This window comes from Bufo gargarizans, chromosome 3, assembly GCF_014858855.1.
Source record: "Bufo gargarizans isolate SCDJY-AF-19 chromosome 3, ASM1485885v1, whole genome shotgun sequence".
NCBI lineage: Eukaryota > Metazoa > Chordata > Amphibia > Anura > Bufonidae > Bufo > Bufo gargarizans.
The window spans coordinates 183,003,992-183,148,170 of NC_058082.1; positions in this window are offsets into that span (position 1 = coordinate 183,003,992).

The following is a 144,179-nucleotide window of genomic DNA, read 5'->3' on the forward strand; positions in this document are numbered from 1 at the left end:
TCAATTGATTCATAGATGCTAAGTAGGGCCTTGAGAGGAGACATTGGTACTGTGGTTTGGCATAACAGGTTACTTAGGCAAAATATTTCCTTCCACCAATTGCTTTCAATGGGGCACTCCCACCAGATATGGAAAAAAGATCCTCTATCCCTCAGACATCTCCAACATCTGTCAGATATTGATTCAGAAAAAAGGCAGGTAATGTCCGGGGTTTTATACCATCTGGTTAATAGCTTGTAACCGTTTTCTTGTATGCGGACACATCTAGAAGCGATATGTGGAGCTAATAAAATATCTGGTAAACTGTTGAGAGGAAGGTTTTGACTAGAGTTGAGCGAACACCTGGATGTTCGGGTTCGAGAAGTTCGGCCGAACTTCCCGGAAATGTTCGGGTTCGGAATCCGAACCCGATCCGAACTTCGTCCCGAACCCGAACCCCATTGAAGTCAATGGGGACCCGAACTTTTCGGCACTAAAACGGCTGTAAAACAGCCCAGGAAAGGGCTAGAGGGCTGCAAAAGGCAGCAACATGTAGGTAAATCCCCTGCAAACAAATGTGGATAGGGAAATGAATAAAAATAAAAAATTTATAAATAAAAATTAACCAAAATCAATTGGAGAGAAGTCCCATAGCAGAGAATCTGGCTTCCCGTCACCCACCACTGGAACAGTCCATTCTCAGATATTTAGGCCCCGGCACCCAGGCAGAGGAGAGAGGTCCCGTAACAGACAATCTGGCTTCATGTCAGCAGAGAATTAGTCTGCATGTCATAGCAGAGAATGAGGCTTCACGTCAGCCACCACTGCAACAGTCCATTGGCATATATTTAGGCCCAGCACCCAGGCAGAGGAGAGAGGTCCCGTAACAGACAATCTGGCTTCATGTCAGCAGAGAATTAGTCTGCATGTCATAGCAGAGAATGAGGCTTCACGTCAGCCACCACTGCAACAGTCCATTGGCATATATTTAGGCCCAGCACACAGGCAGAGGAGAGAGGTCCCGTAACAGAGGATTTGGCTTCATGTCAGCAGAGAATTAGTCTGCATGTCATAGCAGAGAATGAGGCTTCACGTCAGCCACCACTGCAACAGTCCATTGGCATATATTTAGGCCCAGCACACAGGCAGAGGAGAGAGCTCCCGTAACAGAGGATCTGGCTCCATGTCAGCAGAGAATCAGTCTGCATGTCATAGCAGAAAATCAGGCTTCACATCACCCAGCACTGTAAGAGTCCATTTTCATAAATTTAGGCCCAGCACCCAGGCAGAGGAGAGAGGTCCCTTAACAGACAATCTGGCTTCATGTCAGCAGAGAATCAGTCTTCATATCATAGCAGAGAATCAGGCTTCACGTCACCCACCACTGTAAGAGTCCATTTTCATAAATTTAGGCCCAGCACCCAGGCAGAGGAGAGAGGTCCCGTAACAGACAATCTGGCTTCATGTCAGCAGAGAATCAGTCTTCATGTCATAGCAGAGAAACAGGCTTCACGTCACCCACCACTGCAACAGTCCATTTTCATAAATTTAGGCCCAGCACCCAGGCAGAGGAGAGAGGTCCAGTAACAGACAATCTGGCTTCATGTCAGCAGAGAATTAGTCTGCATGTCATAGCAGAGAATGAGGCTTCACGTCAGCCACCACTGCAACAGTACATTGGCATATATTTAGGCCCAGCACCCAGGCAGAGGAGAGAGGTCCCGTAACAGACAATCTTGCTTCATGTCAGCAGAGAATTAGTCTGCATGTCATAGCAGAGAATGAGGCTTCACGTCAGCCACCACTGCAACAGTCCATTGGCATATATTTAGGCCCAGCACACAGGCAGAGGAGAGAGGTCCCGTAACAGAGACTCTGGCTTCATGTCAGCAGAGAATCAGTCTGCATGTCATAGCAGAGAATGAGGCTTCACGTCAGCCACCACTGCAACAGTCCATTGGCATATATTTAGGCCCAGCACCCAGGCAGAGGAGAGAGGTCCCGTAACAGACAATCTGGCTTCACGTCAGCAGAGAATTAGTCTGCATGTCATAGCAGAGAATGAGGCTTCACGTCAGCCACCACTGCAACAGTCCATTGGCATATATTTAGGCCCAGCACACAGGCAGAGGAGAGAGGTCCCGTAACAGAGGATCTGGCTTCATGTCAGCAGAGAATCAGTCTGCATGTCATAGCAGAAAATCAGGCTTCACGTCAGCCACCACTGCAACAGTCCATTGTCAGATATTTAGTCCCAGCACCCAGGCAGAGGAGAGAGGTCCCGTAACAGAGAATCTGTCTTCATGTCAGCAGAGAATTAGTCTGCATGTCATAGCAGAGAATCAGGCTTCACGTCACCCAACATTGGAACAGTCCATTGGCATATATTTAGGCCCCGGCACCCAGACAGAGGAGAGGTTCATTCAACTTTGGGTAGCCTCGCAATATAATGGTAAAATGAAAATAAAAATAGGATTGAATGAGGAAGTGCCCTGGAGTCCAATAATATATGGTTAAGGGGAGGTAGTTAATGTCTAATCTGGACAAGGGACGGACAGGTCCTGTGGGATCCATGCCTGGTTCATTTTTATGAACGTCAGCTTGTCCACATTGGCTGTAGACAGGCGGCTGCGTTTGTCTGTAATGACGCCCCCTGCCTACCTCCAAGGCATAAAAGGCTAGCTCTGGCCACGTGGACAATTTAGAGACCCAGAAGTTGAATGGGGCCGAACCATCAGTCAGTAAGTGGAGAGGTGTGCACACGTACTGTTCCACCATGTTAGTGAAATGTTGCCTCCTGCTAACACGCTGCATATCAGGTGGTGGTGCAGTTAGCTGTGGCGTGTTGACAAAAGTTTTCCACATCTCTGCCATGCTAACCTTGGCCTCAGAGGAGCTGGCCGTGACACAGCTGCCTTGGCGACCTCTTGCTCCTCCTCTGTCTTGGCCTTGGGCTTCCACTTGTTCCCCTGTGACATTTGGGAATGCTCTCAGTAGCGCGTCTACCAACGTGCGCTTGTACTCGCGCATCTTCCTATCACGCTCCAGTGCAGGAAGTAAGGTGGGCACATTGTCTTTGTAGCGTGGATCCAGCAGGGTGGCAACCCAGTAGTCCGCACAGGTTAAAATGTGGGCAACTCTGCTGTCGTTGCGCAGGCACTGCAGCATGTAGTCGCTCATGTGTGCCAGGCTGTCCTCTGTGGGAGGCGTATCGTCATTGTCCTGCCTTTCCCCCCAGCCACGCACCAGTGATGGACCCGAGCTGCGTTGGGTGCCACCCCGCTGTGACCATGCTTCATCCTCATCCTCCACCTCCTCCTCCTCTTCCTTGTCATCCTCGTCCTCCAGTAGTGGGCCCTGGCTGGCCACATTTGTACCTGGCCTCTGCTGTTGCAAAAAAACTCCCTCTGAGTCACTTCGAAGAGACTGGCCTGAAAGTGCTAAAAATGACCCCTCTTCCTCCTCCTCCTGGGCCACCTCCTCTTCCATCATCGCCCTAAGTGTTTTCTCAAGGAGACATAGAAGTGGTATTGTAACGCTGATAACGGCGTCATCGCCACTGGCCATGTTGGTGGAGTACTCGAAACAGTGCAACAGGGCACACAGGTCTCGCATGGAGGCCCAGTCATTGGTGGTGAAGTGGTGCTGTTCTGTAGTGCGACTGACCCGTGCGTGCTGCAGCTGAAACTCCACTATGGCCTGCTGCTGCTCGCACAGTCTGTCCAGCAAGTGCAAGGTGGAGTTCCACCTGGTGGGCAAGTCGCATATGAGGCGGTGAGCGGGAAGGCCGAAGTTACGCTGTAGCGCAGACAGGCGAGCAGCAGCAGGATGTGAACGCCGGAAGCGCGAACAGACGGCCCGCACTTTATGCAGCAGCTCTGACATGTCGGGGTAGTTGTGAATGAACTTCTGCACCACCAAATTCAGCACATGCGCCAAGGGATGTGCGTCAAATTGGCTAGTCCCAGAGCTGCAACGAGATTTCGCCCATTATCACACACCACCAGGCCGGGCTTGAGGCTCACCGGCAGCAACCACTCGTCGGTCTGTTGTTCTATACCCCGCCACAACTCCTGTGCGGTGTGGGGCCTGTCCCCCAAACATATGAGTTTCAGAATGGCCTGCTGACGTTTACCCCGGGCTGTGCTGAAGTTGGTGGTGAAGGTGTGTGGCTGACTGGATGAGCAGGTGGAAGAAGAGGAGGAGGAAGCCGAGAAGGAGGAGGTGGCAACAGGAGGCAAAGAATGTTGCCCTGCGATCCTTGGCGGCAGAAGGACGTGCGCCAAACAGCTCTCCGCCTGGGGCCCAGCTGCCACTACATTTACCCAGTGTGCAGTTAGGGAGATATAGCGTCCCTGGCCGTGCTTACTGGTCCACGTATCTGTGGTTAGGTGGACCTTGCTACAGATGGCGTTGCGCAGTGCACACTTGATTTTATCGGATACTTGGTTGTGCAGGGAAGGCACGGCTCTCTTGGAGAAGTAGTGGCGGCTGGGAACAACATACTGTGGGACAGCAAGCGACATGAGCTGTTTGAAGCTGTCTGTGTCCACCAGCCTAAATGACAGCATTTCATAGGCCAGTAGTTTAGAAATGCTGGCATTCAGGGCCAGGGATCGAGGGTGGCTAGGTGGGAATTTACGCTTTCTCTCAAATGTTTGTGAGATGGAGAGCTGAACGCTGCCGTGTGACATGGTTGAGACGCTTGGTGACGGAGGTAGTGGTGGTGTTGGTGGTACATCCCATGTTTGCTGGGCGGCAGGTGCCAACGTTCCTCCAGAGGCAGAGGAAGAGGCCGAGGCGGCAGCAGCAGAAGAGGTAGCAGGGGGAGCCTGAGTGACTTCCTTGGTTTTAAGGTGTTTACTCCACTGCAGTTCATGCTTTGCATGCAGGTGCCTGGTCATGCAGGTTGTGCTCAGGTTCAGAACGTTAATGCCTCGCTTCAGGCTCTGATGGCACAGCGTGCAAACTACTCGGGTCTTGTCATCAGCACATTGTTTGAAGAAGTGCCATGCCACGGACCTCCTTGAAGCTGCCTTTGGGGTGCTCGGTCCCAGATGGCGGCGGTCAGTAGCAGCCGGAGTCTCTTGGCGGCGGGTGTTCTGCTTTTGCCCACTGCTCCCTCTTTTGCTACGCTGTTGGCTCGGTCTCACCACTGCCTCTTCCTCCGAACTGTGAAAGTCAGTGGCACGACCTTCATTCCATGTGGGGTCTAGGACCTCATCGTCCCCTGCATCGTCTTCCACCCAGTCTTGATCCCTGACATCCTGTTCAGTCTGCACACTGCAGAAAGACGCAGCAGTTGGCACCTGTGTTTCGTCATCATTAGAGACATGCTGAGGTGGTATTCCCATGTCCTCATCATCAGGAAACATAAGTGGTTGTGCGTCAGTGCAGTCTATGTCTTCCACCGCTGGGGAAGGGCTAGGTGGATGCCCTTGGGAAACCCTGCCAGCGGAGTCTTCAAACAGCATAAGAGACTGCTGCATAACTTGAGGCTGAGATAGTTTCCCTGGTATGCATGGGGGTGATGTGACAGACTGATGGGGTTGGTTTTCAGGCGCCATCTGTGCGCTTTCTGCAGAAGACTGGGTGGGAGATAATGTGAACGTGCTGGATCCACTGTCGGCCACCCAATTGACTAATGCCTGTACCTGCTCAGGCCTTACCATCCTTAGAACGGCATTGGGCCCCACCATATATCGCTGTAAATTCTGGCGGCTACTGGGACCTGAGGTAGTTGGTACACTAGGACGTGTGGATGTGGCAGAACGGCCACGTCCTCTCCCAGCACCAGAGGGTCCACTAACACCACCACGACCATGTCCACGTCCGCGTCCCTTACTAGATGTTTTCCTCATTGTTATGGTTCACCACAACAACAAAAATATTATTTGGCCCAATGTATTGTATTCAAATTCAGCGGGATATAAATTTGAGGCCTAGTATTTAGGCGCTGGGTGACCGGTATGGATTTACTAACAGAATTAGACTTGGAAATGCACAGTAGCGTGTGTGTGAAGTTATTCTGAATGACCCTATGTGCACCTTGAATATTATATACCCTTTTAGGGATAGATTTCAAATAGCTCTGATATAGCAGGAACCACTAAATTATGAAATTGCTAAATTGGGAATTGTATTTCAACTCAGAACAAAAAATGTGCTTTGACGGACACTAGATAACTTTCCCAGCCACAACAGGACAGCGGTAACGAGAGATTTAGCGGGATATAAATTTGAGGCCTAGTATTTAGGCGCTGGGTGACCGGTAGGGATTTACTAACAGAATTAGACTTGGAAATGCACAGTAGCGTGTGTGTGAAGTTATTCTGAATGACCCTATGTGCACCTTGAATATTATATACCCTTTTAGGGATAGATTTCAAATAGCTCTGATATAGCAGGAACCACTAAATTATGAAATTGCTAAATTGGGAATTGTATTTCAACCCAGAACAAAAAATGTGCTTTGACGGACACTAAAAAACTTTCCCAGCCACAACAGGACAGCGGTAACGAGAGATGTAGCGGGATATAAATTTGAGGCCTAGTATTTAGGCGCTGGGTGACCGGTATGGATTTACTAACAGAATTAGACTTGGAAATGCACAGTAGCGTGTGTGTGAAGTTATTCTGAATGACCCTATGTGCACCTTGAATATTATATACCCTTTTAGGGATAGATTTCAAATAGCTCTGATATAGCAGAAACCACTAAATTATGAAATTGCTAAATTGGGAATTGTATTTCAACCCTGAACAAAAAATGTGCTTTGACGGACACTAAATAACTTGCCCATCCACAACAGGACAGCGGTAACGAGAGATTTAGCGGGATATAAATTTGAGGCCTAGTATTTAGGCGCTGGGTGACCGGTATGGATTTAGTGACAGAATTAGACTGGGATATGGCCAAAAAATAACCACACTATTGCTGGTTAAATGCACTTGGTGACGGGCGCAGCTTGCCCCTGATGTAGTATATGGCCAAAAAATGAACAGACTGTTGCTGGTTAAATGCACTTAGTGTCACAGCTTGACCAACCACACTACTGAGGGTTAAATGCACTTGGTGACGGGCGCAGCTTGCCCCTGATGTAGTATATGGCCAAAAAATGAACAGACTATTGCTGGTTAAATGCACTTGGTGACGGGCGCAGCTTGCCCCTGATTTAGTATATGGCCAAAAAATGAACAGACTATTGCTGGTTAAATGCACTTGGTGTGATAGCTTGACCAACCACACTACTGAGGGTTAAATGCACTTGGTGACGGGCGCAGCTTGCCCCTGATGTAGTATATGGCCAAAAAATAAACAGACTATTGCTGGTTAAATGCACTTGGTGTGACAGCTTCACCCTGATGTAGGCTTTAGCCAAAAAACAACCACACCATTGAGGGTTAAATGCACTTGGTGACAGGCGCAGCTTGCCCCTGATGTAGTATATGGCCAAAAAATAAACAGACTATTGCTGGTTAAATGCACTTGGTGTGACAGCTTCACCCTGATGTAGGCTTTAGCCAAAAAACAACCACACCATTGAGGGTTAAATGCACTTGGTCGCAGCTTGTGCTGGCCAAAATGACCAAAATGGCCGCCGATCACCCCAGAAAAATGTGACTGACAAACGGTCTGGGCAGCCTAAAAACAGTGAGCAATTGAGTATCAGCAGCTCAATGACCCACAGCTGCAGATCGATCAATAATCAAGTCCTTTGGAGGAGTTAATCTGCCTAATCTCGCCCTACTGTCGCATCCGCAACCTCTCCCTACGCTAATCAGAGCAGAGTGACGGGCGGCGCTATGTGACTCCAGCTTAAATAGAGGCTGGGTCACATGGTGCTCTGGCCAATCACAGCCATGCCAATAGTAGGCATGGCTGTGATGGCCTCTTGGGGCAAGTAGTATGACACTTGTTGATTGGCTGCTTTGCAGCCTTTCAAAATGCGCCAAGAAAGTGTCACAAAAGCGCCAAGAAAGCGACGAACACCGAACCCGGACTTTTACGAAAATGTCCGGGTTCGGGTCCGTGTCACGGACACCCCAAAATTCGGTACGAACCCGAACTATACAGTTCGAGTTCGCTCATCCCTAGTTTTGACCAATGCCCTATGTAAGCAGGTTTGGTAAGTAAGGGGGGTGTATTTATCCTGTTGAATAGTTGGGAAATAAGCTTTTTTGTTGGTTTGGTGTTGTTAATAAGGGCCTCTAACCAAACTAAAGGTTGGAGAACATTACCTCTAGAGGTATGCTGGGAGAGGTAGGAGTGAAGGTATGATATTGGAGACATGTACTGGTGATGAGGAGTGAGCAATTTTTGGAGCTCAGAAATAGGTAAAACATGGCCCTCTGGGTCGAAGAGAGAAGATACGTGTATGGCTAGTTCTCTCAGAGGTCGAGGGGTTATTCAATCACCAGAGGGAGAGCTGTACCCAATATATCTCTAAGAGAAAGTAGGGGGGATGAGAAGGGTATTGAGCAGTGGGTGGTCTGGAACCATTTCCATGCCTTCAATGTGGCTTGGATGATGGGGTATGGTGATGATAGTATGTTTAACAGACTGGAATTTCCCAATAGAACAGAGCGCAGTGGTTTACCTGCAAGTTCCTGTTCCATTGATACCCAAGGTTTAGGGTTGGAGTTCCTGAGCCATTCCACTGCCCTGGACATAAGTACTGCTTTCCCATATAGTTCAGGGTCTGGGAGAGCCATCCCTCTGGATTTTTTAGGGCGAGACAGTGTGTCATACGATAGTCTGGGCTTCTTGCCGTTCCGTATAAATTTACGGAAGATTTTCCTGAGGGAATCATAATAGGTTTTTGGTATGTGTATGGGTAAAACCTGCTGCATGTACGTGAGGCGTGGGATAATTAATGACATAAGATTTTTCCTACCAAACCATGATATTATGTGGGAATTCAAACTATCTAGAGTGGAAGATATAGAATGCAAAAGTGGGCAGTAGTTGAGAGTAAACAGATCTGCTACATTGGGACTTATCTTGATTCCCAGGTATGTGGGGAAAGGAGATGACCAGTCAAATGCAGAATTGGCTTTTAAGCGATGTTGTGTCATCAAGGGGATACCAAAACAAATGATAAGTGATTTTTGTTTATTTATTTTGAAGTTAGAAAGGGTGCCATAGTTGTCCAAATGGTGTTGAATTGCTGAGAGTGATGTTTCAGGGTTTGAGGTCATGATCATAATGTCGTCCACGAAAGCGGCAAGTTTATGCTCCCTACCTCCCAAAAATATACCCTTGATATTGGGACTGTTTTCAAACGGATTAGAATGGGTTCAAGGGCTAAAACAAAAAGTAGGGGTGATAGGGGGCATTCTTGGTGGGTGCCATTCCGTATACTGAAGTGATCTGAATGGTCGCCATTAACTTAGACTGAAGCGGAAGCCCAATACATGGCAAAGGTGGCTTGTACAAAGGGACCAGGTAGGCCGAATCCCTGCAGGACTGGATTCAGGTATGACCAATTAATCCTGTCAAATGCTTTCTCCGCATCTGTACTGAGTAGGAGAAGAGGTTTGGATCGGAGGGCAGCATAGTAGACAACGTTAAGAACTCTAGTTGTGTTATCTCTGCCCTCCCTACCCTTGACGAAGCCCACCTGGTCCCCATGTGCCAAAGATGGGAGAGCCGTAGACAAACGATTCGCCAGCATCTTTGCTAGTAGCTTCAGATCGATGTTAAGAAGTGATATGGGTCTATAGTTGGCGCATTGGTTAGGGTTTTTCCCTTCCTTGGGTATCAACGTGATATGGGCTATTGTCATATCTTTGGAAAGTTGTTTCCCTTGGAGGGTCGAGTTACAAACAGAAAGCAGGTGGGGGAGGATAAGTTGTTGGAAAGTTCTGTAATAGGAGACAGTTAAACCATCTGGGCCTGGGCTTTTGCTCGATGGTGCTTGTTTTAGTGCCATTGTTAGTTTGTAAATGTGAAAGGAGATGATAGTTTCTGTTTAATATCCGGAGGGAGGGACGGGAGATGTAGTGATTCTAAGAAGGAGGATGTTAAGGTGGAGTGGGAATCTGATGGAAGTGAAGGGGCAAATTATATAGGGATTCGTAGAATTCCTTGAAACGGGACGCAATTAACTTAGAGGATTATAGTGGAGTACCCTGAGGGGAATCTATTTGGTGAATATAGTTAGCTGCCTTCCAATTCTTGATTTTACGCATCATATATTTTGATGCTTTGTCCCCATGGGCGAAGAACTTGTACTGTGAATTCCAAAAATACTTGGTTGTTGAGTGTTGTAGAAGGGACTTTATTTCTGCTCTAAGATTGGAAAGTTCCTGTAAGTGGGATTCTGACAGGGAGCGTTTGTGCAGAGATTCAAGTGTTTTTATTTTTTCGCAAAGGGCATCTAACTTTTTACCCCTCTCCTTTTTGAGGAGTGAGCCCAAACTAATAAAGTGCCCTCTAATATATGGTTTATGGGCATCCCATAGTGATTGGTCAGATGTTTCTGGACATTTATTCAGCATAAAGTATTCTTTTAACAGCTCGGATATTTTTTCTATGATCGTTTTATCCCCCAAAAGTGACTAGTTTAAGCACCATCTAAATTTATTTGAAGTCGGTACAGATGCTGAGACTTTCAGAAAGATGGGGGCGTGATCTGATAGGTAGATGGATCCCATTTTAGCATCATGACATAACTGCAGGTGTGGCTTGGAAATGAATAAGTAATCCAATCTTTGATAGGACCCGTGTACATGGGAATAAATACTATAATACCTTAAATTGGGGTGTAGCGAACGCCATACATCTATAAGATGTAGGTTCCAGAGTCCCTCCCTTATTGCGCGTAAGGCTCCAGCAGATAGAGAAGACCTCCGGGTGGATGAATCAAGTTGCGGGGTCAGAGTGGCATTTAGATCGCCTCCCAGGACCACCAAACCTTCCGCAAAGTTCTCAATGATTGGGAAGATTGCGGAAAATGCCTGAATTAGGGGCATAAAGATTTATGATAGTGTACATTTGAGGGCCTATGCAACCCTTAACCAGGATGTACCTCCCCTACGGATCCTGCATGTGTGAGGTGTACTTGAACGGGACTTTCCTCTGAAATCCAATGCTTACCGCCCCGGAAGCAGATGTGTTACCACTCCAGTGATACCATTGAGAGTAGTGGGCAAAAGATAGGTTAGGGTAATGATTGAATTTGAAGTGCGTCTCCTGTAGGAGCAGGACACTGACCCCAGATTTGCGCAGCAATGTAAAGATCTGACTCCTCTTGGAAGGGGATTTGAAACCTCTCACATTGTAGGACGCAAATGATAAGTCAGCCATGGTGTTTAAGACGTAGAGGGTTACCTAGCTGGGGTGAATCCCCCTCCCAGAGAGATACACCTCGTACATGTAGAATCTGATCTTTCAGGCTAGGCGAATTGGATGTCAGAGGATTCCCAAGTATTCTTTGAGAAGATGGAATATGTACCTTGAACAATACTAAAACAATAGCGTGTAAAACACTAGTATGAACTTTCAACAGAGTGTACCCGTTAATATGGGTCAAAAAAGTGAACAAAGTGAGAGTCATAAAGGGGGAAATAGTTGATCAACCCAGTTACGATCCTCATAGCATCGGAAAAGGCCTCTATGGAGAGGCTATCAGACAGTGGAGAAAAGTCAATTAGGCTGAAAGAAGATGGACATAGTAGGTTTGGAATGAGTGCAGACAGAGGGAAGAAATTGGTGTGGAGTGACAGGGGTTAAAGGTTTAAAAGTATGGGGAAGGAATGATTTAGAGAGCAAGTATAGGAAATGGACTGGGCCTAATAAGTTTCCTAGCATTGCATGAAAATAGTTTACATTATTGAGCCAGTCCCTATGGAGTAAACTGCATGTTCCTTCACTTGGCCTTCTGCGATTTTGGAGTGTGCGGAGATTCGAATGGCACAATCACAAGTAATTCTGGAAGCTCCAAGATGTCCCGGTAAGGGCTCTTTCACACTTGCGTATTTCTTTTCCAGCATAGAGTTCCCTAGTCGGGGCTCTATGCTGGAAAAATCCTGATCAGGATTATCCCAATGCATTCTGAATGGAGAGAAATCCGTTCAGGATGCATCAGGATGTCTTCAGTTCAGGACCGGAACGTTTTTTGGCCGGAGAAAATACTGCAGCATGCTGCGCTTTTTGCTCCGGCCAAAAATCCTGAACACTTGCCGCAAGGCCGGATCCGGAATGAATGCCCATTGAAAGGCATTAATCCGGATCCGGCCTTAGGCTAAACGTTGTTTTGGCGCATTACCGGATCTGACCATGCACATGGGGTGCTCTGACGTCATTCTGGAGCGCCCCGGGAGCCGCACGGGCGGTAAGTATACTGCTCTCCTGCTCCCCACTACTACTATGGCAACTAGGACTTTAATAGCGTCCTGGCTGCCATAGTAACACTGAATGCATTTTGAAGACTGATCAGTCTTCAAATGCTTTCAGTTCACTTGCGGTGTTACGGATCCGGTGGGCACTTCCGGCAACGGAAGTGCACGCCTGATCCTAACAACGCAAGTGTGAAAGAGGCCTAAAGCTCCTAGTTCTCCATTTCTATCGGCGAGATCTGCATGTGTTAAAACACTTCATCTAGGTCTGCGTACGTGGAAATGAAAAGCCGACGTCCAGCATGGGTAAAGGTAAGTCCGAATGGAAATGTCCATCGGTATAGGATCTTGTTGGACCGGAACCAGTCGGTCAGGGGCTTCAGGGATCAACATTTTCCGAGTGTTGAAGGTGCTAAATCCTGAAAAATCGAGACTGGCGCTCCTTCGCATGTTATGTTGTCTCAGTTTCTGGCTGCCTCCAGTACTGCTGTTTTAATCTGGAAGTTTAGGAATCGGAAAATTACATCTCTGGGGGGTTCAGAGGGTTTGGGTTTAGGCTGCAGAGCTCTGTGGGCATGTTCGATGGTGATTTCAGATAGTTGATCTGGGCCCAATAAAGCTTTGCAAAGTGCCAGCACTGTGGCTGGGATGTCCGTGGCTAGGACTGTCTCAGGTATCCCTCTGAACCTCAAATTGTTTCTGCGGCCTCGGTTTTCTTGATCCTCCAGAGCCATATGGAGGTCATTGAGATGAGTATGACACTTCTGCAGCGAGGATGCAGTGGCTGTTTGGTGGGCTAGGATCGCGGCCTGATGCGTCTCTAGAGTAACCACTCTGTGTCCTACATGCAGGATATCGTGGCGGAGCGCTGTAAGTTCGGATCGGTTCCATAGCTTTGCTGAGCATTTGTTTTAGGAATCGGTGGGTGATCGGGAGTGCCGTCCTGCTGTGAGAATCTTCATTGTCAGAGTCCCCTTCTGAAAGATCAGCGGCGCTCTCACTAACCTTAAGCGAGGGTGTTGGTGTCATCTTGGACTCCCGCGCCGCTACAGTGGCAGCTGCTTTTCGGATGAATTTATCCATTTCCCCGCCGGGGTTAGCGGATTTATTAGTACTGGAACAATCTCCAGACTTAGGCTGGCCTATCTGGACCATTTCTCCGGCTGTCAGCTTTTGTTAGCTAGTGCTATGCAGGATCTAGTACGGAGAGCTCCCGACTAAGCTGCCATCACAGTCAGGCGCTAGCTCCGCCCCCTGTAAAGAACGATTTGGGAACTACGATCGGGAGAATTTTGAAGATATACAAGAGTTTCGGTACTACCATCATCTTAAAGGTAGCTATTCTGCCTAGCCAAGAAATTTCTTTCAATGCCTTAGATGTCAAGTCAGATATTAGGGTGTTTAGCAATGGTATATAGTTATGCTTATACAGGGATTTCATGGATTTGGTGAGTTTTAGACCCAATTAATCGATCTGCTGTGTCTGCCAATCAAGAGCAAAACTAGCTTTAAGATAATGTTCCTCTGCAGAAGGGACATTAAGGGGTAGAATTTGGGATTTACACTACGTGCAGAATTATTAGGCAAATGAGTATTTTGACCACATCATCCTCTTTATGCATGTTGTCTTACTCCAAGCTGTATAGGCTCGAAAGCCTACTACCAATTAAGCATATTAGGTGATGTGCATCTCTGTAATGAGAAGGGGTGTGGTCTAATGACATCAACACCCTATATCAGGTGTGCATAATTATTAGGCAACTTCCTTTCCTTTGGCAAAATGGGTCAAAAGAAGGACTTGACAGGCTCAGAAAAGGCAAAAATAGTGAGATATCTTGCAGAGGGATGCAGCACTCTTAAAATTGCAAAGCTTCTGAAGCGTGATCATCGAACAATCAAGCGTTTCATTCAAAATAGTCAACAGGGTCGCAAGAAGCGTGTGGAAAAACCAAGGCGCAAAATAACTGCCCATGAACTGAGAAAAGTCAAGCGTGCAGCTGCCAAGATGCCACTTGCCACCAGTTTGGCCATATTTCAGAGCTGCAACATAACTGGAGTGCCCAAAAGCACAAGGTGTGCAATACTCAGAGACATGGCCAAGGTAAGAAAGGCTGAAAGACGACCACCACTGAAAAAGACACACAAGCTGAAACGTCAAGACTGGGCCAAGAAATATCACAAGACTGATTTTTCTAAGGTTTTATGGACTGATGAAATGAGAGTGAGTCTTGATGGGCCAGATGGCTGGATTGGTAAAGGGCAGAGAGCTCCAGTCCGACTCAGACGCCAGCAAGGTGGAGGTGGAGTACTGGTTTGGGCTGGTATCATCAAAGATGAGCTTGTGGGGCCTTTTTGGGTTGAGGATGGAGTCAAGCTCAACTCCCAGTCCTACTGCCAGTTTCTGGAAGACACCTTCTTCAAGCAGTGGTACAGGAAGAAGTCTGCAAGGTAAGAAAAACATGATTTTGATGCAGGACAATGCTCCATCACACGCGTCCAAGTACTCCACAGCGTGGCTGGCAAGAAAGGGTATAAAAGAAGAAAATCTAATGACATGGCCTCCTTGTTCACCTGATCTGAACCCCATTGAGAACCTGTGGTCCATCATCAAATGTGAGATTTACAAGGAGGGAAAACAGTACACCTCTCTGAACAGTGTCTGGGAGGCTGTGGTTGCTGCTGCACGCAATGTTGATGGTGAACAGATCAAAACACTGACAGAATCCATGGATGGCAGGCTTTTGAGTGTCAATGCAAAGAAAGGTGGCTATATTTTCTTCACTGATTTGTTTTTGTTCTGTTTTTGAATGTCAGAAATGTATATTTGTGAATGTTGAGATGTTATATGGTTTCACTGGTAAAAATAAATAATTGAAATGGGTATATATTCGTTTTTTGTTAAGTTGCCTAATAATTATGTACAGTAATAGTCACCTGCACACACAGATATCCCCCTAAAATAGCTAAAACTAAAAACAAACTAAAAACTACTTCCAAAAATATTCAGCTTTGATATTAATGAGTTTTTTGGGTTCATTGAGAACATGGTTGTTGTTCAATAATAAAATGAATCCTCAAAAATACAACTTGCCTAATAATTCTGCACTCCCTGTAGTTCCATTTAGTTTATAAAAGGAGAGTTCTCCGAAAACGTTAATAAGTTCCAATGCCGTGCTCAGGGATTTTTTAGGATGAGTGAAGGATAAGATTATGTCGTCCGTGTATAGTGAAATGCGATGTGTACGATTACCTATGGTCACTCCAGATATGTCCGGATGTGTTCTGATAGCTTGAGCCAATGGTTCAATAGATATCACAAATATGATGGGGGATAGGGGTACCCCTGTCTTGTTCCATTTGTTAATGTAAGGGGGTCTGATATTTTAGAATTAGCTATAACTCTGGCAGAGGGGGCTGAATAGAGTGCTGAAATGGTCTTAAAACACTCTCCCTCAAATCCCATGTGTCTGAGGACAGAGAAAACAAATGTCCAATTCACGCAGTCAAGCGCCTTTTCCACATCTAGCTCCACCAATACCGCTAGGGATTTTTGTCTCTCCGAGGTATCTATTATGCTAACGATTCTCCTAGTGTTTTCATGAATCTGTCAGCCTTTTATAAAACCTGTTTGGTCAGGGGACATAAGATGTGGAATCAGTGTTGCCAGGCAGTTAGCAAGGATTTTGGCATATAGTTTTACATCTCAATTCAGCAAGGAAATTGGCCTAAAGTTTTGAGGAGCATCTGGGGTTTTGCCTGGTTTGAGTATTGTAACACAGGTGGCTTCTAGCATTTATTTTGGGAGTTTTCCGTCCTTTATGGCTTGTTGGAACGTATGGGTTAAGTGAGGAGTCAAAAAGTCTCCGTATGATTGATAATATGCAATTGATATCCTGTCTGGACCTGGAGCCTTGTGTAAGGGTAAGGATCGGATGGTTGCTAGGACTTCTTTTTGGTCTAGCGGTGAGTTTAGAGATTCACTTTAGGATTTGCTCAATTTAGGAAGAAGAAGGGACTCTAAATAATAATAAATCGCTGTCTCTTGTGGTTGGATGGAGGGATTTTCTCCCTCTAGATTATATAGTGATGCATAATAAGCTTTGAATTCATTAGCAAATTTATCTGGGTCATACAATTGAGCTCCAGCGGATTGTTTTTTGATTAAGGGAATTATTTATTTTATTGCTTTCTTTTTAATCTTATGTGCAAGTAACTTGCCTGCTTTGATGTCTTGCGAGTAATATGTCGCTTTGGTCTTCCTAAGATTTTATTCGTATTTGTATAATAAGAGTTCTTTAAGTTGAAGTCTCAGGGTTTTCAGTTGTTAGGTGCGTGTAGGAGAGTGATTTCTTTTATTCAGAGTTTCTAGAGGTTTGATTTTGGACATTATTTCCAAGAACTTCCCCTCCCTTTCTTTTTTTGCTTTGCTCCCAATTTTCATGATAATTCCTTTCATGTAGGCTTTGTGAGCGTTCCACAGGGTAAAAGGGTTAGAAACTGAAGATTCATTGAATTGAAAGTATTCCCGAATAGCGGCAGCGATTTCTTCTTTGTCGGTGGTATGCTCTAAAAGAAAGGGGTTTAGGCGCCAGGAAGTACTGTGTCCAGGAGGGTGCATGTTTTGTAGGGTGAGTGTGATGGCTGCATGATCTGACCATGTAATCACTTCTACCGAGGATGCTGTCGATGCATGGATTAGTGATCTATTTAGAAGGAATAAGTCTATTCTTGAATTGTGTGCTGTTGAGAAGAAAGAGTAGTCCCTTTCACTATCATGAAGAATCCTCCAAGTATCATATAGGTCGTTTGAAGAGAAATTCTCTCATCCAGAATTTCTTGTTTGCGGAGGAGGTGGAATCTAAGAAAGTATCCACCACTCCATTAAAATCTCCAAACCATAATGTTTGTCCTTGCCTGACTTTTTCCTCCTTCCTGGAGAGTCTGTTGAAGAATGTAGGTTAGGCCTCATGCACACGACCGTTGTGTGCACCCGTGGCCGTTGTGCCGTTAGACGTTTTTTTCTGCGGCTCCATTGACTTTCAATGGGGCCGTTGAAAACTCGGCTTGTGCACCGTTTTTACACCGCGCCCGTGACCCATGTTTCTAGGCCGTGAAAAAAATAGGACCTGTCCTATTTTTTTCACGGCCAACGGTTCACGGGCCCATTCAAGTCAATGGGTCCGTGAAAAACGCGGTTGCACACCCGTTTGTCATCCGCCTCCGCGCCCGCTCCGCGCCCGTTTTATTTCTTCTTATGGCATGGGCAAATTGTCTGGCCAAAACTTGTGGCAATAAAATTGAAAAAAAACATAGACAGGAAGTTTGAGGTGACAGGATATGCTAATTTCTAGTCATCTGTGGTAAACAGCTTCTGTATAGTGAGGCAGCGATTGCAGCAGGTGCAAATACAGCCACAATGCCACGATGGGATGTAGAAAAACTTATTTCCCTCGTCCAGGAGAGGCCGGAGCTTTGGGATACCCGGCATAATTCATATATTGACCGCCAAAAAAAGGATGCTTCATGGGAGCAAGTGGCACGGAGCATGCGCCGCAGTGAATGGGCCAAGGCTGATAGCCGAGGCCGGGCCGAATTAGGTAAGTGTTATCAATGTAGTTGTGCTGTCCTTGTCCTCTGTGTGCCCCTAAGATGTAGTTGGAAATTCCCTGAGGGGACAATAGTGTTTTTGGGGTGGTCCAGACTCCTTTTGCGGAAAGGCCTGTAAATGGTTGGTAAATGAGGCGTCTAATTTTTCCCCTATATTAATTATTTACCTCACAATTGTCTTCTATGTCATTTCTAAACAGTGAAACAAACCAAAACCCGCTGGGCAAGTTGCCGCGACCAGTTCAGGCGGGAGATGACCAGCAAAGGCCGGAGTGGGGAGGGATCGTTGCGTAAACGGGCCTATATATATACGGCCCAGTTGCAATTTCTGCGGCCAGTTATGGAATTGAGGCCGTAAGTATTTTTCACTTTTTTTTCCCAAATGTTTCATATTTGCACACTTACGTTTGTTTGGACAAAGCGAAAGTTTCCCTGTTAAAAATGGATACAGTTCAGTGGTTCTATTACAGACCTATACTTTCGGTGTGGCAGCCATGTCAGAACTGACTACATCCTGCTTTTAAACTACTGAAACTCCCAGCATGATAGAATAGCTGTAAGCTACTCGGTCCTGCTTGGAGTTGTAGTTGGCCATCAGCTGGTGTGCAACAGTTTCTAAATGCATGGTGTTGGTTGCCTACCTCAGTTTAGTGGTGGAGTCAAACCAGGGTCCACCGCTTTGGAGCTGAATGATGAGACGACACGTGAAGTGTGCAGATGTCGCCTCCCTTATCTGTTTTGTTTGTGTCAAAGCAATTTATTGTCCCTCCTGGAACATAGATGTTTGAAATTGGAACTTGAAAAGCGAATAGAGATGACACTTGCGCACTGCACGCATTATTTCCTCATACAGTAGATCATCGTGTTTGTCGGCTCCTAGTCACACACCAATGTTTATAAATGCTTTTCATATGCCTCCCATTTTAATGGGAGCCCGGACTAGGGTTTTTTGATTTTAAATTTTCGGACGACATGAGAATTGTACCATAGCAACATATTATCTAAATTTCTTTTAGTTTAGAAATGGGTACCCTTTACCTATTGGCATTGTAATTTATATAGCAGAATTGGTATTGCACCGAACCCCACATGGTTTCCTACCATTCCTCCTATAATCTGACTATAACCACATTCTAGGCAAAAGTGGAAAGCTGAGGTTGCAACAACGCTTGAGCAGCAGGATTACAACTAGGACTATCATCATGGTCAAGTGTGGCCTGGTACATGTTGTTTATCTGTATATGTAGTTCTACTAGGTTCTAATTACATCTTGGATATTTACATGTTGGTAGCGGGGCACATGCGGATGAGTTGGCCTCAATTTCAGCACTGGTTTTGGTCCTTGAATGCGGAATCCTCTTCAGAGGCTGGACAGCTCCAAGCAGCAAACAATGTTTTCCCTTTTCCAAAACAATAGGCCTTTACCAGACTTATCCCATTCAATAGATTCCAAATGTATTTGAAATGGGATTTCCACATTTCACATTGAAGCAGTTTTTTGATGAGTACATTAAAATTTCAGATGTATGCTGCCTGTCCGTATATTTATTCTATTTGCACAGTTCGGTTGCGCCTAATATAATCTATGTGCTTTTGGAATGTGTAACGCTAATGATCTAATGTGTTTTTTGTATTCATTTTTTTACATACAGTACTGTGGACAGTCTGGATCCATCCCACGAGTCTGAATCGTCGGGCAGTGAAACCCCTGCAGTCTTTTCCCCGCAGGCAAGTCCTGAACCAACCCCGGCTCAGGACCCGGAAGACTCCACGCAGGCTGAGGCCCCCCTACCACTGGCCAGTCCACCCAGGATTGTCCAGCCTCAGCACCGACGGCGCCGCCAAGTCCCTCCCTCTACCTCTGGGCCAGAGAGTCGGGAGGTTATTGATGCACGCGTCATCGATTTTCTGGCCCAGAGGAGGAGTGATGGCAAGGAGGGGAAGCTGTTGAGGGGACTGGGCCCGCTCCTGCAGCAGGTTCCTACAAATGAACATCCGGACTGCGTGGCCTCCATAGCCATCGTCATCAAAATGTTCGCTTGCCCCAACCATGGGGACATCATTGGCCGATTAAATAACATGCGCATTGAGATTGAAAATGCAGGCCAGCAGCCCAATCCAGCCCCATACCAATTCCCTCCCCAACCCACCCAAGGCCCTTCTTATGCCCCCCCTCAACAGTACCTTCCACCTCAGGGGCCAAGTCATTCTGTGGGGCAGCCCCTTTACCATCCCGGTATAGCAACTGGGGCCCCACCACCGGCCCATGTTAGGCCACGGTCCTCTTTTCCGCCTGGGTCGTTCTCGCAGGACCTTCTGGATTTGTAATTTATGTTTGCATTGTTTGAAAAAGCATTTTATTTGTTCTTTGTTTATTGTTGTAAAAATACCATTGACTGTGTTTTGGGTGTGCCCAAAATTTTACTAAATTATGGTTTGGGTCCCAAATCATTGACTAGTGTTTTATTTGCACACTACACACAACATTCTCATTTGAAAACACAATGTAAAACGTAAGCTACACACACTGTATCTCACAAAGCCACACTTTATTTGGACAATCAACATCTTTATTTAGGGTTCCTGTGCAGATGAGGTATTAGAAAAAATTTTGGACCCGAAGAGCCAAATATCAAGATGTTTCAGTAAATTACCATTTAGACAGAAACATCTTTAATATTTTTAAATAATTTTTTAAAAATATGTGATGTCCAAAAAATCTCAGCCCGCAAGCCCACATCAAGGGTCCTCATTATCTTGCGAGTCCCTACACTCAACTAACACAATCATTTATAGTAAGTTAGCTAGAAAATAAAAAAAAATAAAGAGCCCAGAAGATTTCAAAAACTGCCACGAATAGCGTCCCTCTGCCACGGCAAAGACCCCTCTGGGCTGATAAAGTAGTCTGCAAAGAGTTCCCGAACTGCAATGCCTGCAGTCCCAGGTCGTCTATGCAGGGTCCTTTCCAAACCCAAATCTGATGACGTAGGAAGATCTTCCATGTCAAGAGAAGAGGAAGCCTCGTGAATCCTGGTGAAGTTGTGTAGAACAACACAAGCTTGAATCACCAGGGTAGCATTGTCCGGATCCATCTGTATGGATGACAGAAACACCCTCCACTTGCTAGAGAGTATCCCGAAAGCGCATTCCACATACCGACGGGCACGAGTCAACCGGTAGTTGAAGATACGCCTCCTGACATCCAAACCACGCTTTGGGAAGGGCCGCATAACATGTGGAGTCAATGCAAACCCTTCATCCGCCACGATGACAAACGGAGCCGGCGGACCTGCATATCCGGGCAGTCTTCTGGACTCGGGCAGGGCAAGCTGGTTGGCACGAAGCCGCTCACCCATTCTAGAAGCACTAAAGATGCGAGCATCCGCAGTGCTTCCATAGGACCCGATATCTACCATTATAAACCGGTAATGACTGTCAGCAACAGCCATCAGCACTACCGAGAAAAACTGTTTATAATTGAAGAAACGGCTCCCTGAGTGTGGCGGCTTCTTCACACGGATGTGCTTGCCATACATTGCCCCGATGCAGTTTGGTAACTGCGCAGAATTCTGGAAGCCCTCAGCGATCCGAAGCCAATCGTCCACCTTGGGCTGTGGCATCACCGTCTCTCGGAGTTGCTGCCAGATGACATGGCAAGTGTGTCGTACAATTCTCGAGATCGTTGAGGTCCCTAAAAGAAACTCAAAATGCAGGGATGCAAAAGAGTTCCCAGTGGCAAGGAATCTGTAGGAAAAAGGATATAAAAAAAAAAACAGTCATCAACAAATCGCATGTAAGAACAGATTCAGGATTCTAGTATAATGCTGTATACACTACACGATTGAAAACACCATATGTCTAGTGGTGGGGAACCTATGGGACGGGTGCCATAGTCGGCACTCAAGGCCCCGTGTGTGGGCAGTACTACCACAACTAAGTGACAACAACTATGTTTAGACCCTTTTTAATGCAGTAAATGCTGTGCAAGTGCACAATTATGTGAACATTATGCATGATGAGGACGATAGTTGGAAATCTCGTGGGTTGCCAGCAGCACAATCATCCCAAATAGGGTCCAGACCGGTACATCGACTTTGACCAAGGGACGCAGAGAGAGATCCTGACAGAGGGACCAATTTCATTCAGACACTATCAAAAACCACGGCACTCGACAGTATAGGATGAAAATTGCTGACAGATTAATAACTCTGAAAGGAAGGTTACAGCTGCTGAATCACGGCGGACTGAGTGTATTAAACACCATTTTTAGCAAACTCCTGGCGAGTGCAGTGTATTTTTGGAGTGTCTGGAGGACGATAGCTGAACACAAGTTTTGAACTTTATCCAAATGGTAAAAAATACACAAAAAATGTTAGGTCATGTGACAGGGATTAATGTGTAAAGAAACAAACCATTAAACTCCCCCCCCCCCCACAAAAAAAAAGGGCAAAGAAATGCTACTTCAGCAAACAGTAGCACATGTCTCACAGCAGCCATTTTGGAGCACATGTTACTCCTAACACAAGCACTGGACATTTCTGTTGAAACTTAACAAGTACTATACTGCTTACCTCAACGTGACGATGAGCCTTTCCTCAGGAGTAATGCTGCGCCTCATATTGGTGTCCATAAAGGTAAGGACAGTACGTAGAGACGACAGCAATCGGTCAAAGGTACCCACTGACATCCGACAGAAGGAAAAGAACTTCTCCGGATGGCGGCGAAGATCTTGGTATAGCGTATGGAAGTGTCCTTTCCGGTGCCGTTGTGAAACAATCGGATGGACCCAAAATCGTCGCCTTCTACTCGGTTCCTCATTCATCAAAGGAGTGCGCTGTCCCCAACGCCGAGAAACCAGCCAATGCAGCACGACCTCGTCCTCAGAATCAGACATGGTGATACAGCAAAGAGAGCAGCCAAAATAACCTCTGTACTCTGGAAAGACTACAGAAAATGGCCACCAATGCATACTCAGGTGCCCCTGATTTATACCAGTATCCTGGGTGGAGATATTAAAATGACATTTTTTTAACCATTCCTAGATTTCTGACGGGCCGCAAAAAAAACGGGAACACGGACACACGGAAGCACAACGGAAGCAAAAACGGCCACGGATCACGGAACAACGGAACCACGTTTTGCGGCCCGAGAAAAAAAACTGTCGTGTGCATGAGGCCTCAGTGTCTGTTTGGGGCATATACTGCCACTAAGGTATACGTGACATTGTCAGAGATCCCACTACAATAATGTATCTTATCTGAAATCACTTTGGAGAGGTGGAATGCTACTGTATCCCTAATTCACAGGATAACCCCTCGTTGTTTTTTTATGAATGTGAGATTGGTAAATGACTGGAAAGGAGCGGTGGTGAATCCGGCTAGCGTCCGCAGAGGGGAAACAAACCAGGCTGGTGTAGTGAGCTGCATCTATATTTATTTATATAAGGAGATATATAACGCGAGTTTGACCGCGACGCGTGGTTGATTAAGTGTGGTTGCGTAAGTGTGTGACTTAAGATTAAGTGACTTTAGATTCAGGGACTTCAGTGGGGGACTGTAATTAGCCAGTTTTTTAGTACTACATTATATTGTATTTTTTACTTTGCTGGTGTAATCCCCATTTAGTATGTGTTGCACAATTGACAACGCAGTCCAGTGCACATCTTGCATGATGTATGCAGTCCTGGAACAGGAGTTCAAGGGTGCATATCTTTGTTCAAGATGTGAGCAAATTACCCGTTTGGAATCGCTAATCGAGTCTCTAAATGGGCAAGTTGCAACACTGAGAGGCATTGACAATTTGCAAAAGAGTTTGCTTCTCACCGAGCAAGCACTCTTTGGGGTAGATGAGGGGGAGGGTGACAGAGAGGAGGCTGAGGAAAGTGAGGTAGCTAGCTGGGTAACAGTTAGAAAGCGGGGTAGAGGGAAGAGTGCTAGGGAGGCTAGCCCTGATCTGACACACCCCAACAAGTTTGCACGTTTGGCAGATGAGGGGGATGTCAGTCCAGGGATGGCACTGCCGCAGCCAGACACTTCCTCTCCCAGTCAGGGGAATGCCAGCTCCGGTAAGCAGGGGACCAGGAGAGCAGGGCAGGCCAGACAGGTGCAGGTAGTGGGAGACTCAATTATTAGGGGAACAGATAGGGAAATCTGTGACAGACTGTGATCGCCGAACAGTGTGCTGTCTTCCTGGCGCTAGAGTTCGACACATCGCAGATCGGGTTGACAGATTACTGGGAGGGGCTGGAGAAGATCCAGCGGTCATGGTCCATATCGGAACCAATGACAAAGTTAGGGGTAGGTGGAGAGTCCTTAAAAATGATTTTAGGGATTTAGGTCAAAAGCTGAGGGCAAGGACCTCAAAGGTAGTATTTTCTGAAATACTACCTGTACCACGGGCCACACAAGAGAGGCAGCGGGAGATTAGGGAAATTAACAAGTGGCTCAAGAACTGGTGTAGGAAGGAGGGGTTTGGGTTCCTGGAGAACTGGGCCGACTTCTCTATCGGCTACAGGCTCTATCGTAGAGACGGGCTGCACCTCAATGGGGAAGGGGCAGCTGTGTTGGGGAAGAAGATGGCTAGAAGGTTGGAGGAGTGTTTAAACTAGGGACTGGGGGGGAGGGTAATTATGTTATAGAATGGGAAGATAGTGCAGATAGAGACAGGGGGAAAGGTAGTGAGACTGGGGGAGGAATGGAAGGAGGGACTAGAACAGTTCAGAAGGAAAGGTGTAGAGTAAAAAATATACATAAACCTCTCAAATGTATGTATACTAATGCCAGAAGCCTGACTAATAAAACTGGTGAACTGGAATTAGTGATGTGTGAGGAGGACTATGACATAGTGGGAATAACTGAGACATGGCTGGATGATAGCTATGACTGGGCAGTTAATGTACAGGGTTACAGCCTGTTTAGAAAGGATCGTCAAAACCGGAGAGGGGGAGGGGTCTGCCTTTATGTAAAGTCCTGTCTAAACCCCACACTCCGGGAAGATATAAGTGAGGGACATGAACATGTGGAGTCACTGTGGGTAGAGATACAGGGAGCTAAAAACAATAATAAATTACTAATAGGAGTTTACTATAAACCACCTAATATACCAGAGTCCACAGATCTACAACTAAACGAGATAGACGAGGCAGCAAATCATAATGAGGTGGTTATTATGGGGGACTTCAACTACCCAGATATAGACTGGGAAACTGAAACTTGTATATCTCATAAAGGAAACAGGTTCTTGGCAATAACTAAAGACAATTACCTCTCCCAACTGGTTCAGGACCCGACTAGAGGGACGGCCATACTGGACTTAGTATTAACCAATAGGCCTGACAGAACAACAGACGTGCAGGTTGGGGGACACCTGGGAAATAGTGACCACAAAGTAATAACCTTCCAATTATCATTCAAAAGAGCGTTTCTACAGGGAGGAACAAAAATACCAAACTTCAAAAAAGCTAAATTTAGCCAACTAAGAGAGGCCATAGGCCTAACTAAATAGGATAAAGTCCTCACAAATAAAAATACAGCCACAAAATGGGATATCTTTAAAAGCATCCTAAAATCTCATTGTGAGAGGTACATACCGTATGGGAATAAAAGGTTAAGGAACAAAAAGAAACCAATGTGGATAAACAGAACTGTAAAGAAAGCAATAAATGACAAAAAGAAAGCATATAAAACACTAAAACAGGAAGGTAGCACGGAAGCACTGAAAAAATATAAGGAAAAAAATCTAACATGTAAAAAACTAATAAAAGCGGCCAAACTAGAGACCGAGAGATTAATTGCCAAAGAGAGTAAAAATAACCCTAAAATGTTCTTTAATATATAAATGTTAAAAAGTATAAATCTGAAGGTGTCGGCCCGTTAAAGAGTAATGAGGGGGGAGTTGCAGAGAGCGATGAGGAGAAAGCAAAGCTGTTAAATATTTTTTTTCTCCAATGTATTCACTGAGGAAAATAAACTGTCAGATGAAATCCTGAATGTTGAAATAAATTCCCCATTAAAAGTGTCCTGTCTGACCCAGGAAGAAGTGCAACAGCGACTTAAAAAGATTAAAATAGACAAATTGCCAGGACCGGATGGCATACACCACCGTATCCTAAGCGAATTAAGTAATGTCATAGCCAGACCCTTATTTCTGATATTTGCAGATTCTATGTTGACAGGGAATGTCCCACAGGATTGGCGCATGGCAAATGTGGTGCCAATATTCAAAAAGGGTCCAAAACAGAGACTGGAAACTATAGGCCGGTAAGTTTAACATCTGTTGTAGGTAAACTGTTTGAAGGTTTTCTGAGAGATGCTATGTTAGAGCATCTTAACGGAAATAAGCAAATAACGCCATATCAGCATGGCTTCGTGAGGGATCGATCATGTCAAACAAATTTAATCAGTTTCTATGAGGAGGTAAGTTCTAGACTTGACAGCGGCGAATCAATGGATGTTGTGTATCTGGACTTCTCCAAAGCATTTGACACTGTACCACATATAAGGTTAGTATATAAAATGAGAATGCTCGGACTGGGAGAAAACGTCTGTAAGTGGGTAAGTAACTGGCTCAGTGATAGAAAACAGAGGGTGGTTATTAATGGTACATACTCAGATTGGGTCACTGTCACTAGTGGAGTACCTCAGGGGTCAGTATTGGGGCCTATTCTCTTCAATATATTTATTAATGATCTTGTAGAAGGCTTGCATAGTAAAATATCAATTTTCGCAGATGACACTAAACTGTGTAAAGTAATTAACACTGATGAGGACAGTATACTATTACAGAGCGATCTGGATAGATTGGAGGCTTGGGCAGATAAGTGGCAGATGAGGTTTAACACTGAAAAATGTAAAGTTATGCACATGGGAAGGAATAATGCAAGTCACCCGTACTTATTAAATGGTAAAACACTCGGTAACACTGACATAGAAAAAGATCTAGGAATTTTTAAAAAAAACAGCAAACTAAGCTGCAAAAAACAGTGTCAGGCAGCTGCTGCCAAGGCCAATAAGATAATGGGTTGCATCAAAAGGGGCATAGATGCCCGCTGGAGAGGGTCCAGAGGAGGGCAACTAAAGTAATAACTGGAATGGGGCAACTACAGTACCCTGAAAGATTATCAAAATTAGGGTTATTCACGTCAGGAAAAAAGACGACTGAGAGGAGATCTAATTAATATGTATAAATATATCAGGGGTCAGTACAGAGATCTCTCCCATCAGCTATTTATCCCCAGGACTGTGACTGTGACAAGGGGACATCCTCTGCGTCTGGAGGAAAGAAGGTTTGTACACAAACATAGAAGAGGATTCTTTACGGTAAGAGCAGTGAGACTATGGAACTCTCTGCCTGAGGAGGTGGTGATGGTGAGTACAATAAAGGAATTCAAGAGGGGCCTGGATGTATTTCTGGAGTGTAATAATATTACAGGCTATAGCTACTAGAGAGAGATCGTTGATCCAGGGATTTATTCTGATTGCCTGATTGGAGTCGGGAAGGAATTTTTATTCCCCTAAAGTGAGGAAAATTGGCTTCTACCTCACAGGTTTTTTTTGTCTTCCTCTGGATCAACTTGCAGGATGACAGGCCGAACTGGATGGACAAATGTCTTTTTTCGGCCTTATGTACTATGTTACTATGTTAAGGTGTGATTCCTGTACATTGAAAATGTCACACTGGAAACCTATAATTTCTCTCCACATATTGGCTCTTTTGTGAGGGCTATTTAGTCTTAACATTGAGCGATGCAAATTTAAGCACCATTGATGGGAAAGTGTGGAACGCTCAGCGTGCCCAGGAAACCAGCCCTTTTCAGTAGGGGTATGCCAGCTAGTCAGGATTATGGTTTCTGGACTTGCGCTTGGAGGAGACTACTTGCCACTCTTGGCTTAGATGGGTTGGTGCAGACTTTGAGTTCTGGAAAGATTCTGAAATTGGAATGTTCCATTGTTGTAACAATAACTTTCCTTCTTCAAGAGTAGAGATGGATTGTAGGGCGCCTCCATGCTGGACTAGAATCTTCGTGGGAAAACTCCATCTGTAAGGCATGGCGTGGTCTTGCAAAGCTGCAGTTATGGGAGCTAATATTCTTCTTTGCTGCAAGGTAGCTGCAGATAGGTCAGCAAATAGTTTGATCTTGTCATAAGGAGTGGGCAGGGTGTTCCTGTTCCTGCTAGCCTAAAGTAGAGCTTCTTTGATCTGAAAGAAGTGGATCCGGGCTAGAACGTCCCTAGGTACTGTAGGGGGGAGATGTTTGGGACGTGCTACCCTGTATATTCTGTCGATAACAAGGTCCCGTTCAGAGATTGAAGGGATCAGAGCTTGCATTAGTCCCTGTAAATAGGATCACAGTTCTTGCAGCCGGACTTTTGTAGGAATTCCTCTGATTTGACATTATTTTGGTGTGACCTGTTTCCAAGGCCCACAACCTTGTGCTTTATTATCTCAATTTCTTCTGTGAGTTCATTATGGGCATCAATAAGTTGGTTATGGGAGGATGCAAATTCACCCATTTTTGTTTCAGCATGTGACATTCTACCCTGTAAATCTGATATGGAGGTCTGCAAAGGGTTAGTGCTAACAACATGTCCTTTAAGAGTGACTCTGACTCTGAGACTGGCACATTTGTAGTAGGGAAATCTTGCAGTGTAAGACAATTGTCTCCCAGATTACATATAGGAGGAGGGGTGAGCCAGTAGGAGCGTTATGTGGCTCTTGCAGGGGGAGCTGAGAGTTATGACTGCCAGGTTTAGTGCACACCCTGTGCAAGTGGTCTTTGATGATGGAGCTTCCCCCAAGGCTGTTGTGAAGCGGGGGAACTGGAGAGGAGCCAGCGCTGCTCAGAGCTTTCGCTGCAAGAGCAGGGGATCGTGGATGAGGGACTGTACCTGCTCTCTGAGCATCTATGTCGGGTAAGTGCGCATCGCGTATTGTAGGTGAGGAGGGAGCGCAGCCTCTTGCACATGCTCTTACTCTAGAAAAAAGTTGATCTTGCCCTGGGTTTTAATAGATCTTTTGCCCCTCGTCATCTTGGCTGCATGAGACATGTTAGTAGCGGGGAAATGGTTGCTCTCTGCTGTCCAGTCACTATACAGTCACTACTGTTGGTGTGGAGTTCTTTCTTTAAGCGGCCATGAGGCACGGCAGCAGCAACAGTTACATTTTTATCCTGTGACCGTCTAATGTACCTCCAGCCACAGAATCCAAAGTTATGTGCTGTCAGGTGAATGCCTATTGCCTAATTTTTGGGGCCTGTACTGGCCGACAGTTACATTTTTTTTCTCTAGCCACATAATCACACCCTTGTCTCACTCCTCTGTCTCTCATTATTGTGGTGTATGAACCGCATTTACCATAAGGACCTTCTAATGTCACAGGGTCATGTGGCTGTGCCCCCCACTCTGTACTGTGCTCCTCACCCCATACTGTGCCCCCTTATTCCCTTGTTTCCTCTTACCACACCCTTTGCAGTGCCCCTAGTCATTACCTGTACTGTGCCCTCTTAGACTCTTTTATCCGGTCACGGTATGGCGCTGTTATCTGGTCAATGTATGCCGTTGGTATCCAATATCTGGATGGCCATAACTGTATTCCTTTCCCTGCCCACGCCATCCTTTTTTAGACCTGGCATGAGCGGAAAAAATATGCAGATTGCGGTGTCAAGGACCTTTGTGCCACAATCTGTGTCAAAAATACGCCTAACATAGATGTATTTCTATTTAATAATTGATCACCTAATTGCATTATCATTCGGGGGTAGGGATAATATCTTTATAGTATATAGATTCTAATGTATTATACTGTGCCCTGTATTTCCCAGTAGAAAATGATCCTTGGGAAACACAGTCCTCATACCTGACCACCAGGACCAGGTAGCACTCTGTCAATACATGGCAGCCTCCACTCTCCGCTCCGCTGTGAACTGGTGCTTATTCTGACACTAGGGCTGGGTTCACATCCTATTTTTGCAATCCATTTAATGCATAACAAAAATGTATGCATTAACAGATGCCTCAGACTGATGTCGTACAGTGGCGTCCGATCACCATACAGTTCCATGAGAGAAAAGATTTTTTACGTTAACGTAGGCATTTTTTTAATAGACTCTGCAGTTTACAAAAACATGGAGTATTGCACATTTGTATACATCAAACCGATAGGAAATAAAAAAAATAATTCTAGGCTCCAGCAGGGCACATTTTTGAGAGTTTCCCTTTAAGACGCATAAAAATGGCCCCTGATTAAAATACAGATTTTTTGTGGGAATTTCTACCATGTTGTGGGACTATTTGTGTAATTCTAGTAAGTGTTTGCTGGCCGCAAATATGAGCTGAAGGTTTTTCAGGTTCGCCTGCCATTAAAGTGAACTTGCGGTTCGCAAACATTTGATCGAGTTTGTGTGATCGCGTTCGCGAACTGTCCCGGCCGATGTTAGTCCATCACTACTGTCAACTAGTGTTGGGCGCAAATATTTGAATCTTGCGTATTAATCGCTTAGAGAATTCGCAAATATTTAGAATATAGCAATATATATATATTCGTAATTTTTAATATTCTAGATTTTTTTTTCATCACTAACCTCCCTTCTTGCTTGTGGGCCAATGAGAAGGCTGCAATGTCTTTGTCTGAGCTTAGCCACATCCCTAGCAACCAATAGGAAAGCTGCCTACCCCTTACTATATAAGAACCTCCCCAGCAGCCAAAGTTCTGAGAGAGACATCAGTGTAATTTCTGTGCTTTCTGCTTTCCACACGACATTAGATAGATAGTTAGATAGCTTATATATATACTGCAGATAGTTAGTGGGACATAGTAAGTGTAGATTATATCCTGATATAGTATAGCTATTGCAGTGCAATGTTTTAGGTAGTGTGATAGGTTCTGCTGTCCATACATACATGCAGACCTGCTAAAATGTGAAGTTTCACCCATTGCGCCAAAATATTTGCATTATTAGAGCTGATTAGCGCAATCACAAATATATTGGAGCACTCTAACTGCATATAAAGCCATTTTTAATGTTCTGCCATGCCAACAATTTTCTCCAGTCTCAAGAAACTTCTGGCAGCTTGGAAAATGTAGTAAAAGTGACCCATGCATGTATTTTGCGGGCATTAGGTTAATATTACATTGCCGATTTTTCGCAATCAAGAAAATAATCTTAAATTTGCGAATATAGGACGAATATTTGCGCAAATTCAAATATAGCCCCTGCCGCTCATCACTATTGCCAACCATCACGTTCCTTAGGGCTGTGCCTCCATCATGCCACTGCTGCACCCTACCTACATTCACATTCTGTACAGTTACTGCTGCTGCCGCCGCCGCCTCCGTTGTGCCACTGCTTTTCTACCAACATGTAACATATGGCTGCTGCAGCTTCTCCTGTTCCTCTCTGTTAATCCCCTACTGCCACCAATATCAATACTACTACTATTATTGTTACTACTACCCATAGAGAGCTGTGTATGTTCCATGCTATACTGTTCCTGCAGCTCACACTATTTCCATACCATACCCTTTCCATATGCATATTGCACTGCTGCTACTCCCAATGAAAAAGGGGATTTTTTTCTAGCTTCAATCGCAACAAGACACTTTTTCTTCTGACAATCACTGGTGTGTGTAATAACGGCAGAAATTCCAAACCTGTTCAGGCATAGTTTTTCAACGCTTGGTCTCTTAAGTCTCTTTTTTTTTTTTATGTTTTTTGTCTCATAAAACTGTGTTTAAACATCATCTGCTTCTGATAAGGGACACTTTTTGGAAGCTTTGGAATTTGAGAAAGCAGGAGACGTGCCAGAACAGTGCGTTTTGAAACACGCTATATGTTAACACTTTCAAATGTGCGTTTACCCACAGCTATGCATGTCAGTCACTCAGACATCATTTACTATTGTTGTAACTGTGTTCTAGAGTGTTCCTAAAAATTATGAGTCCTAGGAGGCTAGAGGGGGGTTATATACCAACTTTAACAGCAATTGGAGCAATTTTGGTTTGGCCTGAACCAATTCGGGTCCGAACCAAACTCTTAAAAATTGGGCGAACCAGACCCAACTAATCTTGACTTGTTTGCTTATCTCTAGCCAAATGTCTGGAATATGGGAGGGTTCCAATCAAAAGACCCAAGGCCAGACCTTGTTCTCCCAGAGTCAGAATGTGGGTACTACCGGCATCAGCTATTTTGCCAGAAGTAGTAATAATAGTATTACACCACAGTTCTCCCTAAATTCGTAAAAGCGGAACATTAAAGGGGTATTCTTGTTGTTTCAAGTTATTCTCTATTCACAGGTACAGGGCCTCCTTTCTCAAGGTAGGTGGGGAACCCCACCTAGGACCCCCACCAATCTGATAGTTATCACCTATCCTGTGGGTAGGGGATAACTTGAAGCAACAATAATACCTTTTTAACATTGAGGAGAAAAAGGCTGAGATTGTGGATTGGATGGCTTATTTCTCCCCTCAGTCACAACAGGATGTCATTGAGGTGACTTCTGAATATGACACCATGCCTTGAAGCCCAGGGTCACAGCATTCCTCCTGCTCCTCCTACTTGCAACCCCAGAAAATCTTTCAGTGCCATTCTATCTATCTTCACTGCCCCTTACTAGTAGGTCACCTTCTTTTTTCCTAAGAAGAAGCAACAAGACTCTACCACTCCCTACAGAAGGTAGTCAAGAGAGTCTCCTTGTTGATGACTTGTGTTGGGGAATTAAGCATTTGCACTACCCTGAGGAAGAGGTTCAGTGGAAAGTGTGGGACCCCATGCATAGTGGTCTTGGTGGGGATAATAGCGGCACCCGTAGGCAAGATTTTTGCTGTAGGGACAGTGATAGCAACAGTTTTACTCTGCACAAACACAAACACAAAGTCAGGAGTTGGGAGGGGACCAAGGAGCCAACCAGTCTGATAAAAACATCAAGGAGGGTGAGGACTATGACAATGATTGTGTGTTGGACAGGACCTGGAAGCTGAATTGGGGTGGTAAGGAGGAACTATTAATGGAGAAGGGTAGTGGCCATGGTGGCAATAATGAGTGGAGGCAGACATGTACAGCTGAAACCTCCAAAAGGCCTTGCAGGGCCATATCTGATTCTATTGAGCTCACTTTGGTAACTGGTTATGCTGCTGATACTGTGGCTAAAGGCAAACAAAATTCCAGACCTAGCCCAAGCGCAGCTGCCTCTTGCTCTGTGCCATATGGCGTTTATTTTCTCCACTTCACCAGCACCACAATTATAGCCCACCTCCCACCTGGCCAAGTTGCTGGTGGTACAGTTGCTGCTATACCACTTATACCTCTGCATTTGGTCAGAGGTCATTATACCCAGCATGGGGTCAAAGGTGTTGATTCCATTATCCTGGGTATAATTACCAGATGTTGATTCAGTTACATATTTATTCCCAGAGAATTCTTGTACAGTCACTCAGAATTGAGAAAGCTTGTTGGAAGAACGAGTGAAACATTTTCAAGAAATCTACAGTAAGTCCAGTTGCCCTGATTTATTCTTTACAGATATACCATGACCTGGATAAATGAGAACCTTCACAGACCAGAAAGGGTACGGCTGCTATATGGAAAATTCAACACTTCTTTGCCTTTGCCTAAATTGAATTTTACTGAGCACTGACCAGGGTGGTGTGGTGAAACTCATACGGGAAGGCATTCTACCCACGCATCATTTTTGGATGGTTAGTTCCCCCTCGAGTGAAAAGAAATGAAGTTATCAGCCACAGGGAGGGGAACCATCTACTGATGGTTACTAAATATCAATATAAGAGAGCAGAAAAAAGCATAAGTAAAAGTATTAATAAAATTATAAATAATCATAAGGTAGAAAAGTAAAAAATGGGTGCCCGCCTAAAATAATGATAATAATATCCACGATCATACCATTGATAAACAAATAATAAAAAGTGCAATTGTGAATAAATAACTCACTTCAACAGGGAAGTGGTCTGTGGGATAGAGCTCAAGACACCCACAAACACAACCTCCCTCGCCTGGATCGCTTGTACTTCTGGTAGATTCCTTTATTGGTATCACAGGTCAGATAATTTCACTCTGCCTTGATTTAGTATTACTGCCATTGTGTTCAAGTGCTTAGAGAGGGGGGAGGGAAAAAGCAAAATTTAATGAAAAGAGATAACATATTGTCCTAGGAGACTAGAGGGTGTTCTATACTAATTTCCATGGTAATTGGAACTACTTTGGTTGGGGTAGAATCTATTTGGGTCTGAACCAAGTAAAAAATAATAGTAATAGGAAACAGGAGCCAAACCAAATTTCAAAAGCTTTGCTCATCTCTACTATCCACATACTTTTTTTTAGAATTTTTTTGTAAACTGACGAGTTGAGTGAACCCGAACTGTAAAGTTCGGGTTGGTACCAAGCTTCAGGGTTTTCGGCACCCGGACCTGAACCCGAAAATTTACGTAAAAGTTCGGATTCGGATTCAACAAGCGTCATACTACTTGCCCCAAAAGGCCATCACAGTCATGACTACTATTGGCATGGCTGTGATTGGCCAACTGCAGCATGTGACCCAGCCTCTATTTAAGCTGGAGTCACGTAGCTCCGCCTGTCACTCTGCTCGGATTAGTGTAAGGAGAGGCTGCAGATGCTGTGAGGGAGAGATCAGGGAGAAATCTTATCAAGAATTGTTTTTTTGTACACAGCGATCTACAGCAAAAGTGTTTTGTGGGTGCAGTGCGCAATTTTTTTAAGCCTGCCCTGAGCCAACTACTGCTGAAAACTAACTTTTTTTTTTCTTCAGTTAGTCAATATAAATACATAATTGGCAGCCATTTTATGCAACAATAGTGCACCAGCACAGGCTATCTGCATGTCTGAAAGTCCAGAAATACAGCTTTTTGCTTACTGGGGTTAAAAAAAATACATGTGTTAAATATAGTGCACATTTAGGCCAGAAATACGTCTTTTGGTTACTGGGGTGAGAAAAGCCTCTCATATACTGCACATCTGGGATTAGACATGCATAAGTGACTGTCACATTTATGCCAGAAATACAGCTTTTTGGTTACTGAGGTGAAAAAACCCTCTAATATACTGCTCATCTGGGATTAGACAAGCATAAGTGACGGTCACATTTAGGCCATAAATACGGCTTTGGCATACTGGGGTGAAAAAAGCCTCTAATATATTGCACATCTGGGATTACACGTGCATAAGTGACTCTCACATCAAATTTATGCCAGAAATACGGCTTTTTGGTTACTGGGGCGAAAAAACCCTCTAATATACTGCACATCTGGGATTAGACATTCATGAGTGACTGTCACATTTCGGCCAGAAATACGGCTTTTTGGTTACTGGGGTGAAAAAAAACCTGTAATATACTGCACATCTGGGATTAGACAAGCATAAGTGACTGTCACATTTAGTCCAGAAATACAGCTTTTTGGTTACTGGGGTGAAAAAAAAAAAGCATCTAATATACAGCACATCTGGGATTACACGTGCATAAGTGACTGTCACATCAAATTTATGCCAGAAATACGGCTTTTTGGTTACTGGGGTGAAAAAAAAGCATCTAATATATTGCACATCTGGGATTTCACATGCATAAGTGACTGTCACATTTAGGCCATAAATATGTCTTTGGCATACTGGGGTGAAAAAAGCCTCTGATATACTGCACATGTGGAATTAGACGTACATTAGTGACTGTCACATTTAGGCCACAAATAAGGCTTATAGAATACTGTGGTAAAAAAGAAAAAAAATGATATAGTGCACATCTGTGATTACATGTGCATAGGTGACTGTCACATTTAGGCCACAAATAAGGCTTTTAGGATACTGTGGTGAAAATTTTTTTTTTTCCATATACTGCAAAAATCCCTCTGATATACTGCACATCAGGGATTACACTTGCATAGGTGACTGTCACATTTAGGCCACAAATACGGCTATTAGGTTACTGTTGTTAAAAAAAACCTTTTTTTTTTTCATATACTGCACATCTGTGAGTACACGTGCATAGGTGACTGTCACATTTAGGCCACAAATACCGCTGTCAGATAAAGTTACATTTTTTTTATTGCAATACCCTACATCAGGGTTTTTATTGGCAGTTAATTATTTTTAACAGACTTAACCACTTTTTACTTTGCTTTGTGAACGCTAACTATGAGGCAAACATCTAATAAGGGACTCGGTCATGGTTGTGGTGGTGGTGTTGGTGGAGCCTCTGGTGCCGGGAGAGGACGTGGCCGTTCTGCCACAGCTACACGTCCTACATGAACCTACTACCTCAGGACCCAGTAGCCACCAGAATCTACAGCGATATCTGGTCGGGCCTAATGCCGTTCTAAGGCCTCTTTCACACGGGCGTCAGTTTTTTTTGCCCGGATAAGAGGCGGGTGCATTGCGGGAAAATGCACGATTTTTCCGCACGAGTGCAAAACATTGTCATGCGTTGCACTCGCGTGAGAAAAATCGCGCATGTTTGGTACCCAAACCCGAACTTCTTCACAGAAGTTTGGGCTTGGGATTGATGTTCTGAAGATTGCATTATTTTCCCTTATAACATGGTTATAAGGGAAAATAATAGCATTCTGAATACAGAATGCATAGTAAACCAGCGCTAGAGGGGTTAAAAAAAATTAAAAAATAATTTAACTCACCTTAGTCCACTTGATCGCGAAGCCCGGCATCTCCTTGTATCTCCTCTGCTGAACAGGACCTGGGGTGAGCATTAAATAGAGGTTAAGGAGCTTTGATGACGTCACTCCGGTCATCACATGGTACGTCACATGATCTTTTACCATGGTGATTCACTATGGTAAGACTGTGATGACCGGAGTGACGTCATCAAAGGTCCTTAACCTCTATTTAATGCTCACCCCAGGTCCTGTTCAGCAGAGGAGACACAAGGAGATGCCGGGCTTCGTTATCAAGTGGACTAAGGTGAGTTAAATTATTATAATTTTTTTTTAACCCCTCTAGCGCTGTTTTACTATGCATTCTGTATTTAGAATGCTATTATTTTCCCTTATAACCATGTTATAAGGGAAAATAATAATGATCGGGTCTCCATCCCGATCGTCTCCTAGCAACCGTACTTGCTTGCAGATGCTATGCGATTTTCACGCTTCCCATTCACTTCTATGGGGCCTGCGTCGCGTGAAAATCGGACAATATAGAGCATGCTGAAATTTTCACTCAACGCACAAGTGATGCGTGAAAATCACTGCTCATGTGCACAGCCCCATAGAAATGAATGAGTCAGGATTCAGTGCGGGTGCAATACGTTCATCGCACGCATCGCACCCGCATGGAAAACTCGCCTGTGTGAAAGGGGCCTAAGGATGGTAAGGCCTGAGCAAGCTAGTCAATTGGATGGCCGACAATGGATCCAGCACGTTCACATTATCTCCCACCCAGTCTTCTGCAGAAAGCACAGAGGCGGCAACTGAAACCATGCCCATCAGTCTGTCACATCACCCCCGTGCATATCGGGGAACCTGTCTGAGCCTCAAGTCATGCAGTAGTCTCTTATGCTGTTTGAAGACTCTGGCAGGGTTTCCCAAGGGCATCCACCTAGCCCTTCCCCAGGGGTGGAAGACATAGAATGCACTGACGCACAACCACTTATGTTTCCTGATGAGGACATGGGAATACCACCTCAGCACGTCTCTGATGACTAAACACAGGTGCCAACTACTGCGTCTTTCTGCAGTGTGCAGACTGAAAAGGAGGTCAGGGAGGAAGACTGGGTGGAAAACTATGCAGGGAACGATGAGGTACTAGACCACACATGGAATGAAGGTCATGCCACTGACTTTAAGAGTTCGGAGGAAGAGGCAGTGGTGAGACCGAGCCAACAGCGTAGCAAAAGCAGGAGCAGGGTGCAAAAGCAGAGCAGCCGTCGCCAAAACAGTTCGTCTGCTACTGGCCACCGTCAACAGGGACCGAGCGAGCACACCAAAGGCAGCTTCAAGGAGTTCACTGGCATGGCACTTCTTCACACAATGTGCTGACGACAAGACCCGAGTGGTTTGCACGCTGTGCCATCAGAGCCTGAAGCGAAGCATTAACGTTCTGAACCTTAGCACAACCTGCATGACCAGGCATCTACATGCGAGACACGGGCTGCAATGGAGTAAGCACCTTCAAAACCAAGAAAGGGCCCCTCCTGCTCCCTCTTCTGCTGCTGCCTCGGCCTCTTCCTCCGCCTCTGGAGGAACGTTGGCACCTGCCGCCCAGCAAACAGAGAATGTGCCACCAACAACACCACCTCCGTCACCAAGCATCTCCACCATGTCACACGGAAGCATTTAGCTCTCCATCTCACAAACCTTTGAGAGAAAGCGTAAATTCCCACCTAGCCACCATCGATCCCTGGCCCTGAATGCTAGCATTTCTAAACTACTGGCCTTTGAAATGTTGTCATTCAGACTGGTGGAGACTGACAGCTTCAAACAGCTCATGTCGCTTGCTGTCCCACAGTACGTTGTTCCCAGCCGCCACTATTTCTCCAGGAGAGCTGTGCCCTCACTGCACAACCAAGTATCGGATAAAATCAAGTGTGCACTGCGCAATGCCATCTGTGGCAAGGTCCAGCTAACCACAGACACGTGGACCAGTAAGCATGGTCAGGGACGCTATATCTCCCTAACTGCACACTGGGCAAATGTAATGGCGGCTGTGCCCCAGGCGGAGAGCTGTTTGGCGCACGTCCTTCCGCAGCCAAAGATCGCAGGGCATCATTCTTTGCCTCCTGTTGCCTCCTCTTCCTACTCGGCTTCCTCCTCCTCTTCTACCACCTTCTCATGCGGTCAGTGACAGACCTTCACCACCAACTTCAACACAGCCAAGGGTAAACATCAGCAGGCCGTTCTGAAACTGATGTGTTTGGGGGACAGGCCCCACACCGCGCAGGAGTTGTGGTGGGGTATAGAACAACAGACCAATGAGTGGTTGCTGCCAGTGAGCCTCAAGCCCGGCCTAGTGGTGTGCGATAATTGGCGAAATCTCGTTGCAGCTCTGGGACTAGCCGGCTTCACGCACATCACTTGCCTGGTGCATGTGCTGAATTTGGTGGTGCAAATTCATTCACAACTACCCTGACATGTGAGAGCTGCTGCATAAAGTGCGGGCTGTCTGTGCCCGCTTCCGGCGTTCTCATCCTGCCGCCGCTCGGCTGTCTGCTCTACAGCGTAACTTCGGCCTTCCTGCTCACCGCCTCATATGCGACGTGCCCACCACATGGAACTTGCACATGCTGGAGAGACTGTGCGAGCAGCAGCAGGCCATAGTGGAATTTCAGCTGCAGCACGCACAGGTGAGTCGCACTGCGGAACAGCACCACTTCACCACCAATGACTGGGCGTCCATGAGAGACCTGTGTGCCCTGTTTCGAGTACTCCACCAACATGGCTAGTGGCAATTTCGCCGTTATCAGCGTTACAATACCATTTCTATGTCTCCTTGAGAAAACATTTAGGGCGATGATGGAAGAGGATGTGGCCCAGGATGAGGAGGAGGAAGAGCGGTCATCTCTAACACTTTCAGGCCAGTCTTTTAGAAGTGTCTCAGAAAGAGTATTTTTGCAACAGCAGAGGCGAGGTACAAATTTGGCCAGCAAGGACCCACTACTGGAGGACGAGGAGGAGGATGAGGAGGAGGATGGGGATGAAGCATGTTCACAGTGGGGTGGCATCCAACGCAGCTCAGACCCATCACTGGTGCGTGGCTTGGGGGATACGGATGACGCAGATGAAACGCCTCCCACAGAGGACAGCTTGTCCTTACCTCTGGGGAGTCTGGCACACATAAGTGACTACATGTTGCAGTGCCTGCGCAACGACTGCAGAGTTGCCCACATTTTAACATGTGATGACTACTGGGTGGCCACCCTGCTGGATCCCCATTACAAAGACAATGTGCCGTCCTTAATTCCCTCACTGGAGCGTGATCAGAAGATGCACGACTACAGGCGCACACTGGTAGACACGCTCCTGAGAGCATTCCCAACTGACGCCGGGGGACAAGTGGGAGCACAAGGCGAAGGCAGGGGAGGAGGAAGAGGTCGCCAACTCAGCTGTGTCAGTGCCAGCACCTCAGAAGGCAGGGTTAGCATGGCCGACATGTGGAAAAGCATTGTCACCTTGCCGCAGCAACTGGCCCCAACTGCTCATATGGAGCGTGTTAGCAGGAGGCAGCATTTGAACAACATGGTGGAACAGTACCTGTGCACACGACTACATGTACTGACTGATGGTTCTGCCCCAATCAACTTCTGGGTCTCCAAATTGTCCACATGGCCATAGCTGGCCCTGTATGCCTTGGAGGTGCTGGCCTGCCCTGCAGCCAGTGTACTCTCTGAACGTGTATTTAGCACTACAGGAGGCATCATTACAGACAGACGCAGCCGCCTGTCCCCAGCCAACGTGGACAAGCTCAACTTCATTCAAATGAACCCGGCCTGGATCCCACAAGACTTGTCTGTACCTTGTGCAGAATAGACATTTATACCGCCATCAAACATACATTCTTGTACTCAAGTCAAGTGCAATGATTCTTTTTCTTTTTTTATTATTTGTCCCAATATTTGGGGGGCTACCTACCCCCCCAAAAAATAAAAAAAAGCATTGTTAGCTACCTCCTCCTCCTCCATTGCTGCCTCCACCTACAACACCACGTTCACCGCCTCCTTAACCTCCGACTCCATATCCACCTCCTTCTCTGAGTTGCAGGTTAATAATTTGTCATTTTTAGTTATTTCATTTTAAGTTATTTCCCTATCCACATTTGTTTGCAGAGCAGTTGCCATGCTCTTAAGCACATTTTACTGCCTTTTACATCCCTCTAGCCTTTTCGATATTTTTTTTTATTTAGTGCCCTAAATCGAAAAAAAACTTATTTTCAATTGTCGGGTGACATTTTACCATTTTTGGCATATACAAACCCCTGCTGTGCCTGGGTGACAGGGGCCTAAATCTCTCACTATCGTCTGTTCTATTGCTGGGTGACAAGATCCCCCTTTTGCTGTGAATGAACCCCTGCTGTGCCTGGGTGACAAGGGCCTAAATCTCCCAAAATCCTCTGTTGTATTGCTGGGTGACAAGAACCCCTTTTTGCCGTGAATGAACCCCTGCTGTGCCTGGGTGACAGGGGCCTAAATCTCTCAAAATCCTCTGTTGTATTGCTGGGTGACATGAACCCCCTTTTGCCGTGAATGAACCCCTGCTGTGTCTGGGTGCCATGGGCCTAAATCTCTCAAAATCCTCTGTTGTATTGCTGGGTGACATGAACCCCCTTTTGCCATGAATGAAACCCTGGGTAACAGGGGCCTAAATCTCTCAAAATCCTCTGTTGTATTGCTGGGTGACAAGAACCCTTTTTTGCCGTGAATGAACCCCTGATTTTGCCGTGAATGAACCCCTGCTCTCCATTGCTGACAGAGAACTAAATTTAGTGAAAACATCTGTTACTGATCGGAAGATGTGCGACTACAAGCGCACGCTGATGATAGCATTCCACCTGACAGCGGGGACACAGCGGAAGCACAAGGCAAAAGCAGAGGAGGAGGAAGAGGTCGCCAACACAGCTGGGGCAACGCCATTACCTGACAAGGCAGGGTTAGCATGGTCAAAATGTGGAAAAGCTTTGTCAGCCTTGGAGGTGCTGACCTGCCCTGCAGCCAGAGTATAGTGTGAACGTGTGTTTAGCACGGCAGAGAGAATTATCACAGGCCGCAGCCAATGTGGACAAGCTTACGTTTATTAAAATAAACTAGGCGTGGATCCCACAGGACTTGTCAGTACCTTGTGCAGAATAGACATTTATACCACCATCAAACATACATTCTTGTATTCAAGTGCACTTATTCTTTGTTTTATTTTGTTATATGTCCCAATATTTTGGGGGATACCCAATAAAAAAAAAATATATAACACAAATCAGTGTTGGCTACCTATTCCTCCTTCACCGCCGCTTCCACCTACACCTTCACATCCAACCATCCACAACCTCCTACTCCTAGATCCAGATTGTTATTTTAATTTTTTTCTGTATTTTATGTTATTTTAAGTAATTTCCCACAAATTTTATGCCTTTTGCAGCCCTTTAGCCCTTTCCAGGACTATTTTAGAGCCATTTTAATGCCCAAAAGTTCGGGTCTCCATTGACTTCAATGGGGTTCGTTGTCAAGTTCGGGTCCCGAACCCGAACTTTTTTTATTCAAGTTCAGCCGAACCTGCCGAACCCAAACATCCAGGTGTCCGCTCAACTCTAAAACTGTGCTGCATCACCGGGCTTCACAAGAGTATGCTAGGTGGAGACTAGGCTGTTTTAGAGCCTAGGGCTATGCTATAGACCACCCACTTGTGACAGTGACATAACTGGGATCACTGTTAGGTGGAAGCCTCTGCTTAGAATAGTGAAGATGTAAAAAAACAGACCTTCTGCTGCGCAATACAGCACAGGGCAAGGGGGAGCATCAGAGTAAGAAATGCTCTGATGCTCCACTAATACATGCTAAATGAGTGAAGATGAGGTTATGTTGTGGTTCAGCTCTGGACCAGGACAACACCTTTTAATATATTAAGCATTTTCTCCTACATAAGTTTCAGTAGTCTCATGACTTAAGCAAAGCATTACATAACTTAAATCTTCTTAAGCTGTTAAAAGGGTTTATCTAATTTCTCAAAACACGGGTGATGCTAGGAAGGCTCGTCTCCATTCCCGCCTGCCATTGGCTGCTCCCCCACTACACTAGATGTTTTCATCCGTGTGCAGGGAGAAACAGCTGTGACGGTTAGGGGAGCAGGTGTGGCGCCGGAAAAGTTGAGCAGGGTAAGTATATTACTGGTGAGGGGCCCGGCACGTGTGTGTGTGTGTGGGGGGGGGGGGGGGGGGTTGAGAATAACCCCTTTAAACAAAAAATGAGCCTCATGAAATTTTTTGGCCATGCAAAATGTCAACACTTTAGACACTAATTGCATAGAATCATATGATAAGGGTATATCAAATGGCATCATAACATTACAAGGACATAACTGTGTCATAATTACATAGTTAATACAGTTGAAAAAATACATCATGTCCATTAAGTTCAACCAAGAGTTGGGTGGGTATTCAGAAGATCAGAGATAACTTTGCCATTAAAGGGATTCTGTCATCAGAAATGAGCCCTATAAGCTAAACATATGGCGATGTCCCCTGTAAACCACAGAATCCTAAAGTGAGTTTATCTAATGCCCCTGTGGCTCTATATTCATAAAAAAGACGTTTATATCACCTGCCAATCAAAATGTGTCCAAGGGGACGTCTCCTGCTGAAAGGTGCCCTGCTGCAGCCATGTCGTTTAGGTGCCCAGCACCGCCTTCTGTAGTGAAATAGCCGTCCTCCCTTTCATGTGATCCGCCTACCTCACATCATCACTGCTTCTCTAACCACCGATCGCTTCATCCAGATCCCACGCGTGCGCACTAGGTTGGATGGCTGGGATGGGCTGTAATAGGGCAGTCAGTGGAGGTTCGAGCGAAGTGCGCCGGCCGGCGCATGCGCACTTTGCTATACGAGGCCGCTGCCAGTAGTCCGCACGGGCGCATCAGGATATACCTAGTGGCCACGAACTGAAGTAGGCGGATATAATAAAAGGGAGGGCGGCAATTTCACTTGAGGAGGCGGCGCTGGGCACATAAACAACATGGCTGCAGCCGGGCCCCTTTCAGCATGAGACGTCCCCTTGGACACATTTTGAAGTGATTGGCAGGTGATATAAACGTCTTTTTTTATGAATATAGAGCCACAGGGGCATTAGATAAACTCACTTTAGGATTCTGTGTTTTACAAGGGACATCGCCATATGTTTAGCTTATAGGGCTCATTTCTGATGACAGAATCCCTTTAAACCTGTATTATCTTTGCACTCCCCTCAAAAGAGGGTATTTTTTCCTTTCCATTCCCTTGATGTATCTGTCACCCAAAGATCTTGATTTAAGCACTTTTATTACAAGCTGCAGGATTATATTGAGATAGACACTGAGAAACATTGTCCTCAAAAGTCCCTTCCGTTGTCTAGTAGTCAGTTGGGAATCGACTGTTTTCACACGTTTTCCTCACACCAATTGTCTAGTTTTCTGACAATAATTTTATTTTTTCCCCCCAAGAAAACACACATTCTAGTTCAAAATGAACATGGACTCTTAGAAATGTATCAAATTTTCTTTCTTTTATTCTGTTTTGTATCAGGACCCTTTTATTCTCCAAAAATTGGAATTATACTTTAGTAAAGTGTTTCATTCTGTAGATTATTCATTTCCAACTTCACCTTTGAGTGCTATTGTTTAAAGTGATGAATGCAATTCTCAGAAGATTCATTAGGGGAATTCATTAACACTGTTTCATATGTCAATCAAAAAGTATACTGGAGAAAGATACGACAAAGAGGTCTATGCCTCTTAATAACTTGTTATCTCTTCTTCATGCCCATCCTCTAGAAAATCAATTCTATAACAGCAATTAACTGCCCTAGATTTTAGATATAATATACACTACTTTGTCCTATACAAGGAGAAAGTGTCGAAAGGTATGGAAAACAGACAACGTTGTTCACAAATCAGTGTGTTAAAATTAGCTACTTTTGTAGGCCAGTTATCTGGTATAAAGCCAGTGATACATACCCACCACCCCCTTTTACGGGTTTAATATGAACATCCATCTGCTTTAGGACAACATTTTGACCTCTTACTATGGAGATACAGTACCGGTTTGAAAACACACAAACCATGCAGATAAAAATGATATTCATTATACCATTACAAGGTTGTCTTAGTCCAAACCAATCTCACTTTTTCTGCTAGGTCTTAGTCTACAAAGATTTGTCGATGCATTATGTAATTACTGTATGAGTATTTTATTCTTTGTGTAGCTGCTGTCAAATAAGCATGCTGATTGATTTAATAATCACACTGCAGGCCTTGAGAAAGCATATGAACTTCCATTGGCCAGCCTATATGTATGTCTCCAAACCATTGTCTGCTTTAGAAAAAAATAAAAATAAATTGCTTACATTTTAATCGTTTAAAGGGGTTGTCCCGGTTTTTATCATATTGATGACCTATCTATGCTCAGATAGGTCATCAATATCAGATCAGTGGGAGCCAACTCCTGGCACCCCCGCCCATCAGTTGTTTGAAGAGAAAGTAGTTCTTGTACGTGCCTTCTCTTAATTGTTCACCTGCTCATCATTACAACCAGATATGAGCAAAGTTTTTACATTTTATTTGTTATGAATGAATTAATCATGAATCGTTATAAATCAGGTATACCCAGGTCACTGTGACTTAGGATATGGCCACACGGAGAGGCCACACTGTATAGTCCTTGTTCAATGTTAATGGCTGTGCGACACCTTTAAACATGGGTTGATGCTGGTATGGTGGGGGCACAATATAAATATTTTTGCTGTTGTTGCCTGCAATCTCCTGCGGGATATTTGACAGTTATCACTGAATATTAATCAGCTCTTGCATACCCACTTCTCCAAACCCAGTGCTCTCCAGGTTGGAGCCCTTCTTCTGCCATCTGCTTTTCCTCCTTTTCCACATCATCTAACATCAATGTGAATATGTAGTTAGGAACATCCAGCTCCTCCTCTCTCTGTATCTTGCTGGCTTTTCTAGGACATGGAGACCAAGAAGGATGATTTGGAAGAAGTAAAGCCAGCAAAAGATGAGTATGGTCATCATTAAGACCTGGCCCCTCTAAAGGATGCAAACTGGATGGTATTGGTTGGCATGCTGGCAGTGGAATAATAAAGGCTTCCATCTTATTGGCAGTGAATTATATTCATGGCTGATGTAGGAATAAGTAAATGTAGAATAAATAAAACTGATGCAGACTAAGTCTCCCTGCACTCTCCCTGCACTCTCCCTGCACTCTCCCTCTCCAATAGTCTTATATTAATCAATTTCAGCAACACTGTTGCTAGTGCATGAGCGATTGCCACGTCTCTTCCTATGCTCATCTAACAGAACAATGACGGAGACCGTGCAGGTTGATGGTTTTATTGCACCATGACATCACAGGGGATGGCTATCTGCGCATTGGCTGCTTGCATGGCATTATGGGTGATCTCGCATTCCTGGGCTTCTTACTTTCACTTTGTAACAGGCACCATTTTAGAAAAAAAGGATTTGTTACCACGAAGCATGAGGAAATTCATATTCATTGAGAGTAGGGATGAGCAAACTCGAACTGTATAGTTCGGGTTCGTACCGAATTTTGGGGTGTCCGTGACACGGACCCGAACCCGGACATTTTCGTAAAAGTCCGGGTTCGGGTCCGGTGTTCGTCGCTTTCTTGGCGCTTTTGTGACGCTTTCTTGGCGCTTTTTGAAAGGCTGCAAAGCAGCCAATCAACAAGCGTCATACTACTTGCCCCAAGAGGCCATCACAGCCATGCCTACTATTGGCATGGCTGTGATTGGCCAGAGCACCATGTGACCCAGCCTCTATTTAAGCTGGAGTCACATAGCGCCGCCCGTCACTCTGCTCTGATTAGCGTAGGGAGAGGTTGCGGCTGCGATAGTAGGGCGAGATTAGGCAGATTAACTCCTCCAAAGGACTTGATTATTGATTGATCTGCAGCTGTGGGTCATTGAGCTGCTGATACTCAATTGCTCACTGTTTTTAGGCTGCCCAGACCGTTTGTCAGTCACATTTTTCTGGGGTGATCGGCGGCCATTTTGTGTCTTGTGGTGCGCCAGCACAAGCTGCGACCAAGTGCATTTAACCCTCAATGGTGTGGTTGTTTTTTGGCTAAAGCCTACATCAGGGTGAAGCTGTCACACCAAGTGCATTTAACCAGCAATAGTCTGTTTATTTTTTGGCCATATACTACATCAGGGGCAAGCTGCGCCTGTCACCAAGTGCATTTAACCCTCAATGGTGTGGTTGTTTTTTGGCTAAAGCCTACATCAGGGTGAAGCTGTCACACCAAGTGCATTTAACCAGCAATAGTCTGTTTATTTTTTGGCCATATACTACATCAGGGGCAAGCTGCGCCCGTCACCAAGTGCATTTAACCCTCAGTAGTGTGGTTGGTCAAGCTATCACACCAAGTGCATTTAACCAGCAATAGTCTGTTCATTTTTTGGCCATATACTAAATCAGGGGCAAGCTGCGCCCGTCACCAAGTGCATTTAACCAGCAATAGTCTGTTCATTTTTTGGCCATATACTACATCAGGGGCAAGCTGCGCCCGTCACCAAGTGCATTTAACCCTCAGTAGTGTGGTTGGTCAAGCTGTCACACCAAGTGCATTTAACCAGCAATAGTCTGTTCATTTTTTGGCCATATACTACATCAGGGGCAAGCTGCGCCCGTCACCAAGTGCATTTAACCCTCAGTAGTGTGGTTGGTCAAGCTGTCACACCAAGTGCATTTAACCAGGAATAGTGTGGTTATTTTTTGGCCATATCCCAGTCTAATTCTGTCACTAAATCCAAATCTCAAATTTATATCCCGCTAAATCTGTCGTTACCGCTGTACTGTTGTGGCTGGGCAAGTTATTTAGTGTCCGTCAAAGCACATTTTTTGTTCAGGGTTGAAATACAATTCCCAATTTAGCAATTTCATAATTTAGTGGTTTCTGCTATATCAGAGCTATTTGTAATCTATCCCTAAAAGGGTATATAATATTCAAGGTGCACATAGGGTCATTCAGAATAACTTCACACACACGCTACTGTGCATTTCCAAGTCTAATTCTGTCACTAAATCCATACCGGTCACCCAGCGCCTAAATACTAGGCCTCAAATTTATATCCCGCTAAATCTCTCGTTACCGCTGTACTGTTGTGGCTGGGAAAGTTATTTAGTGTCCGTCAAAGCACATTTTTTGTTCTGGGTTGAAATACAATTCCCAATTTAGCAATTTCATAATTTAGTGGTTTCTGCTATATCAGAGCTATTTGAAATCTATCCCTAAAAGGGTATATAATATTCAAGGTGCACATAGGGTCATTCAGAATAACTTCACACACACGCTACTGTGCATTTCCAAGTCTAATTCTGTCACTAAATCCATACCGGTCACCCAGCGCCTAAATAGTAGGCCTCAAATTTATATCCCGCTAAATCTCTCGTTACCGCTGTCCTGATGTGGCTGGGAAAGTTATTTAGTGTCCGTCAAAGCACATTTTTTGTTCTGGGTTGAAATACAATTCCTAATTTAGCAATTTCATAATTTAGTGGTTTCTGCTATATCAGAGCTATTTGAAATCTATCCCTAAAAGGGTATATAATATTCAAGGTGCACATAGGGTCATTCAGAATAACTTCACACACACGCTACTGTGCATTTCCAAGTCTAATAATGTTAGTAAATCCATACGGGTCACCCAGCGCCTAAATGCTAGGCCTCAAATTTATATCCCGCTGAATTTGAATACAATACATTGGGCCAAATAATATTTTTGTTGTTGTGGTGAACCATAACAATGAGGAAAACATCTAGTAAGGGACGCGGACGTGGACATGGTCGTGGTGGTGTTAGTGGACCCTCTGGTGCTGGGAGAGGACGTGGCCGTTCTGCCACATCCACACGTCCTAGTGTACCAACTACCTCAGGTCCCAGTAGCCGCCAGAATTTTTACAGCGATATATGGTGGGACCCAATGCCGTTCTAAGGATGGTAAGGCCTGAGCAGGTACAGGCATTAGTCAATTGGGTGGCCGACAGTGGATCCAGCACGTTCACATTATCTCCCACCCAGTCTTCTGCAGAAAGAGCACAGATGGCGCCTGAAAACCAACCCCATCAGTCTGTCACATCACCCCCATGCATACCAGGGAAACTATCTCAGCCTCAAGTTATGCAGCAGTCTCTTATGCTGTTTGAAGACTCCGCTGGCAGGGTTTCCCAAGGGCATCCACCTAGCCCTTCCCCAGCGGTGGAAGACATAGACTGCACTGACGCAAAACCACTTATGTTTCCTGATGATGAGGACATGGGAATACCACCTCAGCATGTCTCTGATGATGACGAAACACAGGTGCCAACTGCTGCGTCTTTCTGCAGTGTGCAGACCGAACAGGAGGTCAGGGATCAAGACTGGGTGGAAGACGATGCAGGGGACGATGAGGTCCTAGACCCCACATGGAATGAAGGTCGTGCCACTGACTTTCACAGTTCGGAGGAAGAGGCAGTGGTGAGACCGAGCAAACAGCGTAGCAAAAGAGGGAGCAGTGGGCAAAAGCAGAACACCCGCCGCCAAAAGACTCCGCCTGCTACTGACCGCCGCCATCTGGGACCGAGCACCCCAAAGGCAGCTTCAAGGAGTTCCCTGGCATGGCACTTCTTCAAACAATGTGCTGACGACAAGACCCGAGTGGTTTGCATGCTGTGCCATCAGAGCCTGAAGCGAGGCATTAACGTTCTGAACCTGAGCACAACCTGCATGACCAGGCACCTGCATGCAAAGCATGAACTGCAGTGGAGTAAACACCTTAAAACCAAGGAAGTTACTCAGGCTCCCCCTGCTACCTCTTCTGCTGCTGCCGCCTCGGCCTCTTCCTCTGCCTCTGGAGGAACGTTGGCACCTGCCGCCCAGCAAACAGGGGATGTACCACCAACAACACCACCACCCCCGTCACCAAGCGTCTCAACCATGTCACACGGCAGCGTTCAGCTCTCCATCTCACAAACATTTGAGAGAAAGCGTAAATTCCCACCTAGCCACCCTCGATCCCTGGCCCTGAATGCCAGCATTTCTAAACTACTGGCCTATGAAATGCTGTCATTTAGGCTGGTGGACATAGACAGCTTCAAACAGCTCATGTCGCTTGCTGTCCCACAGAATGTTGTTCCCAGCCGCCACTACTTCTCCAAGAGAGCCGTGCCTTCCCTGCACAACCAAGTATCCGATAAAATCAAGTGTGCACTGCGCAACGCCATCTGTAGCAAGGTCCACCTAACCACAGATACGTGGACCAGTAAGCACGGCCAGGGACGCTATATCTCCCTAACTGCAGACTGGGTAAATGTAGTGGCAGCTGGGCCCCAGGCGGAGAGCTGTTTGGCGCACGTCCTTCCGCCGCCAAGGATCGCAGGGCAACATTCTTTGCCTCCTGTTGCCACCTCCTCCTTCTCGGCTTCCTCCTCCTCTTCTTCCACCTGCTCATCCAGTCAGCCACACACCTTCACCACCAACTTCAGCACAGCCCGGGGTAAACGTCAGCAGGCCATTCTGAAACTTATATGTTTTGGGGACAGGCCCCACACCGCACAGGAGTTGTGGCGGGGTATAGAACAACAGACCGACGAGTGGTTGCTGCCGGTGAGCCTCAAGCCCGGCCTGGTGGTGTGTGATAATGGGCGAAATCTCGTTGCAGCTCTGGGACTAGCCAATTTGACGCACATCCCTTGCTTGGCGCATGTGCTGAATTTGGTGGTGCAGAAGTTCATTCACAACTACCCCGACATGTCAGAGCTGCTGCATAAAGTGCGGGCCGTCTGTTCGCGCTTCCGGCGTTCACATCCTGCTGCTGCTCGCCTGTCGGCGCTACAGCGTAACTTCGGCCTTCCCGCTCACCGCCTCATATGCGACGTGCCCACCAGGTGGAACTCCACCTTGCACATGCTGGACAGACTGTGCGAGCAGCAGCAGGCCATAGTGGAGTTTCAGCTGCAGCACGCACGGGTCAGTCGCACTACAGAACAGCACCACTTCACCACCAATGACTGGGCCTCCATGCGAGACCTGTGTGCCCTGTTGCGCTGTTTCGAGTACTCCACCAACATGGCCAGTGGCGATGACACCGTTATCAGCGTTACAATACCACTTCTATGTCTCCTTGAGAAAACACTTAGGGCGATGATGGAAGAGGAGGTGGCCCAGGAGGAGGAGGAGGAGGAAGAGGGGTCATTTTTAGCACTTTCAGGCCAGTCTCTTCGAAGTGACTCAGAGGGAGGTTTTTTGCAACAGCAGAGGCCAGGTACAAATGTGGCCAGCCAGGGCCCACTACTGGAGGACGAGGAGGACGAGGATGAGGAGGAGGTGGAGGAGGATGAGGATGAAGCATGGTCACAGCGGGGTGGCACCCAACGCAGCTCGGGTCCATCACTGGTGCGTGGCTGGGGGGAAAGGCAGGACAATGACGATACGCCTCCCACAGAGGACAGCTTGTCCTTACCCCTGGGCAGCCTGGCACACATGAGCGACTACATGCTGCAGTGCCTGCGCAACGACAGCAGAGTTGCCCACATTTTAACCTGTGCGGACTACTGGGTTGCCACCCTGCTGGATCCACGCTACAAAGACAATGTGCCCACCTTACTTCCTGCACTGGAGCGTGATAGGAAGATGCGCGAGTACAAGCGCACGTTGGTAGACGCGCTACTGAGAGCATTCCCAAATGTCACAGGGGAACAAGTGGAAGCCCAAGGCCAAGGCAGAGGAGGAGCAAGAGGTCGCCAAGGCAGCTGTGTCACGGCCAGCTCCTCTGAGGGCAGGGTTAGCATGGCAGAGATGTGGAAAACTTTTGTCAACACGCCACAGCTAACTGCACCACCACCTGATACGCAACGTGTTAGCAGGAGGCAACATTTCACTAACATGGTGGAACAGTACGTGTGCACACCCCTCCACGTACTGACTTATGGTTCGGCCCCATTCAACTTCTGGGTCTCTAAATTGTCCACGTGGCCAGAGCTAGCCTTTTATGCCTTAGAGGTGCTGGCCTGCCCGGCGGCCAGCGTTTTGTCTGAACGTGTATTCAGCACGGCAGGGGGCGTCATTACAGACAAACGCAGCCGCCTGTCTACAGCCAATGTGGACAAGCTGACGTTCATAAAAATGAACCAGGCATGGATCCCACAGGACCTGTCCGTCCCTTGTCCAGATTAGACATTAACTACCTCCCCTTAACCATATATTATTGGACTCCAGGGCACTTCCTCATTCAATCCTATTTTTATTTTCATTTTACCATTATATTGCGAGGCTACCCAAAGTTGAATGAACCTCTCCTCTGTCTGGGTGCCGGGGCCTAAATATATGCCAATGGACTGTTCCAATGTTGGGTGACGTGAAGCCTGATTCTCTGCTATGACATGCAGACTAATTCTCTGCTGACATGAAGACAGATTCTTTGTTACGGGACCTCTCTCCTCTGCCTGGGTGCTGGGACTAAATATCTGACAATGGACTGTTGCAGTGGTGGCTGACGTGAAGCCTGATTTTCTGCTATGACATGCAGACTGATTCTCTGCTGACATGAAGCCAGATCCTCTGTTACGGGACCTCTCTCCTCTGCCTGTGTGCTGGGCCTAAATATATGCCAATGGACTGTTGCAGTGGTGGCTGACGTGAAGCCTCATTCTCTGCTATGACATGCAGACTAATTCTCTGCTGACGTGAAGCCAGATTGTCTGTTACGGGACCTCTCTCCTCTGCCTGGGTGCTGGGCCTAAATATATGCCAATGGACTGTTGCAGTGGTGGCTGACGTGAAGCCTCATTCTCTGCTATGACATGCAGACTGATTCTCTGCTGACATGAAGCCAGATTGTCTGTTACGGGACCTCTCTCCTCTGCCTGGGTGCTGGGCCTAAATATATGCCAATGGACTGTTGCAGTGGTGGCTGACGTGAAGCCTCATTCTCTGCTATGACATGCAGACTAATTCTCTGCTGACATGAAGCCAGATTGTCTGTTACGGGACCTCTCTCCTCTGCCTGGGTGCTGGGCCTAAATTTATGAAAATGGACTGTTGCAGTGGTGGGTGACGTGAAGCCTGATTCTCTGCTATGACATGAAGACTGATTCTCTGCTGACATGAAGCCAGATCCTCTGTTACGGGACCTCTCTCCTCTGCCTGTGTGCAGGGCCTAAATATATGCCAATGGACTGTTGCAGTGGTGGCTGACGTGAAGCCTCATTCTCTGCTATGACATGCAGACTAATTCTCTGCTGACATGAAGCCAGATTGTCTGTTATGGGACCTCTCTCCTCTGCCTGTGTGCTGGGCCTAAATATATGCCAATGGACTGTTGCAGTGGTGGCTGACGTGAAGCCTCATTCTCTGCTATGACATGCAGACTAATTCTCTGCTGACATGAAGCCAGATTGTCTGTTATGGGACCTCTCTCCTCTGCCTGGGTGCCAGGGCCTAAATATCTGAGAATGGACTGTTCCAGTGGTGGGTGACCGGAAGCCAGATTCTCTGCTATGGGACCTCTCTCCAATTGATTTTGGTTAATTTTTATTTATTAAATTTTTATTTTAATTCATTTCCCTATCCACATTTGTTTGCAGGGGATTTACCTACATGTTGCTGCCTTTTGCCTTTCCTGGGCTGTTTTACAGCCGTTTTAGTGCCGAAAAGTTCGGGTCCCCATTGACTTCAATGGGGTTCGGGTTCGGGACGAAGTTCGGATCGGGTTCGGATCCCGAACCCGAACATTTCCGGGAAGTTCGGCCGAACTTCTCGAACCCGAACATCCAGGTGTTCGCTCAACTCTAATTGAGAGTCAAAGTTTTCCTAAACTTCAGATGGTATTCTCCTTCAAATGCTTTGTTAAACATTAGTTGCAACCACAGCGGTCAGCAGGTATAATTACAACTTAGCTGTCCCATTCACTTCAATGGAATGGCTCCTTCCTATTCACTTGAATAGGAAGGAGCTGTCCCATTAAAGTGAATGGGACAGCTAAGTTGTAATTATACCATACCTGCTGACCACTGCTGTTGTGACGGCGATCATACAAGCACTGCCTCCTCTTCAAACAGATGTTAGGTGGGGAAACAGAGAGTCCAGAGAGTCAGAACCAGCTATTATGGTGCCAGTCTGGCTTCTGAGCTGAAGCCATATTTAAAATCTAGAAATCTTCTGTACATGTACGGTGGTGGTCTGAAAGGGGTACTGGTTGTTCGTATTTAGGAAGGTATGTTATATATACTATAGTTGCAAGTTTTTGAAATGGAGACTCCTTATCCCATCTTCCCACTTCCCACTGTGTACAACCTCCTGTTGCTATCTCTACATTGAGATAGCGGAGAGGGTACAAAGAGAGCTGTCAGAAACAGGTTTAGTGCTATGATAGATTTATGTCAGATTCAGAAGCACAAGCAGCTAAGGTTACTTTCACCCGGAAAGCGGGGGAAAAAAACGCTTCTGTTTTGTCCCGATCCATTGTCAATGGGGACAAAACTGAACTGAACAGAACAGAATGCTCCAAAATGCATTCCGTTCCGTTTAGTTGCATTCCCATCTGGAGAGCAAACCGCAACATGTTGTAGTTTGCTTTCCGTCCTGAAATGCGGAGCAAGACGGATCCGCCATGACCCCCAATGCAAGTCAAGGGGGACGGATCAGTGTTCTCTGCCACAATAGACAATGGATTTGCCCTCCCTTGACTTTCAATGGAGTTCATGACGGATCCGTTTTGGCAATGTTAAAGATAATACAACCGGATCAGTTCATAACGGATGCAGATAGTTGTGTTATCAGTAATGGAAGCGTTTTTGCTGAACCCTGCCGGATCCAGTAAAGACGCTAGTGTGAAAGTAGCCTAAGGTGAAATGCATGCACACACTCTGCAGAAGGTAAATGGTCAGACATTTTTAATTAAGACTATTTAGAAAGTAGCTTGGTTTTGTATTTTAGAAGCAAATGAACAAGAAAAGAAAAATGAGTGAAAAGGTGTCAATAGCCTGTAATTAATATTTACTTTTATATGTACTGTATGTGATTGTGATAAAATAGTTAGAAAAAATAAAATTGTTTTTGAGAGGACAGCATGATAAAAAAAGAAAAAAAACCAACTCCATTCACGTTTGTGTTCTGTTGTGACATGTTTACAAATATTACATTGTATACTGTAAAATATCTTTATTTTTATTTTACTTAGAATGACTGCTCTCCTTTTATTTTGACATGCTTTTAAGTACACGGTAAATGATGTGTTTAAAGAAAAATACATTTAATTCACTCTTTTCAGAAAATTTTTATAAAAATATATTTATTTCACTGTTATGAATTATCCTGGACAGCTCAATAAAATAAAAAAAATAAAAATAAATGTTTCATATAATAATACATACATTTCATCTCAGTGGAAGAATGCACAGCTGAATTGCCTAGAGATATTTAAGATTTCTGCATTGTTGTTCCCTGTGTACATCACTTGATTATTGCTATTTTTTCTGGCACATACAATCTGTCAAAACAGTGGGAAACAATTGCTAGGAGCAATGACCCACATAGAAATGACTGTGAAATTTTGATCTCCTTTGACCAGTCAATCAGCAATGTATAGTACAGTGAAAAATAGTTTCACCTGATTTGTCTTTAAAGAAAGCTATTGTCTTATAAAACCTATGCTCCCGTTGGCCTATTGTTCAAGTCATTGGTGGAAAAATCTTTATTTGATAAAGACTACAATGAAATATGGACTGGAAAATGTTTTATTTCTTAGAAAATATTAGGTAATCATCAAATTCTGATTACTAAATAAAAAAATGAGAAAACTTTTTTTTTATAAATTAACAGAAAGTGGCATCCTACTGAAATGCTCAAAAACTAATTATTTTTTTTCCAACAGTATTGACAAATGATAAAGATAAATTATTTTGTCAATATAATGAATTTGAGACTTTACAATTAATGTGATTTAAGAGTATACATACAGCATAGAAAATAGATAGGGGGAACCATTCAAATGTTAGACATGGTGAGTGAACAAATAAAGCTAGCTTCATGTGACACTATTATGGCTCAATACTGGAGTCTTGTATTAAAGGGGTTGCCATATAACAAACACTTGTCACCTACCCTGTAGATAAAGGATAAGTGTCTGATTGGGGCGGTCTAGCCATTGGAACCCCCAGAAGTTGGTTACCTCTGGCATTCACATAGAGTTGAATGGAGCACCACTATGCATGTGTAACTACTAAACCATTCACATGGGGAACACAGCATGCCCATTCACATGATCCGTGGGGGCCCTTGTACCTTGTAGTCTGACTGATCAAACACTTAGCTCTTATTCACAGGACAATTATTTGTTAAGGGGGGCAGAATTCTTGCCCATATTTATAATCACACAAGTAATAATTGTGTCAGAAGAAGTAGCTAGTTCTGAATAAGCCTTTTATTTATTTATTTATTTATTGAGGAATTAATATCATGTGTCTGTGAGTCACAAATGTTTGACCCCTTTGTGAAGCAATAACTATAGCTAAATGTTTTACCCTGCACATCGCCTTGGAGGAATTTTAGTCCATTCTTCTCTACAAAGCAACTTAAACTCTGTTATGTTGGTGGGTTTCCTTTCATAAAGTGCTTGCTTCAGATCCTTCCATAATATTTCTACTGGATTAAGGTATTATCTTTGACTTGACCATTCCAGAACTTTAACAGAGGCTTCCAGCCTGTTTACTGTAACTACCCCAGTCTCTGGCTATATAGATTTGTCCTATCACTTCCCATCATCCTGTCTATCTGACGTGTTATACATAGGCATTATCAGAAGCACCAACCAGATGCCACAGTGCAGCAGAAAATACCAATAAAGTTATAGGGGTCAGAATATGGCGATAAAAAGAAAAAAAACAACTTTTTTAAATCATTTTTTTTCTGTATTAAAATGCAAGAAAATATATACATATTGCCATAATCGTACTGACCTGAAGAATATAATAAATAGGTCAGTTTTAGGGAATGCCATAAAAACAAAACCTATAAAACATATGAAATAGAGAATTGCATTTTTTCCCAATTTCACCCCATTTGGAATTTTTTTACAGCTCCCCACTACATTGTATGCAATATTAAATGATGGAATTAGAAAGTGCAACTTGTCTCGCAAAAATAAAATAGTTCACTCATCTCCATACAGTGCCCCAGGCCCTCAACACCTCATTCCTTCAAGCTAATTTCCCTGATTAAAGACCCTTAATTATTTATTTACATTCTTTCCCTATACTGCCACTGTTACACTAGAAGAGATGCTTGCCTGTGCCTTTGTAGACTGCATCTACCCATCCGCCATCATTAACAGCCTAAGGGCTCATGCACATGACCGTTGTGTGCATCCGTGGCCGTTGTGCCGTTTTCCGTTTTTTTTTTTCGCGGACCCATTGACTCTCAATGGGTCCGTGGAAAAATCGGAAAATGCACCGTTTTGCAGCCGAGACCGTGATCCGTGTATCCTGTCCGTCAAAAAAATAGGACCTGTCCTATTTTTTTGACGGACAACGGTTCACGGACCCATTCAAGTCAATGGGTCCATGAAAGAACACGGATGCACACAAGATTGGCATCCGTGTCCATGATCCGTAGGTTACTTTCATACAGACGGATCCGAAGATCCGTCTGCATAAAAGCTTTTTCAGAGCTGAGTTTTTACTTCGTGAAAACTCAGATCCGGCAGTATATTCTAACACAGAGGCTTTCCCATAGTGATGGGGACGCTTCTAGATAGAATATACAACGAACTGTGTACATGACTGCCCCCTGCTGCCTGGCAGCACCCGATCTCTTACAGGGGGCTGTGATCCGTACAATTAACCCCTCAGGTGCTGCACCTGAAGGGGTTAATTGTGCGTATCATAGCCCCCTGTAAGAGATCCGGGGCTGCCAGGCAGCAGGGGGCAGACCCCCCCCTCCCCAGTTTGAATATCATTGGTGCCCAGTGTGCGGCCTCCCCCGGCCCCCCTCCCTCCCTCTATTGCATTATTAACATTGGTGGCAGTGTGCGGCCTCCCCCGGCCCCCCTCCCTCTATTGCATTATTAACATTGGTGGCAGTGTGCGGCCTCCCCCGGCCCCCCCCTCCCTCCCTCTATTGCATCAATAACATTGGTGGCAGTGTGCCACCTCCCCTCTTCCCCCCCCCCTGATCATTGGTGGCAGCGGAGTTCCGATCGGAGTCCCAGTTTAATCGCTGGGGCTCCGATCGGTAACCATGGCAACCAGGGCGCCACTGCCGTCCTGGTTGCCATGGTTACTTAGCAATAGTAGAAGCATCATACTTACCTGCTGGCTGCTGCGATGTCTGTGTCCGGCCGGGAGCTCCTCCTACTGGTAAGTGACAGCAATGCGCCGCACAGACCTGTCACTTACCAGTAGGAGGAGCTCCCGGCCGGACACAGACATGCTTCTACTATTGCTAAGTAACCATGGCAACCAGGACTGCAGTAGCGTCCTGGTTGCTATGGTTACCGATCGGAGCCCCAGCGATTAAACTGGGACTCCGATCACAACTCCGCTGCCACCAATGATCGGTGGGGGAAGGGGGGGGGAGGCGGCACACTGCCACCAATGTTATTGATGCAGTAGAGAGAGGGGGGGGCCGGGGGAGGCCGCACACTGCCACCAATGTTAATTAATGCAATAGAGGGAGGGGGGGGCGGGGGAGGTCGCACACTGCCACCAATGTTAATAATGCAATAGAGGGAGGGAGGGGGGCCGGGGGAGGCCGCACACTGCCACCAATGTTAATAATGCAATAGAGGGAGGGAGGGGGGCTGAGGGAGGCCGCACACTGGCCACCAATGATATTCAAACTGGGGAGGAGGGGGTCTGCCCCCTGCTGCCTGGCAGCCCCTGATCTCTTACAGGGGGCTATGATACACACAATTAACCCCTTCATGTGCGGCACCTGAGTGGTTAATTGTGCTGATTACGGCCCCCTGTAAGAGATAGGGTGCTGCCAGGCAGCAGGGGGAAGTCATGTACACAGTTTGTAGTATATTCTAACTAGAAGCGTCCCCATCACAATGGGAACACCTCTGTGTTATAATATACTGTCGGATATGAGTTTTCACGATGTAACTCATATCCAACAGTATATTCTAACATAGAGGCGTTCCCATGGTGATGGGGACGCTTCAAGTTAAAATATACCATCGGATTGGAGAAAACTCTGATCCGATGGTATAAAAGAGACTCCAGACTTTACATTGATCCGTTTGCAATTGCACCATATTGTGTCAACGTCAAACGGATCCGACCCCATTGACTTGCATTGTAATTCAGGACGGATCCGTTTGGCTCCGCACGGCCAGGCGGACACCAGAACTACTTTTTTTCATGTCCGTGGATCCTCCAAAAATCAAGGAAGACCCACGGATGAAAAAACTGTCACGGATCACGGACCCCGTTTTTGCGGACCGTAAAAAAAACGGTCGTGTGCATGAGGCCTAACACAGAATGCAGTTCTACTCACTCTGCACAGGCATCCCCACCTATAGCCCTACAGACTGGCTGATCCAAGCTGCCAGCCTGTGATCCAGTCAAGGCAAGCCCTCCCTCCCCATTTTCTTTTAGGGTCATGTGGCATCCCCCACCTATAGCCCTTCAGACTGGCTGATCCATGCTGTCAACCTGTGATCCAGTCCGGGCAAGCGTTCCCCCACTTCCTTCTAGGGTCATTTGTGCATCCTTCTTCTTCCTCCCTCATGGCTGCCAATGTGTGCAGTAATATGGTGTTCACAGTTTTACTTGATTCATCCAAAGTGAACCTGAGATGCTTTGGATTAGTTTGGTAGACACATTTTGTGAAATGTCCTTAGTAAAATGTTGGAAATAACCCAAAATAACAGACTAATATGAGTTGGTTGCACTATAAAACAATACTATATTTGGTAATGCGCTGGACCATGCTCACCACCTTCAGTGTATTGTCAGGGACCATTCAAATCAACTAGACTGGAAAGATAGTAAAATGTCTAATAATAGGTATCTCTACACAGACTGTGGAATAAAGCAGAGCTCAGAATCAGTGTTGATCGAGCACCAAAGTGCTTGGGTGCTCGGGCCGAACACCTCAGGATGCTCGGATGCTCTACCGAGCACAATGGAAGTCAACGGGAGAACCCGAGCATTAAACCAGGCACCCCTGCTCTGAGGAAGGGAGGGTGTCTGGTTCATACGAAAAGGTCAGAAATTATTAGAAACACCACTGAAATGGTTCGAGAACAGCATGAGGAGGATATCTGGATGCATCTTGGACTCCCAAGTCGCTGCTGTGGTATAATTGTTCAGGTAGTGGGACACCTACACTCATAAAGCCTATACACAAAGTAAAAGGGCTGCCAAAAACTACAAGGAGCCAGCACACCAATACACCCTTTATTACACATAAAGGAGGGCATCATACACCCTTGAAAAATGATGATTCATGGCCTGCAGGTGAGCTGACCCTGTAAAACATTATATGCAAGAGCCTGCAGGTGAGCTTACCCTGTAAAACATTATATGCGATGGTCTGCAGGTGAGCTGACCCTCTAGAAAATTATATGTGAGGGCCTGCAGATGAGCTGACCCTGTAAAAGATTGTAGGTGAGGGCCTGATGGTGAGCTGACCTTGTAAAACATTATATTTGAGGGCCTGCATGTGAGCTGACCCTCTAAAAAATTATTTTCGAGGGCTTGCAGGTGAGCTGACCCTGTAAAAGATTGTAGGTGAGGGCCTGCATGTGAGCTGACCCTGTAAAAGATTATATGTGAGGGCCTGCAGGTGAGCTGACCCTGTAAAAAAGATGAGCAGGAGGATGAGAAAAGGAAGATTCAACCAAATATCCTTGTTTGTGGTGGAAGGGGTGCATGCGAATACAGTGTACTCAGTACATTACAAGCAACACAATTAAAGTGCCTTCATGTTCATCAGCTTTTCTCTGGTGGAGTTGAGAAGTCATGGTCAATCCAGGCCTTGTTCATTTCTATAAGAGTCAACCTGTCAGCATTTTCAGTTGACAGGCAGATACGCTTATTAGTGATGGACAAGCATCAGCCGGGACGTTTCACGAACGCGATCGCACGAATATGATCAAATGTTCGCGAACCGCAAGTTCGCAGCGGGTCCCATTCACTTAATAATTACAAGAAGTGCACAAATCGTCCCACAACATGGACAGTGACATACAAGTTGTATTATTCGAAATTAGCAATCTCCATTCATTATGTTTTCCAATACAAAATATTGGCAATGTAATTTTCGCCCATGCGCAAAATATGTGCGGCCTACTACAGCAACTGGGTTTCCACCAGACCGAAGTTGGATGCGATCAGAAAAGATGGTTGGCAACAATTTTTGTGACGTTCTGATCACTGTAAGTAATTTGACATTAAAGCAGTGTATTTGATTACATTTCACATGCATGTTATAACAATTGCTGTATATGCAGATTGAGTGTTTAAAAAAGCACCATTGCAAAAATCTCTAATGATGCAATTAATTTTTTTGGGGTACACACAACTTCACATTTTATAAGTATTGTTGTGAGAACTTGCCACTCCAGTACAGGCCCCAAAAATTAGCCAATAGGCATTCACCTGACAGCACACAACTTGGTGGAGTTCTGTGGCTGGAGGTACATTAGGCGGTCACAGGATAAATATGTAACTGTAGGCCAGTACAGGCCCCAAAAATTAGCCAATAGGCATTCACCTGACAGCAAATAATTTAGAATTCTGTGGCTGGAGGTACATTAGGCAGTCACAGGATAAATATGTAACTGATGGCCAGTACAGGCCACAAAAATTAGCCAATGGGCGTTCACCCAACAGCAAAGAATTTAGAATTCTGTGGCTGGAGGTATATTAGGCGGTCAAGGGATAAAAATGTAACTGTAGGCCAGTGTGCTTATCGGTCACGATCCCCCCTGCTGCGCTGAACGACCTTTCAGACAGGACACTGGACGAGGGGCAAGCCCACAATTCCATGACAAATTGTGCCAGCTCTGGCCAGAGGTCAAGCCTGCACACCCAGTAGTCCAGGGGTTCATCACTTCTCAGAACTTCCACATCGGCCGTTAACCCAATGTAGTAGGACACCTGTCGGTCTAGGCGTTCCCTGAGGCTGTATCCGAAGGACGGCTGTTGATTGGTTGACTGCAAGAATGATCTCATATCCGAAGTAACCAACACATCTTCAAAGCGCCCTCTTCTTCAATGCACTGTTGGATTGGTAACAGCAACTGTTTCTCTGTGAGTGGAAATTCCTCTACCAGCGCCCGCAAAAGCAGAATGCAGCATTTCTCAGAGAAAGAAGGAGTAAGGTGAGTAAGGTATATTTTAATTCAAAGAATATATACTACAATAGTACAAAAATACTCAATTTTATTAAGAAAATCACAAAAAAGACACATGATCAGCACTGGTCACAAATGAGACAATACACACAGGTTACAATACATGTTAAAAACCAAGTGAACCGATGGTGGGCTGCCAATACATATATCCAAAGTAAAGTGCAAGTGCATAATTGTACCCAAATGGTCATCAATAGTGGGCATATAGTATCCACAAGCTATAGCTGTTAGATACCAAAAATATCCACATGTATATATGTGTCAAAGTTTGCCACAAGCCGGTGTAAAAATACCCCTTGAAAAAGCTGTATGCGAAACGTGCGTTGGGGAGTGGACCGGTGGTATTGCTGCACGATACAATCAAATCAATTGGTCAGTATATATAACGCTTTCCATCATGTGTCAAATACAATTGTGATTATTGTTTATTGTTATTGCCCTAGTTTTGATAACTTTGGTGTATACTTTTACACCGGCTTGTGGCAAACTTTGACACATATATACATGTGGATATTTTTGGTATCTAACAGCTATAGCTTGTGGATACTATATGCCCACTATTGATGACCATTTGGGTACAATTATGCACTTGCACTTTACTTTGGATATATGTATTGGCAGCCCACCATCGGTTCACTTGGTTTTTAACATGTATTGTAACCTGTGTGTATTGTCTCATTTGTGACCAGTGCTGATCATGTGTCTTTTTTGTGATTTTCTTAATAAAATTGAGTATTTTTGTACTATTGTAGTATATATTCTTTGAATTAAAATATACCTTACTCACCTTACTCCTTCAATCGGTTATATATATTCTATTTAGGGGTAAGCCCGTAATTTTGTTAGGGCTATATATAGGTGTTTCATATTTCTCAAAGAAAGGCCTGGAAGTGCTGCATTATGACAGCCCTCTGTGATGGTGGTAACATTTCCACCATTTTGTGTTTGTACCAGGGGTCTAAGTACGTGTCCACCCAGTACTGGTCCTTGCTCTTTATGCTTTTTATATGTGGGTTCCTCTTCAAACACTGGAGCATGAAGGCCCCAATTTGCACTAAAATGGAAGTGGTGGAGTGGCCTGGCTCCTGCTCATTATCCAGGATAATGTCATCCTCGTTCTCCTCCCCCCAGCCACGGACAACACCAGGGATCCCAGAAAACGTTTAAATCAATCTCTTATTGCTCCTCCTCAGCAGAGGCAACATCCTTCTCTGACTCCTCTTTAGACTCCTTTTGTTGACTTGTCTCAGATGGAGTAGCCCCCCTGGGAATTCTTCCAGCATTGCAAATTCCTCATCTTCCTGCGCCTGCTCCTCGACGGCTTGATCAATGACACGACACAATGCACGCTCCAGAAATAAGGTGTAAGGTACGATGTCACTGATGGCGCCCTGGCTGTGACTGACCAGTTTGGTGAACTCATCAAATGGCCACAGAAGTCTGCATGTGTCGCGCATTAGCAGCCACTGGCGCGGTGAAAATAAACCAAACTCCCCAGAACCCACTCCTGCCACTGAGTTCGTACAGGTGGTCATTAACTGCACATTTCTGCTGGAGCAGCCTATCAAGCATATACAAGGTGGAGATCCATTGCATCGGGCAGTCACAAATCAGACTTCTAACGGGCAGGTGGTGTCGCCGCTGAATGTCAGCAAGGCACGCAATGGCCATGTAAGATCTGTTGGGCAAGAGGGTTATCCGGCTTCATCATCATCTTTTTTCGCTCAAACATTCGGGGCAAAAAAGCCTGCCTTTTGCCAGATGAACGCGACAACGGCATGGTGGAAGGTGGAGGATAACCAGAAGGAGAGAGGAGAAGGGGAAGAGGCATGTGAGCTTTCTTAAGGCGGTCGTCCCTAAGTGAGTGTTCGGCTTACCGCGACTTATGCAATGATAGCACAGGTTGCAGATGGCAACACTATTGTCAACAGCGGACACATAAAAAAACTCCCCTCCTCTTCCTCTATTGAGGGCATCCACGTGACGTCTATCGACACGTCATTATCGGATTTGTCACCTTCACCACCACTGACATTAGAGACCTTGGAGTAGGCAACAACAGCCGGGACCACCCTCCTTTTGCTGATCAGGGTACTGTCGTCAGACTGCTGGGTGGCGACCGTTGACACCTCCTCTTCCTGATTTGATGCCAAGAATGGCTGCGCATTGGTAAGGTCTTGGAATGTATGGGGAAATAATTCCTTTGACTCGAGCGGAGGGGATATGGTGGTTGTGGTGGTGTCTTTGGGTTTGGACACAACAGAGAATGAATAAGGTTCAGATAGAGAGGATAAGGAGGGTGCAGAAGCGGAAGGCTAAGTGAGCCACTCAGCCAAGTCTGGTGCGTCCTTTTGACGTAATTGCACGCAACTTCCCACTTAGGCTCCGGCCTGGCGCACCTGCCCGACCCTACCACCCCTGCGGAACGCCCTGCCTTTTCCTCTTCCTGCCATTTTCAAAATGACCCTGTGACAAAAGTCCCTATAGAAGAGCAGTATTTCTGGAAGAAAGTATATCACACCCCTGCCTCAATCAGCTTTTTTGGGGGGGCAACTGGTAAATCACACCAGTAGAAATTATTAACTAAACAATATGCCCATTTCCGGACTAATAACATGAATCCTAAATTGGCCTTATTAAACCTGCTTGTTATTAGCTATTAGCGCAAAAAACAGTTTTTTATAACCTACCACCTACCTAAGGTGCCCAAAGGGACATAGGGTTAATAAAGGGTGCTCGGCCGTCTGGTGCCCAGCACCTCCTTCCCAGTCTTAATCACCGCCCTCACTGTCTACAGTGCCGCCTTCCTCACCTCAGCGCCACCTCCGCAATCCTCCCTCTGCCATATCCGGCGCCTGCGCACTAGGCTCAGCCCTCTGGGTCTCACAGGCCGGAAGCTGTATGAGTAATACTCACTGTATTACTCATACAGCCAATGCATTACAATACAGAAGTATTGTAAAGGATTAGACCCCCAAAAGTTGAAGTCCCAAAGTGTGACAAAAAATAAAGTTAAAAAAATTAGTTAAAAAAATAAAGCCCCCCCTAAAAATTAAAAGTTTCAAGTAAAAATAAACAAAAACATAATTTCCCCCAAATAAAGTTAAAAAATAGACATATTAGGTATTGCCACATCTGTATCAACCGGCTCTATAAACATATCACATGACCTAACCCCTCAGATGAGCACTAAAAATAAAAACTGTGCTAAATAAAAAAAAATTTTGTCTCCTTACATCACAAAAAGTAAAACAGCAAGCGATTAAAAAAGCATATGCCCACCAAAATAGTACCAATCTTCAACCTCATAACGCAAAAAATGAGCCCCTACCTGAGACAATCGCCCAACAAATATAAAAACTATGGCTCAGAAAATGGAGACACTAAAACATCATTTTTTATTTTTTTTAAAGCTGTTATTGTGTAAAACTTACATAAATTAAATAAAAAAGTATACATATTTGGTATCGTCACGTCCATATCGACCAGCTCTATAAAAATATCACATGACCTAGCCCCTCAGATGAACACCATAAAAAATAAAAACTGTGCCAAATAAACCATTTTTTGTCACCTTACATCACAAAAAGTAAAACAGCAAGCAATCAAATACGCGTATGCCCACCCAAATAGTACCGATCTAACCGTCAACTCATAACACAAAAAATGAGCCGCTACCTGAGACAATTGCCCAAAAAATATAAAAACTATGGCTCAGAAAAAAAAATATTTTAAAAAAGCTGTTATTGTGTAAAACGTACATAAATAAAAAAAAAAGGATACATATTAGGTATTGTTTCGTCCATATTGAGCGGATCTGTAAAAATATCACATGACCTAACCCCTCAGATGAACACCGTAAAAAAAAAAAATGCTAAATACAATTTTTTGTCATCTTACATCACAAAAAGTGTAATAGAAAGCGATCAAAAAGTCTACCTTGAGTGGTGTAGTTCTAGAAAGGGGTCACGTTTTTGGAGTGTCTACTCTAGGGGTGCATCAGGGGGGTTTAAAATGGTACATGGTGTCAAAAAAACAGTCCAGAAAAATCTGCTTTCCAAAAACTGTATGGCATTACTTTCCTTCTGTGCCCTGCTGTGTGCCCATATAGCGGTTTACGACCACATATGGGGTGTTACTGTAAAATACAGAATCAGAGCCATAATATTGAGTTTTGTTTGGCTCTTAACCCTTGCTTTGTAACTGGAAAAAAATTATTAAAATTGAAAAATCTGCCCAAAAAGTAAAATTTTTAAATTGTATCTCTATTTTCCATTATCTCTTGTGGAACACCTAAAGTGTTAACAAAGTTTGTGAAATCAGTTTTGAATACCTTGAGGGGTGTAGTTTCTAGAATGGGGTCACTTTTATGGAATTTCTACTCTAGGAGTGCATCAGGGGGGCTTCAAGTGGGACATGGTGTCAAAAAAACAGTCCAGCAAAATCTTCCTTCCAAAAACCATATGGCATTCCTTTCCTTCTGCGCCCTGCCGTGTGCTCGTACAGTGGTTTACGACAACATCCACATATGGGGTGTTTCTGCAAACTACAGAATCAAAGCCATAAATATTGTGTTTTGTTTGGCTGTTAACCCTTGCTTTGTAACTGGAAAAAAGCAAAGTTTTGAAATTGTATCTCTATTTTCCATTAATTCTTGTGGAACACCTAAAGTGTTAACAAAGTTTGTAAAATCAGTTTTGAATACCTTGAGGGGTGTAGTTTCTAGAATGGGATAAATTTTGGTTGGTTTCTATTATGTAAGCCTCACAAAGTGACTTCCGACCTGAACTGGTCCTTTGAAATGTGGGTTTTTGAAAATGTCAGAAACATTTCAAGATTTGCTTCTAAACTTCTAAGCCTTGTAACATCCCCAAAAAATAAAATGTCATTCCCAAAATGATCCTAACATGAAGTAGACATATGGGCAATGTAAAGTAATAACTATATTTGTAGGTATTACTATGTATTATAGAAGTAGAGAAATTGAAACTTGGAAATTTGCTGATTTTTCAAAATTTTGGGCAAATTTCATATTTTTTTATAAATAAAAATAAAAATTTTTGACTCCATTTTACCAGTGTCATGAAGTACAATATGTGACGAAAAAATAATCTCAGAATGGCCTGGATAAGTCAAAGCATGTTAAAGTTATCACCACATAACGTGAAACTGGTCAGATTTGCAAAAAATGGCCTGGTCCTTAAGGTGAAAATGAGCCCCGGTCCTTAAGGAGTTAAAAGGACTTTGAAAAGCTTTTGGTAGTAAAAACAGCAAATTTCTCTCCCTGTACTATCTGTCCCTTTCTCAGCACGGATGTCCCTGAGACTGATCAATTCAGCGCAGGTAAAAATATATTGCTGCTCTAAAACACACACACACAAGTAGTCCTTAAAAGGAACCTGTCACTGGGATTTTGTGTATATAGCTGAGGACATTGGTTGCTAGATGGCCGCTAGCACATCCGCAATACCCAGTTCCCATAGCTCTGTGCTTTTATTGTGTAAAAAAAACTATTGGTTAGATATGCAAATTAACCTGAGATGAGTCCTGTCTCCGACTTATCTCAGGGACAGAACTCATCTCAGGTTTATTTGCATATGTATCAAATCGTTTTTTTTATTTTACACAATAAAAGCACACAGAGCTATGGGGACTGGATATTGCGGATGTGCTAGCGGCCATCTAGCAACCCATGTCCTCAGCTCTATACCCAAAATCCCGGTGACAAGTTCCCTTTAAAAGGACTTTTGGGTCTTTGAAAAGCTTTCTTTGAATAATAACTGTGAATTTCGTTCCCTGCACTGCCTTTCCCTTCCTACCCTCTGCTCTCCATGACTATGACTGATCCGAGTACGTGTCATTGGGTGCTATATAGCACCCAATGTTGCATTCCGGCCAGTCAATCACTGTAATGCCAGCAGCCGGCATGGCTATTGGCATTACAGTGATGGCAGTACTTACCTGCACATTTATTGGCTGCTTAGCAGCCCTGAAATGTGCGGGAGGGAGACTCGAGCATGGCCAAGTACCGCCATGTGCCGAGCATAGCGATGCTCGAGACGAACAGTTATTTGGCCGAGCATGATCGCTCATCTCTAATCATGTGTTATTATTACAGTTTTTTGGACTATTTCACATTACATTCAGCTTATTTTTTTTTTTCATGCAGACCCTATGCAGATACATATCTTAACCACCTCCCGACCGCCGTACGCGTATATGCGTCCGGGAGGTGGTTGCTTTATTCCTCCTGGACGCATATACGCGTCTTCTCGCGAGACGCGAGAATTCCTGTGAACGCGCGCGCACAGGCGCGCGCGCTCACAGGAACAGAAGGTAAGCGAGTGGATCTCCAGCCTGCCAGCGGCGATCGTTCGCTGGCAGGCTGGAGATCCGAATTTTTTAACCCCTAACAGGTATATTAGACGCTGTTTTCATAACAGCGTCTAATATACCTCCTACCTGGTCCTCTGGTGGTCCCTTTTGTTAGGATCGACCACCAGAGGACTCAGGTAGGTCAGTACAGTCCCACCAAACACCACACTACACTACACTACACCCCCCCCCCGTCACTTATTAACCCCTTATAAACCCCTGATCACCCCATATAAACTCCCTGATCACCCCCCTGTCATTGATCACCGCCCTGTCATTGATCACCCCCCTGTCAGGCTCCGTTCAGACGTCCGCATGATTTTTACGGATCCGATCCATGTATCCATGGATCCGTAAAAATCATGCGGACGTCTGAATGGAGCCTTACAGGGGGGTGATCAATGACAGGCGGGTGATCACCCATATACACTCCCTGATCACCCCCTGTCATTGATCACCGCCCTGTCAGGCTCCATTCAGACGTCCGCATGATTTTTACGGATCCGATCCATGTATCCATGGATCCGTAAAAATCATGCGGACGTCTGAATGGAGCCTTACAGGGGGGTGATCAATGACAGGCGGGTGATCACCCATATACACTCCCTGATCACCCCCTGTCATTGATCACCGCCCTGTCAGGCTCCATTCAGACGTCCGCATGATTTTTACGGATCCGATCCATGTATCCATGGATCCGTAAAAATCATGCGGACGTCTGAATGGAGCCTTACAGGGGGGTGATCAATGACAGGCGGGTGATCACCCATATACACTCCCTGATCACCCCCTGTCATTGATCACCCCCCTGTCATTGATCACCCCCCTGTAAGGCTCCATTCAGACGTCCGCATGATTTTTACGGATCCGATCCATGGATCCGTAAAAATCATGCGGACGTCTGAATGGAGCCTTACAGGGGGGGTGATCAGTGACAGGGGGGTGATCACCCTGATTACCCTGATCACCCCCTGTCATTGATAACCCCCCTGTAAGGCTCCATTCAGACGTCCGCATGCGTTCTGTGGATCCGATCCATGTATCCATGGATCCGTAAAAATCATGCGGACGTCTGAATGGAGCCTTACAGGGGGGGTGATCAGTGACAGGGGGGTGATCACCCTGATTACCCTGATCACCCCCTGTCATTGATAACCCCCCTGTAAGGCTCCATTCAGACGTCCGCATGCGTTCTGTGGATCCGATCCATGTATCCATGGATCCGTAAAAAATCATGCGGATGTCTGAATGGAGCCTTACAGGGGGGGTGATCAGTGACAGGGGGGTGATCACCCTGATTACCCTGATCACCCCCTGTCATTGATAACCCCCCTGTAAGGCTCCATTCAGATGTCCGCATGCGTTCTGTGGATCCGATCCATGTATCCATGGATCCGTAAAAATCATGCGGACGTCTGAATGGAGCCTTACAGGGGGGGTGATCAGTGACAGGGGGGTGATCACCCTGATTACCCTGATCACCCCCTGTCATTGATAACCCCCCTGTAAGGCTCCATTCAGACGTCCGCATGCGTTCTGTGGATCCGATCCATGTATCCATGGATCCGTAAAAATCATACGGACGTCTGAATGGAGCCTTACAGGGGGGGTGATCAATGACAGGGGGGTGATCAGGGAGTCTATATGGGTGATCACCCCCCTGTCATTGATCACTCCCCCCCTGGTAAGGCTCCATTCAGCCATTTTTTTTGGCACAAGTTAGCGGACATTTTTTGTTTGTTTTTGTTTTTTCTTACAAAGTCTCATATTCCACTAACTTGTGTCAAAAAATAAAATCTCACATGGACGCACTATACCCCTCACGGAATCCAAATGCGTAAACATTTTTAGACATTTATATTCCAGACTTCTTCTCACGCTTTAGGGCCCCTAAAAAGCCAGGGCAGTATAAATACCCCACATGTGACCCCATTTCGGAAAGAAGACACCCCAAGGTATTCCGTGAGGGGCATATTGAGTCCATGAAAGATTGAAATTTTTAGCCTAAGTTAGCGGAAAGTGAGACTTTGTGAGAAAAAAAACAAAAAAAATCAATATCCGCTAACTTATGCAAAAAAAAAAAAAATTCTAGGAACTCGCCATGCCCCTCATTGAATACCTCGGGGTGTCTTCTTTCCAAAGTGGGGTCACATGTGGGGTATTTATACTGCCCTGGCTTTTTAGGGGCCCGAAAGTGTGAGAAGAAGTCTGGGATCCAAATGTCTAAAAATGCCCTCCTAAAAGGAATTTGGGCCCCTTTGTGCATCTAGGCTGCAAAAAAGTGTCACACATGTGGTATCGCCGTACTCAGGAGAAGTTGGGGAATGTGTTTTGGGGTGTCATTTTACATATACCCATGCTGGGTGAGAAAAATATCTTGGTCAAATGCCAACTTTGTATAAAAAAATTGGAAAAGTTGTCTTTTGCCAAGATATTTCTCTCACCCAGCATGGGTATATGTAAAATGACCCCCCAAAACACATTGCCCAACTTCTCCTGAGTACGGCGATACCAGATGTGTGACACTTTTCTGCAGCCAAGGTGGGCAAAGGGGCACCTTTCGGATTTCGCAGGCCATTTTTTACACATTTTGATTTCAAGGTACTTCTTACACATTTGGGCCCCTAAATTGCCAGGGCAGTATAACTACGCCACAAGTGACCCCATTTTGGAAAGAAGACACCCCAAGGTATTCCGTGGGGGGCATGGTGAGTTCCTAGAATTTTTTATTTTTTGTCGCAAGTTAGTGGAATATGAGACTTTGTAAGAAAAAAAATAAAAAAATAAATCATCATCATTTTCCGCTAACTTGTGACAAAAAATAAAAAGTTCTATGAACTCACTATGCCCATCAGCGAATACCTTAGGGTGTCTACTTTCCGAAATGGGGTCATTTGTGGGGTTTTTCTACTGTTTGGGCATTGTAGAACCTCAGGAATCATGACAGGTGCCAGAAAATCAGAGCCGTTTCAAAAAGCGGAAATTCACATTTTTGTACCATAGTTTGTAAATGCTATACCTTTTACCCAAACCATTTTTTTTTTGCCCAAACATTTTTTTTTTATCAAAGGAATGTAGAACTATAAATTTAGCGAAAAATTTATATATGGATGTCGTTTTTTTTGCAAAATTTCACAGCTGAAAGTGAAAAATGTCATTTTTTTGCAAAAAAATCGTTACATTTTGATTAATAACAAAAAAAGTAAAAATGTCAGCAGCAATAAAATACCACCAAATGAAAGCTCCATTAGTGAGAAGAAAAGGAGGTAAAATTCATTTGGGTGGTAAGTTGCATGACCGAGCGATAAACGGTGAAAGTAGTGTAGTGCCGAAGTGTAAAAAGTGGCCTGGTCATGAAGGGGGTTTCACCTAGCGGGGCTGAAGTGGTTAAATTACTGATTAAAAAAAAAAAAAAACATTAGGCTCCATTCGCACGTCTGCAGAATGGGTCCACATCTGTTCCACAATTTTGCGGAACAGGTGCGGCCCCATTAATTTTTTTTATGGGGCCAGAATGGATGCGGACAGCACACTATGTGCTGTTTGCATCCACAGTTCTGGATCCACACTTCCGGATCTGCAATTCCGTTCCCGGAAAAAATTTAACATGTCTTATTCTTGTCCGCAACTGCAGACAAGAAAAGGCTTTTTCTTTTTCTATTATAGAGTTGGCAATGTGCGGTCCGCGAAATGCGGAACGCACATTGTCGGTGTCCGTGTTTTGCGGATCCGCAATTTGGGGATCTCTTCAAAACACAGACATATATGAATGGACCCTTAAGGATAATCTGAACAAGATTGGTTGATCATTGAACACTGAGTATCCTTTTAATGCATTGATATAAAATGGAGAGCAGCAGACATTTCAAGTACCTACATTTAAAATTTTAATCAACAGTTAGCCTATTTTATCAACTGATAACGAGAAATGAGCGAATCAAAGTTGATGAAGTTGAATTCGATCTGAATTTCAGGAAAAATTTGATTTGCACCTAATCTGAATTTCCTCACGCTTCGTGGTAATGAATCACATTTTTTCCTAAAAAGTCTGTTCCACGTGTGAGGACATGGAGCAAGGAACTTCGGGAACACGGGATCACCTATAATGCCATGCATGCAGCCTATCAGCAGCCAGCCAGCCCTGTGATGTCACAGCCCTATAAATAGCCTCAGCCATCTTGTATTCAGCCATTTACCAGTGTACTTAGTGCAGAGAGAGACGTCAGCAAGTGTTAGGGACCGTGTTAGAAAATACTTCATTGTGCTAAAAAAAAGATTTACAAGTTCAGGGAAAAATGATTCAAGGTGTAGGGAAAGGATAGGGAGGAATCATTCCACAACATTTATGCAGAACAGGGTACAGTAGGGGAAGTTACAGCCTGGGTAATATGAACAATCTGATTACCTTGCTGCACTGACTAGGGATCCAAATTGCCATTATAAAGCTCTGCAATTCCAGAAAACTATTCTTGTTATTGGGGTGCAAGTGCTGTTTGATACAGCCATTGCAGGGTTTATTACAAGGAAATATTTCTACATCTTATTTGCCTCGGTGCGATGCAGTTATATGTTCTAAAGCAATTTTTGGCTTGTACAGATGTAGCAGGGTTAACACACATGCTTTATGAGACATGTAAACTAAATGCATTAAGCAATTGCTTTTCAATAGCTTTTGTTTCAAGATAGTGCGATGAGCTAAGAAATTTGAGTTAAGAATGTGAGTGTTACCCCTGCTACATCTGTATTAGTGGGGGGAAAAAGGGCTTATTAGCTGCTGTGTGTTGAAGTGCAAAAATGACAGCCCTTTTTGGCATGTATTAGTGGCACAAAAAATTTTTTTTGTTGCCGTTCAGCAGTGCAGTTATATGTTCTAAAGCCCTTTTTGTCATGTATTATTGGAAAAAGGAAAAAACATATTTGCCATTCAGTTATATATTCTAAAGCCTTTTATTTTGTGTATTAGTGGAAAAAAATAAGGGCCTATTTGCCATTCAGAGGTGCACTTATTTATTCTAGTGTCCTTTTTTTGTGTATTAGTGAAAAAGAAAAATATATAGACAATCAGCTATGCAGTTATATGTTCTAAAGCCTTGTGTGTCATGTATAAGTGGAAAAAAATAAGGCTTATTTGCCGTTCAGTGTGCAGTTATATGGTCTAAAGCCATTTTGTGGAGTGGATAAGTGGAAAAAAGAAAAATCTATGTGCGTTTCAGAAGTGCAGCTATATATTCTAAAGCCTTTTGTGGAGTGTATAAGAGGGAAAAAAACAAAAATACATTTGCTGGTCAGCGATGCAGTTATATATTCTGAAGGTTTTTGTGTCGTGTATAAGTAGAAAATAATAAGGGCCTATTTGCCGTTCAGCGGTGCAGTTATATGTTCTAAAGCATTTTATAAAGTGTATAAGTGGAAAAAAGAAAAATATATTTGCCGTTCAGCAGTGCAGTTATATGATCTAAATAAAGTCTTTTGTGGAGTGTATTAGTGGAAAAAAATAAGGGCCTATTTGCCATTTAGCGTTGCAGTTACATGTTGTAAAGCCCTTTCTGTCGTGTATTAGTGGCAAAAGAAAAATATATTTGCCGTTCAGCGGTGCAGTTATATGTTCTAAAGCCCTTTTTTGCATATACTGGTGGCACAAAAAACCTTTTTGCCGTTGTGTGGTGAAGTGAGAAAATTGCAGCCCTTTTTGGCGTGTTTTAGTGGGAAAAAAATGGCTTATTAGCCATTGTGTGGTAAAGTGAGAAAATTACAGACTTTTTTAGGGTGTTTTAATTTCCTTTTCATTTATTTATTTGATCTAACAGTATGTCAGACAGAGAAGTACCAGGCCCTGAACAGGGTAGTGGCAAAAGCCTAAATGTTTCTGGCACAGGCAAAGATCACAGCAGAGTAAGGGAGTGCGGCAGCAGGAGTCGCAGCAAGAGGCTCCCAGTGTCATCTAGCTGTCGTGTCTTGACCAGCAACCCAGCAGTTCTTGAATGGTTGATTCGGTCATCCTCTTCGTCCCAAGTGACATCAGACACTTCCAGCCAAGAGTCGTTGGGTTCGTCAGACACCACCCTTACTTGGCATGGCCCGAAAGCAGGCCCTGTGCCCTCACCTGTCCTCAACCTGCCTCTGTCCTTTTCTGTTCCCTCAGCCCTAGAAGTATTATATGCTGTGGGCTCAGCCCCACTATACAGCGAGGGCGAGCTACTAGAGGACAGTCAGCAGGTACTGGCCAGCAAAGATATGGACATCCGCTGCTTCTTCCAGTAGGCCCGACAAGTAGTAATGAGGAGAGTGATGTGGGAGCTGGAATTGCGAGCAGTGAGGCTCCTGACCCAGAGACCATTGAGGAGGACATCAGTGACATGCAGACAGTACTCGATGATGATGATGTAGCCAATCGCACTTGGGAGCTGGGTGAATTAAGGGCTTCATCATCATAGGAAGAAGCTAGCAAGTCGTTAGCGTGGCCGGAAGTCAGCAGGGTCGCAGCAGTGGGAGGTTGGTAGACAAACAAGCCCGGGGTAGATCACTCGCTTCTCAAGAGCCTATCTACCCGAGAAGTAGTGGTGCACAGGTTCACAGAAGCAGCGGCAGTAGCAGTCAGTCAGTGCTTAGTGTTGGGGGTAAAATCACCTACTCGGTGGTGTGGCAGTTTTTTGTTAAGCCACCAGAGGAGGTGAACATCATCATATGTAGAATCTGTGGGCAGAAGGTGAAGCGTGGCCAGGGTGCCACTGCCAATGTTGGCACTAGGGGCCTGCATCAACATATGCAGCATCACCATACAGTGGCTTGGGAGAACCGTGTCTCCGATGTGGTGGTCTAGCTTGCCGCAGCAACTGTTGCATCACCAAGTGGTGCGCACCTGGTTTCAGACCCATCCCATCATCTGCTGGTCCTGATGCTCCTGCTTCTCCACATCCCCGTCGGTCATTCTGTCAGCAATCGATGAACGAAGCGATTTCCAAGGGACAGCAGTATGCGTGCACTTATCCAACGGCACAGAAGCTGAATGTGCTCCTGGCCAAGGTGCTGGTGCTACTGTCCCTCCCTTTCCAAGTGGTGGACTCTGCACCTTTCAGAGAACTGATGGCTTGTGCCGAGCCGAGGTGAAGAGTCCCAAGCCATCATTTCTTTGCCAAAAAGGCAGTACCAGCCCTGCAAACACATGTAGAACAGAAGGTGGGCCAGTCCTTGAGCCTGTTGGTGTCTGCCAAAGTGCACGGCAGTGCAGACATGTGGAGCTATAACTATGGTCAGGGACAATACATGTCCTTTACGGGCGACTGGCTGAATGTGGTTCCTGCACAGCCACACCAGCAACTTGGCCAGGTGACGCTGCTTCCGCCTCCACGTTCTCACGCCATTGGTCCTGCAACAATGTCCGCCTCTGCCTCCTCATCCTCCACCGTGTCCTTAGCCTCCACTGTAGGGACAATTCACAGTGCCCCATGTGAAGGACACGGCGGTTTTATGCTGTTCTGCATCTCGTTTGCCTGGGCGAATGGAGTCACACAGGGGAGGAACTGCTCAGTGTCCTTTATCAATAGGTCAAATCCTGACTTTCTCAGCGAAAACTCAAATTTAGAACCATGGTGACTGACAACAGAAAGAACATGGAGTCGGTGCTGCATCAAGGAGGGCTGAGCCATGCACCCTGCATGGCACACATGTTCAATCTGGTTGTCAAGTGGTTCCTGAAGTCTTTCACCTATCTGCAAGACATCCTAAAAAAGAAACTTTGTATGCACTTCAGCCACTCGTTGTAACAGTCCCTCAGGTGACTGGTGTCAGGAGATCAGAGAGACTGGATGAGTCTGGAGGAATCTAACAGCCTCCTTGATTTCTCTTGATTCAGTGTTGATACAGTTAATGACCACTTCCCTATTCTCAGCTGTTGCTCAATGGTCATCACTTCTACCCTTTATAGTCTGGCCCCACCTTTCTAACTATGCGGTAGATAGCTTCATTTGGGTTTGGCTGAGATGGTGTGAGGTTGTCTCTGGTGTTCCAGTTCTTCCATCTCTACAGAAGTTAAGTGTTGCGTTTGTTTGTATTTATTATATTCCCTGTTGTTGTATCTGGGCCTGAGACACAGACTTCCTTTCGTCCATCTGGGGAGGAATGGGTTGTCTCTGGTCCTTAACTTATTCCAGGGCCTTATAGGGAAATCAGGACCTAGGTATACTGCATATGAATATTCCTACCTTTAAGGTCTATTCATATTCATAGGTAGTCAGGGCCCGGATTAGAGTTGTCTAGGAGGTGACCTGTTTCTTCCCTAGTTTATAGGCCCAGTTACTGTTCCTCTTCCCTCCTGTGTTCAGTGTGGAGTTTTCCCCCACACTGATCGTGACATACATTATCTACCGCCCTAAAAAACACCATTTAGTTCAGGTCAGTGCAGCTATGGATTCTATGTCTGCACTGGTCGAACATCTGCAGGGACTGTCATTGGAGGTATCTGACCTCCGGGCTACAGTCTTACGGATTCAGAGACCACAGAAGGCTGGTTCCAATGGTGGGTATCAGGCCTGCCCTGAACCTAAGGTTGCCTTCCTGGACAGATTTTCGGGGGCTAGTGACAACTTCATTCGGTTCAGGTAATCGTGTAAGTTGTACTTTAAGCTGCGTCCATATTCTTCTGGGGATGAGTGTCAACGTGTGGGCATGATCATTTCTTTGCTTAAGGATGATGCACAGTCTTTGGCTTTTTCTCTGCCAATCATATCACCTTCTCTCCAGTCGGTAAATAAATTTTTAGAGCCTTGGGTCTTATTTATGATGACCCGGATCGGATCTCTCAGGATGAGACCAAGTTACGTGGTTTACGGCAGGGAGAGCGCTCCGTGGAAATCTATTGATCTGAATTTAGGAGATGGGCTACGGATACAGAGTGGAATGATCCTGCTCTCCATAGTCAGTTCTGTCATGGTCTATCTGAGAGGCTGCAGGACGCGTTGGCCTTTCATGAAAAACCTGAGTCATTGGAAGCAGCTATGTCCCTTGTTGTACGTCTGGATAGACGGAGGGAGATCTAATGATCCTCAACCTCAGGATGCACTGTCTAATAAGGTGGCAGCTTCCTTTGACACTTATGGTAAAGAGACACCTGTGGCTTGAGGGAGCTACTCCTGTGACTGCTTGTAAGAGCTTTGGTCATATGAGGGGAGTCTGTTTTTGTTGTGGAAAAAAGGGACAATTTGTAAATATTTGTCCATACATTCAGCGTCAAGGTGTAAACAAAACAAAAAAAATGCTTAATCCCCAAATTACTATTGGTGGTGTGGTTGGGAAGCGAGAAAACTTATTTTTGTCATTTAATGGTAGTACCCGATTTCTCCTGTCTGCAGAGGTGGCGATATAGTCCAAAACTGTGGAAATTGAGGTATTTATCAACATTGGGGCTAGGGTAAACCTGATTGATGGACAGTTTGTTCATATTCATGGGTTGACTACTAGTGCACTAGAGAAAGGAATTTTTGTCTTTGCAATTGATTCTGTATCTCTTATCCAAAAATGCCTGTCGCAGGTAGTAAATAACATCCATTTAAGAGTGAGTGATTTCCATCAGGAATCTATCTCATGTTATTAGTTGGAGGGACTGCCTGCTCCGATGGTTTTGGGTTTGCCATGGTTAAGCAAACATAAACCTACCATCGACTAGCAAGCAAGTCAGATTCTCGATTGGAGTAATTTTCACCCGAATATGTAACAGACAAATTAGTGAAATGTTACCTGTCTACTAGGTAGAGCAGGGGTATATGACACCCACAAATTGGTAAATTTCTCCCGAAAATGTAACAAACAAATTAGTGAAATTATTTTACCTGTCTACTAGGTGTAGCAGGCATATATCATAGCCAGAAATTGGTGAATTTCCTCCATCTCCTCCACCTCATCCTCCACCTAATCATCCTCCAGAACTGTTCCCTGGCTGGACAATTGCGTACCTGGCATTTGTGGGTGCAGGAACCCACCCTCGGAGCCACTTGTGAATGACTGGTCAGAAAATCCTATGAAATGATCCCTCTTCCTCCTCCTCCTACAACTGTGCCACATCCTCTTCCATCATCACCAGAAGCGTTCTTTCAAGGAGGCATAGAAGTGGGATAGTAACGCTGAGAACGGCGTTATCTGCACTGGCCATGTTGGTAGAGTACTCGAAACAGTGCAACAAGGAACACAGGTCTCGCATGGAGGCCCAGTCATTGATGGTGAAGTGGAGCTGTTCCACAGAGCGACTCACCCGTGCATGCTGCAGCTGAAACTCTACTATCGCTTGCTGCTGCTTGCACAGTCTGGTCAGCATGTGCAAGGTGGAGTTCCACCTTGTGGGCACGTCGCATATGAGGCGGTGAGCTGTAAGGCTGAAGTTATGCTGCGGGGCTGACAGGCGAGTAGCAGCAGGGTGAGAACACTGAAAGCGAGCACAGACGGCCCACACTTTATGCAGCAGCTCTAACATATCGGGGTCATTTTTAAGGAACCTCTGCACCACCAAATTCAGCACATGCGCCAGGCAAGGGATGTGTGTCAAACCGGCTAGTCCCAGAGCTGCTACGAGATTTTGCCCATTATTGCACACCGCCAGGCCGGGCTTGAGGCTTACTGGCACCAAACATTCATTGGTCTGTTGTTCAAGGCCCGTCCACAGCTCCTGCTGTCCCCCAAACAGATATTTTTTAAAACTGCCTGGTGTTGTTTACCCCTGGCTGTGCTGAAGTTGGTAGTGAAGGTGTTAAGCTGACCGGATGAGGATCCAGTAGAGGATGAGGAAGCGGAGTAGGAGGAGGAAGCAACAGGAGGCAAAGAGAAGCGCCCTGCAATCCTCGGTGGTGGATGGACATGCGCCAAACTGCTATCTGTCTCAGGCCTAGCCTCAACTGCATTTACCCAGTGTGCTGTTAGGGAGACATGACGTCCCTGACCGTGCTTACTGGTCCACATATCCGTAGTTAGGTGGACCATGCCACAGATGGCGTTGTGCAGTGCGCACCTGATTTTGTCCCATACTTGGTTGTGCAGTGAAGAGATGGCTCTCCTGGAAAAGTAGTGGCGGCTGGGCATGACATACTGTGGGACAGCCACCGCCATAAGGCCTTTAAAACTATCCGTCTCCACCAGCATTTCCAAGCCTAGTAAATTAGAAATGCTGGCATTCAGGGCTCGGAATTGCGGGTGGGTAGGGGGTACTTCCTCTTCCGCTCCAGTGTTTGGGAGATGGAGAGCTGAATGCTTCCTTTGGATATTGTGGAGATGCTTGGTGACCCAGGTGATGGTGTTGCTGGCAGATCCTCTGTTTGCGGGGTGGCAGGTGCCACTGTCACTCCAGAGGTGGATGAAGAGGCAGAGACTGCAGCAGAAGAGTAAGCAGGAGGATCCAGAGACCTGTGCTCGGTCCCTTGCTGTGGTGGGCAGTAGAAGGTGTACTGTCTAGAGGATGTCCGCTCCGCTTTTGCACCCTGCTCCCTCTTCTGATGCGCTGGTGGCTTTGTGCGATCATCGCCTCTTCCTCCGAAACTACATAGGTCACTCGCATGACCTTGATTCCATGTGGGGTCGAGGACCTCATCATCCTCCACATCATCCTCCACCCAATCTTCACCCCTGCACTCCTTGTCAGTCTGCACACTTTTGACAGCCCCAGCAGTTGGCACCTGTGTTTCGTCATCATTTGAGACGTGCTGTGATAGTCCTCCCATGTACTCATCTTGAAAGATGAGTGTTTGGGCATTGGTCCACTTCTGGGGCAGGGATAGGTGGATGGCCCTGGGAAACCCTGCTAACAGAGTCATCAGAATACAGAAGAGACTGCTACATGACTTGGGGCTCAGACTGCTTGGCTGATTTGCAAGGGGGTGAGGTGAAAGACTGATTGAAATGGGCTGCAGGTGCCAACTCAGAGTTTTTCAGCAGGAGACTGGGTGGGAGACAACGTGAAGGAACTGGAGGACCTGTCAGCAACCCAATCTACTATCGCCTGTACTTGTTCAGGCCTCACAATTCGTAGAGCCACATTAGGCCCAACCAAATACCGCTGCAGGTTCTGTCGCCTACTCGCACCTGAGGAAGGGGTTTCACTTGGCACATATCGACCCCGTCCTCTCCCTGCAACAGGAGCTCCACCAGCAGCACCATGACCTGGGCCATGTCCCTTATTTGACGCTCTCCTCATATTTCTCAAATTTAGGATCTTGCTCTAAATTGGTGTTTAATTAATAGCAGATTAGAACGGCAGTATGTACAGGGTGCATCTCACACGCCCTGATCCAGACTAGGCCTCAATGAAATTTGTTTGCACAAAATGGCTGTATTTCAAATACTTAAATAGAACCACAGTATCTAAAGTGTGTATCTCACAATGACATATGCAGCAAAGGCTGCAAAATTTAATTTTTTGCCCAAAACGTTTTTTTGTTTAATAACTGAATATGACAGCAGTATATTACCCTTGAATTTGACATGTGCTGATGCTGCAAGGGCTGCAAAATTGTGTTTTTTTCCCAAAAGGATGTTTTATTAATAGAAGAATATAATCACAGTATCTAAAGGGTGTATCTCACACATACAGATGCAGAATAGGCTGCAATTAAAGATTTGTGCCCATAATGCATGTTTGTTTAATAACTGAATAGAACCACACTATGTAAAGGCTGTATATCACAATGACATGTGCAGCGATGGTTACAAATTAAACTTTTTTTCCCCAAATGGGTGTTCGTTTAATAACTGAATATGACAGCAGGGTTGCAAGGGCTGTAAAATTGTGTATTTTGCCCTAAAAAGGTGCTTTATTAATAGAAGAATATAACCCCAGTATATAAAGGGTGTATCTCACACGCCCTTATCAAGACTAGGCAGCAATTAAAGATTTGTGCCCAAAATGGCTGTATTTCAAATAACTGAATAGAAAGACAGTATGAAAGGCGGTATCTCACAATGACATATGCAGCAAAGGCTGCAAAATAAACGTTTTCTTCCCAAAACGGGTGTTTGTTTAATAACTGGTTATGACAGCAGTATATAACCCTTGAATTTTAAACGTGCTGATGGTGCAAGGCCAGAAAAATTGTGTATTTTGCACAAAAAAGGATGTTTTATTCATAGAAGAATAAACCCCAGTATATAAAGGGTGTATCTCACACGCCCTGATCCACACTAGGCCGCAATTAAAGATTTGTGACCAAAATGGGTGTTTGTTTAATAACTGAATAGAACCACACTATGTAAAGGCTGTATCTAACAATGACATATGCAGCAAAGGCTGCTAAATAAACTTTTTTGCCCAAAATGGGTGTTTGTTTAATAATGGAATATGAGAGCAGTATATAACCCTTGAATTTCACACGTGCTGATGCAGCAAGGCCAGTAAAATTGTGTATTTTGCCCCAAAAAGGGTGTTTTATTAATTGAAGAATATAACCACAGTATATAAAGGGTGTATCTCACACCGACTGATCCAGACTAGGCCGCAATTAAATTTGTTTGCCCAAAATGGCTGTATTTCAAATAACTGAATAGAACCACAGTATGTAAAGGGTGTATATCAGAATGACATATGCAGCAAAAGCTGCAAAATAAACTTTCTTGCACAAAACGTGTATTTGTTTAATAACTGAATATGACAGCAGTATATAACCCTTTAATTTCACACTTGCAGATCTGTAAAATAGTGGATTTTGTCCAAAACGTATGCTTTTAAAAACCCAGAAAATCATGGCTGTATTTCTAGCTTAAATTGCACACTGACTAATCCAGATGTTGGATATTGCCAAAAATCCTGTGATGGCTCCTAAGGGCACAGAGTTAAACGCTTGTTGATTGTCTGCTCTGCAGCCTTTCAAAAAGCGCCAAGAAAGCACCGAACCCGAACCAAAACTTTTACGAAAAATCCTAAACTTCAGTACGAACCGAAACTTTACAGTTCGAATTCGCTGAACCCTAATCTTGACTTACATTGAAAGTCAATGGGGGATGGATCAGTTTTCAATTACACCATATTGTGTCAGTGAAAAACAGATCCGTCCCCATTGACTTACATCGTCAGACGATCACCAAAACTCTGCAAGCTACGTTTTAGTGACCATTTAAAAAATGCAATGGAGACCAAACGCAGCCAAATTGATTCATTCTCAACGGATCCTTATCCATTCAGAATGCATTGGGGCTGAACTGATCCGTTTTGGGCCACTTGTGAGAGCCCTGAAACGGATCTCACAAGTGGACCCAGAAATGCCAGTGTGAAAGTAGCCTAATGAGTGCATCTCACACTGACAGATGCAGCAAAGGTTGCAATGTTAAGTACTTTGCCAAAAATGGGTGTTTTTTTAATAACAGAATAGAACAGTAGGATCTAACGTGTGTATCTCACACAGACAGATGCAGGGAAGGCCGCAAATTGAGTTTGTTTATTTTTTTTCCCAAAATGGGTGTTTTTTAATAACAGAATAGAACACCAGTATCTAATGCGTGTATTTCACAATGACAGATGAAGCATAGGCCCCTGATATAGGGTATTGCCAAAAATGGGTGTTTTATTAAACTCAGAATATTATTGCTGAATTTTAAGCTTGTATCTCACACTGAAAGATGCAGCATAGGCTGCAAAATTAAGTACTTTGCCCAAAATGTTTTTTTTTTATTTATAACAGAATGAAACAACAGTATCTAACGTGTTTATTTCACACTGACAGATGCGGCAAAGGCTGCAAATTTAGTTTTTTGTCCAAGATTGGTGTTTTTCTAAACCCAGAAAATTATTGCAGTATTTCTAGCTTGTATGTTACACTGACAAATGCTGCAAAGGCACCAGATGTAGGATATTGTCAAAAATGGGTGTTTTTTTAAACTCAGATTATTATTGCAGTATTTCTAGCTTGTATGTCACACTAGCAAATGCAGCATAGGCTGCAAAATTAAGTATTTTGCCCAAAATGGGTGTTTGTTTAATAACAGACTAGAACACCAGTATCTAACGTGTGTATCTCACACTGACTGATGCAGCAAAGGCTGCAAATTTAGTTTTTTGCTCAAAATGGGTGTTTTTTTTTTAAACCCAGAAAATTATTGAAGTATTTCAAGTTTGTCTTTCACACTGACATATGCTGCAAAGGCACCAGATGTAAGATATTGGCCAAAATGGGTGGGTTTTTTTTAAACCCAGAATATTATTGCAGTATTTCAAGCTTGTATTTCACACAAAAAAATGCAGCATAGGCCCCAGATGTAGGGTATTGCCAAAATGGGTGTTTTTTAAACCCAGAAAATTCTTGCAGTATTTCAAGATCGGATTTCACACTGACAAATGCTGCAAAGGCCCGAGATGTAGGGTCTTGCAAAAAAATGAGTGATTTTTAAAACCCAGAAATTTATTGAAGTATTGCAAGCTTCTATTTCACACCAAAAAATGCAGCATAGGCCCCAGATGTAGGGTATTGAAACAAATGGGTGTTTTTTAAACCCAGAAAATTATTGCAGTATTTCAAGATCAGATTTCACACTGACAAATGCTGCAAAGGCCCCAGATGTAGGGTCTTGCCAAAAATGGGTGTTTTTTTTAAACCCAGATTATTATTGCCATATTTCAAGCTTGGATTTGAATGTCACAAAAGCCCATATGCTGTGATGGTGCACTGATCTTGCATAAAATGGCCGCCGCCACACACCTAACTAACAGACGGATAAAAGTTATTTTTCTGTGTCACTGAGCTCAGGGCAGAGTAAAAAGATTGTGCACTGCACCCACAAAACTAAATCTAGGTAGATTGCTGAGTTAACAAGCACTTCTGATTGAAGATTCTTTCCTATTCTCTCCCTCACAGCAGCAGCATCCTCTCCCTACACTAGTAACAGCAGAGTGGCATGCAGCGGCTTATATAGAGGCTGGGTCACATGTTGCACTGGCCAATCACAGCCATGCCATTAGAAGGCATGGATGTGAAGGCTTCTAAGGGCACAGAGTTAAACGCTTGTTCATAGGCTGCTCTGCAGCCTTTCAAAAAGCGCCATAAAATAGCCAAACACTGAAAAGTTCGGGTCCAGGGTCCAAAATTCCTAAAATTTGGTATGAACCCGAACTTTACAGTTTGGGTTTGCTCAACCCTGGTCACCACTAAAACTCTACCCTCTTTCTTGTACAAATTTTATGATGTGTTTTCTAAAAGTGGTAACCAATAGTTACCCCCGAATCAGGAATATGATTGTCCCGTCAATCTTATTCCTGGAGACAAACTTCTCAAATCTCGGTTGTAATAAAGGATATACAAGAGTATAGCACCGAGAGCTTGGCGAAGGGTCATATCAGACCATCCAATTCTCCAGTGGCTGCTAGGTTTTTCTGTAAAAAAAAAAAAAAAGATGGTACCCTTAGACCATGTTTGGACTAACGTGAGCTCAACCATATTTCCGTCCGTGATCCTTACCCCCTTCCTTTTATTCCGGATTTTTTTTAATCAAATAGTTAGTGCCAAGGTGTTCTCTAAATTGGATTTGAGGTGGGAATATAATTTGGTAAGGATTAGAGTTGAGCGAGCCCTAACGAAAGTTAGGGTTCGTACCGAACTTTAGGTTTTTCGGCACCCGAACCCGAACATTTACGTAAAAGTTTGGGTTTGGTTTTCGGCACTTTCTTGGCGCTTTTTGAAATGCTGCACAGCTACTTGACCCAAAAGGCCATCACAGCCATGCCTACTATTGGCATGGCTGTGATTGGGCAACTGCAGCATGTGACCCAGCCTCTATTTAAGCTGGAGTCACGTAGCGCAGCCCGTCACTCTGCTCGGATAAGTGTAGGGAGAGGCTGCAGCTGCTGTGAGGAAGAGATCAGGGAGAAATCTTTATCAAGAACTGTTTTTTGTACTCAGCAATGTACAGCAAATGTGTTTTGTGGGTGCAAAGCACCATTTTTTTAAGCCTGCCCTGAGCCAACTACTGCTGAAAACAAACTCTTTTTTTCTTCAGTTAGTCAATATCAATACATTATCGGCAGCCATTTTATGTCTGCAAGTCCAGAAATACAGTTTTTTGCTTACTGGGGTTAAAAAAAACCTCTAATATACTGCACATCTGGGATTAGACAAGCATAAGTGACTGTCACATTTAGGCAGAAATACAGCTTTTTGGTTATTGGGGTGAAAAAAGCCTCTAATATATTGCACATCTGGGATTACACATGCATAAGTGACTGTCACATTTAGGCCAGAAATATGGCTTTGGCATACTGGGGTGAAAAAAGCCTCTGATATACTGCACATCTGGGATTACACATGCATAAGTGACTGTCAAATTTAGGCCAGAAATATGGCTTTTTGATTACTGGGGTGAAAAAACCCTCTAATATACTGCACATTTGCGATTACACGTGCATAAGTGACTGTCACATTTAGGCCAAAAACACGTCTTTTTGGTTACTGGGGTGAAAAAAAACCTCTAATATAATGCATATCTGGGATTAGACAAGCATAAGTGACTGTCACATTTGGGCCATAAATACGGCTTTGGCATACTGGGGTGAAAAAAGCCTCTGATATACTGCACATGTGGGATTACACATGCATAAGTGACTGTCACATTTAGGCCAGAAATACGGCTTTTTGGTTACTGGGGTGAAGAAAGCCTCTGATATACTGCACATCTAGGATTAGACATGGATAAGTGACTGTCTCATTTAGGCCAGAAATACGGCTTTTTGGTTACTGGGGTGAAGAAAGCCTCTGATATACTGCACATCTAGGATTAGACATGGATAAGTGACTGTCTCATTTAGGCCAGAAATATGGCTTTTTGGTTACTGGGGTGAAAAAACCCTCTAATATACTGCACATCTGGGATTAGACAAGCATAAGTGAGTGTCACATTTAGGCCACAAATACCGCTGTCATATAGAGTTAAAAAAAAAAAAATTGAGTGCAATACCCTACATCAGGGTTTTTATTGGCAGTTAGTTATTTTTAACAGACTTAACCACTTTTTACTTTGCTTTGTTAAAGATAACTATGAGGTAAAAATCTAATAAGGGACGCGGTCGTGGTGGTGGTGTTGATGGAGCCTCTGGTGCAGGGAGAGGACGTGGCCGTTCTGCCACATCCACACGTCCTACTGAACCTACTACCTAAGGTCCCAGTAGCCGCCAGAATCTACAGCGATATTTGGTCAGGCCTAATGCCGTTCTAAGGATGGTAAGGCCTGAGCAAGTACAGGCGCTAGTCAATTGGGTGGTGGCCGACAGTGGATCCAGCACGTTCACATTATCTCCCACGCAGTCTTCTGCAGAAAGCGCACAGGTGGTGACTGAAACCCATGCCCATCAGTCTGTCACAGCACCCCCGTGCATATCGAGGAACCTGTCTTAGCCTCAAGTCATGCAGCAGTCTCTTATGCTTGTTGAAGACTCTGCTGGCAGGGTTTCCCAAGGGCATCCATCTAGCCCTTCCCCAGGGGTAGAAGAGATAGAATGCACTGACGCACAACCACTTATGTTTCCTGATGAGGACATGGGAATACCACTGTAAAGGGGGAATATTAATCACCAATGTTTATGCAAATATCGATAATTAATATTCATAAATAGGAGGAACCGTCTATTGATGACTCTGCCTATTTATACCTTTATATAACAATAACACAATACTTTCGCTATGCTTTACACTAATCACTAAACTAGCTGCATGCGCCTAACTAACTCACTACCGCTTTCAAGTACACGCTACACAAAGGGTACAAATATAACGGTATTTATTAACACCTGACGCACACAATATACAGTAAATACACAGCACTACAAATATACAATCCTAAACTACACTACACAATTCCCAATGTCCACCCATAAACTAACTATACAATACACACACATACGGATATTAGCAACCCACCCACCTGGTTCTATACTAGCTCTATGGGGTATGACGAGGGTAATCACACAATTGTGGCACTGCAGGGCATAATACCTGCAGGCCAAGGAACACAGGGTTAACAGGGGGCACAGTATCTGGGTCACCACCATGTAATATCAGGCAGTGAAGGGGTTAGGGGTTACCAGGGGCGTAGGGGTATGTGGATAGGGGTGAGGTCCATGCAAGGGTTAATACCCTGCAAGTGATGTAGGGGATATGGGAGGAGATACAGGGATGGGGGATGTGGATCGTTGGTGGGATGGGGGATATGGGCAAATAGGGGTTAATAGGGGGCGATACTTAATGTTTCTGCTCGTTGTCCAGGGTGATTCTCTCCAACAGGATGGAGACCGCTCCATCCCCCTGAGCGCCGATCGCGTTCTCCTATATGGGGGGGGTCCCGACCTGCCTGAGCGCAGGATGCGCACTCCTTCAAGGTGGGGGGGTCCCGATCCTTCTCCTTGAGTGCAGGGGCCGCCGGATATTTATCCCTGGCGGCCCGTACTCCAGCACCGCCCACCAGGGGGCGCGCGCGCCCGCCCATCATCCACGTGGGCCGGCGCAGTGATATGACCTCACTGCGCCGGCCCGCACATCGGGGACGCGCTACACGCCAACAGGCGGGAGAAGCCTTTGATCTCCCGCCTGTGGCACTCTGCATTCCAGCCAGCAAGATGTTAATTTCGCTGCCGGAATGCGCATAAAAGAAGGAGGGGAGGCTTCTCAAATCTCTCAAATTCCTCTGTTGTTTTGCTGGGTGAAAAGCACCCCCTTTTGCCGTGAATGAACCCCTGCTTTTGCCGTGAAATTTAGTTCCCTGTGCATTGCTGACAGGGAACTAAATTTTGTGAAAACATCTTTTACTGATTGGAAGATGCGCGACTACAAGTAGTGTTGAGCGCGAATATTCGAAAAGCAAATTTTTTTCGCGAATATCGCAACTTCGCGATTTCGCGAATATTTCGAATATAGTGCTATATATTCGTAAAAACGAATATTCTTTTTTTTTTTTTTTCACAAAATTACAGTACACATATAATTGATTGTTTCCCAAAGGTCCAAAAGCTCAGATCTTACTCACATTGCCTAGAAAGTGATTGAGACGCGAATCTTCGTAATGCGATTTTATTAGCGCACATGCGAATATCGGCACTTGTCCCAGAACAGAGGCAAAGGGCTTTGCATTCATACATTAGTGAATTGAGTTGCGAATCTTCGTAAGGCGATTTTATTAGCGCACATGCGAATATCTACACTTGTCCCCAGAACAGAGAGGCAAAGGCCTGTGCATGTGCATTCATATAGTATAGCACCATATTCGCGAATACTTCGAACTTCGTAAAATTCGATTTACGAATATTCGTATTTTTTATTTTAGTTTCCACCTTACAGATTACATTGATCTGTACTCTGTCAACTACTGTCATCACCCCCCACTGTATATCGATTGATTCCCAAAAGTCCAAAAGCTCAGATCTTACTCACATTGCCTAGAAAGTGATTGGTGTGAATCTTCGTAAGGCGATTATATTAGCGCATATGCGAATATCTACACTTGTCCCCAGAACAGAGAGGCAAAGGCCTGTACATTCATATAGTATAGCACCATATTCGCGAATACTTCGAACTTCGTAAAATTCGATTTACGAATATTCGTATTTTTTATTTTAGTTTCCACCTTACAGATTACATTGATCTGTACTCTGTCAACTACTGTCATCACCCCCCACTGTATATCGATTGATTCCCAAAAGTCCAAAAGCTCAGATCTTACTCACATTGCCTAGAAAGTGATTGGTGTGAATCTTCGTAAGGCGATTATATTAGCGCATATGCGAATATCTACACTTGTCCCCAGAACAGAGAGGCAAAGGCCTGTACATTCATATAGTATAGCACCATATTCGCGAATACTTCGAACTTCGTAAAATTCGATTTACGAATATTCCTATTTTTTATTTTAGTTTCCACCTTACAGATTACATTGATCTGTACTCTGTCAACTACAGTCATCACCCCCCACTGTATATCGATTGATTCCCAAAAGTCCAAAAGCTCAGATCTTACTCACATTGCCTAGAAAGTGATTGAGGCGCGAATCTTTGTAAGGCGATTTTATTAGCGCACAGGCGAATATCGGCACGTCCCAGAACAGAGGCAAAGGGCTTTGCATTCTTACATTAGTGATTGAATTGAGTTGCGAATCTTCGTAAGGCGATTTCATTAGCGCACATGCGAATTTTGCATCTCATAATATGTATTATGCGATGCGAAAATTCGAATTATCGCATATGCGAAATAATAACTAATTCAAATATTCGCGAATATTTTACGAATATTATTTCGAATATTCGCGAAATTTCACGAATTCGAATATGGGACATGCCGCTCAACACTAACTACAAGCACACGCTGATGATGGCATTCCCACCTGACAGCGGGGCACAGTAGAAGCACAAGGCAAAGGCAGAAGAGGAGGAAGAGGTCGCCATCGCAGCTGGGGCACCGCCAGCACCTGAGAAGGCAGGGTTAGCATGGCCAAAATGTGGAAAAGCTTTGTCAGCCTTGGAGGTGCTGACCTGCCCTGCAGCCAGTGTATAGTGTGAACATGTGTTCAGCATGGCAGAGAGAATTATCACAGGTCGCAGCCAATGTGGACAAGCTTATGTTTATTAAAATGAACCAGGCATGGAACCCACAGGACTTGTCCGTACCTTGTGAAGAATAGACATTTATACCAGCCTCAACCATCCATCCATTGTACTCAAGTGCAATGATTTTTGGTTTTATTTTTTATTTGTCCCAATATTTTAAGGGATACCCCAATAAAAATAAAATAAATAAAAACATTGTTGGCTACCTCCTCCTCCTCCATTGCTGCCTCCACCTACAACACCACATTTACCGCCCCCTCAACCTTCGACTCCATATCCACCCCCTTCTCTGAGTTGCAGGTTAATAATTTGCATTTTTTTTTTTTTCATTTTAAGTTATTTCCCTATCCACATTTGTTTGCAGAGCAGTTGTCATGCTCTTAAGCACATTTTACTGCCTTTTACATCCCTCTAGCCTTTTCAAGGACTATTTTAGAGCCGTTTTTAATTTAAAAAAGTGCCAATTTTAGTGCCCTAAATTGAAAAAAGTCGGGTGACATTTTACAATTTTTGGCGTATACAAACCCCTGCTGTGCCTGGGTGACAGGGGCCTAAATATATCAAAATCGTCTGTTCTATTGCTGGGTGACATGAACCCCCTTTTGCCGTGAATGAACCCCTGCTGTGCCTGGGTGACAGGGAACTCAATTTAGTGAAAACATCTGTTACTGATCAGAAGATGCGCGACTTCAAGCGCACGCTGATGATAGCATTCCCACCTGACAGAGGGGGCACAGTGGAAGCACAAGGCAAAGGCAGAGGAGGAGGAAGAGGTCGCCAATGCAGCTGGGGCACCACCAGCACCTGAGAAGGCAGAGTTAGCATGGCCAAAATGTGGAAAAGCTTTGTCAGCCTTGGAGGTGCTGACCTGCCCTGCATCCAGTGTATGGTGTGAACGTGTGTTTAGCACGGCAGAGAGCATTATCACAGGCCGCAGCCAATGTGGACAAGCTTACGTTAGTTAAAATGAACCAGTCATGGATCCCACAGGACTTGTCCGTACCTTGTGCAGAATAGACATTTATACCAGCCTCAACCATCCATTCTTGTATTTAAGTGCACTTATTCTTTGTTTTATTTTGTTGTATATCCCAATATTTTGGGGGATACCCCAATTGAAAAATAAAAAATAACACAAATCAGTGTTGGCTACCTATTCCTCCTTCACCGCTGCTTCCACCTACACCGCCATGTCAACCTACACCCCCACATCCACCCATCCACCGCCTCCTCAACCTCCTACTCCTAGATCCAGATTGTTATTTTTAATTTTTCTGTATTTTATGTTATTTTAAGTCATTTCCCTAACCACATTTGTTTGCAGAACAGTTGTCATGCTCTTAAGCACATTTTGATGCCTTTTGCAACCCTCTAGCCCTTTCCAGGACTATTTTAGAGCCATTTTAGTGCCCAAAAGTTTGAGTCCCCATTGACTTCAATGGGGTTTCGGTTTGGGGTCCAGTTCGGGTCAAGTTCGGGTCCCGAACCCAAACTTTTTTTTCAAGTTCGGCCGAACCTGCCGAACCCAAACATCCAGGTGTCCGCTCAACTCTAGTAAGGATCAAAGAGGGGGACAAATGGAATATGGCCTTTAATACCCCTGAGGGTCATTTTGAGAATCTGGTCATGCCTTTTGGGTTAACCAATTTTCCAGCGGTTTTTCAACACTTTATCAATGACATCTTTCATCATCTGGTGGGGAGATTTGTTGTTGAATATCTGGATGACATACTAATTTATTCTCCAGACATGGAGACTCATCGGGATCCTGTGAGACAGGTGTTACAGATCCTAAGAGAGAATAAATTGTATGCAAGGATGGAAAAATGTGTTTTTGCTGTTCAGGTAGTGCAATTCCTGGGTTACCTGCTCTCATCCTCAGGTTTTCGTATGGCTCCCGAGAAAATCAGTACGGTGTTGGACTAAGATCGACCCGAAAATCTGAAAGTACTTATGCAGTTTTTGGGATTCACCAACTACTACCATAAAATCATCTTGAATTATTCTAATGTGGTTAAACCTTTAACAGACATGACTAGGAAGGTGGTCGATTTTTCTGTTTGGTCTGAGGCGGCATTATAAGCCTTTTCTGCTGTGAATGTTTTGCTTCAGCCCCTATTCTGGTGCAACCAGACATGTCTCAGCCATTCATTGTAGAGGTTGACGCATCCAAAGTAGGGGTGGGAGCAGTTTTTTCACAAGGTCACCTAGTAAATGGCGCCAATGTGCTTTTTTCTCAAAAAAATTCTCGACTGCTGAAAGAAATGATGACATGGGTAATAGGGAATTGCTGGCTATTAACGGGATTCTGTCACCTCTTTTTACCATATAGAGATGCGGATATGCACGGCTAGATCGCGGCTAGCATGTCCGCAATATACCTCTCCCATATCTCTAAGTGATTTTATTGAGTGTATAAAATGATTTTATATATATGTAAATCTGCCTCATAAGGCGCCTAAAGGGCTGCACTAACCATTCTGGAGCCCAGCCACGCCCCCCTGCACCGCCTGTATCCAGTAATCTCCTCCTTGCTTACAAAGTCAGATTTCCGTAATCTCGCGATGCGCAAGCTCGCACATGCGCAGTGCTGGCATAGTGTTCCTTCCCTGTGCCTGCATCAGCCTCAGGGAAGGAACGTGCATGTACGAACTCGCGCAGTGCAAGATTACAGCAATCTGACTTTGTGAGCAAGGAGGAGATTACTGGATACAGGCGGTGCTGGGCTCCTTCACAGGGGGGCGTGGCTGGGCTCCAGAATGGTTAGTGCAGCCCCTTGGGCTCCTTATCAGGCTGATTTACATATACTGTTTATAAAAATAATTTTTTACACTCAATAAAACCACTCAGAGATATGGGACAGGTATATTGCAGACATGCATGTCCGCATCTCTATAGGGTAAAAAGAGGTGACAATATCCATTTAAGTTGGCTTTTAAAGAATGGCACCACTGGTTGGAAGGAGCAATTCATCCTATTATGGCAATTACAGATCACAAAAATCTGGCTTACCTTGAAATGGCTAAACGACTGAATCCAATGCAGGCCAGATGGTTGCTGTTTTTCAACAAATTTAACTTCATTGTCACTTACCGGATGCTTTGTCATGCAGCTTTCCTCGGGAAGGGGGGGGGGGGGGTGTGATTCTAAAGATCCTAGTCCTATTTTGTCTGAAGGGGTAGTCATATCTGCCCTATATCCTGATCTGGAGGCTAAGGTGTTGGAGGCCCAAGAGGATGCACCGGACTCTTGTCCTGAGGCTAAACGATTTTCCTCTTCTTTGTCTTTGATTTGGCGGAAAATTTTATATAACCTGAAAAAGATGGGCAACAGGTATAAGCGTGTGGCTGACAGGAGACGTATGGATGGTCCGGACCTGAGAGTGGGTGTTTCCGTGTGTCCACAAGAAACATTAAGCTTAAGGTACCTTCTTGGAAGTTGGGCCCAAGATTTATTGGTCAATATAAGATCACTGCCATTGTTAACCCTGTAGCCTTCCATCTTGAACTTCCTCAGGCTTTGAAAATTCATAATGTATTTCAAAAGTCGCTGTATTCTGTAGATCCCTCAAGTATCTCGTCCACTGGAAGAGTTACGGACCAGAGGAGAGGATGTGGGTTCCTGCGGCCAATGTTAATGCTAGTCGTCTTGTAAAAGCCTTTCACAGAGCCCATCTTGATAAGGTCGGTCCTGGGTGCCCAGAAGTCACCCGTAGAAGGGAGGATACTCAGGTGACTTGTGTCAGCAGATCAGAAAGACTGGCTGGCTTAGCGTAATGGAATCTAACAGCCTCCTTGATTTCTCTTGATTCAGTGTTTAAAGTGTTAATGACCACTTCCCTTTTCTTAACTGTTGCTCAGTCATCACTTCTACCCTATATAGTCTGACCCCACCCTTATGACTATGCGGTAGAAAGCATAATTTGGGTTTGGGTAAGATGGTGTGAGGTCGTCTCTGGCGTTCCTGTTCTTCCATCTCTACAGAAGTTAAGTGGTGTGTTTGTTTGCATTTGTTGTATTCCCTTTTGCTGTATCTGGGCCTGAGACAGAGACTTCCATTTGTCCATCTGGGGAGGAATGGGTTGTATCTGGTCCTTAACTTATTCCAGGGCCTTTTAGGGAAATCAGGGCCTAGGTATCCTGCATATGAATATGTCTACCTTCAATGCCTATTTATATTAATAGGTAGTCAGGGTCCAGTAGGCTTGTCTAGGAGGTGACCTGTTTCTTCCCTAGTTTTTAGGCCCAGTTACTGTTCCCCTTCACTCCTGTGTTCAGTGTGGAGTAACCCCCACACACTGATCGTGACACTAGTACACCGCAAAGCACACCCTCCTTGAGCTGCAACGGCAGAATGGCGTTCCCCAACATATACTAATATGCAACGTTTCCACCTGTTGGAATTCCACCCTCCATATGTTGGACCAACTATATGAACAGAGAAAGGCAATTTCTTGATGATCCAAGTAGACAGGAGCACTCCTCTGTGTGACTTTGATGTCAGCCAGTGGCAGCTCATGCATGACACCTGCCAGGTTGCTCAGACCCTTTGAGGAGGCTACGTTATTTGTCAGTCACCCGGACTACGGAGATGAACAATGTCATTCCACTGCTTAATGTCCTGGAACAGATGCTGGCAAATCTGGCTGGTCAGCGGACTGCAAATGTGGCGCCTAGATCTCACAGCCACATAAGCTCTGTATTGGCTAAACTGGAGTAGGAGAAGGACATTAGAGCACAGGCAATGTGTAGCTAAATAGGTGGTTTTTACACACAGGTGACAGGAGAGGAGGAGCAGCCAGAGGAGCTACAGGGCGATGAGAAAGATGAGGCAGAGGACCCAGACACACTGTGGCAGTATGCAATGGAGATGGAGGCAGGGAGTCTCTCCAAAAATGGTCCGATGCATGCTCGCTTGTGTAGTGACAGCCGAATTGTCACCATTTGGCAAAGGGATGACTTCTTGCTCTCCACCTTGTTGGACCATCGCTACCGGTCCAAAATGTGGCCTTATTTTTACACCTGCTGAGAGGGAGGACAAACTGAAGTACTATAGAGACATCCTATGTAGTGAGTGCCTATCTGCGCCATCATCCATCCTCCTGCAGGTCTGACCAGGGGGGGGGGGGGGCTCTGCGCTCATGTTTCTCTGCCATGGCTGCTGTGGCAGGGTGTGGGGGTAGGAGCAGTTCCAGCTTCATCAGCAGCAACTTGAGTCTAGAGTCGCTGATGAGCAGCTTTCGTCATCCGCCTAGTGAAAAAACTACTCACCAGCAGCAGCTGGACCTGGAGCAGGACCTGAACCAGTTGGTGGTGGCATACTTGGAGTGCACCCTGCCACCCCACATTGAATATCCGCTGGACTAATAGGCAGCCAAACTGGATTTGTAGCCGCAACTAGCACAGTTTGCCCTGGAAAAACTGTTCTGCCCAGCCAGTAGTGTGGCATCAGAGTGGGTATTTAGTGCAGCTGGGGCCATAGCTAATCCAAGAAAAACTCACCTATCCAAAATGTGGAGAGACTGACCTTTGTCAAGATGAACCAGGCATGGAACAGCCAGGATTTCCACCCACCAATTCCTCACAACGGATCCTGTCTCTGTTGCAGCTGTAAGGCCTGTATGGTCCCATCAGAATTGGCTTGTGATTTGATAGCCAAAAGCAGGAGTGGGTACAAAACACAGAAGACATGCAAATACTCCATTCACGTGTCATCTTTGTTTTGGATCCACTCCTGTTTTTTTGGCATTAGCAATACTGATGTACAAACCGGATTCCAAAAAAGTTGGGACACTATACAAATCGTGAATAAAAACTGAATGCAATGATGTGGAGGTGCCAACTTCTAATATTTTATTCAGAATAGAACATAAATCACGGAGCAAAAGTTTAAACTGAGAAAATGTACCATTTTAAGGGAAAAATATGTTGAATCAGAATTTCATGGTGTCAACAAATCCCAAAAAAGTTGGGACAAGGCCATTTTCACCACTGTGTCGCATCTCCCCTTCTTCTTACAACACTCAACAGACGTCTGGGGACCAAGGAGACCAGTTTCTCAAGTTTAGAAATAGGAATGCTCTCCCATTCTTGTCTAATACAGGCCTCTAACTGTTCAATCGTCTTGGGCCTTCTTTGTTGTACCTTCCTCTTTATGATGCACAAAATGTTCTCTATAGGTGAAAGATCTGGACTGCAGACTGACCATTTCAGTACCCGGATTCTTCTCCTACGCAGCCATGATGTTGTGATTGATGCAGAATGTGGTCTGACATTATCTTGTTGAAAAATGCAGGGTCTTCCCTGAAAGAGATGACGTCTGGATGGGAGCATATGTTGTTTTAGAACCTGAATATATTTTTCTGCATTGATGGTGCCTTTCCAGACATGCAAGCTGCCCATGCCACACGCACTCATGCAACCCCATACCATCAGAGATGCAGGCTTCTGAACTGAGCGTTGATAACAACTTGGGTTGTCCTTGTCCTCTTTGGTCCGGATGACATGGCGCCCCAGATTTCCAAAAAGAACTTCGAATCGTGACTCGTCTGACCACAGAACAGTCTTCCATTTTGCCACACTCCATTTTAAATGATCCCTGGCCCAGTGAAAACGCCTGAGCTTGTGGATCTTGCTTAGAAATGGCTTCTTCTTTGCACTGTAGAGTTTCAGCTGGCAACGGCGAATGGCACGGTGGATTGTGTTCACTGACAATGGTTTCTGGAAGTATTCCTGAGCCCATTCTGTGATTTCCTTTACAGTAGCATTCCTGTTTGTGGTGCAGTGTCGTTTAAGGGCCCGGAGATCACGGGCATCCAGTATGATTTTACGGCCTTGACCCTTACGCAAGAGATTGTTCCAGATTCTCTGAATCTTCGGATGATGTTATGCACAGTTGATGATGATAGATGCAAAGTCTTTGCAATTTTTCGCTGGGTAACACCTTTCTGATATTGCTCCACTATCTTTCTGCGCAACATTGTGGGAATTGGTGATCCTCTACCCATCTTGGCTTCTGAGAGACACTGCCACTCTGAGAAGCTCTTTTTATACCCAATCATGTTGCCAATTGACCTAATTAGTGTTAATTGGTCTTCCAGCTCTTCATTATGCTCAAATTTACTTTTTCCAGCCTCTTATTGCTACTTGTCCCAACTTTTTGGGGATTTGTTGACACCGTGAAAATTAGAATTAACATATTTTTCCTTTAAAATGATACATTTACTCGGATTAAACTTTGATCTGTCATCTACGTTCTATTACAAATAAGATATTGACATTTGCCATCTCCACATCATTGCATTCAGTTTTTATTCACAATTTGTTTAGTGTCCCAACTTTTTGGGAATCCGGTTTGTATTACAAATGCTGGCCGAGTGAAGGCGGATGCTCAGCAGACAGGATCCATTTTTGGGGGGTTATTGTTCTGACAGATAAGAGGAAGGGCAAAATAATCAGTGACATCAACACAAACCTACTGCTGACACCCTCTTCACTCTGTCGGGAGTCTTCATGTATAAGCGTCGAATAGAACAGGTTCTGTAGATATCTATGTGGAATCTAGTGATGAGCGAGCATGCCCCGCACGTTTCGCGGCTGCTAAGCAGCCAATAATCGTGCAGGTAAGTAAAGCCATCACTGTAATGCCAGTAGACATGTTGGCTGCTGGAATTCCAGTGATTGGCTGACCGGATTGTGTCATCGGGTGCTATATAGCACCCAATGATACATGTTCGGCTCATTGCGAGTTTGTGATCGCAATTTATTCAATTATAAAACGTTTCAAAGACCCAAAAGTCCTTTTAAGGACTATTGTGTGTGGTAGTAGCAATTTAACTGTGCAAAGTTGTACTCAAATTTTTATTTTATACTTTTCAAAATAACGATTATTTTGCTAAAAAGAAGGTGTCTGCAGTGACTTGTGACATCTGTGCAGCAATACCTTCTGTGTGTCAGGGTCAGAGATAGGAAGAATATTAGTAAAAATAATATTTTTTCCCATAATCCACATTTTTGCTGTCAATTGTGTAATCCGTGAATTGTGTGATCTGTACTTCAATACCTTGTGTTTTGTTAGGCCTAGATATAGGGGGGAAAATTTTAAAATACAGAAAACTATTTTTCTCCTATAATCTGTCCACATTTTTGCTGTCATCCGTGTAATCTGTGAATTGTGTGATCTGCGCTTCAATACATTGTGTGGTTGTCAGGCTTAGATATAGGGAAAAGTATAACTATAAACTACATCAGAAAACAGTGTCTGTACCGCAGATTCCAATAATCTGGGCCTAAAATAGTGTCCATATTCTGTGGTGTTCTGTGACACATACAGTACACCATCCGAAAAAAACTGTTTATTTAGGGCAAATTCCAAAAATCTGGGGCTAATATAGTGTCCATATTCTGTGTGTTTCTGTGACATATCTTTAGCGGACTGTAAAAAACTGTTTGCCACATCTAGTGACAAAACCATTAATATGAAGAAGGCGAGCACTAACGGTCGGGGAAGTGGGTGTTATGCTGATGGTGCACGAAGAGGCCGTGGCCCCTGGACGCAATGAAAATGTGCCTGCTGCCAGTGCACCAGGAAAAAAAAATCCACCGTACCCAGCTTCATGTCCAACTTAGCTGGGCGGCGCAGGACAACATTGTCCAAGTCAGATCAGCGTGAACAGTTGGTCGGATGGATTGCTGACGATAATGCTTCCAGTCGGTTAAGCACCACCCTCTCTTCCACCAAGTCCAGTCTCTGTAGCCAAGAGTCTGGTCAGCCAAATCTACCTTGCCAAGGGGTAAGTCTTCCGCAGTATGGTGCTTTTTTGAGGAAAGCGCAGACGACAAAAAAAGGAAGTTTGCAAACTGTGCCGTACAAAAATGAGCCGGGGCGTGAACACTAGCAACCTCACCACCACCAGCATGATCCGCCACATGGCATACCAGCAACCTAACAAGTGGGCGAACGCCTGGTTCCACAATCTGGGTCATCGGGTCACACTACTTCCTCCTCTTCCCCTGTGTTACGCACTGCTGGCCAATCCCCTGTCGAAGGCGCAGGCCCGGATGCCCCTCGCCCTGCACCTGGACCTTCACATGAACCATCAGCAGTCAGAGTCATTTGAACACAAGCGCAAATACTAACCCGCCCACCCACCCTCAGGCCATAGCACTAAATGCACAACTTTCAAAATTACTGGCCCTTGAAATGTTGCCATTTAGGCTTGTGGACACTGAGGCCTTCCGTAGCCTGATGTTGGTGGCCGTCCCTCGGTACACAGTTCCCAGCCGCAAGTATTTTTTACGGTGTGCCGTGCCCGCGTTACACCAGCATGTGTCCCAGAAAATCACCTGCGCCCTGACCAACGGAGTTTCTGGTAAGGTCCACTTAACCATAGACAAGTGCTGGTGGCCAGAGATGCTATATTTCCCTGACTGCACACTGGGTGAATGTTGTGGAGGCCGTGAGTGAGTCGTATCCTGGGATGGCACAGGTGCTACCAACGCCCAGGATTGTGGGCCCTACATCCATCAGGGTCTCCGCCAGCAGCTATATTGCTGGCTCCAACTCCCACTTCTAATCCTCCGTCTCCTCCTCCTCCATTTCCACCTCCAGCAGCAGTCAGCCATCAGTCGCTAGCTGGAAGCAGTGTAGCACTGCTGTGGGTAAGCGTCAACAGGCCGTGGTGAAGTTGATCTGTTTAGGGGCCAAACAGCACACCGCCGCAGAGCTGTGGCAGGATATAATGGACCAAACTGAGCTGTGGCTCTCACCACTCAACCTACAACCAGGCATGGTTGTGTCTGACAATGGCTGTAACTTGATGACGGCTTTGGAGCTCGGCAACCTGACACACATCCCATGCCTAGCCCACGTCTTAAACTTAGTGGTTCAGCGGTTTATCAAAAACTACCCCAATTTGCCTGAGCTACTAGTGAAGGCGCACCGCGTTTGTGCCCATTTCCGCAAGTCGTCCACAGCTTCAGCCGATCTGTCAACGCTGCAGCAGCGCTTGCGGGTTCTATCTCACCAACTGTTATTAGACGTGAGCACGCGCTGGAACTGTGGAATACCAGCTGCAGCATGGTCGTTGCCTTTCAAATCAACTGCCACTATTCACAAGCGAGGAGTGGGCATTGATGTCAGACCTCTGTGAGGTTTTAAAAAACTGAATCTACACAGATAATTAGCGGCAATAACGCTATTATCAGCATAACCATGCCACTGCTGTGTCTACTCAAAACGACGGACTGAATGTGGCAGACGAGGAAATGGGGGAGGACATTACACAGGGTGATAGCCAGCCCACCCTCAGTTAGTCTTCTCAGAGCGAATTGTTCCATTAAGAGGAGCTGGAGACAGTTGCCTCTGCTACAGAGGGTAGTACCCATTAAACTTTAATTCCATCTGTTCAGCGTGGATGGACAGAAGAGGAGGAGGAGATGGAGAGTCATCCTGATGTCGACATCGAGGTCTTGCCTATTGGTACTCTTGGCTGACTTCATGTTAGGCTGCCTTTCCAGCGACCCTCGCGTTATACGCATTTTAGATAACATGGATTACTTGGTTGTGGCGAAACTAACCTCGCCACTGGGTTTTGGAGGGGCCTGTTTGCTAGTCTCTTGCCTCTCATCCGCCAGGCCTCCTTTGTTCACAAAGGACTTGTACTAACTTGAACCCCTGGTCTAATTCATGCCATTTTGGGATGTTAAATGTCTATGTGTATTATAAAGGGTGGGACATTGTATGCGTTGAGTAGTGAGGTCTGTTCCATTGTCTCTCTGTGTGTATTGGCGATGTCCCCCCTTTGTCCTGAGAGATAATTGAATGACAACTTGATTGTCTCCAGGACAGAGGACATTGTGTATTCTCCTGCCTGTGGTGATTATGTTAACCATGGTGTATCATGATTATATCACAGGCAGAGGGGAGGATTCTATGTGGGTTGTAGCCTTTGTGTTATTGGTAATTGTATTTTGTTGATTGCGTCTCAGACAATGCCGGTGTGTTCATTATTTGCATCTCAGACAATGCCAGTGTGTTAGTTAATTGTGTCAAAGACAATGCTCATTGTATCTTGTTGATTGTGTTACAGACCGAGGGAAGGGGGTTTGTGTACAATTGCTGGGAAGGTTTCAATACTGTAAATGCATGTGATTGGCTGTTTTTACAAAACCCTGTGGGTGGTAACCTTGTTGGAAGATGTGTATAAATCAATGCTGTGTGTTCAAATAAAGAGTTCCTGTTTTACATTCAACATAGAGCCTCGTCTTGTGTGTGTGGGGATTGCTATACGTGTATACTCCCCTGGCTATTACTCCTAGATCTTGTAAGAGCTGTTCCTGTTCCTGGTTCCTGTGGTGGTATCGGTGTCAAGTGGAGTGCTTGGAGTCCTCGGGAGGCACTGGGAGCATCCATTAACGGAGGTACCCGTTCGGGGTGTCAGGAGATCCTTTACATGAGTGTTAACCCTTTTCGACCCCCGCTACAAAGAGAACTTCTCATCTTTAATTCCTGTGGTGGAGAGGATGAGTAAAATGGTGCAATACCAGAAGGCACTTGTTGAGAGATTGCTCAAAAATTTTCCATCTGACAACACGGCCGGCAGAGTCCATACTTCCTTAGGCAACGAGGAAGGGAGGCAAGGGGAACACACAGCAATTCCAAAGTCAGGGCAACACTCTCCAAGGCATGGGACACTTTCATGACACTCCGCCAGCAACCTCACCCAGAAGCGCGGCCTAGTGATACAAGGGGGGAAACGTTTTGGAAGATGTTGAAGGAATATATAGCAGACCGTGTCAGCATCGTAAATGATCCCTCAGTGCCTTACAACTACTGGATGTCCAAGCTGGACACATGGCATGAAACTTGCGCTCTATGGCTTAGAGGTGCTGGCCTGCCCTGCTACCAGCGTTTTGTCTGAGCGTGTATTTAGTGCTGCTGGTGCCATTATAACAGACAAACGTATCCGCTTGTCCACTGGCAATGCTGACAGGTTAACTCAGATAAAAATGAACAAGGCCTGGATTGACCCTAACTTCTCAACTCCTCCAGAGGAGAGCAGAGCTGATGATGAATATGCACAAGGCAATTTCATTATATCATTTATAATTTACTCAATCTACTCTACTGTATTCCCATGCACATTTTCCACCACCAAAAAGCGTATATGGTTGAATCTTGTTTTCTCCTCCTCCTCATCCAGATTGTATATATTCCCTCCACTCTAATTTTTTTTTATAGTGTTAGCTGAACTGCAGGCCCTCAACTAAATTTTTTTAAAATTTTATAGGGTCAGCTAAACAGCATGCACTCGCATATAATGTTTTAGAGCATCAGCTCACCTGCAGGCACTAGCATATAATGTTTGAGAGCAACAGTTCAGCAGCAGGCCCTCTCCCCTAATGTTTTAGAGGGTCAGCTCAGCAGAAGGCCCTGACTGCTAATGTTTTAGAGGGTTTATCTCAGCAGCAGGCCATTGCATATAATGTTTTAGAGCATCAGCTCAGCAGCAGGCCCTCGCATATAATGTTTTAGAGCTTCAGCTCACCAGCAGGCCCTCGCAAATAATGTTTTAGAACATCAGCTCACCAGCAGGCACTCGCATATAATGTTTTATAGTGTCAGCTCACCAGCAGGCACTCACATATAATGTTTTAGAGCATCAGCTCAGCAGCGGGCCCTCGCCCATAATGTTTTAGAGGGTCAGTTCAGCAGCAGGCCCTCGACCCTAATGTTTTAGAGGGTCAGCTCAGCAGCAGGCCCTCACCACTATGTTTTAGAGGGTCCGCTCAGCAGCAGGCCCTCTCCCCTAATGTTTTAGAGGGTCAGCTCAGCAGCAGGCCCTCGACCCTAATGTTTTAGAGGTTCAGCTCAGCAGCAGGCCCTCACATATAATGTTTTAGAGCATCAGCTCACCAGCAGGCCCTCACATATAATGTTTTACAAGGTCAGCTCACCAGCAGGCCCACACCTAAAATCTTTCACTTGTTCAGCTCACCTGCAGGCCCGCAACTCAAATCTTTTACAAGGTCAGTTCACCTACAGGCCCAAACCTAAAGTATTTTACAGGGTCAGCTCACCTAGAGGCCCTCAACTCAATGTGAATGAGGCCCTCCCTTATGTGATATACAGGTTGTATCGGAGTGCCTCTTCCTTGTAATTTTTGGCAGCACTTGCACTCTATATACAAGTAAATATACAGGAAAGAATGTTTTCAATACATTTTTCCTATAAAATTGATCTTTTACTTTGGTTTTGTGCGTAAAACCTTAATTAGATTGTCGGCCTGGTAATCACTTTAAGCCCTTTTAAGCTGCATCAGCAGCAACATGGTGATAAAAATTAGTGGCAAGGTGACATGGTGTGGAGATAGCAGCATGAGGAGGCCACATAGTGGCACTGAGTCTGGATAAAAGACTAAGGCCATAGATTGTTTAGAAAGATGCAGATGGAAACAATCTGTGAAGCTGCAGATTAATGCAGCCATCAAATTCAATTTGGGTTTGTCGGTTCCACCTCAGCTCACCTGAAACTGTATCACGGTCACCTGCAGATTAATGCAGACCAGGGCCATAGCTATAGGGTAAGCAAGGTAAGCTTCAGCTTTGGGGCTCTGACCCAGAAGGGGCCCATCCAGGAGGAGGAGGACTAAAGGATTTGGTCAGGGCCCCCTCAACAGTATTACACAATGAAATTAGATACAGTGACAGTATAGACCATGTATAAAACTGATGGAACAGCTGCCGGCCCTGGTCTGAGAGAGCGATCTTTACTAACCACATAAATGGGGCAGCATGAAAGGAAGGGGTCTCTAAAAAGATTACTGTGGGATGGAGCTCCATTCAAAAATTTGATGTGGGGCCCAGTCAATTCTAGCTACCCCACTGCTGCAGCCCACAAAATCAACTTGGGTTTATCAATTGCAAAACCTTAATTAAAGTGTGGGTCTGGTGATCAGTTTAAGGCCTTTTAAGCAGCATCAGCAGCAGCATGGTGATAAAAATGAGTGACAAGGTGACATGGTGTGGAGATGGCAGCATGAGGAGTACACATAGTGGCACAATGACAAAGTCTGGATAAAAGACTAAGGCCACAGATTGCTTAGAAAGATGCAGATGGAAACAATCTGTGCAGCTGCAGATTAATGCAGCCATCAAATTCAATTTGGGTTTGTCGGTTCCACCTCAGCTCACCAGAAGGCCCGCACCTAAAATCTTTTACTGGTTCAGCTCACCTGCAGGCTCACAACTCAAATTTTTTACTGGGTCAGCTCACATGCATGCCCGCAACTCATGCTGCCTTTCATTGAAGTAGTAGCCATAGCCGTTTATCATACTCCCTCTCCGAAATTGAACAATTATTCCCCGTTACCGGTGGTCACCATGTTAGGCAAGTTGATAGGGAAGATATCCAAATGGATTGTGGACGTCATGGGGACGTGCGATCAGGCAGAAGTTATCTAGAGTCAACAATGCGGCAACAGGGCTTCTCCTGTATAACGTTTTCTTATCCAAAATACTGCAGTGACATTCCCTGTAATTTTTTATTACTCATTCCAATAACAGGGTATCTTAAGAGTCCTGTATTGTTATTTATTGTCACTACCTCCGCGAGTCAGGAGTGGGTAATTGCCGCGTGCCTGCTGCCTTCCTTCGATTTTTTCTGCTTTAATAACTTGACCCATCCTCTCCACCCAATCAGATTACAGCCATTGACCTCCCTTGGATGTGGTATCCCTTTCTCAAGCTCCCTCTCTGGCATAGAACCCTGATTCCCTGTTACCCGTGAAAACCATGGTAGGGGCAGAAAAGAACATCAAAAGTTGATAGGGCAGACATCCGAATGGATCGTCACCGTCACGGTGATCGCCCAGAGGTTATCTAGAGTCACCAATGTGGCAGTAGGCCCTCCACCCTAAGGTTTTAGATGTCAGATCAGCAGGCCATTGCTCCAAATGTTTTTGAGGGTCACCAGCAGGCCATCAATCATAATTTTTCGAGGGTGTGCATGATGCCCTCCTTTATGTGTAACAAAAGGTGTTTTGGAATGCCGGTTCCTTGTATTTTTTGGCAGCCATTTCACTTAGTGCATAGGCTTTTTTTTTTTTTTGGGGGGGGGGGGGGTTTGTGGTATTTTTGTCAGTTTGTAAAAGTAGCGTACAACTTGGACAACATGGTTCCCAGCAGCGACCTGGTAGTCCAAGATGCATCCACATATTGTCCCCATGGTGTTCCTGATCCATTTCAGTGGTGTTTCTGTAACTTTCTGACCTTTTCCAATGAACCAGGCACCCTCCCCTCTTCAGAGTAGGAGGTGTCTGGTTGTCTTCCATTGACTTCCATTATACTCGGGTTCTCGGCCGAACACACAAATATAGCAATGTGTTCGGGCCGTACACCCGAACACCAGAATACTTTGGTGCTCGATCATCACTAGTGGAATCAGCTTCCGATGGTGTAAAAGGAGTGTGCTTCTTCTTGGCGCTAACATCGACCTGTAATGCTGAGGTTTTACTCGAGTTATTTGTTCAGTTTTGGCCTTGTGACTGCCCAAATAAGTAAAGTGTGCAGTGATTCTAAGAGTGACGCCTGTCATCTGCATGTTATGCTGACTCTCAGTATTATTTCACTACCACAGCAGACTCCCTATGCATGCTCTCTGCAGCCAGGAAATAGGCATTTTTTTAAACACTATTTGTCGCAAATAAATTCAGATCAAATCAAATTTTTTCGAAAAGTTCGGCTAACCGGCCAAATTGAATTTTTATTTTTTTTCGCTCATGTCTACTGATAACCCTAAGGCCCCTTTCACACCGGTGAGATTTCCGCGCAGGTGCAATGCGTGAGGTGAACCCATTGCACCCGTACTGAATCCGGACCCATTCATTTCTATGGGGCTGTGCACATGAGCAGTGATTTTCACGCATCACTTGTGCATTGCGTGAAAATCGCAGCATGTTCTATATTGTGCATTTTTCACGCAACACAGTCCCCATAGAAGTGAATGGGGCTGCGTGAAAATCGCAAGCATCCACAAGCAAGTGCGGATGCTTTGCGATTTTCATGCACGGTTGCTAAGAGACGATCAGGATGGGGACCCAATCATTATTATTTTCCCTTATAACATGCTTATAAGGGAAAATAATAGCATTCTTAATACAGAATGCTTAGTACAATAGGGCTGGAGGGGTTAAAAAAATAAAATGTATCTCACCTTAATCCACTTGTTTGTGCAGCCCAGCTTCTCTTCTGTCTTCATCTTTGCTGTGCACAGGAAAATGACCTGTGGTGACGTCACTACACTCATCACATGGTCCATCACATGATCCATCATCATGGTAAAATATCATGTGATGGACCATGTGATGAGTGCAGTGATATCATCAAAGGTCCTTTTCCTCAAAGAAGAAGACAGAAGAGAAGCCGGGCTGTGCGAACAAGTGGATGAGGTGAGTTAAATTATTATTATTTTTAAACCCCTCCAGCCCTATTTTACTAAGCATTCTGTATTAAGAATGCTATTATTTTCCCTTATAACCATGTTATAATGGAAAATAATACAATCTACACAGCACCAATGGGTTTAGGTACCAAACATGCTGATTTTTCTCATGCGCATGCAAAAATCGTGCATGTTCCCTCAGCGCACCCGCATGTTTTTTTCGCAACTCCCGTGTGAAACCAGCCTAATATAGCTTACAATTATTTACAATAAATCAATAATTTGAATAAATGAAACTGTGGTTTGCAGCTTAATTTTGATTATGTTAACATTATTTTTATCACATCTCATTGTGTAATATTTACATATTGTACTGCATGTACATTGCATAGTAAACCTACTTAATTGAGTTTGATACATGAGTTAATTTTTCTTGTGTATTAAAAGTTATGTCCTATGGAATTCAAGTCCTCACACAGTCCTCACTAGTCCATTTTAATCTGTGTTCTATTTTATATTCTTTTCCCAAGTCAAAGAATCAATACACTTATTGAGTATAACAGTAAGTAATAAGCTCCTTTGAGAGAGAAAAAAAAAAACCTTCAACTGCAAATTACATGTAATCGCAATGTGTTTTTCAGTTTCTATTGCACTCAAATAATGTGTTTATATTTTGCTGATTGCATCACACCAGGTGGAAAGCTGTTTCTGAAAAAATACGATTTAATGTTCAAGCACTCTCTATATTCAAAATTAAATTCACTAAAAAACTAGGAACCACAAAGATTAGCCATGTCTTAATAATATCTTGTACCTTATTAGTTATCATTCTTTTACTGAAATGTTTGTTTACAATTTCATAAAGTAAGGATTTAGTACAAATATTTAAATATTTACATTATAAATGTTTAAATTAAATCCACTTTCATTTATCTTTTCTACCCGTATCAAGTGTTAATTAACCCCTTCATGACCCTGCAATTTTTCATCTTAAGGACTAGGCCAGTGGTGGGCAAACTTTTTAGTCAACTGAGCTAAATATCAACAAAACCGCTATTTAAATTTCTTTTAAGAGGCAAATTTGTATAACTCAAAATATATAGGAAGGTACATTGTTTTTAGTTTCAATATGTTTTTATTGGGAATATTCTGCATGCAAATATACATAGGAGGATTCAAATAACACAACTAATAAAAGAAAGACTTTATAACAATATTATTTATTGAAAAAGTTAAATATCTTAAAATTTCCCTTACAATGTACAGAAAATTAAATCTTGACAATGACTTACAAACACTAATGTGAACAATGGCCTTGCATCTCTTTGGAAAGTTTGAGTAAGTCAGGTTTGTATGTTGTTGTTTTTAATTTTAGGCATGATTCCAGGTTCTCATCGATAAGACGATTTTTCAATTTACTCTTGATAAGGTTCATGCTTGAAAATGATTGTTCACATAAATATGTAGACCCGAATAAGGAAAGAACAGCAAATGCTAGTTTTTTCAGTTGATTATATGAGTCAGGAATACTATTCTAGGTGCTAAAAATCAACATATCTTTCTTCTCCAGGTCTTTCAAAGCAGACCACTTGTGTTATGAACTAAGTTCACATTTGTATTTCTAAATCAGCACAAAGACATTCAAATTTTGAACTCCACAGATCTTTATTTTTTAAATCCAACAATTGCATTTCAAAGTTGCCAATGTCAATATTAAAGGGAGAAAAATTTAAATCTGATACAGTAGCATCCAGAGTTTTTTTTTAACAAAGGCTAATGTCTTTGCTCTTTCTGAATTCCTGAAACCTGTTGAGACAAACTTCCCTCATATTTAAAAGTGCTGTTAAGATACCAAATGTTAATATCAGAATTATTTTCTTGGCAATGTTAATTCTGGATAGTGAACACTAGAGTTGAGCGAACACCTGAATGTTCGGGTTCGAGAAGTTCGGCCGAACTTCCCGAAAATGTTTCGGCCGAACTTCCCGATCCGAACTTCGTCCCGAACCCGAACCCCATTGAAGTCAATAAGGACCCGAACTTTTCGGCACTAAAACGGCTGTAAAACAGCCCAGGAAAGGGCTAGTGGGCTGCAAAAGGCAGCAACATGTAGGTAAATCCCCTGCAAACAAATGTGGATAGGGAAATGAAAAAAAATTAAAATTAAATAAATAAAAATTAACCAAAATCAATTGGAGAGAGGTCCCATAGCAGAGAATCTGGCTTCCCGTAACCCACCACTGGAACAGTCCATTCTCAGATATTTAGGCCCCGGCACCCAGGCAGAGGAGAGAGGTCCCGTAACAGACAATCTGGCTTCATGTCAGCAGAGAATCAGTCTTCATGTCATAGCAGAGAATCAGGCTTCACGTCACCCACCACTGTAAGAGTCCATTTTCATAAATTTAGGCCCAGCACCCAGGCAGAGGAGAGAGGTCCCGTAACAGAGGATCTGGCTTCATGTCAGCAGAGAATCAGTCTTCATATCATAGCAGAGAATCAGGCTTCACATCACCCACCACTGCAACAGTCCATTGTCATAAATTTAGGCCCAGCACCCAGGCAGAGGAGAGAGGTCCCGTAACAGACAATCTGGCTTCATGTCAGCAGAGAATCAGTCTTCATGTCATAGCAGAGAATCAGGCTTCACGTCACCCACCACTGTAGGAGTCCATTTTCATAAATTTAGGCCCAGCACCCAGGCAGAGGAGAGAGGTCCCGTAACAGACATTCTGGCTTCATGTCAGCAGAGAATCAGTCTTCATGTCATAGCAGAGAATCAGGCTTCACGTCACCCACCACTGCAACAGTCCATTTTCATAAATTTAGGCCCAGCACCCAGGCAGAGGAGAGAGGTCCCGTAACAGACAATCTGGCTTCATGTCAGCAGAGAATTAGTCTGCATGTCATAGCAGAGAATCAGGCTTCACGTCACCCACCACTGCAACAGTCCATTTTCATAAATTTAGGCCCAGCACCCAGGCAGAGGAGAGAGGTCCCGTAACAGAGGATCTGGCTTCATGTCAGCAGAGAATCAGTCTGCATGTCATAGCAGAGAATCAGGCTTCACGTCAGCCACCACTGCAACAGTCCATTGTCATAAATTTAGGCCCAGCACCCAGGCAGAGGAGAGAGGTCCCGTAACAGAGGATCTGGCTTCATGTCAGCAGAGAATCAGTCTTCATATCATAGCAGAGAATCAGGCTTCACATCACCCACCACTGCAACAGTCCATTGTCATAAATTTAGGCCCAGCACCCAGGCAGAGGAGAGAGGTCCCGTAACAGAGGATCTGGCTTCATGTCAGCAGAGAATCAGTCTTCATATCATAGCAGAGGATCAGGCTTCACATCACCCACCACTGCAACAGTCCATTGTCATAAATTTAGGCCCAGCACCCAGGCAGAGGAGAGAGGTCCCGTAACAGACAATCTGGCTTCATGTCAGCAGAGAATCAGTCTTCATGTCATAGCAGAGAATCAGGCTTCACGTCACCCACCACTGTAAGAGTCCATTTTCATAAATTTAGGCCCAGCACCCAGGCAGAGGAGAGAGGTCCCGTAACAGAGGATCTGGCTTCATGTCAGCAGAGAATCAGTCTTCATGTCATAGCAGAGAATCAGGCTTCACGTCACCCACCACTGCAACAGTCCATTTTCATAAATTTAGGCCCAGCACCCAGGCAGAGGAGAGAGGTCCCGTAACAGACAATCTGGCTTCATGTCAGCAGAGAATTAGTCTGCATGTCATAGCAGAGAATCAGGCTTCACGTCACCCACCACTGCAACAGTCCATTTTCATAAATTTAGGCCCAGCACCCAGGCAGAGGAGAGAGGTCCCGTAACAGAGGATCTGGCTTCATGTCAGCAGAGAATCAGTCTGCATGTCATAGCAGAGAATCAGGCTTCACGTCAGCCACCACTGCAACAGTCCATTGTCATAAATTTAGGCCCAGCACCCAGGCAGAGGAGAGAGGTCCTGGAACAGACAATCTGGCTTCATGTCAGCAGAGAATCAGTCTTCATGTCATAGCAGAGAATCAGTCTTCATGTCATAGCAGAGAATCAGGCTTCACGTCACCCACCACTGTAAGAGGTCATTTTCATAAATTTAGGCCCAGCACCCAGGCAGAGGAAAGAGGTCCCGTAACAGACAATCTGGCTTCATGTCAGCAGAGAATCAGTCTTCATGTCATAGCAGAGAATCAGGCTTCACGTCACCCACCACTGTAAGAGTCCATTTTCATAAATTTAGGCCCAGCACCCAGGCAGAGGAGAGAGGTCCCGTAACAGACAATCTGGCTTCATGTCAGCAGAGAATCAGTCTTCATGTCATAGCAGAGAATCAGGCTTCACGTCACCCACTACTGCAACAGTCCATTTTCATAAATTTAGGCCCAGCACCCAGGCAGAGGAGAGAGGTCCCGTAACAGACAATCTGGCTTCATGTCAGCAGAGAATTAGTCTGCATGTTATAGCAGAGAATCAGGCTTCACGTCAGCCACCAATGCAACAGTCCATTGTCAGATATTTAGGCCCAGCACCCAGGCAGAGGAGAGAGGTCCCGTAACAGAGGATCTGGCTTCATGTCAGCAGAGAATCAGTCTTCATATCATAGCAGAGAATCAGGCTTCACGTCACCCACCACTGCAACAGTCCATTTTCATAAATTTAGGCCCAGCACCCAGGCAGAGGAGAGAGGTCCCGTAACAGAGGATCTGGCTTCATGTCAGCAGAGAATCAGTCTGCATGTCATAGCAGAGAATCAGGCTTCACGTCAGCCACCACTGCAACAGTCCATTGTCATAAATTTAGGCCCAGCACCCAGGCAGAGGAGAGAGGTCCCGGAACAGACAATCTGGCTTCATGTCAGCAGAGAATCAGTCTTCATGTCATAGCAGAGAATCAGTCTTCATGTCATAGCAGAGAATCAGGCTTCACGTCACCCACCACTGTAAGAGTCAATTTTCATAAATTTAGGCCCAGCACCCAGGCAGAGGAGAGAGGTCCCGTAACAGACAATCTGGCTTCATGTCAGCAGAGAATTAGTCTGCATGTCATAGCAGAGAATCAGGCTTCACGTCAGCCACCAATGCAACAGTCCATTGTCAGATATTTAGGCCCAGCACCCAGGCAGAGGAGAGAGGTCCCGTAACAGAGGATCTGGCTTCATGTCAGCAGAGAATCAGTCTTCATATCATAGCAGAGAATCAGGCTTCACGTCACCCACCACTGCAACAGTCCATTTTCATAAATTTAGGCCCAGCACCCAGGCAGAGGAGAGAGGTCCTGTAACAGAGGATCTGGCTTCATGTCAGCAGAGAATCAGTCTGCATGTCATAGCAGAGAATCAGGCTTCACGTCAGCCACCACTGCAACAGTCCATTGTAATAAATTTAGGCCCAGCACCCAGGCAGAGGAGAGAGGTCCCGTAACAGACAATCTGGCTTCATGTCAGCAGAGAATCAGTCTTCATGTCATAGCAGAGATTCAGTCTTCATGTCATAGCAGAGAATCAGGCTTCACGTCACCCACCACTGTAAGAGTCCATTTTCATAAATTTAGGCCCAGCACCCAGGCAGAGGAGAGAGGTCCCGTAACAGACAATCTGGCTTCATGTCAGCAGAGAATCAGTCTTCATGTCATAGCAGAGAATCAGGCTTCACGTCACCCACCACTGCAACAGTCCATTTTCATAAATTTAGGCCCAGCACCCAGGCAGAGGAGAGAGGTCCCGTAACAGACAATCTGGCTTCATGTCAGCAGAGAATCAGTCTTCATGTCATAGCAGAGAATCAGGCTTCACGTCACCCACCACTGTAAGAGTCCATTGTCAGATATTTAGGCCCAGCACCCAGGCAGAGGAGAGAGGTCCCGTAACAGAGGATCTGGCTTCATGTCAGCAAAGAATTAGTCTGCATGTCATAGCAGATAATCAGGCTTCACGTCACCCAACATTGGAACAGTCCATTGGCATATATTTAGGCCCTGGCACCCAGACAGAGGAGAGGTTCATTCAACTTTGGGTAGCCTCGCAATATAATGGTAAAATGAAAATAAAAATAGGATTAAATGAGGAAGTGCCCTGGAGTCCAATAATATATGGTTAAGGGGAGGTAGTTAATGTCTAATCTGGACAAGGGACGGACAGGTCCTGTGGGATCCATGCCTGGTTCATTTTTATGAACGTCAGCTTGTCCACATTGGCTGTAGACAGGCGGCTGCGTTTGTCTGTAATGACGCCCCCTGCCGTGCTGAATACACGTTTAGACAAAACACTGGCCGCCGGGCAGGCCAGCACCTCCAAGGCATAAAAGGCTAGCTCTGGCCACGTGGACAATTTAGAGACCCAGAAGTTGAATGGGGCCGAACCATCAGTCAGTACGTGGAGGGGTGTGCACATGTACTGTTCCACCATGTTAGTGAAATGTTGCCTCCTGCTAACACGTTGCGTATCAGGTGGTGGTGCAGTTAGCTGTGGCGTGTTGACAAAAGTTTTCCACATCTCTGCCATGCTAACCCTGCCCTCAGAGGAGCTGGCCGTGACACAGCTGCCTTGGCGACCTCTTGCTCCTCCTCTGCCTTGGCCTTGGGCTTCCACTTGTTCCCCTGTGACATTTGGGAATGCTCTCAGTAGCGCGTCTACCAACGTGCGCTTGTACTCGCGCATCTTCCTATCACGCTCCAGTGCAGGAAGTAAGGTGGGCACATTGTCTTTGTAGCATGGATCCAGCAGGGTGGCAACCCAGTAGTCCGCACAGGTTAAAATGTGGGCAACTCTGCTGTCGTTGCGCAGGCACTGCAGCATGTAGTCGCTCATGTGTGCCAGGCTGCCCAGGGGTAAGGACAAGCTGTCCTCTGTGGGAGGCGTATCGTCATCGTCCTGCGTTTCCCCCCAGCCACGCACCAGTGATGGGCCCGAGCTGCGTTGGGTGCCACCCCGCTGTGACCATGCTTCATCCTCATCCTCCTCCACCTCCTCCTCATCCTCGTCCTCCTCGTCCTCCAGTAGTGGGCCCTGGCTGGCCACATTTGTACCTGGCCTCTGCTGTTGCCAAAAACCTCCCTCTGAGTCACTTCGAAGAGACTGGCCTGAAAGTGCTAAAAATGACCCCTCTTCCTCCTCCTCCTCCTCCTCCTCCTGGGCCACCTCCTCTTCCATCATCGCCCTAAGTGTTTTCTCAAGGAGACATAGAAGTGGTATTGTAACGCTGATAACGGCGTCATCGCCAATGGCCATGTTGGTGGAGTACTCGAAACAGCGCAACAGGGCACACAGGTCTCGCATGGAGGCCCAGTCATTGGTGGTGAAGTGGTGCTGTTCTGTAGTGCGACTGACCCGTGCGAGCTGCAGCTGAAACTCCACTATGGCCTTCTGCTGCTCGCACAGTCTGTCCAGCATGTGCAAGGTGGAGTTCCACCTGGTGGGCACGTCGCATATGAGGCGGTGAGCGGGAAGGCCGAAGTTACGCTGTAGCGCAGACAGGCGAGCAGCAGCAGGATGTGAACGCCGGAAGCGCGAACAGACGGCCCGCACTTTATGCAGCAGCTCTGACATGTCGGGGTAGTTGTGAATGAACTTCTGCACCACCAAATTCAGCACATGCGCCAAGCAAGGGATGTGCGTCAAATTGGCTAGTCCCAGAGCTGCAACGAGATTTCGCCCATTATCACACACCACTAGGCCGGGCTTGAGGCTCACCGGCAGCAACCACTCGTCGGTCTGTTGTTCTATACCCCGCCACAACTCCTGTGCGGTGTGGGGCCTGTCCCCCAAACATATGAGTTTCAGAATGGCCTGCTGACGTTTACCCCGGGCTGTGCTGAAGTTGGTGGTGAAGGTGTGTGGCTGACTGGATGAGCAGGTGGAAGAAGAGGAGGAGGAAGCCGAGAAGGAGGAGGTGGCAACAGGAGGCAAAGAATGTTGCCCTGCGATCCTTGGCGGCGGAAGGACGTGCGCCAAACAGCTCTCTGCCTGGGGCCCAGCTGCCACTACATTTACCCAGTGTGCAGTTAGGGAGATATAGCGTCCCTGGCCGTGTTTACTGGTCCACGAATCTGTGGTTAGGTGGACCTTGCTACAGATGGCGTTGCGCAGTGCACACTTGATTTTATCGGATACTTGGTTGTGCAGGGAAGGCACGGCCCTCTTGGAGAAGTAGTGGCGGCTGGGAACAACATACTGTGGGACAGCAAGCGACATGAGCTGTTTGAAGCTGTCTGTGTCCACCAGCCTAAATGACAGCATTTCATAGGCCAGTAGTTTAGAAATGCTGGCATTCAGGGCCAGGGATCGAGGGTGGCTAGGTGGGAATTTACGCTTTCTCTCAAATGTTTGTGAGATGGAGAGCTGAACGCTGCCGTGTGACATGGTTGAGACGCTTGGTGACGGAGGTGGTGGTGGTGTTGGTGGTACATCCCCTGTTTGCTGGGCGACAGGTGCCAACGTTCCTCCAGAGGCGGAGGAAGAGGCCGAGCCGGCAGCAGCAGAAGAGGCCGAGGCGGCAGCAGCAGAAGAGGTAGCAGGGGGAGCCTGAGCGACTTCCTTGTTTTTAAGGTGTTTACTCCACTGCAGTTAATGCTTTGCATGCAGGTGCCTGGTCATGCAGGTTGTGCTAAGGTTCAGAACGTTAATGCCTCGCTTCAGGCTCTGATGGCACAGCGTGCAAACCACTCGGGTCTTGTCGTCAGCACATTGTTTGAAGAAGTGCCATGCCAGGGAACTCCTTGAAGCTGCCTTTGGGGTGCTCGGTCCCAGATGGCGGCGGTCAGTAGCAGGCGGAGTCTCTTGGCGGCGGGTGTTCTGCTTTTGCCCACTGCTCCCTCTTTTGCTACGCTGTTGGCTCGGTCTCACCACTGCCTCTTCCTCCGAACTGTGAAAGTCAGTGGCTTGACCTTCATTCCATGTGGGGTCTAGGACCTCATCGTCCCCTGCATCGTCTTCCACCCAGTCTTGATCCCTGACCTCCTGTTCAGTCTGCACACTGCAGAAAGACGCAGCAGTTGGCACCTGTGTTTCGTCATCATCAGAGACATGCTGAGGTGGTATTCCCATGTCCTCATCATCAGGAAGCATAAGTGGTTGTGCGTCAGTGCAGTCTATGTCTTCCACCGCTGGGGAAGGGCTAGGTGGATGCCCTTGGGAAACCCTGCCAGCAGAGTCTTCAAACAGCATAAGAGACTGCTGCATAACTTGAGGCTCAGACAGTTTCCCTGATATGCATGGGGGTGATGTGACAGACTGGTGGGGTTGGTTTTCAGGCGCCATCTGTGCGCTTTCTGCAGAAGACTGGGTGGGAGATAATGTGAACGTGCTGGATCCACTGTCGGCCACCCAATTGACTAATGCCTGTACCTGCTCAGGCCTTACCATCCTTAGAACGGCATTGGACCCCACAATATATGGCTGTAAATTCTGGCGGCTACTAGGACCTGAGGTAGTTGGTACACTAGGACGTGTGGATGTGGCAGCACCATAGGGTCCACTAACACCACCACGACCATGTCCACGTCCGCGTCCCTTAATAGATGTTTTCCTCATTGTTATCGTTCACCACAACAACAAAAATATTATTTGGCCCAATGTATTGTATTCAAATTCAGCTGAATATAAATTTGAGGCCTAGTATTTAGGCGCTGGGTGACCGGTATAGATTTACTTACAGAATTAGACTTTGAAATGCACAGTAGCGCGTGTGTGAAGTTATTCTGAATGACCCTATGTGCACCTTGAATATTATATACCCTTTTAGGGATAGATTTCAAATAGCTCTGATACAGCAGAAACCACTAAATTATGAAATTGCTAAATTGGGAATTGTATTTCAACCCAGAACAAAAAATGTGCTTTGACTGACACTAAATAACTTGCCCAGCCAGAACAGTACAGCGGTAACGACAGATTTAGCGGGATATAAATTTGAGGCCTAGTATTTAGGCGCTGGGTGACCGGTATGGATTTACTGACAGAATTAAACTTGGAAATGCACAGTAGCGTGTGTGTGAAGTTATTCTGAATGACCCTATGTGCACCTTGAATATTATATACCCTTTTAGGGATAGATTTCAAATAGCTCTGATATAGCAGAAACCACTAAATTATGAAATTGCTAAATTGGGAATTGTATTTCAACCCAGAACAAAAAATGTGCTTTGACGGACACTAAATAACTTGCCCAGCCAGAACAGTACAGCGGTAACGACAGATTTAGTGGGATATAAATTTGAGGCCTAGTATTTAGGCGCTGGGTGACCGGTATGGATTTACTGACAGAAATAAACTTGGAAATGCACAGTAGTGTGTGTGTGAAGTTATTCTGAATGACCCTATGTGCACCTTGAATATTATATACCCTTTTAGGGATAGATTTCAAATAGCTCTGATATAGCAGAAACCACTAAATTATGAAATTGCTAAATTGGGAATTGTATTTCAACCCAGAACAAAAAATGTGCTTTGACGGACACTAAATAACTTGCCCAGCCAGAACAGTACAGCGGTAACGACAGATTTAGCGGGATATAAATTTGAGGCCTAGTATTTAGGCGCTGGGTGACCGGTATGGATTTACTGACAGAATTAAACTTGGAAATGCACAGTAGCGTGTGTGTGAAGTTATTCTGGATGACCCTATATGCACCTTGAATATTATATACCCTTTTAGGGCTAGATTTCAAATAGCTCTGATATAGCAGAAACCACTAAATTATGAAATTGCTAAATTTGAAATTGTATTTCAACCCAGAACAAAAAATGTGCTTTGACGGACACTAAATAACTTGCCCAGCCAGAACAGTACAGCGGTAACGACAGATTTAGCGGGATATAAATTTGAGGCCTAGTATTTAGGCGCTGGGTGACCGGTATGGATTTACTGACAGAATTAGACTGGGATATGGCCAAAAAATAACCACACTATTGCTGGTTGAATGCACTTGGTGTGACAGTTTGACCAACCACACTACTGAGGGTTAAATGCACTTGGTGACAGGCGCAGCTTGCCCCTGATGTAGTATATGGCCAAAAAATAAACAGACTATTGCTGGTTAAATGCACTTGGTGTGACAGCTTCACCCTGATGTAGGCTTTAGCCAAAAAACAACCACACCATTGAGGGTTAACCTCTTAAGGACATAGGGCGTACAGGTACGCCCTTGTGCCCTGGTACTTAAGGACACAGGGCGTACATGTACGCCCTGTGTATTTCTGATCACTGCCGTGCGGCTGGCTGTGATCGGAACCCGGTGCCTGCTCAAATCATTGAGCAGGCACCTAGGCTAAATGCGCGGGGGGGTCCCGTGACCCCCCCATGTCGGCGATCGCGGCAAACCGCAGGTCAATTCAGACCTGCGGTTTGCTGCGATTTCTGCAGTTTCTGATCCCTGCGGTCCCTGACCGCGGGGATCAGAAACTTTAGGATTCAAAAAATGTTCCTGCATCCCTCCCCCCTGCACCCCTAAGTTATTTGAGCACGGTGGGAGGTGCAGGGGGAGGGTTGTGGGCGGTGCGGGCGGTGCGGGAGGCGGGCGGTGCGGTAGGCGGGATCGCGATCCCCCGCCCGCCTCCCCTTGAATAATCGTTGGTTTCTAGTGGGTATACCAGGGTGCCAGCACATTGCTGGCACCCTGGTATAAACGGCTGACATCTGTGCTGCGATGTCAGCCGTTTAACCCTTTCCATACCGCGGTCCGTACGGACCGCTGTATGGAAAAGGTTAACAGCGCAGGGAGCTCCCTCCCTCTCCCATCGGGGGGCTGCTGTGCCTTTGCAGCCCCCCGAATGGAGAGGGAGAGAGCTCCCAGGCAGCCCCCCCAGAGCCCCGTCCTTACCCTTCCCCGTCTGCGCAGTTCTGACCATAACTGAGCAGACGGGGAAGGTTCCCATGGCAACAGGACGCCTCTCAGGCGTCCTGCTGTCCATGGTGCTGAACAGATCTGTGCTGAAAGGCATAGATCTGTTCAGACAAAGTGTAAAATACAGTAAAGTACTATATATTGTACTGTACTGTATTATACAGACATCAGACCCACTGGATCTTCAAGAACCAAGTGGGTCTGGGTCAAAAAGAAAGTGAAAAAAAGTGAAAATAAAGTAAAAATCAAAAAACACATTTATCACTGATTAAAAATAAAAAAAATTAAATTCCCTACACATGTTTGGTATCGCCGCGTCCGTAACCACCTGATCTATAAAACGGTCATGTTACTTTACCCAAACGGTAAACGCCATAAAAAGAAAAAATTAAAAACTATGATGAAATTGAAATTTTGCCCACCTTACTTCCCAAAAAAGTTAATAAAAGTGATCAAAAAAGTTGTATGTACTCCAAAATTGTAACAATCAAACCGTCATCTCATCCCGCAAAAATCATACCCTACCCAAGATAATCGCCCCAAAACTGAAAAAACTATGGCTCTTAGACTATGGAAACACTAAAACATTGTGTAAAACTTACATAAATAAAAAAAAGGATACATATTAGGTATCGCCGCGTCCGTATCGACCGGCTCTATAAAAATATCACATGATCTAACCCCTCAGGTGACCACCGTAAAAAAAAAAAAAAAAAACGGTGTAAAAAAAGCTATTTTTTGTCATCTTACTTCACAAAAAGTGTAACAGCAAGCGATCAAAAAGTCATATGCACCCCAAAATAGTGCCAATAAAACCGTAATCTCATCCCGCAAAAAATGAGACCCTACTTGAGATAATCGCCCAAAAACTGAAAAAACTATGGCTCTTAGACTATGGAGACACTAAAACTTTTTTTTGTTTTAAAAATTAATTCATTGTGTAAAACTCACATAAATAAAAAAATTTGTATACATATTAGGTATCGCCGCATCCGTGACAACCTGCTCTATAAAATTACCACATGATCTAACCGGTCAGATGAATGTTGTAAATAACAAAAAAAAAAACGGTGCCAAAAAAGCTATTTCTTGTTACCTTGCCGCACAAAAAGTGTAATATAGAGCAACCAAAAATCATATGTACCCTAAACTAGTACCAACAAAACTGCCACCTTATCCCGTAGTTTCTAAAATGGGGTCACTTTTTTGGAGTTTCTACTCTAGGGGTGCATCAGGGGGGCTTCAAATGGGACATGGTGTCAATAAAACCAGTCCAGCAAAATCTGCCTTCCAAAAAACGTATGGCATTCCTTTCCTTCTGCGCCCTGCCGTGTGCCCGTACAGCAGTTTACGACCACATATGGGGTGTTTCTGTAAACTACAGAATCAGGGCCATAAATAATGAGTTTTGTTTTGCTGTTAACCCTTGCTTTGTAACTGGAAAAAAAATATTAAAATGGAAAATCTGCCAAAAAAGTGAAATTTTGAAATTGTATCTCTATTTTCCATTAAATCTTGTGCAACACCTAAAGGGTTAACAAACTTTGTAAAATCAGTTTTGAATACCTTGAGGGGTGTAGTTTCTTAGATGGGGTCACTTTTATGGAGTTTCTACTCTAGGGTTGCATCAGGGGGCTTCAAATGGGACATGGTGTAAAAAAAACAGTCCAGCAAAATCTGCCTTCCAAAAACCGTATGGCATTCCTTTCCTTCTGCGCCCTGCCGTGTGCCCGTACAGCAGTTTACGACCACATATGGGGTGTTTCTGTAAACTACAGAATCAGGGCCATAAATAATGAGTTTTGTTTTGCTGTTAACCCTTGCTTTGTAACTGGAAAAAAAATATTAAAATGGAAAATCTGCCAAAAAAGTGAAATTTTGAAATTGTATCTCTATTTTCCATTAAATCTTGTGCAACACCTAAAGGGTTAACAAACTTTGTAAAATCAGTTTTGAATACCTTGAGGGGTGTAGTTTCTTAGATGGGGGTCACTTTTATGGAGTTTCTACTCTAGGGTTGCATCAGGGGGGCTTCAAATGGGACATGGTGTCAAAAAAACTGTCCAGCAAAACCTGCCTTCCAAAAACCAAACGGCGCACCTTTCACTCTACGCCCCGCTGTGTGGCCGTACAGTAGTTTACGGCCACATATTGGGTGTTTCTGTAAACGGCAGAGTCAGGGCAATAAAGATACAGTCTTGTTTGGCTGTTAACCCTTGCTTTTTTAGTGGAAAAAAATTGGTTAAAATGGAAAATTAGGCAAAAAAATGAAATTCTCAAATTTCATCCCCATTTGCCAATAACTCTTGTGCAACACCTAAAGGGTTAATGAAGTTTGTAAAATCAGTTTTGAATACCTTGAGGGGTGTAGTTTCTTAGATGGGGTCACTTTTATGGAGTTTCTACTCTAGGGGTGCATCAGGGGGCTTCAAATGGGACATGGTGTCAAAAAAACAGTCCAGCAAAACCTGCCTTCCAAAAACCATATGGCGCACCTTTCACTCTACGCCCCGCTGTGTGGCCGTACAGTAGTTTACGGCCACATATAGGGTGTTTCTGTAAACGGCAGAGTCAGGGCAATAAAGATACAGTCTTGTTTGGCTGTTAACCCTTGCTTTGTTAGTGGAAAAAATGGGTTAAAATGGAAAATTAGCCAAAAAATGAAATTCTCAAATTTCATCCCCATTTGCCAATAACTCTTGTGCAACACCTAAAGGGTTAACAAAGTTTGTAAAATCAGTTTTGAATACCTTGAGGGGTGTAGTTTATAGAATGGGGGCATTTTTGGGTGGTTTCTATTATGTAAGCCTCGCAAAGTGACTTCAGAGCTGTAGTGGTCCCTAAAAATTTGGTTTTTGTAAATTTCCGAAAAATTTCAAGATTTGCTTCTAAACTTCTAAGCCTTGTAACATCCCCAAAAAATAAAATATCATTCCCAAAATAATTCAAACATGAAGTAGACATATGGGGAATGTAAAGGCATCACAATTTTTAGGGGTATTACTATGTATTACAAAAGTAGAGAAACTGAAACTTTGAAATTTACAAATTTTTCCAAATTTTTGCTAAATTAGGTATTTTTTGGTGCAAAAAAAATATTTTTTTTTACTTCATTTTACCAGTGTCATGAAGTACAATATGTGACAAAAAAACAATCTCAGAACGGCCTGGATAAGTCAAAGCGTTTTAAAGTTATCAGCACTTAAAGTGACTCTGGTCAGATTTGCAAAAAATTGAATGGTCCTAAGGTGTAAAAAGGCTGTGTCCTTAAGGGGTTAAATGCACTTGGTCGCAGCTTGTGCTGGCGCACCACAAGACACAAAATGGCCGCCGATCACCCCAGAAAAAAGTGACTGACAAACGGTCTGGGCAGCCTAAAAACAGTGAGCAATTGAATTTCAGCAGCTCAATGATGCACAGCTGCAGATCGATCGATTAATCAAGTCCTTTGGAGGAGTTAATCTGCCTAATCTCGCCCTACTGTCGCAGCCGCAACCTCTCCCTACGCTAATCAGAGCAGAGTGACGGGCGGCGCTATGTGACTCCAGCTTAAATAGAGGCTGGGTCACATGGTGCTCTGGCCAATCACAGCCATGCCAATAGTAGGCATGGCTGTGACGGCATCTTGGGGAAAGTAGTATGGCGCTTGTTGATTGCTGCTTTGCAGCCTTTCAAAAAGCGCCAAGAAAGCTCCAAGAAAGCGACGAACACCGAACCCGAACCCGGACTTTTACGAAAATGTCCGGGTTCGGGTCCGTGTCACGGACACCCCAAAATTCGGTACGAACCCGAACTATACAGTTCGAGTTCGCTCATCCCTACCCATGAGCAATCGTAATTGAGAACGTACCTGTGTCTATGGACCCGATACCCTGGCCTTACAGCTTGAGGCTTGACAGATGAGACCCGACTCGCCCTGGGGACTGGAAATGTTAGGAGCCGACATGAGTGAGTTATGCGGTGCAGGATTTAACAAAACCATTTGTGGCGCCGAAGGATGAGAGGATGGACGCACCGACGTGCTGGTTTGACATGAGAAGCAGAGTGACGTTGGATGAGTAAGGCAGGAAACTAATAGAGGCTCCCGTGAGCCGAGCGGATACACAGCTAGGGAGGAAAGTAAGGTGCAGAAGAGTGACTAGGGTGCCAGGATGAGGAGTCATGGTTGCAGCAGCGAGAAAAAGACCTGGACGCTTCAGGCCGAGTAGAGAGGGTTGACCTGAATGCTTCAGGCTAAGGAGGTGAGCTACGTCACCTGAACGCTTCAGGCTAAAAGATAGCAATGTCACCTGAACGCTTCAGGCTAAGAAGGACAGGGAAGACACCTGAACGCTTCAGGCTAAAAGATAGCAACGTCGCCTGAACGCTTCAGGCTAAGAAGGACAGGGAAGACACCTGAACGCTTCAGGCTAAGACGGACAGGGAAGACACCTGAATGCTTCAGGCTAAGATGGACAGGGAAGACACCTGAACGCTTCAGGCTAAGACGGACAGGGGGGACACCTGAACGCTTCAGGCTAAGACGGACAGGGAGGACACCTGAAGGCTTCAGGCTAAGAAGGACAGGGAAAGCACCTGAACGCTTCAGGCTAAGAAAGACAGATACAACCCCTGAACGCCTCAGGTAAGGGAGACAACAGTGAGACCTGAACGCTTCAGGCCAAGAACCACAGGAACCCGACTGCCATGAGCATTGAGGAAAAAAGTGTGACCTGGATGCCTCAGCTTGGAACCAGGCAAATGTTAAAAAATTTTATTTTATTTTTTTAAAACAGAGGCCTGACCCGTGAGCCACAGCGCAGTAGCGAAAGAAAGAAGTGCAAAGGACCAGAAGGCTTCAATAGTGGTGGATAGCTTGCACCCGGGACCCTGGTGTAGCGGGTGGAACTGCAGGAATGCGGAGTGCAGCGCTAGAATACCTACCTGAGAAGACACTCAGGCCTAAGAAATCCACTAGGTTGACTGGCAGGAACCTTTAGAAGTGCCTGTTGGAAAAATAAGTTTTTTTTTTTTTTTACTATGTAATAGGCGTACGAAACCAAGGAACCTGACAAAGGAACCTGAGGCCGCTGCGATTGATAAAAAAATATCAAAACTGATTTTTTTATCGCCACAGCGCTTGTAGTGATTGTGCAGTGATAAAAGAAAAAACATTTTTTTTGTCACTGCGGCGGGGCGGGCATGGGTGAACGCGCGTGTGGGCGACCGATCAGGCCTGATCGGGCAAACACTGCATTTGGGTGGAGGGCGAGCTAAGGTGACACTAATACTATTATAGATCTGACTGTGATCAGTTTTGATCACTTACAGATAGTATAAAAGTACAGTGACTGCGGTGCGGTGGGCTGGGCGCTAACCAATTGCTAACTACCTAACCAAGGGGCCTAAACTATCCTAAAACCTAACAGTCAATACCACTGAAAAAAAAAGTGACAGTTTACACTGATCACTTTTTTCCCTTTCACTAGGTGATTGACAGGGGTGATCAAGGGGTTAATTGGGGTGATGGGGGTGATCTGGGGCTAGGTGTGCTCACTGTGAACTGTGCTCCTCTGCTGAGACCAACCGACTAAAAGGACCAGCAGAGGAGCACAGCAGCCATTTAACACCTTATATTTATAAATATAATGTGTTAACTGGCTTCTGATTCGTTTTTTTTTAAATCATCAGCTTGCCAGCCACGATCATTGGCTGGCAAGCTGATGACGTGATCCCCCTCGATGCACATGCGCTGGCCGGCTGAGCGCGTCATCTCGCGTCATCGCGAGATGACGCATATATGCGTGGCTGTGCCTGGGACAGCCGCCTCCAGACCGCGATCCTGCATTAGGTGGTCCGGAGGCGGTTAAAGGGCTGGTCACCATCAAAGTCACTGTTAAAGTAGGGGTCACCGACAAAGTGAGAGTTAAAGGGATGACTTTAAGCCTCCGTCTAATTATAAAGTTACCGTGACAACTAAATCAACAGGGAGGGAGGGCGAGGTGGCAGCAGATATTCAAAATGCGGCTTGGCAGACAGTTTAATGCTGTCAGCCAGAAAAAAATTATATACCCAACATAACACCATCCAATTACCCCTTATCTAATTTCCGAACTGTTGTTTGGTTTACCTAAACATCCATTACCCAGTCACAATACCCTATAGGGTACCTTCCTAACAAATCCCATGTTGCCTCATCCTACCTTGTAACTTTGACTAGTTTGACCCATCTATAACCTTTTTTTTTATGAGGTAAATCCACTATTGGTAAAATTCATAATCCCATGCAGATTCCACCATATAGGAAATTCTTGATCTTAACCTTTGTTATGATGAGTTGTTTTTGTAAATTGTTTTTGAAAATTTGTGTCATTATTACAGGTAAACCCGTTCCCTCGGTCCGCCACCACAAAAAAAAAAAAAAAAAATGGAGTCGCCCATGGAAGAGGAAGGAGAAAATGTGGAGGTGCCCATGGAGGAGGAGGGAGAAAATATGAAGGTACCCCGGAGGATGAGGGAGAAAATCTGGAGGACATTTCACCCCCAGATATTGGCGAGACAGAGGCGACTGGGGAGGAGGCTGGACCTTCCCAGCCATCTGATTCCGCCCCCCTAACTCCAGAAGAGGAGGAAGAGGTGGTCTACACCCCCCACCGGGAGGGTAAATATGTGCACACATTACTATAATTTGATATACATAACATATTCACTAGCATCCCACAATCCCCCCACCACCCTGCATCTCCGGAGCTGTAATGCACATGTGTAATGAATCTGAAAAAAAGCCACCCTTAGTTAACATGGCTGCCTGTTTAGCTGAGTTGCATTTGCACCCTGCTTTACAACTGTGATTTCGTAATAAAGAGATCACAGAGAGGCACGGAGCATTATCAATCATGTTAATGCTCCGTGCCTCTGCAGTCTGCATCGGGTCTTGGCACTCTTTCATGGAGCGGATGCCACACACGGCATCCGCTCGTGTGAAACAGCCCTATATCTTTTATTATTTGACGGTTCCTCTGATCCATCCTCCGAACCTTCTTTGAAACCCGCCGCAGCAGCTTTTGCAGAGCCAATTGATCATTTTCTTGCTCCTTCTGGAACTTGCCCATTCGTTGATGGCATTTATAGATTACTGTATGTTTAAAAGAAAAGAAAATATTAATGCAATTTAGTTTAGCAGACAATTAGTGCATTTGTGTGGAGTAGGTGTATAAACACTTCAGATTTACATCAAAATCCAGAGGTTACACATGTTTATGTTCATTATAGTGTTTTTTGGATTAGAGATAGTTTGGATACAGTTCAATGTTGGGTAGTTTATATTTATTAGCTACTTTAGACACTTTAGACACTTACGCCACTTGCACTCGACCATATGCCCTTCGAGACATATGGTCCATGAGCATGCCATATGTCCCGGAGCGCACAGCAGCAGAGGTTACTATGATACTCTCTGCATCGTCCGCCCGTGGGACTATAGTTCTGTGTTCATATGAGTGCAGGACAATCGACTCGCGGGTGGCCGATGCGCACAGCATCAATAGTAACCTATGGTTAATATACATTATTTGCATAGTAACCTATGATGCTGCGCGCTCCCGTGTGCACGTTGTATGCCGCTCTGGGACATATGGCATGCTCATGGACCGTATGTCTCGGAGGGCATATGATCGTGTGCAAGGGGCCTTAGGCTACATGCACACGACTGTTGTGTATTTTGCATTGTGCGTTAATGGTGTATTCCTATGCGTTATGCAATTAGCGTAACTGCCCAGACAGCCATTTCAAAAACTGCATATTCTTGTCCGCAAAACGGACAACAATAGGACTGGTAATATTTTTTCTAGGCACCACATAACGGAGCTACGGATGGGGACATCACACGGATTTCAGACCGCATCTTCTTCGGCACCATGGAATAGAATGGGTCCATATCCAAGCTGTAAAAACTGTGGCTCAGGTGCATAGTTAAACAACGGTTGTGCGCCTAATGGACGGGTGCATTTCTGTTGTTTTATAGTAAGGTAGTCTATGTTGACCCCCTCATTGTAGGGACTTAAAAACATTTACCAACCAGCCAATTTACTAGTAAGCCGCAGCGGGAAGTGACTGGGCGCACAAGGACGTACTATTATGTAACAACAAACCCCCAGGCCCCAGGCGTAGTTGCTTGCTAACCGGGGTGCAAAGGCTGCTCAGGTAAACAGTCAGCCATGTTAACTAAAGTCGGCTTCAGTTTAGATTTCTTACTATTTATTAATATGCAAATAACTTAAATAAGGAGCCCAAGGGGCTGTCCTTCTGTCCGGTGGAGCCCAGCCACAACCCTTCTCCTTGAGCCCAGCACCGGCCCACTGCTAATTTATTCACTCCTCATCGCCGACCTCATATGCCTGGTGCGCGGAAATCTCCATAATCTCGTGCATGCGCCGTGGATAGACCTGCCAGCGCTGTGTCCTGGCATCGGTCTCACAGAACACATTCCACATGCGCTGACTGGTCTTTCCACGGCGCATGCGCGAGATTACGGTGCACCAGGCATATGAGGTTGGCTATGAGGATTAAATAAATTAGCAGTGGGCCGGTGCTGGGCTCAAGGAGAAGGGGTGTGGCTGGGCCCCACCAGACAGAGGGACAGCCCCTTGGGCTCCTTATTTAGGTAATTTGAATATTAATAAAAGTGATTTTACAGACAAATTACAAGACACAGCGCAGTAATACTAGTATATTGTAATGTAAATCGTGAAGACTGATGTGGTCATGTTAACAGCTCAGTAAGTGAAATCCTGGTGAGAGAATCCCTTTAAACTGGCTTGCCGATAGGTGGTGACTGGTGAGCGGACTTGATGGTTAAATTTTATTTATCCACAGTTTATTGCAGGTCTATTCAGTGGTTAATGTTAGTCTTCCATGTAAAATCAACAGTTTACATCACTAATGTTTGATCTCCCATACCTTCCACCTATTACAATCTTAACCTCTCATTTAGCATTGAATTATTGGTTTATGAAGTGAATTTACTGGTGTTTGTGTATATATATATATATATATATATATATATACTCTGTAATCTCATGCAAATTATGAGGGGGATGTATGCAATGGACGGGTCCTTTCACCGGAATACTGAAAGATGTTTGCTGTTGATGTACAGTATATATATATATATATATATATATATATATATATATATATATATATTTATGTGTGTGTTAATTGTATGAAATCATCCGGTGAAGTCATACATGGGTCCCGCGCTCTGTGTATAACTCTATATATGCATACAATCACCGCGAGGGAGAGATTTATGACGTAGCCGGATGATTCTGTACATGTCAAAACCGGTATTAAGTAATCATTTGTAAAAAAAAAAATGGTGACAAAACCGCTGTTTTATGAATGCCCAGATTCTTGTATTTCGTCTGCTGTTAATTTAGTTAACCGTATATAGCCCTTTAAATGTACACAAACCACCATATCTGCCTGTTACGCAGTTAGTGAACACAATGGACATTGCCTGTGACACAATCCACATACACAATGTACAGGGAGTGCAGAATTATTAGGCAAGTTGTATTTTTGAGGATTAATTTTATTATTGAACAACAACCATGTTCTCAATGAACCCAAAAAACTCATTAATATCAAAGCTGAATATTTTTGGAAGTAGTTTTTAGTTTGTTTTTAGTTTTAGCTATTTTAGGGGGATATCTGTGTGTGCAGGTGACTATTACTGTGCATAATTATTAGGCAACTTAACAAAAAACAAATATATACCCATTTCAATTATTTATTTTTACCAGTGAAACCAATATAACATCTCAACATTCACAAATATACATTTCTGACATTCAAAAACAAAACAAAAACAAATCAGTGACCAATATAGCCACCTTTCTTTGCCAATATAGCCACCTTTCTTTGCAAGGACACTCAAAAGCCTGCCATCCATGGATTCTGTCAGTGTTTTGATCTGTTCACCATCAACATTGCGTGCAGCAGCAACCACAGCCTCCCAGACACTGTTCAGAGAGGTGGACTGTTTTCCCTCCTTGTAAATCTCACATTTGATGATGGACCACAGGTTCTCAATGGGGTTCAGATCAGGTGAACAAGGAGGCCATGTCATTAGATTTTCTTCTTTTATACCCTTTCTTGCCAGCCACGTTGTGGAGTACTTGGACGCGTGTGATGGAGCATTGTCGTGCATGAAAATCATGTTTTGCATGTTTTTACACTGCAGACTTCCTGTACCACTGCTTGAAGAAGGTGTCTTCCAGAAACTGGCAGTAGGACTGGGAGTTGAGCTTGACTCCATCCTCAACCCAAAAAGGCCCCACAAGCTCATCTTTGATGATACCAGCCCAAACCAGTACTCCACCTCCACCTTGCTGGCGTCTGAGTCGGACTGGAGCTCTCTGCCCTTTACCAATCCAGCCATCTGGCCCATCAAGACTCACTCTCATTTCATCAGCCCATAAAACCTTAGAAAAATCAGTCTTGAGATATGTCTTGGCCCAGTCTTGACGTTTCAGCTTGTGTGTCTTGTTCAGTGGTGGTCGTCTTTCAGCCTTTCTTACCTTGGCCATGTCTCTGAGTATTGCACACCTTGTGCTTTTGGGCACTCCAGTGATGTTGCAGCTCTGAAATATGGCCAAACTGGTGGCAAGTGGCATCTTGGCAGCTGCACGCTTGACTTTTCTCAGTTCATGGGCAGTTATTTTGCGCCTTGGTTTTTCCACACGCTTCTTGCGACCCTGTTGACTATTTTGAATGAAACACTTGATTGTTCGATGATCACGCTTCAGAAGCTTTGCAATTTTAAGAGTGCTGCATTCCTCTGCAAGATATCTCACTATTTTTGCCTTTTCTGAGCCTGTCAAGTCCTTCTTTTGACCCATTTTGCCAAAGGAAAGGAAGTTGCCTAATAATTATGCACACCTGATATAGGGTGTTGATGTCATTAGACCACACCCCTTCTCATTACAGAGATGCACATCACCTAATATGCTTAATTGGTAGTAGGCTTTCGAGCCTATACAGCTTGGAGTAAGACAACATGCATAAAGAGGATGATGTGGTCAAAATACTCATTTGCCTAATAATTCTGCACGTAGTGTATATGCCTTTGACACAATCCACAAACACAATGGATATTGCCTGTGAGACATTTAGCAAACAGAATGGTCTTAATCATCGACCGCATGGAACTATGTCTGTCCCTTTTATCCAATTATCTCCAGGATAGAGAGGAGAGATTTTACTATTCATGTTGGAGTGTGTTATATCTTACTGTATATTGATTGGTGACTGTATTTTGTGTGTCTGTTTCCCACAAGGGCCCCGTGTGAGTTAACCCTTGTCGGAAGTTAACCCTACTACATCTGTACGGATTAGCAGCATTACTGTATATATACATTGCAGAGTGTTGTAGAGAGAGGGACCAAATTCATGTAAGCATTGTACCTGGGCATAAACTTGAACTCTACTCCACTACTTGATCGTACTTTAGCCTCTTTATGTCACACCATTTTTTGGGGATGGCTGGGATTTCATGCCACACTCCATATTTGGCATATAACTCTGATTTAAGAGACAGTACTATCTCCATTTTTTTCCTTTTTGTGGTCTGGTCATATCCACGAAGAAAAAATTGCCGATGGCTAAAGATGAAAGCATAAATTCAAAACATTTTTAGTATACTACATATTAGACATATATCCGAATTTAAAATAAAAAAAAACATTGAAAGCCAAATTATAATTTTCATGTTACTGTTAAGAATCCTGATTCTATTGAGATTCTATGTGTGTGGGCTCTGACAAATCAGATATTGACCAAGTAAGCTGAGATGTATCTGTCTTGTTAAGGCACGGTACCGTATGTATAGCTGGGTCACCTCACCACGGTGCACTCTGTGTAGCGCAAAATGAACCGGTAAAACCTTACATTCAGACTAAGAAAGCTTGTGGTCATAAAATAGAATCTATATATATTGTGTGTCTGCTATATAGTGTGTGGTATATATTTAGTGGCCAGAAAATTGATATGTTATGTGCATGTGATAGAGTTTTTCCATGGACCAGAATGCTAATTTCACCAATTTGCAATATATACTGTAACCAGTTAAAATGTGTTGAATATATTTTTTATTTAATCAACTTCGGCATACAACTCCCGACAAGCGTCCCCGTCACAATGGGAATGCCTGTGGGTTAGAAAATACCATAGGATCTGAGTTTTCCTTGACATTGTGAAAACTCAGATCTGATGGTATATTCTAACCCACAGGCATTCCCATGGTGACGGGGACGCTTGTCGGGGAGCAGCATGCCAAAGTGGAATAAAAGTACACATTGAAAAAAATATATATGACTATTCTTAATAACGAATATATTCACTATATTGCTATAACTTTGTTTTTTAGAATATTCGTCATATTCTAAAAAACAAAGTTATAGCAATATAGCGAATATTCGTAAAATACACATATAGACTGCAATTTAGCTAATATAGTGCTATAATCTTTTTTATAGTCTAATTTTTTTGTCTCTTCTGAACTTCATTATTTTTTTTAATTTACACTATTAAAAAAAATAACTACAGCACTATATTAGCTAAATTGCAGTCTATATGTGTATATTACGAATATTCGCTATATTGCTTTAAGGCAATGTTCTACAAAGGCAAAATCTAAAAACGTATCCGTTCAACCTCCCATAGAAACTAATTGACGTATGTATGCATACGTTTGACTCCGTTAGTTGGTAATACGTTCGGAATACGTTTTTTCAGACGGAAAACAAAATCCTGCTTGCAGGATTTTTTTCTACGTTCAGAAAAGCGGATTCTTGACGGAGCGTCCATTCACGTTCATTGTAGTAAATGAGAAACGGATTGTTCAATTTTTATTTCGCGGACATAGCGTTCCTAAAGTACGTTTTTTTTGTTGCTGAACATGCGCAGAACAAACAGGAACTTACAAACGAAGACAGGAAAACAAGGGAGTGTCATGTGACAGTCACGTGAGCGCTACTCCTCACCATTTCTGAAGGCTGATGTCCAAGTTGGAGAAAGTCTCAAGAAAAGGGTATGAATTGATGCAATTGAAAAGTATTTACTTCAATCATCTACTGGTGCATGCTATTTGGCTACTGGGGGCTATTATCTTGAAACTGTGGATGCTATTAGGCACATGGGGGATGTTATTAGTCTTTTGTGAGATGCTATTACGCTACTGGGACATGTTATTTGGCTACTGGGGGCAAATATTTTGAAACTGTGGATGCTATAAGGCTATGGGAGGATGCTATAAGGCTACTGGGGAATGCTATTATGCTACTGTTGAAGCCTGTTGGAGGATGCTATTGCGCAAGTGGGGGATGCTATTCGGCTACTGCGGGGGTGCTACTAGGCTACTGGGGGATGCTATAAGGCTGCTGGAGAATGCTATAAGGCAATCTCGGAATGCTATAAGGCTACTGGGGGATGCTATAATGCTACTGGGGAATGCCATAAGGTTGATATAATTTTAATGACCAGAGGAGCAATTTTGTGTTTTGACTAATCCCTGTTTTTACCCTTGTTGCATCTTGTGCCAATGTGTATGTTGAAATATGTCTATAAGCTCTTGTCTATAATGTTCCTGTAACGTTTTCAGATGTCTTCGCCTTCTCCTTCGGTTTGCAGTCGAAGTACCCCCTCCTTTCACATGCAGGTAAAAATCTTTAAATTAAAATCTATTATTAATGATCCAAATAATAAATATGTTTGAACCACAATACATATTTATATATTTCAGGGACACTCCGACACTGAATCCTCTGCTGGCGAGGAATTGCGTTTTTCTCCTGAACCAATGGAGTCAGTAAGTGTGGAATGTTATATTTAGATTTTTTGGTTTCTACACATCCATAATTGGTACAATGGATATAAACTCGAAAGGTACATGATTTGCCAACACCGCAAAAGGATAGATAGGCCAATGTATTGGCAACAAGATTTGAAATAGTGTATATGGCATTTTGGTTGCTGCAGGGCAGGCAGATGGCAAATTTCACTGAATAGAAAACTGTGTTTGTTTTTCAGACACAGGAGGGTACACATTCAATAGAAAATCTGCGAAGTAGACGTCATAACGACGATGATGTGAGTATCTATACTTAGGTTCTCTAACTAAATAAATTTTCTTTTGTGATAACTATATTATTTATTAGGACCCAAACAGTCAAATTGAAAATCCATCACCTGTTCAAAAAAGAACTTCCAGGCGTGGTGGTCGCGGACAACGTGGTCGCGGCAGTCGTGGTGGACGTGTAGGCCGTGTGAGTAGGCACATGTGCTGTCATGTGAGCTGTCCACACTGCCCTCAGTATACAGTATCTTATATCACCTATAAGATAACGTGGCCATCATACCTCAAATTTTTTTTATTATTAGAACAAATGACCATGAGGATTGGAGACATTTGTTTTACCCAAACCAAAGTTTAAGTGTTGCTTATGCCATAATGGACATACCATGAACAGGGGCTACTCTCTTATAAAATAAAAAGCAATGACCCGCTCGCCAAGTCTATATCTTTATAGCCGTTCACACCCAAAGATTAAATACAAGGAAACACAAAAAAAAATTATATTTTTTTCTTACAACAAAAGATGCAGTGGGCAGTGGTTGGCACATGCAACATATTCGCTATACAAGTTTTATCCAAAAGACTTAAGTGCTATTGGAATTGAAGGTAGCTTTTATAGGTAATGATAACATTTGTTTTAAACAAATAGGGTAGACAGCAAGAATTGGACGAGGAAGATAGGCAATTTCTCCCAATCATAAACTGTGAACTGCTAATACAGCTAGTAGAAGCAAGGCCAGCTCTATGGGACCAAACAGACCCCAAGCACTCGGACCACAACACGACTCGTCGACACTGGCAAGAGGTCTATGCCAATTTGGTTCCCACATGGAACGATTTGAGTCGTCAGGCTAAAAAAAATTGTGGTACATTAATTTCATTCCTTTTGTTAAATCATTTGGTTTTAGAAGATTTAATAGTGATGTTTCTAGTTGGAAGAATAGTGAAATGAGCATAAGTTTTCTGTTTGGAAAACTTTGTTTCAACAACTGATACAGCCAATTCAGGTACCGGGCAAAATAACAGTTAAATACAATGCAGAATTTTGGACTGCCTGGGGCAACAGTTTTTTATGCAATCCGATGTCAACAGAAAAGAATATATATAGCATTATATACGGTTATTAAAATTGTTCTTTATTTTCTAGCTGAAATCATATCAACACGCTGGAGGTCAATACGCAATAGGTTTATGCGTGACCTCAATCATGAACGAACGGCGCCAAGTGGTTTGGGTACTTCTCGGAGGAAACCTTACCAATATGCACCACATCTTCAATTTCTTCAACGTTGTTTTCAGCAGCGCATGTGAGTTAAATTTCCTAAAGAGAAGCCCAAAAAAAATTATGAATATAGAAATTATACCTTTTATTTCCCTATCTATTTTAGGACTCATTCAAGCACACTCCCTCCTGAAGCAGAACCTGTTGAACATGAGGACTCAACCGAACAATTGTCTGGACGATATACCGATCAAACTTCATTACCATCTCAGTCACAGGATTCTGCTCTGGAGTCGCGCGGCCGGCAAACTGAGACATGTGCTCAGATTGAAGATACTCGACAGTTCATTTCTTCTGCCTTTGACAGAGTTTTAAGTAGGCCGAGGCCACTTCGAAGACCACATAGAGTCTTTGAGGATCTTGCACTGATCTTCCGAGATTGTTTATTAAAAATAGAGGAGGAGCAAACTCGGTATAAGCAAGAGTTAACTTCCATGATCAATCATGTCGAGGTAGTTTGTCGTCCAGAACCCCTTAACCATAATCAGCAGTTTCTCTTAACGTTAAGTCATTGGATGGACAACATGACTCCAGAGTAGAATTGTGATTGTCGAGTGATATTGATCAAAACTGTTTGGAATATTAAACACGCACCATCCTCTAATTTTGTTCCTCTGGCTCAGTCGTATCCACCAGCCACCTCCTACCCAACATCCATGACTTCTCCACCTGCTCACTCATACTCTGAGCCACATATCGCTCCCCAGTCACAAAACTTTCAACAGTCACAAAACTTTCAACAGTCACAAAACTTTCAACAGTCACAAAACTTAGCCCTATCCCAAAACTTTAGCCACTCCCAAAACTTTCCCCCATCCAAAACTTTACCTACGTACCACAACTTCCCACAGGCCCAAAACGTAGGCACTGCACAAAACTTTCCAGCTTTACAGAACTTTCCATCAACATCCCACATCTTTATTCCATCCCAAAGCCATCCACCGTCCCAAAGACAACCTACGTCCCACCAATACCCAACGGCTCACACATTTCCACCTTCTCAAAGCCATAGCACATCCGTCAGATATCAACCTGCATCAACCTTTCAAGAGACTTTAAGCCAATCTCAATCACAGCTACCTTCCTATGTCTCTGCACAAACACCTTTCCAATCCAACAACACTGGAAGTTCCCAAACACGTCTACAGACACCAAGTCCAGATGTGATTTCTATGTCAACTCCAAATAAAATCTCCATAAACGAAGGTGTTTCCACCTCAGTTTTTCCCACTCAAACCACTTTTACTACCCCTTTCTCAAACAAATCTGTTCCATACCAATCTGACTCATATTCCCTTCATACCCCACAACATCAACAACAGGGTGAATATGTCAGACCACAACATTCGTTCATGCAATCACTTCTAGACCAAAGTGCAGAAGATGCTGGGTCCCCAACTGCAGCCCCAGGAAAGGGTCCATTCACTCAACCACCACCCTAGTTAACAAAATATATATTATGTTTTAAAGTTTATAAATGAGTACCTCACAAGGTTTATATTGACCACTGTATCAATTTGTTGAAGTTTATAAATAAGTACCTCACAAGGTTTATATTGACCACTGTGTCAATTTTTGGAAGTTTATAAATAAGTACCTCACAAGGTTTATATTGACCACTGTGTCAATTTTTGGAAGTTTATAAATAAGTACCTCACAAGGTTTATATTGACCGCTGTGTCAATTTTTGCACTTTAATGATGTTGAACTTGAAAGATTTTATATGTTTTATACTTTTATATTATTAGATTAATAAGGATGTTTCAGATATGTGTGTAATTATTGTGCACTTATCAGCTTTCAGAAGCCGATACAAGCTGCTAAATATAGGCAGGTGGTTTGATTTCCTCGTTCGGACGTTTAGATTTTCAAGAACTAACATGATAATCATAGCAGATTGGACCCTAAAAAGAGTAATTGGCCTTATTATTCATGATTTCTTTATCTCCTGCCCAAGGTGCTGATGACTTACAGTTTTCCAACTAGTCTTTTTTCCTTATATTAAGGAGAAAAATGCCATTCATCAGCACATGGGTCAGAGACACAGAGATTAGCTACCATGACTAGACTCAGATTGGTTCAACTCTTTTACGGTAATGGACTGCAATGATTATGATGATAGTTCTTGTTTACCACTTGTGAGTGAGTGACACAGTACACAAATCTATATACTGTCACTTATTCACCACCTTACGTGGTCTGCACAAAGCTGATGACTTTTTCAGTCTCCCACCTGTTGTTCCATTGCTATTGTCTCGCTATCGTGATCCTCCATTGTACACTTGCTTGAAAACAATGCAAATACAATAATAGAAATGGCATATGTCATTACTATTTTCTTTGATATAATGTCTCATGCACAAGACTGAACACACTCAGAGACATGGTGTTTGTCAAAAAAAAATTGTACCTGCTGATGTAATTTAAAGGGGTACTGGAGGACACACCATCAGTGATTACACTGATTCTTTGCATGTTGTGCCACCCACATGGCTGTAGTCTAGCACTTTTTACATCATATTGATGATGCACAGTAGCCCTGTGTTTGGTGCATAGCAGCATTGAAATAACTGATAATGTGCACTTCCATTTGCATGATTCATGTCACCATATAACTTCTTGCCCGCTCAAGGAAGACATGTCTCGCGGTGCATACTGTATTGTGATTATTCTGAACTTGGTATGATGATGCTATCACATAGCATGTGCAATCATGAGAATGGTGTACACTTCAGTCACAGATAGAACAACTTTTTCACAATGGACATTTTGTTATTCCTACATGTACGGTAGAGCTTATCCTTTTCTTATGTGAATTCTAGTTCCATTGTGTTGAGCTACGTGCTTTTATGGAAGTTTATTTGTAAACTTATGCAAATGATTATTAAAATATAAAAATATGTTTAAAAAAAAAGTATTTATCTAAATAAATACTTTTATCATTTCAAATATTCTTTGTCAGTGGTTTTCATACTTTCAAGACTCAAAACGACAAACAAGGGATATGGAGATGCTTGGAGAGGCTTACCTTTTGCTGAATCCAAGGCAATAAATGTAGGTAGACCGATACATCATGGTTGACTCAACAATAAACAACAATATATTAAGAAGAAACAATAAAATAAACTATTATGTACATAACTAATTACAACTTTAAACTGTACATATTTAATAAACAAACAGTAACAAACAATAGAGAATATTTGTTCAAATATGTTCATCCTGCCAATGCACAGATCCAGCTGAAGAAATGAAATATTCTGCAAATTGATCGCGCATGCGACTCACAGCAACTGTTGATCTTGGGCCAGTTTCTATGTTATCTCCTGGTGGATTTAATGACAGTGGCTCCGTAGGCAAAGGCTCTTTGGTCAGTACATAATTGTGCAACACAACGCATGCTTTTATGACATCATCCACAGTATCTGTTTTCAATTGTATTGGACGAGTGAATATTCGCCATTTTGCAGTCAATATGCCAGAAGCACACTCGACCATTCTTCTTGCTCGAGTCAGTCTGTAATTGAACACTCTTTTGCGATAGTCTAGACCACGGCTGGCATATGGCTTCAGTAAATTTCCACACATTTGGAAAGCTTCATCTCCGACTAGAACAAATGGAAGTGCAGGGTTTGTAGTACCTGGTAAAGGCCTGGGCTCTGGTATACCAAAGTTTCCGGAGTACAGCCTTTTTCCCATATTAGAATTTTTAAAAACACGTGAGTCATTTGTTCGTCCAAAAGCTCCAATATCAACAGCCACAAATTTGTAATTTGCATCAACAATTGCCATTAGGATCACAGAAAAATACTTTTTATAGTTAAAAAAGGAGGATCCACTACGTGGGGGCTTCAAGAGCCTCACATGCTTCCCATCCACTGCACCAATACAATTGGGAAACTGTGTCACCTCATAAAACTTGTCGGCTATGCTGATCCACTGTTGGCAAGTAGGATGGGGAAGAAATTCTTCACGCAGAAGATTCCAAATTGCCCGGCAGGTATCTTTAACAATGTAAGATATTGTAGATTTCCCTAGTCGAAATTGAAAATGAAGACTGGAAAAACTTTCACCACTAGCCAGAAACCTACAAAAAAATAAAATAAAATTTAACATAATTGTTACACAAATACTATTCACAATAAAAAAACTGCAGCAAAACAACTTTTTGGATTGTCCCACAAGCATTAATTCAAGATCCTTCACAGCAAACAGATCAACATTACCTAGCGGTTGAACGGAAAATGGTATCAAATTTGGATGCATTTACATATTTTAGGTAACTACTATATTTAAAAACTTTTCTCTTGAGATTAATCATATACTCACAATAATAATAAAAACAAAAAGGCTCTGAAACACAGTAGAAGCAATAATGGAAAGTTGTACCATACATACCGCAGAGTGACCATGAGTCGTTCTTCTGGAGTTACACTCCGACGAAATTTTGTATCCTTCCGTCTCAATCGGCGACGTAAACGTTGGGAAAGGTCATCAAAGCTTGCGACACTTACACGGAGATATTCTGCAAATTTGACAGGGTGTTTTCGGAGTTCTTGATAAAGGGTCGAATATACACCTCGTGTCATTCGGCATGATGTAATGGGATGCACCCAATATCGCCGTCTCCTTTTCATGGATGACATTCGCATCTTTCGAAGTTTCCATATCATATAGTCCACAGAAAAAAGGACATGAGCAGGCAGCATTGTTCCTCTTCCAGCAATTGGATGTCACAATATGGCACCATGCATTTTATATAGCATGCAGATAGGGGAGGGACAACTGAAAAAAAAAATAAAGGAAAAAAACGGATCCGTTATCGGAGTAACTAAACGGATTGAACGGACATTAACTGACATTTTTAATCCGTTTATTAACGTATCCGTTAGATGGAATCCGTTTAAAAACGTAGCAAAATATGTCCGTTACGTTCCGTTATGAATGAATCCGTTTCAATTTTGAAACGGACGCAAGTCCGAACGGAAAGCCGAACGGAGGACTGAACGCTGATGTGAACGAGGCCTAACTTAGTTTTTTCAAACATTCGTAATAGTCTAAAAATTGAAGTTATAGCAATATAGCGAATATTCGTAAAATAGACATATAGAATGCAATTTGCAAGTTGCCTTATATAGTTTAAAGAAAATCGCAATACACGAAAAATGTAATCACATATTATTCGAGATAAATAGAATAATGATGAATATTCGATTTTGAAGAATATGGCACCTCCCGCTCATCACTAACATTGAATACCTTCTGCTACAAATTATTACATCTGAACTTAAATTTGGATAAAACTAATATGAATTGTGAGCTATTGAATATGTATTTATCTTTATATATTATGAGATATTTACCAGAAGATATTTACTTCCATTTTAAAATAACTAAAATGTGCAAACAAATAGTTCAAAAAAGGTGTTTTCTGTATTTTTCAGACATTGATATAAAAATGTTCTTAGCATAACCGACTTTAAAATATGAAAAGCCAATATATTGATGTCCAGTTGCATGAAGTTTAATGCCAGTAAATGATCTAACATTATTTCCAGGAACAGGCTATGAATCTTTGCAGCAACAATCATTATCTTGTTTTTCTTTTTACTATGAATAAATTTCTAATATGTAGTAGATCACATCATTAATACATGTATTGTTCATTTTAAATGCTGCTTAATTATATATTTCACAACAAATACAGATATATTTAGTAAAATATTTGAAGTTAATTTTCTATTCCAGTCGGAGGCTACTATTTGCACATTTTTCAATTCATTGTATATTGTTATACATAAACACAATATCTAAATAAGGACAGATATGCAACTCAATTCATATTATATTGTCATAAAAATCACTGGAAAAAAAATATTTGGTCAAGGCTATTTTGTAATGTTCATGTCAAATTACACTTCAAACAATATATATGGTAAGCAGGCTTTTATGACTGCCTCGACAAAGAAACCTTGCCTACTCTACATTATATTCAGCTTTCAAGTAAAGAAAAGTAAAAGAAAAAATGACAAAGGCACAATGACATTCAGTTTAAGTTAGAATTAGCTTATTACAACAGTGTAGTAAATTATATTCAGGCCTACCCATTCTTGCATAATATGGTAAAGCCATCAATTTTATGGAATTCACAGTAGTATATAAAGTTATTGTCATTTTCAGCCAAGGTAATAATACAGTACATCAAAGGTTTTAATATGGTAGTGTTATGACTCTAGACTGCTATGATATGTGTTTACTTACTTTAACCATTAAGTAACCATTGCCAGTGTAATGTCAATCCAGATACATATGCACATTGGAGTCTACTTGGCCCTCAACAGTGACAGATATTCCACACACCTGGACAGCATAGTTACATCTGACACAATACAAAATAATGACTAGTGATGAGCGAATCGAAGTCCGCGAAGTGGATCGCTCCAAATCCCAAATTTGATCCAAATTTCAGGATAAATTTGATTCGCCGAAAAAGCCAATTTTCTTTGTGCTTCACCTGATCCATTTGCACCCGATGGACTGGCAGCCACCATCTTTCTTGAGATCTCGGCAAAAATCCCGTGCGTGGTGGCGTATGGCGTCATCTAGGGCTGTGTGAGATTTTGCACCTTCAAGCAAGGCGGAATTGGCCCGCCCATCGCAGGCAAATGGATCAGGTAAGTATTATTATTATTTTTTTTTTATTTTTTTTATACTGTCTTACTTATATCAGATGCCATGATCAATTTTGACCGTGGCATCTGAGAGGTACAATGACGGGGAGCGGCACAGTCATCGTTCCCTGTCATTGCACTCACTGCTTACAAAGAAATGTGCTTCCTCACAAAGCTGATTTTTAAAATAAAATCCGGTGAAGCAGCCAAATTGAATTTTTTAATAATCCAGTAAGTTATGAGTATGCTTGGAAAGCAATGTTTTATAGTAATACTGTATTGTGTGAATGATTAAGGGAGTTAATCAAGCAAGACTTTTTTTAGGGGTGAGCGAATAAAGATTTGGATCCAAGATCCTAAGTCCATTTGTTGCAAAACTTTGTTTTAATGCTGTACAGAGACCTGTCTCCATTCATGCACATGTTTCTGCTTGACAAAGGGCTTGGTCAATAATAGCTCTGTCTTGACAGTGCACACAACTGGACTAATACAAATAGATTTGAATAAGAAAGCAAAAATGGTCTGTATGTGTACAGATTAGAGATGCGTGAACAGTATCCCACAAAGTGGAATTTGATCTGAATTTCAGGATAAATTTGATTAGCCTTAAAGCCGAATTTCCTCACAAATCAATTTAACCTGAAATAGTGTAAAAAACTAAAATTCATACTTACCTCATCCGTTTGCACACTACGGGCAGCCAGCTGCCATCTTGATTGAAGATCTTGGCAGAGATCCCATGTGTGGTGACGCCGCGCAAGATTTCACACCAGATCTTCAAGCAAGATGGCAGTGGCCGGCCCATCACGAGCAAATGGAGGCGGCACGTTTTTTAGTTTTTTTAATGTTAATTTTACACAGTTTTTACACTCAGATGTTTTTACACTCCGCTATGCAACGTTTCAAAGGACCTCCTTCTCAAGCGTCATCATGATGTGTCACCATTTTCATTTAAATATTTGTTGCAAAACAGAGTGCTACTGCTCCCTGTCTTGAATGAAGTTGCCCAGAGAGAGACACCAACTGGGAGCACGGGTGAATGCATGAAGAAACCGGCACACTGAAATGAACCTGCAGTGGGGTGGAGTAAGCAAAATGGACTAGGGTTTTACAACCCTGCTTTCGCTATAAATGTTTTACCTTTTCTCATCAAAGAAAAGGACACTAATTTAATATATTCCTAGTTATATATAACATCGAAAGTGGAAGTCCAAATAATAAGGATAAAGTCTAGCCACTAATAAAATTCAATTAAGAGTCTATATAAAATGTCCTAATTTTCCTTTATTTTGCTGCCAAACATAACTTGACCTCTAAGCGTATGGTCGCAGTATCAAGTAATTTGTTAGATTTCACAAATCCCATTTTACATTTACACAATTTGACCTACCTCCATAAATTTGTGCTTAGGGCAATGGTAAAATTAGAGGGTGGAAGGACTGTAAGCCGTTAGTTTAAAGACTTATCCCTCCATGAATCCTTAATGTCTTGTCTACTTATATCTCTTTTCATTTTACTTTACTAAAGTTAGATTAGGGATAAATTATACAAACAGAGTGCTAGACTATTAAAATTACAACCAAGAAACATTAATTGATATTGTCATATGTCTTTGCACATTTACATGTCTTCTGGTATTTTTAAATACAGAGTAACATTACGTACACTTACTTGTCAGGTTGAATTTGTTAAACAATACATTAAGTGTATTCATATTCATTAAACTTTATTCAGGTACGACTTATACTTTTGTTCATATAGTTTATGCACATATGTAATGTATTTTTAAGGAATATCACTTGAAAGGAAATGTTTAGATGGTATGTAGTAACAATTGATTTAGATAAAGTTTCAATTATAAATGTAAATATATATTTTAATCACATTTTTATTGAATTGTTATTTCTAAACAGGTATGTGGTAACAAAAATGGGCAAGCATAATTAAAGCTTGCTGACTGATTATACTCAACTACTACAGATCCATGACGCAGCGTGCAACATGTCAAATAAGAAATCAATAATATTCTATATTAGTAACTACTACATTTTTCATGGGATAAACCACCTAACATTTGTTTTGTAACAGCATCCAGGGGTACTATAGAGCATCCCTTGTAGTTTATGTATTTGTTTCTCCGACCGGAAGTGTAAACTAAAATATATAGAATAAAGATATAAAAAACATTCAATTGTAATTGTAAACTAAAATATATAGACTAAAGATATTTAAAAAAAAATTCTGTTGTTTTAAAACTCTATAATACAGGCACATTATTGCATCATAACAATAGTCTAAAAAATTATGTGAGGTTCTAAGGACATTAAAGTGTAACTGCCATTTCACTACCAAACATGAAATTCCTAACATATGTGATGCTGAAGGTAAGATATTCATAAAGCTGCATTTTTCAGATAATTTTACCTTTCTGGTGTCTGTATTTAGCCCTTAGCAACCATATTTCTCTGTGCCTCTATTTCAGCAGCTTCCTAAGATGGCCTCTGCTGCTCCTCCTGTGGCCATGCTGTATTTTCCTTACTTCCCATAAGACCTTGCTCTCCTCACATGAACTAGCAGGACCAATAAGAATGCAGATAACTTCCCACAGTACCCAGAGCAGTGTGTATCCTCACATACAGCTAACCAGATACAAGCCCTGCAATTACATTAAATCACTAAGCATTTATTTTAACCACTAAATAGCCAGCTGTCCCTAATTCTCTTCCAGACTGACAGGGAGCTTTAGCTGCTTATATCTCTGGTTCGGTACCAACTAGAAATATGCTCTGTATTGTCTGAAAGCTTACATTCCAAACTTTAAAAAAATACCAGAATGACATAAATATGTTCATTACAGGGGAAGATGTCAATGATAGAAATCAGGATGCTGTGAATGAAGCTGAAAGTAAAAGCAGATTTTACCCACGATTATTCCCGACTCTATTTCGAACAGTGATTTCTCCTCTGTTGCTTGGACTAGAGCTGGTCTTATATGAAAGCCTGGACTGTCAGATTTCAAACAAGACCAGTTTCATATTTCTAGCTCCTGCAATTGAAAAGATATCACCATCTAAAGCAGCCCTCCCCCCTCTACTTTCTGCCTCAGCCCAACTCCAGGCTGTCATGGCTGAGCTCCTCCTCCCAGAGCTCATCCACCCCTTGTTATAATACTGAGAAGACAGACTGCACATGGCGATGCTGTGAGATGAGAGCTGCTGAATAGGAAAGTAGCATGCATTGGTGGGAGTTATTTGCAGGTAAAACTGAAAATGATCAAATTTTTTATCACAAAAACACTTATACAGCAGGGTCTACTATACCATTAGGGAATACAAAATGAATCAGCAGTTACACTTTTAAATGTGACTGCAATCTAGTTGTTTAAAATCAGCTTTCATAAGCAGCAGATTTTGTTGCAGAAGATTTTACGTAGTTGAAAGCCAGTTCTATTCACCTGAATTGAGCATGCAGAAATCCATGTGCTTACCTCCAAGACAACCCCATTCAATTGAATGAAACTGGTTTTCAGTTGCAGATATTTTTGTGCAATAAAATCTGTTATGTGTGAAGGCACCCTATTAAAGAAAAACACATTAGGGGAGATTTATCAAAATTGGTGCAGAGGAAAATTGGCTTAGTTAGCCATAGCAACCAGTCATATTCCACATGCCAGAAGATGCGAGTAGCACAAAGGTTAAGAAATGACAAACTCAGATTCTTGTCTAAAAATGCTCGCAGTTTAGGGAATAAGATCAATGAACTTGAGGCTATAATGGCATCTGAGAATATAGATGTAGTGGCTGTTACTGAGACGTGGTTGAAGGGGAGTAATGACTGGGATATAACAATACCAGGGTTCTCTCTATACAGGAAAGACAGAGAAGGCAAGAAGGGGGGAA